Below are 141830 nucleotides of genomic sequence, written 5' to 3'. Positions count from 1 at the left end.
GTGTCTTTCGCAAATTTTGGTGCTCTCCATTCTCCAGGGATCCGGGACCTCAAATCAACAGGATTCTTCCGTGCTGGAGTCGGAATCTACACCTCTTGGCCTGGAGCAAATGGATCGAATTTAACAATGGTGGTGGCGCAAGATTACTCACAAGTGGTAATTCCGTATCCACAGGTGCCGCCTTCTCCTTTTGTTCAGTGATGTGGCTGCTGAAAGGAACCTTTTTCTTCTTCTCATTGAGATCTCTACCTTAGAAAGCAACTTTTACTGTATTTTTCATACATGGTCGATTGATCTGCGAAATGGTCATTGTCTCACTGATGTTCTTGTATATGTAAAAGAAGCAATACACCAACAAATGTGCATTTCCCCAAATATCGGGGAATTGATCGTCATCATCTAGAGGCATGCTTATGATGCCCATTTGAATGAATTATGCAGCTATAATAATATTAGAATTATTAGAGCTGACCCGTGTAATATTTTCTAATAAATCTTAAAGACATATTATAGAGAGGTGATCTATGTTGAGATTCATCCTCTATTAATACCGTATTGCTAATGAAGATAGAGATAGGTGTTTTCTCCATATATATATAAGGATCCTAACTTTATTGGTACACAAATAATATAGACTGCTAATTAAGAATAATTCTTAAATTAGGAACGCTCTCATTACATGAGTCTATATAAGAGTTAGTGTTTTGTCTCTTTCTCTTCTTGTTGCGTTGTCGTTATAGTCTACTCCACCCTAGCATCCGCATACACCGACGAATGAGAGAGCAGGCCTCCGAAACTCTCGCTCTTGAGATCTTGCGCCGGGAAAGGACGAATAAGGTTTTTGGGAAACGCTTCGCGCAACTGCTCAAGTTCTTCATCAAGGCTCGTCTTCCCAGTCGCTTGGGCGTCGCCCACGGTCATCGTCAACAAATTCGGCACGTTGTCAGTAGAATCGATCGTGCCGTCAATACAATGCAATCAGCATATTTAGCAACCTCCACAGCGCAGGACCAGTACGTAAAAACCATGTTGCTCATACTTTATTTTTTGCGGTTCCTAATTTCGAGTATAATAGATCTAGCCATATGTAGTACTTTCATATATGTGTCTAGATTATACTATGCTAATATAAACATATTAGTTTATCAGTTTACGCTCATAAATTATTTATGAATTAAATTAAACCTAAAAGTATCTTATATTCCAACAATCCAAAAATCTTATTGTAGGCACTTAGGTTTATCAATGATTGGATTTGTCGATACACTGAGGCCAGACAAGTTTTCTAGTGTGCACTTTAAGAGATAGCAAGTCAAAGTCACTCTGTGGCTGACGGCTATGAATGTCTACTAGGTGGTTAATGGCAAGCCGAAAGGAATCATTACTGCTAAACAGGAAAAGACGTTTACGGATGCTAATATACTCTTTGTAGGATGCATTCTTAGCGTTCTTGGTGACTGTCTTTGTAATGTTACATGCACATACAAAGCGCGAAGAAACTGTGAGATTCACTAAATGCTAAATTCGATGCATCGGATGCATGAAGTGAACATATATCATGGAGTAGTATCATGACTACAAGATAGTTGAAAATCACTCTATAGTCGAGCATGCTCATGAGGTTCAGTGCATCGTGAAGGAACTCGAACTCCTCAAGATCAATGTACTTGACAAGTTTGTGGCTGAAGGCATCGTTGCCAAGTTACCTCCTTCGTGGAGAAACTTTGTCACTATTCTAAAGCACAAGAGACAAGAGATTACTATTAAGAGTTTGATCATGTCTCTTTATATTGAGTAGAAAGCTCGAGCTAAGGATTTGAATCTAAAAGGAGGCGAGGAAAAAGCTAGCGTCAATATGGTGCAAAAACCCTTCCACAACAAGAATAAAGGGAAATATAATAAGCCCAACAAAATTACCACCTTCATGAACAAAAAGATGAACACAACAAAACTATCTTACTTCGTGTGCGGTAAGATTGGACATTTTGCCAAGGATTGTCCAGACCGCAAGGGAAAAAATACTCCACAAAAGCAGAATTCAAAGATTGCTAATGTGGTAATTATTGGCGAAGCTGGAAACAGAGCTACATAGTATGAAAATTTACCTTCAGTATTTTTAGTATTTTAGTCTACCAATTAGTGGATTGATATAGGGGCCAATGTTCATGTGTGTGCTGATATCTCAATATTCTCTTCTTATTAGATCGGCTATGATTCTTCCGTCCTAATGGGGAATGGGTCACATACTTCTGTTCGTGGTATTAGCACGATAGATCTAAATTTTACTTCAGCAAAGATTGTGCAGCTGAGGAACGTGTAGCATGTCTCTACAATGAATAAGAATCTAGTTAGTTGATTCCTTCTTTGTAGAGATGGGTTTAAGGTGGTGTTCGAGTCCAGTAAAGTAGTAGAATCAAAATATGAACAATTTATCGGTAAAGGCTACGAGTGCATAGGCTTGTTCCGTTTTTTCCTTTTTAATTTCAGTAATAAGTCTGTGAACTATATTTGTGGCAATATTAATGATGATGCTAGTGTTTGGCATTCGCGGTTATGTCATTTGAATTTTGGTTCTATGACTCAACTTTTCAGCATGAGTTTAATCCCAAATTTTTCTATGGTCAAAGGTTCTAATTGCCATAGTTGTGTGCAATCAAAACAACCTGGTAAGCCCCACAAGGCAGTCGAGAAGAGAAATTTAGCACCTCTAGAACTCATACATTCACATCTGTGTGAAATGAATGGTGTGTTGACGAAGGGTGAAAAAAGATATTTCATAACTTCGATTGATGATGCGACTAGATATTGCTATGTTTATTAGTTTAAAACGAAAGATGATGCTCCAGATCACTTTAAAATCTATAAGGCAGAAGTTGATAATCAACTAGAGAGAAAGATCAAAAGAATGATCATGGTGGAGAGTATTTCTATAGTAATTTCAACTTATTCTGTGAGAAACATGGGATGTCTCCCTATTTACCCTAATCAAATGGGGTTGTCGAAATGAAGAACACACATTGCTGACTTGATTAATGTCATGTTAGACACTGTAGGATTATCTAAGGCATGCTGGAGGAGGCCCTATTGACATCATATCATGTCCTGAATAGAGTTTCTCTCAAGGATAAGGGAAAAAACCCCATATGAAGAATGGGAAGGGAGAAAGCCATCACTTTCTTATTTGCGCACTTAGGGATACTTGATGAAAGTCAATATACCAATAACTAAAAAGCGCAAGCTACCTAAAACAGTAGTTTGTTTCTTTCTGTGATATGCCCATCGGAGCATTGCTTATAGGTTTTTAATGGTTAAATCTGAGGTACATGACGTGCATATCGATATAATAATGAAGTCTCGTGATGCAACATTTTTTAGCACATATTTCCTATGAAAGATTTACATAGTATGTCTAGACTATCTTCTGAAATAATTTCTGAACCTACTCCACCTCTTGAGTTTATTAAACAAACACATGAGCAAAATCCTAAGGAGGATGACAATGATGCTTCTAGGAGGAGTAAGTGAAAAAGGACTGCAAAGTCTTTGATGATGATTTCACTATATACCTTGTGGATAACACTCCATGTCTATTTCAGAAGCGTTTGCATCTCCAGATGCAGACTACTGGAAGGAGGCTGTTCGGAGCGAAATGGATTACATCCTCGCAAACGGGACTTAGGAGGTCACCAAACGACCATATGGTTGCAAACCTGTGGGTTGCAAGTGGGTGTTTAAGAAAAAGCTTATGCCTGATGGTACTATTGAAAAGTATAAGACTCAGCTTATGGCCAAGGGTTATACCTAAAAGGAAGGCAAAGACTTTTTTGACACTTATTCACCTGTTGCGAGATTGACTATTGTCCGAGTACTACTTTTCTTGACTGCCTCACATAGTCTTATCATTCATTAGATGGATGTTAAGATAGCTTTCCTTAATGGAGAGTTGGAGTAGAAAATTTATATGGAATAACCTAATGGGTTTGTAGTAAAAGGTCAAGAATGCATGGTGTGTAAGTTGTTAAAGTCCTTGTATGATCTTAAACAAGCTCCTACGTAATGATATGAGAAGTTTGATAGAACTTTAACATCTACGGGCTTTTCGATCAATGAGGCAGATAAATGTATGTGCTATCACCATGGTGAGATTGAGATAGTTATATTGTGCTTTTATGTTGATGACGTACTGATATTTGGGACAAAACTTGATATGGTTAACGAGGTCAAGTCTTTCTTATCTCAAAGCTTTGATATGAAAGATCTAGGTGAGACTAATGTATTCTTAAATATCAAGTTAACCAAAGGAGAGAATATGATTAGTCTTACACAATCTCATTATGTTGAGAAGGTCTTGAGACGCTTTGGCTTCCAGGACAATAAGCCTTCTCTAACACTTTATGATCCCAGTGTGATATTTTGAAAGAATAAGAAAAGTGGCAGGGACCAACCGAGATACTCTCAGATTATTGGATCACTCATGTACTTAGCTGGTGCTACAAGGCCTGACATCTTATTTGCTGTGAGAAAATTGAGCTGGTTTACTTCTAACCCAGACGATGAATATTGGCGTGCGCTTGAGTGAGTCATGCGTTATTTGCTTGTTATTATGAGTTATGGTCTTCACTATTCTAGGTACCTATCGGTACTGGAGGTTTATAGTGATTCAAACTAGATATCTGATGTTGATAAGATTTACGCCATAAGTGGATATATATTCACTCTAGGTGGTGTTGCTGTTTTATGGAGGTCTTGCAAACAGTCCATCTTGACGAGATCAACTATGAAAGCACAACTCACTGCATTAGACACAGGCACTATTGAGACAAAATGATTGCGTGAGTTGTTGATGAACTTACCTGTGGTTGAGAAACCGGTACCGGCTATCCTTATGAACTGTGATAATCAGACGGTTATTATCAAAGTAAACAGTTCTAAAGATAATAACAAGTCCTCAAGGCAGTAAAGAGACGATTGAAGTCTGTCAGGAAATTGAGAAACTTCGAAGTGATAAGGTTGGATTATATCCAAACAGCTAAGAACTTGGCAGATCCCTTTACAAAGGAACTATCACGGAATGTGATAGATAATGCAGCGAAGGAGATGAGTATGAGACCCATGTGAATTATGCTATAGTGGTAACCTAACCTATGTGATCGAAGATCCTGTGAATTAGGACCTAGAAAGAATAAGCTATTGGTCTAACTGGAGGAGAGTGCCTTTGTTGTTTGACCCACTCGAGTGAAGATGTAATACTCTCAGAGATCTGTATGGCAGGTTAGCTATTGCCTTAATATGTTTTGTTGGCTTTAAATAGCGAAGATGCTGACCTACATGACATTCTTGAAAGAACACACCTATATGAGTTTGATTGTTGGCCATAGTCTATGAGATTTAGGTAATCTTTAGTGAACTCATGAAGAGACCATAGAGTAGGACTTATATGCTCCACCCGTGGAGTAGCCTACTAGCAGTCAAATATCAGTTATGATTTTATGTGAAACTTGTTTGCATAAAACATGCACTTTAAGGCATAGTCCATTGTTCAAATTGTGAATGAGTGTAATTTGATGTTCTAGGTAGATGTTCAACTTAACAATCTCCACTGAAACACTATTATATCAAATAACAGTGGGAAACTGATAATTCTTTATAGGACTTTGAGATCTGGTGGGAGATTGTTAGAATTATTAGGGTCGACCATGTAATAATTCTTAATAAATCTTTAAAGCCCATATTGTGGAGAGGTGACCCATGTTGAGGTTCACCCTCTATTAGTATCATATTGCTAATAGAAGATGTGTGGGGTTTCCTCTTATACATATGCAAAGATCACATCTCATTGGGTACACAAATAATATAGACTGCTAATTGATAGTAGCTCTAAAATTGGGCACACTCTAATTACGTGAGTCTATATAAGAGTTAGTTTTTTTGCCTCTTTCTCTTCCTATTGCGCTACCATTGTAGTCTATTCTATCTCGACGTTGGCGTGCACTAGTGAACGAGAGAGGAGGTCTCCAAAACCCTCAATCTTTAGATCTTGCATCGGAAGAAGCGAATAAGGTTTTTGAAAAACGCTGAACATGACTGCTTAAATTTTTCACCACGGCTCGTCTTTCTAAACGTTTGGGTGCCATCCACGATCATCGTCAATAAATTCGGCACGTCGTCAGCAGGATCGATTGTGCCATCAATACGATGCAACCAACATCTTTAGCAACCTATACAGTGCAAGATCAATACGTAAAACCATGTTTAATAGATCTAGACATATATAGTGCTTTCATACACACGTCTAGATTATGCACTGATAATATGAATATATTAATTTATTAATTTACGTTTATAAATTATTTATAGATTAAATTAAACGTAAAACTACCTTATATTCCAACAAATAATACTATAGAGAGTGAGACCCCCAACCACTCCCAATGAATACTAGCCTATGTACAGCGTTGCAGGCTTGCCATTGCAAGCAGCTCCAATCTTACAAATGGACGCAATTGATGCATGGACTGTGTAGAATGAATCTGGCACAGTTCAGTTCATTTCAGTTCTCCTCCATGACCAGCCTCTGGCCGTTGCCGCTGGCCAAGAACCGCAGAGCCAGCTCGTACGCCGAGAAGATGGCGCCGTTGACGACGAAGGCTCGCGCGACGGCCGTGCCCAGGCCTCGCCACAGCACGGGGAGCCCCTCCTCCCGGATGCTCCTCCGGAAGCAGTCCACGACGCCGCGGTACCTCGGCGGGAACGTCTGCGCCTGCAGCCGGGACTTCACCACGTCCAGCGGGTAGCAGCAGACCCAGCTGGCGACGCCGGCGAGGCCGCCGGAAACGAGCATCGTGGCGAGGCTCTCGTCGCCATCGCGCCGGCACCCCGGGTGCAGCCGCTCCCGGGCGTACTCGTACGTCCAGAAGTACACGCCGTGCGCCGGCGCGTCGCGGAGCGCGGTCACCGTGAGCCCGCGGTAGATGCCGCGGAGGCCTTCCTTCCTGAGGATGTCCCGAGCCATGTCGACCGGGCCGTGGTGGTCGCCCGGGCGGCGGTGCTTGTGCCCCGCCGCTTCCAGCTGCAGCTTGATCTTGACGAGCTCTACGGGGGATAGGACGAGCGTTTGCAGTGCTCCGGTGCCAACGCCGGCGAAGGCCACGCTCGTGTAGGAGGGAGGCTCGGAGATGGAGCTCTCTGGATCGAGCGACCGCGATAGGATCGCGTAGACTTGGAAGACCATCGCATTCTGCAGCAAATAAGAGCAGAGACTTCAGAAATCAGAACTCCATTCTGACAGTGGTCCTATACCTCAAAGGAGTATGTGGAGGTGGTCAGTAGAATTTTACACAAGTTATTGTAGTGCTTATTCTTACATCACGTTAACTCTATCCTTTAGCATGACTAATCATGTTGAAAAAAAAGTTACTAAATCAACGCCACGTATCGGCCTGTTTGGTCCCTAGTCACAATTGTGACAAGATTACCTCCCTACTGCTATGATTCCGCACGTCCGTGACTTAAAAAAGTGTAGCAAAATTCTTTTAGTCTTGCTAAAGTGTGGTGAAAATTTTAATCAACTAACTTTAAATGAGTATGGGAAAAAAATATGGTAAATAATGGCAAGTTAATTTAGACCCCCTTTGGAACATAGGATATGAAAAATATAGGAATAAGAAAAACGTAAGAATTGAGTGCCATACTTCTTCGATACTACAGGAATTAAAAACACAGGAATAGAGAAGGGAGGCCCTTTGATAGCACCATAGAAAAACAAAGGAATTTGGACATCATTTATTTATTGCCTCTCATTTTGAATTTGAACAACTAGAAAGCCAGTGCGCAGCTAACCATTGCATAACACTAGCCGTTGCACTACCTTATATTTGTAAGAAGAGACTTAACACAAGCATCTTATCTCTGACTCTCGCATGTTTGCACTTGTTTGCTCGTATAAGCTCTTGCGTAGCGATCATGTTATTTATAATGAGAGACTCTAACACAAGCACCTCATCTCTAACTCTAAGATGCTTGCACTTGTTTGCTCCATCACTAAGTATAGCAAGAGATCTAACATGCCACTTCACTTGGTATCACAATTGAATTCTTTTTATGTGAGAATTAGAAATTTATTTTCTTGTTTCCTCTCTCATATCAGGTCGTAGATATTGATAGAAAAAACTATCATCACATTTGAGTATCTATCATTGCTTTTTTTTTTATCATCGTCATGGATCCGAACTATCAAAGACGAGCACAAAATGAAGATGAGTTCATGTTTTTTTGTTCTCCCCACCATAAAAGGAGATTCATCGCAACCATCATCTAGTATGAAATCGATACGTACATCAAAACTTTCAGGGTTGATCGTGTTAATAAAATCTTAATGGGACATGAGAGCCTAAGCAAGAGAAACTTTCACATGGAAGTTAGTGTTTTTCAAGCCTTGGTTGATAAGTTGTGTGAGAAATAACTACTTACTGATTTAAGACATGTCTAAGTAGAAGAGTCTTTTCTGCTACCAGGCTTGGCTTGTTGGATTTTAGTGCAAGTTGCTATATTCTTCAAATCATGATCTTTCTTCAAATCTTGCTCCTTCTGTTTGACTTGTTAAGAGTAAATGATGTGCCAAATTTTGTATTCAAGCGACATACAATATTTGTTTATGCCTCCTTGCTTCAAGCATTTTGCGTTCAAAAACCTAGGACATCATGATCTTTTAGAGCATCTCTAGCAGTATCGATAACCAGCTCGCCATCGGTAAATCTGACCAAAAGGCTGAAAAACACGGATCCAACAGGCTAGCCAAACTGCTGGCCATCCCTATAGGCTCTCCATCCCTCTCTGTTTGCTCGGCAAATTTGGCGGTAGCCTCCCGCTCGCTATTCGACGATAGCATCATGAGGAACATAGAAAACTAGCTAGCTATGTGTGAATATGTGTTTTTTTTCCTATTTTATTTCATAATTTTGTTTGATGATCTACAACGCATGTGCTTTTGTGTTAGTTACTCTTAAAACACATATGTTTATGTGGTAACTGTTATTACAAATTCTTATAACATGTGTACTTGTGTGTTAAATGCTCTTATAACACGTGTGCTTATGTGGTAAATGCTCTTATAACACTTGTACTTGTGTGATAACTGCTCTTACAACATGTGTGCTTGTGCAATATCTGCTCTTACAATGTGTGTACCTATGTGGTAACTACTTTTACAAATTCTTACAACGCGTGTGCTTATGTGGTAACCACTCTTATAAATTCTTACAAAATAGCATTTAGAATAAAAACGTTGCAAGAAACAATCATTACGAATAAAATATAGTATATGAGGTATGAAGAGTGAGATTTAGCTAGTCTGCTGAAGTGTGTAGAAATATGAAAAGAGAATCTCTTGAAGTGAACAACCAAAAGGAGATATGATCAATTAAATTTGTCTAGTCTGCTGGAGTTGCTCTTAGAAGCCTAATAAGGAACAACTTCATCTATTGGTTGAGGATGATGGCCTCGTGGATCAACTATATTCATCCGAGTGGAACCTCTACACGCATCACTTCCCTAAGAAGATAATGCACTCTACATCAGAGAGGAACTAGGTGTATCTAACTCTTGTTTAAAAACTAGTGAAAATAAACAAGGAAATTCGTTGTACAAAACTATACTCAGATTTAGATGGCTGTCAGGAAACTGAGATGGATAAAGGTGAGTCGGTAACATGAAATCAAGGGTTACAAAAAGTGGATTAACATATGTTAAATTTTGATAAAATCATCTTCTATATCTTACCAAACTAAATTAGTCCCTGTGAGCTTGTATTGTTTCAGTCACCAACTCAATCTGTCTCATGACGTTGGTGACATCGGCGCACGGCATAACGGACATGTGGCCGCCTCGTCGCTGCCAATCCACGCATCGATGCACGTGGCGTGGAATGCATGCCAACAGCCGCACAGCTCCGTGACCATCTGGCACCCTCCCGCTTCCAGCCTCACCAAGCAAATCGTGCAAATAGCCACAATCTCCATCACCAGCGATGCAAGACCCGCCGACTCCTATACCGCGGTGACGTGAGCGATTGTGTCCCGATCATTGGCGACCTGGGCGCCCACAACGTCGCCTCCAGGATGCGCTCCCAAATAAATAAAAAAAGTGTATCGATCTATTCTAATACGTCGCTGGTGATGGGGAGGGAGGCCATACGTGGCTGGAGGAGGGAGACCTCCGTGCTCCCATATACTTTTTTTGGTTTTGATGAAGGACTCGATACTCTCGATGGGTATCAATCTTTCTCTTCTCGACATTGTTTACCATCAAACAAGAAAAGTGGAGCAAACGTAAGCCAGCGCACGAGAGCGCTTGGTTTTCGCGCTAGGAAAGTTCAGAGGAATGCAATAGTACTTCCTTTCTTTTTCATGTGAAAAAGAGGCCTATAGGAAACATTCCTAAGGAAGCCGAATCCTCTAAAAATCCTATGTGAATCCTCCATTCCAAAGGCCCCCTTAGTATATGAACCAAACACGCAGCTATAATCTGACATATCTGAGAAAAGATCGTAGGTTTGCAAGTTTGCCAAGTTAACAACAAAACAAGCAATCATATTTAAGAAGACTGCAAAGAAAGAAAGACCTCAAATTTCAGTGGTCTGTGTTTAGGCATCAGAGATACTACGCAAAGCTAAGCACAGACAGGAAGCATGTGCATCAGCGTACGTTACTGCCTCTATTGGCGAGCACACCTGCACGGCGGCACAAACGAGAGGCCACACCATGTGAACCTCCAGAAGCAGAGGACACAGAGCAACAATGCACTGAAACGCATGCGAGAGGTCCATTATCGTTTGGCTCTTGCCCAATTGAGGTTGCAGCAGGACAAAATTAAACCCATGGATCTACCCTGATTGCCAATAGCTGCCGAGTGCAATTGCATCTTCCAGATGATCCCCAACTTGCAGAAAAAACAGTTGTTTTCATCAGATTTTGATTATCCACTCCACTAAGATGCATTTCCACACGTTTCTCTTAATTTATGAGCGCTAGCTCTTGTTCCTAGTGCGATCTTACGGAAACAAGGAAAGGAAGCAAAACAGAGGAGGCAAAGGCAAAAGGGAGTAGCACGAAGACTTCAAACGCAACAAGTAATGAAAAAAAAACATCTTTTTCAGTGAGTAAGCAGTGCCGTCCCCTACTAGATAGCTACCCTCTACGGTCAGTTGTGCCATGGATTTCGATGTCGCATGTTTGAACAAAAATTTCTCCTTAGAAAACGATCGATTAAACTAATCAACCAAGACAAAAGGAAGACGTATCGAAAGAATCCACGACGAGCTCCTTGAATCCGGAGGCCCAATTGCACGAGGCATGAAAGCTATGGCGAGTTTGAAGCTCACCTGGAACGCGACGGAGGCGAGGGGCGCGCCCATGCCTCGGTAGAGCGCGGAGGCGCCCTCGGTGCGGAGGATGCCGCGTAGCAGCTGGGCAGTGGAGGGCGCGCGGCGCGCGGCGACGATCCCGGGGCTGGCGGGCGGCGGCGGCGGCTGCTGCAGGCGGATGCGGAGAGTGTCGAGGGGGTGCCCCGCCAGCACGCCAGCCATGCCGCCGACCCCGCCGGCCACGAACTCCTTCCCGCAGCTGCTTGCCAGGAACTCCGGCCAGAACTCCATCGCGCCGCGCCAGCAGCGACCATCCAAGAACCGTACACCACCCGATGGGATCGCCCTCCCGCACAGCGCACGGACACGCGCCCAAATGATCGGCCGCCGTGTGTGCCGCCAAGATCGAGCAGGGAACAAGGGAAAAGGCGGGCAGGTGATTCACGTTTGTTCTCCCGTGGATGAACCCAAAAGGTACAGCCTTGGAAAGAGACGCGGTATCCGAAATCGCCACGAACCGGGAAAGGGCGGGTGAATCAGACGGGAGGAAGATCGAGGAGGTGGTAGGAGACGGCGCCGGGGACGGAGAGAAGGGGGGATGGACTAGGGAGGGAGAGGCGACGGAGGCGGGCGGTATTTGTGGGCACGCGGGGTTGGCGCGAAGGAAAAGGCCAAGCGCTCGTTTCCCGAGAGCCCGGGCGGATACGTTGTTTGCCGCTGCGGCTCGCGCATGGGCGTCGGCGCGTGACATGAATAAACATGCTACCGTCACGCTATCAGTTGGGACTCGCTCTGCTGGTCACGTTGAAACGGTACCGGTGGCTGGTTTGGCACCCACGATTTGCAACAAAATCGGCAGGAATTAACTTTTGAGCGACCATTTGATCACAATTGTGATGTACATATTGCCTCACGAGCTACCTCATCGAAATCTCAGGATGGTCTCATCTTGATGAACTAATGAATTGTTTGCGAGAGAAAATATCTTCTACGAATAAGATGTATCTACAGCCACACATATGAGTGATTAAAGCTTTGGAGAGAAAGTGGGGAGGAAGTGAATGTTCAGAGTGAGAAAAAAATCCATCCCCTAACGTGTTGGTCATGTGTCATTATTAATATTATCATACAGAGTGTAAATATATAAGCATACATCTACAAGGTTGGTAGAGATACAAATTGTTACTGTACATCCGTAACCTAGTGCCAGTCTCATAAAAGATTGTTATGGCAAGCGGCAATGACTATTACATCAAGTGGCTATGTGCTTGGTCGGTCGTAAGTTACGGCGCCGATCCAATCCAGTGTGACAGAACGACTATCAATCATATCGATATTAAATATTGATCACTTCATAACAGATATCACATAACTGATAGGTTCATTTCCCATAGATCTTATTGGGGGGTCGTCGCTCCCCGAAGATTTATATCTGTAGCAGTACAAAGTTTGGGTTTTTTTTAAGAGATACTGATTTTGTGACCTTTGAATTTAGGTTGGTAGTGCCAAAGACGTCAGGTGCTCGATGGTGACCCCAACATGAGTGGATGCCTAATTTTTTGGTACGGATTAATGGGGACCAAACTTAAATGGATGCTCATTGAAAGCGGACTACGCGCTTTGCTTCTCTAGCTTAGATCGATACCGACTGAATTGCCGATTGCGCCCCGATCGATATTTGAAATCACATAATAGATCACAAGTCTAGATGTGGCCGGCACTCAGAGGAGATCGATCAGGAACACAAACAAAACTCTAAGAATACAACCTCGCTCCAATCCCATGCATCCAAATCAGATTGCGTGCGCGATCACACGTATGAGCTAGCGGGACGTTGCTTGCCAGCATACAAAGAGAAGAGGACCATGCTAGCATATTTGCTAGGCGAGATGCATGCCTCCCGGCCCATCCTACGTATGTATCGTGTCCGGTTACCATTAAGCACCAAATTAACTTAAGCATTCACCGATCTTTTTTAGTTTAACTAATAAGATTAGTTTTTATTAAAATTGTTTCATTTAAAAAAATAGTTTTATTGATTAAACTAAAAAGATAGCGGACGGGGAGAGAGTAGATGGAAGCCCAGCCCCACGTGTTGAGCTCGTATCCGCCTCCCAGGTATAAGCAGCAGGTCGATCATATATAGGAGGCTTTCGTGTGTCACTTGGCATCGACGTGAAAAAAACAGAGACTACAAGGGGCGGTGGTGGTCACGGACTTGATCACTCCTTGTGGCACATGCAAATTGTTGTTCCAGTCCCATTGAGCTTTGTTTGGACGATGACGACGTTTTGGCGGATTCTATTTGAAGCGACGACCTTTCACCGAGCAGGGGCAACACACTTATCGCTTGAAAGCTCTGCCTGAGATCGTCTTTGTTTTCACTGACTGGCAGGAGACTGGATCTCAAGTCCACGAAGCACGATTTCCAGCTCGAGGGGAAACCAGGAACTAACACAAACAAAATCGTTGAACACAAGAAACAAAAACTTGGCCGTGGCTTTGTCTACGATTCGATCTACCATCATGCCAACCGTAAGAACGTCCGGAGATGGGGCAAATCCACGTGAAAAAAGAGGCTTTTTGTCGCAGATGGGGGCAAGCGTAGATCGGAGCCAAATCCGCGTGAAAAGAAGAGGCTTTTTGCGTGCAGTTCATGGCGCATTTGAGATGGGCGGTTCTTCTCACTTCCCCTTGTGGCGCATGCAAATTTGTTGCTTGAGCTCCCTTCCCTCGTGCACGGCGGCGAAGATTCGCGCCGCTAACCGTTCCGTCGGCCTCATCCGATGATCCTTTGACCCTCGCTCGGTGGGACGCGCCTCTGTCTTGGCCGACCCCATCCACCAGTGTAACCCACCCGTCCGGTGACAGTCCACGCCTCCGCCTCACCCACGACCGCTCCTCCCTCGCCTTCTCTTTGCCCTCCCGCTCCTCCCGAAACGCCAAGACGGAGAGGAAAAGAGGACAAGAGCGAACCGACGCCCACCGGCGAGATGAAACCGTCCAAGAAGAAATCGAGCAAGAAGAAGAAGCCCTCGCCAGCGATCCCGGCCCATCCGGCGGGGGTGGCGGATTCCTCGGGGGACTCGTGCTCTCCGGGGTCCGAAACCCTAACCCTAGCAGCGGCGGCTGCTTCGGAGACGGAGTCAAGCAGCAGCTGCGAGGCCTCGACGTATACGTCGGCCTTCACGTCGGGGACCGCCTCCACCTCCTCCTTCTCCGCCTTCTCGTCCTCCGCCTCCACCGCGTCCTCGTCGGCCGCTGGTGGCGACGAGCGGCGCGACCTCGCGTGGCTGCTCGACGCCTTCGCCAGCGCCACCATCGACCAGGTCGACTCCGCCTACAGGGAGACCGGCGGCGACCCGTTCCTGGCCGCCGGCGTCCTGGGCTCCTCGCAGGACACGCAACCTCCGCAGCCGCCACAGCCGGCTCCGCAGCCCCCGCCGCCGCCGGATCTCTCGCCGCGCGGTGGATCTGGTAGAAAGAAGGCTGGTCGGAGGCCAAAGAGGCTCGCTGTGGCCGCGACTGGCATGGTCGCTGGCGTCATTGGCAAGGACTACACTCGGTCTGCCACTCCTGTAAGCGTGACCAATGCGTGCAAGGGTAGAGATGGGGAGGGAGATGGCGGGTGTGGTGGGCGCAAGTACAGTGTTGAAGAGGCCGAACAGTTCCTATGCTCCATGCTCGGGGATAATTCCGACCTTGGCATGGGCGTGGTTAGAGACGTGCTCGGTGAGCCTTTTATCACTTGCTGCTCTGGTTTTCCATTCAGAATTTTGTACTTTGATCATTTCGTGCCTTTGTCACAACTGAACAGACTTTATTACAAGCGAAGTTAGAAGCCCTATCCCCTTGGAAAACAGAGAGCAGAGAGTTATGACATTTTTGAGGCATCTTTTTTTGGCTTACTTAGGTATTGAATCATTAGGAGTAACAAAAATAAGAACACAGTGTGTCTGTAACATCAAATCATCAATGAATATTTAATAACGATTTTGTGAAAAGAATGATGTGCTGATTGATTGTCCTTCAAACATGCATTGCAAAGTCTGTTGCCTTTTCTTTTTTGTAGCTTGAGATGGGAAAATAACAAAGGATGGCGAACCCATTCGAGTATTTGATTTTGAGTATTTTTTGCTGTGTTTATTTGCATGATCGGTTGAAATGAAAAATGAGTAATATGCTGTCGAATTGCCTCTCTCCTGATGTGTGGCAAATTGTTTTGATGATGCCACTTACAGTGCCAATGTATGCAATGAACAAGGCAATGATGATGGATTTGGGCGAGGTCCTTTGGTCAAGGTCATTTCAGATGATTGGATTTTCAGTTGATCATTTGAAAGGACTTGAGAAGCTCAGAGAAAATAGAGCGAGGCCAAGGTTCATGTGTACCCAGTTAAGTGGATTGCTGGCTTGCTGCTAAGGCAACATGCATTTCAGCATTATTTGCTGAGCTTACATTGGGGTGTGAAGGAGATTTTTGCTTTTTGTGGTTGTTTTGTGCAATATGCTTATGGGAACTACGAGCTTCAAAATGTTGTTTTCAACTGAAAGATTCACTTTCTTGTCATGGCGTAGTTGAAATATGCGTATAACCATCTGTTTATATGCAAAATTGCTGGTTTTTTTTTTTGCTTGTATACAACTGCTGATAGTACAAATGCTGCTATGAGTGATTGTAATCATTGGATGAAATTGAGTGTTCCTGGGGCTGATAAACCATAGTGTTTCCGCAACTAAATGCTACTTGTGGCAAACATTTTTTGTTGGTCCTAACTGAAATCAATGAGTCCATCGAAGTTTGCTTCTTCATATTCTTTATTTCTGCAACCTCCAAGCCAACTGGATGCTTATTTTATTGGAACGATTTTCATATATTAATAGTTTTATCTGTTCCATTTTGCAGGTCAGTATGTGTATGATGTTGAGAAGGTAAACATTTATTTTTTTCATGCGCATTTCTCAGTTACTTGCAACCTGGGTTCACATTTTTTGGATTTCAATGAAATCACGTTCATTGGATGAGCTAGAACCTGGCCTGTTCTCGGCGTTAAACAGCGCCCCATTTTGCATTTAATTCAAACAATACATTACATATGTGAGCCCTATCAGCGCATGGTTCTGGGAATAACATTTGTTTCCTGGTGGAGAATATGTAGTGCAAAACATTACTCTGCAATTATTTGTACCTGAATAGTACATCAAATCCAAGTCAACGTGAAACCTATAAGATATGTTATCACTTGCGCATATGCTGCTGCTACTGCTGATGTGCATATGAACTAAGAAATATATGGTGAATGTAAATAATTCCGCTATCACAAGTGTCTCTCCAGATTCTTGATGTTCTAATGATATAACATACATATCACAAAATACATAATCTGATCACGCTATATTCAAATTTTAATTTAAATAATTAACATTGGAATTTTATAACTTCAGCCTTTTTTGACCTCTTGATCCTCATGGGGAAACGTGGTTCTTGCCATCAGTGCCATCCTTTAGTGGTGCTTCAGGCTACAGATTCTAATATCTGCTAGTACACCCCTATAAGTGCTTGTGCGGTTACTGCTCTTGTTTTGAGGAGCAGCTGGCCTACCCTGGACATGTTAGTTGGTGCGCATATGTGGCTATAGCGGATTAGTGGCCACCGTTTAGGACATTCTCGAACTACTAACCTGCCTGTTGCTGCTAAATTCATTATGCTACTTATGTTATGGATTCCACTGGAAGGTGTTCTGGATGCAGCTTAATTATTGATGCTCTCAATTTTGAGTATTGTTGTGTTCCCTTTAAAAGTTTCTCCCATCTGTCATTCTGCTATAAGTCAAAGGTTAGCTATTCCTTGATGTTTTAATATCAGCTCAGAACATGCACCAAAGTGGCGTGTTGACATAACAAATTGAACTATATCTATCTACGTCCAATGATAATCTACTGCATTCATTTGGATGTTTAGTCAGCAAAAGTAGTTTAACTGTTCACATCGACTTTTCACATTTAAAACAAAAAAAAGAGTTTATGAATAGGTCGTTTGTCTTGGTACATTGTGTTCATCTGACCAAACTAGTGCTTTTATTATTTACTTATTTATTTTCTAAGCCGTTTGTATGTAGGATCTTTGGAGAATTTCCTATATAGTTCTTTGGAATGAGGGAACAAGTTATCATTCTTTTGAAATTATGGAAAATTTCTTTTGTGGCTTGAATGAACCTCTCACTCTCCAAATTCCTGTGAAGTGTCTGAACACCTTTCTAGAAAAATTCATCTGTTTTGTATTTATGTGGGATTGCACTGGCATTCCTATATAGTTTGTGCTTTTTTCATTTCCTGTGTTCCGAGTGGTTATTCTTTTGGTGAAATTGTTGTGTTGTACTAATCGAGTGCTTTCAGGCCTTGGATGCGCTGCTTGATATCTCTGGTGTGTCTTCCGTTGAAAACATTGAAACGTGTTATGCAAATGCTGAAAGGAACGGTGCCCACTATCCAAATATATTCCCAGGAAATCGAATATCTATGGACAACTTGACTGCAGTCAATAAACAAAATCCATTCCAGGTGTTTACTAAGCACGGTCACAGTTTATGCTTGCTCTGTTGGATGCAAAACATATGCGTAATATCCTGGCTAAGATGAGAAGTAAATTAATCTTGGTTGAGTAATGTATATGTTATTATGTTAGCACCAAATGGGTTCAATCCAATTTTCTTTTCTAAATAAAGATCCGGTAAGGTGTCATAGATTTGTTACTACCTCCATTCCTCGATAGTATTTTTTAGAATGCATGCATTAAAACTTAAACTTTGACCTCTAATATACACAAACTGAAAAAGAGCATATATTATTAGATGCAAACAATATTTATATTTTTTCTACAGAAAAGTATTTCCATATAGTTATTTTCTGGAACTGTCACTCGCATAATTAGAAAAAAATAATGGTCAAAATGTTTTTTCTTTACTGTTTTGATGTCTGAAGTGACAAGAGAACGGAATATACCCAAAGGATTATCCTTGGATTGGAGCGTGTGGAAATTAGCAATTCACGTGCCCAGACCATGACTTAGGCTATTGATCTCCCTTTACTATTGTTACTATTACCTACCTTTTTTTACTTTTATATCCTCTTTGTTGCGTTTCATCTCTAGGCTACCCAACTTGCTTTGTACTGAAAGGTTTTGTTGTTATTGTTGTAGTCAATGCTGCTGTTACAACCTTGCAAACTTGTCATATGTTAACTACAATGTGCAGTTTGAACTTATCTTGCAAAACATTATCAATAATGTTGTATTTAATCTGCTATTTACCGCAGAATAACTCTTGTATGTATTAGTCCATTAGATACATCTCCAGGTCCATGTTGCTGCTTGCTACAACTGAAATACTTGCAATACTTCTCTTTTGGAATCCTGTTTCAATATTATTTTAATATTATAATTTTATTCAGTCGTCAGATGAGATATCCACCAGAATGAAACTCCAGTCTGAACTAGAACACGGGTTTCTGTGGGGTGAGCATCGAATCAGGTGAGCGAACTCAGGGAATTCATCTGACCATATATGCTAAACCAAGTGCTTAGGAACATTCTTTGCCTGACCTTGGTATGCGTTCCAGTTTTTTTAAACCTGCTACCCTATCCTTATTTGATGTTTGGCATCACTTGTATATCTTATTGTTTGGATGGATGGAGTGTGTGAGAAACATCGTTGGAAATTGTTTTTATGGCAATAATGTTTCAAGTGATATTTTTCTACTGTGATAGTTACGTCCCACTGGATAGGTAGTGCTGTCTGGTGACTGTGGGTACACATTGTTTGTCATATTAAGTATTGATTGCAATAGTACAACTATTTAATTCCTAGTTCTCTATGACATTAGTAATTCTATACTTGCACTTTTGTGTAACTGACTCTTAGTTATATGACATCCTTGGTCTTCGGTTCAATAGCTATGCGGAGGCTGTTTTGGAAGTGCCAAGGTCAGCAACATCGCCTTCGAGATCAACAGCAGTGAAAACTAACCCGCAGCAGGTCTTGGAGTCATTGTTTAAAATACCAGAAATACGCACATATGAACCAAGTTCTATGGACTGGAAAAAGGTAGTAAAGAAGCTGCAATCATTCAATTCTACCATCGCATCAAACAATCAAGAAAGGCCTAAAATTGGTATGTATATTTTTATTATTGACCACTATGCAGATTCAACCTATTAACTAAGATTGCCTTTCATCATTGGTTGTTATATTGCTTTAAGACCCATCTGATACATTCCTGTTAGGACTTATTAGGATAGACTGGGGTTCGAGTCATTTGACCCAGTGCCTTGGGATTGACGAGTAAATTAATATCTTTTCCCTTCCAATCCATGGGGATTTGGCCTAATCCTTTCCATCCAAACAATAATGTTATTTTGAAATTCGAACATGTCTCGAGTTTTTAGTGCATGCCCTACTTTTTTTCTTGTTTCTTTAAGAAATTGGTGGCCCCACATCTAAAGTACACTGATACTGCTTTTGATGATTTTAGTTGCAATTACATGAAATCATCTCGTTCACTTATTGGCTATTGTGTTTTTTGATTGTTGCACCTGATGCTTCTGCAAGTGATACAACTGTTATTGCTTTGTGTTAAGGGGATGGCTATCGAGAGTTCCGTGGTGTTGCTGCAAGGCATTATGATACAATGAAAGAGTACTATCAGAGAGTACGATATTTTTTTTTGTTAGAGCTTTGCTTGAGCCAGGATGATTGTGCATGTTTTCTTTTCTTTTTGGTATTTCTCATTGTCTATCTTCATTGCTTCCCGTACAGGCTGCACTGGCATATTCCAAGGGAGACAAATCATATGCTTCTTACCTTGCAGACGAGGTCAGATAACTATGCATCTATGTCACTACAAAAAGAAACAAAAAAGACCCGAATATCTTGACCATATTCGTAAATTGTTGATGAATAATAGTTTTAGATGATGTGTTGTTGTATTCTTACAACCCAAATGCCAGTACAGATACATTCACCCAGCTACGTAGCCTGTAAGTGGTGGTGTTCTTGCCCATTTGGGCTTAACTCCTGCCTGGCTGCTTTTTAATATAACAGGCAGCTCTCCTGCCAGTTCTTTAAAAAAGGCTTAGGCACTTGTGTTATTCAACTCCCAGTTGGAATTGATCGCTGCTATTGCATTGCCATACAAGCTCCAACAATTTTATTTTTCTTTGTTTCAGGGGAAACATTATCGAGAATTGGCTCGCATGGAAGATGAGAAGGCCAGCAGGAAGATATTTGACGCCAGGTAATTGCGTCATTCTTCCTAATATTATATATTAAATTCGCTTTTGAGATCTAATCTTCGGTTTGCAGAAATAAGCATATTACAAATACAGTAACTATCGACTTGCATGGCCAACATGTCAAACAAGCTATGAGACTTCTCAAGATTCACATGATGATCTGCGTTTGCATGCCATGTGAGTGTTCACGCATGATCGAATACTGTAGTCACTATTAGTGTTCTCATTGATGTCAGAAAGCTACATCTGTGTTGATCTAATTAGCTTTATTGTGCCTTCTGTTTTCTTTTTTTCTTTGTTCTTTAAACAGCTGTCCTTCTGAGAGTAATTACTGGTTGTGGTTCAGAAGGTTCAGGGAAGGGAAAAATAAAGCGAACGGTAAGAACACAATGCTCTTGTTGTGGTTATATGGTTTAGTTTAATTGAATTTTACCACGTACATCTAAATAATGCTCTTGTTGCTGATTATAACATAAGTCTTCATACCATCTTTTATTTGGTCGATCTACTTGACCGTGCATGCCAATGTCTGAATTTTCGTAAAACAAATGGCTGTGATAGGTTATAGAGCTTGTGGAGAAGGAACATATTGAATGGCGTGAAGAGAACTCTGGAACCATAGTACTGCGACTTGGTGGGCCAAGGGAGTATGGTTTTCTTGAGAATGATAGTGATACTGATTAAGTTAAAGCCATGGGTGCCCCTTTTAAGGAGACTTAGCATAGATTAACATCTGTTCTAAGCTATGTATCTCCTGTATCTATCTATATTTACATGTGTTGTAATTACGGATAGGCGACCTAGGTTCTGATGTAGGCTGTAGTTCTGACACAGAAGTTCAGTAATAGCAACGAGAAAGTATGTACTGTCTGATGTTATGGTTAGCCAGGCTGCTAACACCGTAATGTAGTCTGAAGCGTCGCAGACCTATCTAATTAGTTATTATTAGAGCCGCGCGCCTTCCCGGCCAGCCGCCGCGTCCACGTCCGCGAAAAATGTTTCGCTCGTCCGATGCGCATCGTGCAGTCCTCATCACGCGCGGAGTGCTCCGCCCTGTGCTGCGCGCCGGACCTGCGTGTCAGTTTGTTGCCGCACCTCGATGCCTCTGGAAGCCGCGCGCGCGCCACTTGCTGCGCATCGTGGAAGCTTCATCGCGCGCAGATCGCTCCGACCGGTCCTTCCTGCGCACCTTGCCCATCGATATCTCTGGAAGCCGCGCGCGTGAGACCTGCTCGCGTCGGGCACGCGTCGGTCAGGCTACCTTCTCCTGCCGGTTGCGTTTTGCCTACTTGGTGATGTGCTCGTTGGTCGATACAATCCTGGGTCCTCCTGCTTTTTCGTCCCTTTCCGTCTTCCTGTTGTTCGCAAGGTCCGGACCTTGGATTCTCAGTGCTGGTTTTTGCTCTCTTGCTTTCGCTTGGTTCCTCTGATTGGTGGATGTGCTTCTATGTGGGATTTTCCTTCTACCATTCTCTTCTTCGTGCTCTTCTGTTTGACTCCGGTTACTGTGGTGATTCCTTCTAAAAATGGCTGCATTTGTGTCGCTTTCGCTGGGAGTGTTTCGGTTGCATTTGTGTCGCTTTTACTGGGAGTGTTTCGGTCATGGACCCTTCGGTTCTCCTTCGCCCCTCGCTCTTCCTTCTTCGCTCCCCCCCCCCTTCTTCCTCGCACTCTTTCACATGTGTGCATACGCGCATCCAGAGATCTGAGCTATTCTTGTTGTTTACTTTGGGAAATCGCTAGATCTATGTTCCTTTTTCTATCGGTGTTTACTCTTTCACATGTGTGCATACGCGCATATAGAGATCTGAGCTATTCTTGTTGTTTACTTTGGAAAATCGCTAGATCTATGTTCCTTTTTCTATCGGTGTTTCGGTTTGTTTGTTCTTCTGTCATTAGAAAGAGGGGACAAGAAAAATATATATAGAGATGATGTTGCTTGTTGTTTTTTTGCTTTTTTTCTTCTCCTGGAATTGGTTCTAAGTGGTTCCTTTCATTGATTTTCCCCATGGTCCTGATTGTTGATTCTTATTTTATCATGGGATTAGTTGATGCATTCTGGCTTGCTTTAACATTTTTATATGCGCTGCTCTGCTATAGCGCACCTCTGCTATATTCTGATTTTGTTTCTTCGATCGCAGCCTCCTTATGATTCACTGACATCTTGCTTGATTATTATTCTTTGTGGTCTTCTTCCCTCCCTCCGGCTCCCCTCAGCTCTTTTTTTTTTAATTCCTTCTGGCTTGTTTTCCTTTGTTTGTTTTCGCTTATTTTTAGTGCCTTTTAAGAGGAACATAATAGGAAAAGGAGCAAATCACTGATATATACAAGTCATCGTGGTTACTCAGTTGATATATTAGTGTCGGCTTATTATACAAGCGGCCATCCTTTCTTTCATGCAGGTGTCTACTTCTTGTAGCTCTTCGCACTCATTGATCCCCGAGTAAATTGTGGTGAGATTGAGCCCCTTTTGCAGGTACGATGTGGCCACTTGCTTGTATCGTTTTTCCAGCGATTTGGTTATTAGCTTGTATGCTGTGTCAGTAATTTGTTCCCAGTGTCGTATATTATATCGCGATCAATATATCAGCATTGTATATGTTAGATTTCACTGCGTTATTATTATTCCTGTTATATAGTTCCTTGGGTTCTATTGCGACAAGGTTTTTTGTTTTCCCATGTTGAATATATCGTCTTCTTTCTTAGAGAGTTGTTACTGTCTGTTATGATCTAGATATTTTTAATCGTGAAAAAAGGTAGCCATGTCCTTGCAATGCCTTATGCCACTTGATTTATATATATACTGTGCGGGCATTTTATTATCCATTAGGTTGTGCATTGTGCTGTCAACTTTTTTTTATAGTGGCAATACTTTTTGTTATTCGTATTGTGCTGGATGTATACAGATTGCACTGGGTGTTTAGACTTCTTGTTTACTATTGCACTATGCCTGGTATTATGTTATAATAACAGTGCTTTTTTATTGTTCCTACTATGATGTATGTATCGCTTAAACAACTGATTATTAGAAAACTTATGCATGAGTTTATTAAGCATTGCCTTTTTTTTAAGACAAAAGAAAAAGAAAGGGCGAGGGAAAAAAAAGAATTTGATATTGACACATCATGCTGCCATCCATGTATTATCCCTGTTATACAGTTCCTTGGATTCTATTGCGACAACGTTTTTGTTTTTCCATGCTGAATATATCGTCTTCTTTCTTAGAGAGTTGCTGCTCTCTGTTATGATCTATATCATATTACGTTACTTAGTCGCTGCGGTACCGAATATTTTTAATTCTGAAAAAAAGGTAGCCACGTTCTTGCAATGGCTTATGCCAGTTGATTTATATGTATACTGTGCGGACATTTTATCAGCCATTAGGTTGTGCATTGTGCTGTCAACTTTTTTTCTATAGTGGTTCCAATACATTGTGCCGCATGGATTATCGATTCATGCATTAAATTATGCTGCCCTTTTATTATCCCTGTTGTGCTGTGGTCCACATTTTACCATGCCAATGCTTTTTGTTATCTGTATTGTGCTGGATGTATACAGATTGCACTGGTTGTTTAGACTTCCTCTTTGCTACTGCGGTATACCTGCTATTATGTTATAATAACAATGTTTTTTCATTTTTTCTTACTATGATATATGTATCACTTAAACAACTGATTATCAGGAATCTTATGCATGACTTTATTAAGCATTGCTTTTTTTTTTTTGCAAAACAAAAGAAAAAGAAAGGGCGAGGGGAAAAAAACAATTTGATATTGGCACACGATGCTGCCATCCATGTAATAATAGTTGATATGCTATATCTATCTCTTATATTGAGGAATGCGATCCAAATTGACACTAAGATTTCTCTTTTTTTTCCCCTATGCTGCTCTCGTTGGTACAGCAAAAGAGTATTGACAGAGGATACATTTTAAACATCTTTCGCTCGCTACTCTTGGTATGTTTCTTTCATCACTGTTATTCACTATTTATTTGCTATCCACTCTATTCTTTCTTGATATTTGAATCAGGCACACAAACATTGCTCTAATTTCATTACCTCATTGCTACGTGTCAATTAAAGTAACAGATATTGTACCTTGTTATACAGACTGTTTATTTGCTATCCACTCTATTCTTCCTTGATATTTGAATCAGGCACACAAATATTGCTCTAATTTCATTACCTCATTGCTACGTGTCAGTTAAAGTAACAGATGTTGTACCTTGTTATACAGGTCTCGAGCCCTTGAAGTTTTTTATATTGTTCCAGCGATATCGAGTTCACTGCACGGTTCAATTAGCTATTTTCTGGTAAGTTCTAGGCCCCTTCCTCCATATTCCTTTATCGTATTATGCTAACATCTTATTAGCGAATGCTTTATTTGCGAGATTATTACTCATGCTTATCTTATGTTTATATCGCATTACGGCTAAGTTTTCTCTTTTTTCCTATGCTGCTCTGGTTGGTGCAGCAAAAGAGTATTGACAGACGATACAATTTAGTCATCTTTCGCTCACTGCTCTTGCCATATTTTCCCCCTAGTGTTAGACACTCTTTATTTGCTATCCACTCTATCCTTGTTTGATATTTGAATAAGACATACAGACGTTGTTCTAATTTCATTATCTGACTACTATGTGGTAATTAAACTAACAGGTATTGTATATTTTTTATACAGGTTTCCAACTGTTGAAGTTTTTAATATTGTTTCGGCGATAACGACCTCACTGCACGGTTCAATTAGCTATTCCTGGTACGATGTAGTCTCCTTGCTCCATCTCCCTGTATCGTGTTATGCAAAGATCTTATTACCAACTGCTTTATATGCGACATTATTACGCATCTTTGTGTTATGCTTATTACATTATGCTAATATAGATTATACAGGAACTGACATGTTTCCCTTTTTTGTTTTATTTTTGTTTTTCCTCCTTAACTTTTATTTTTCCCATTCGCTTTTTCTTCCATCTCTTTTCCATTTGCCCACTGCTTGTTTGTCTATGTGGTTGCGGGAACCAAATTTTTTTCCCAAAAAAAAAACAAATAGATACAATAGTTAGATCAACAACCACTAGCCATATGTTCACTATCGGAGCCTCTTATATTTCCCTCTTGCAAGCTGTCGCGGCTAGATGCCACTTGCCATACACCTCACTACTTTGTGAGCTGGTTGATGATGGAAGTGTGCTTTGCGGAGTAGAAATAGAACTACCCCTGCTGAGTTTCCAAACTGTCCCACGTCGGCTCTTTTTCTGGTCATGTACTAATGTAGAGTGTATGGCTGCTTATGACCGAGCCGCCTTTGAGGCTGTTTGTTGTCTCCAAAGCATATACGGTTTCATAGTGGTTGATTATAATTTTGAAACGTTAGTCCTCTGCGAAAAAAAAAACCGTGTTGCGTTAATTTGTAGAAGCAACAAGTGTAAATGCAACCATTCCATTCAATGCTTTGTAGAGTCATGGCAGCCGTACTGTTTTAAAAAGCAGCTTATGCTACTAGATTTGCTTGTTTAGGTACTGTTTGTAAACTATAATTTCCGTGATTTGTTTTGCATTCTGTGCATATGGCCTGTTGATCATTGTGACAGCATTGATAATTAAATAAGAGGATGCTTACGCTTCCATACCAAAGGTGCAATATTGCTAAGTAGATAACAGGATGCTTATACGCTTCCACACACCAAAAAAATAGGGAAGGAGGAAAAAAACCAAAGGGAAAATAAAAAAAATTATGACCAGAGAAATACAGAAATGGCAACCACAGAAGGCAACAAGGGGAAGCAGGCGAAATGCTAAAAAAAAAAGTAAAAAAACAATTACCTATCTCAGTAACCAGTCTAAGTTGTTGTGCTTGTTTTAATTAATCTTTAATTCCTCTTCTGAACAATCTCGATGTGAATTGATGCTGCACACGCTGGTAGCCGATGGAGACACGCACAACCCAGCCGCATAACACCACCGATGATGTGCCATGTGCGTTAGACATCTTTTCGTTCCATCTTTTGGCTTTTTTAAGAATATTTATTAGATGTTATTCCCAACCTCACCAAGTTGGCCCCCTCCATCACCACCACCTTTCTCGTCCCTCCTTCTGGATCCTATGTCTTGCATGGCTACCACTTTAATGACATCCAGCATCTTCATCTGCTGACCACACGCAACCTAGAAGTGGAGCTCAGAGAAAACAAAGTATGTTTTCTTTCTATTTGTTACTACATATTACAACAGACACAATTATTTTTTTACTAAACATATACATTCATCGTTGGTAAATAGGACGCTCCGAAGAAGTCGCTGCATACCACTGTCCATTAACTCTAAGCGCAGCTGAACGCCGTCATAAGCGTCGCAGACTATTAGACCAACAAAGACTAGCCCTTACAGGTACTTAACAGGAACTTTTAGCACAATAAAATACATTTTGCTACTTATAAGAATACTCTTGTTCACCGTTTCAGTCATGTTTGCTGCCATCTTTTTTAGGACCGTTAAATAACGATAGCGCATCAATAGAATGTGGGCGGTTTAGTCAAGATTATATTGACGCATTAAAAGGTACGACTGCTCATCACCCTATACCATTATTTTCTATACTATTGTTATGTACCTTACTCCTCTCTTCTTATTTCTGTTCCTTCCCCCCACCCACCCCAACCAAAAAAAAAAAAATCCTTGCCCATCTTTTTCCCTCCTCCCTCCACAATTCCCACCCTAAAGAAAAGAAAAGAGAATATCATGCATATTTGAAACACCTTTTATTAGCTAGCTAATCAGGTTTACTTTTCTTTGGCGCTCTACTACGACGTGGCCCTGCAATGGTGCGACATTCATAATATTCCAATATAAAAAATGTCGCTACATAGCTTCTTACCCTCAACGCTCCTATTTTGGATCACCTGATTACGAATGCAGATATTGCCATGCTATATTTTGGCTTGGGGAAAGGGTTAAATCTGACTCATCAATAAGAAACAATAGAATCATCTACAATTCTTGCTGCAAAGGAGGCAAAATTCGTATACCAGCTTTTAGAGACCGCCCTAATCCTCTCAATGTCCTGACCAGATTCAATGGCGATGCTCTTTGCAAAAAATTTATTAAAAATATACGCCAATACAATTGCTTATTCGCCTTTACATCAATGGGAGCACATATAGACCGTTCTATGAATGATGGTCGAGGACCCCCTGTTTTCAAAATCAATGGTCAAGTTCATCATCGCATTGGATCCCTACTTCCACATGATGAAACGCCTCCTAAGTTCATCCAATTATACATATATGATACTGCTAATGAAGTTAGAAATAGATTATCTGCTTTAGATACAGATGAAATGCCCACTCATCCGTTAGATCCAACAATAATTGAAAATTTAATAAAGATGTTAGATAGTCACAACCCATTTGCAATGAAATTTAGGCTTGCTAGAGACAGGCTACAAGAATATGACAACGAGGAATTCATCATTAGAATCATAGGCGCAAGAGAAGGTGATCCAGTGCAATATAATTTACCCACGACTGATCAGCTTGCAATGCTTATTGTTGGTGACTTCACACTAGACACATTCAAGCGAGATATAGTAATACAAGCTCAATCTGGCCAACTGCACCAAATATCTTCGTTACATCCTGCTTTTATGGCACTTCAGTATCCGCTCCTTTTCCCATATGGTGAACGTGGTTTCCAAATTGGAATACCATACAACGACACCAATGCAACTAACAGAAGAGCCCGTGCTAAAATGACAATGCAAGACTACTACCGCTATATGTTTCACTACAAGAAAAATCAACCAAATCCATATCTCTGTTATGGTTCTTTATCCAGTCAGGCAAAAGTTGACAGCCGCGCTTGTATAGACGAAGTAAGATTATGGTTTATTCTTAAGAATCAGAGTAAGCTTAGGATAGAAAACTTACAAGGTATAGCAGATGCTGTTAGTCGCGGTTGCACAGATGGTAATCACGTTGGCAAAACCATACTACCAGCATCACACACTGGTGGTAGACGCTACATGATACAAAATTATCACGACAGTATAGCAATATGTAGAGTATATGGCCCACCAGATTTTTTTATAACATTCACATGTGATTCAAAATGGCCAGAGATTACTGAAGCCCTGCGTTTCGAACCAGGTCAAAAAGCAACAGATAGAGCTGACATTGTTGTGCGAGTGTACAATATGAAGCTCGAGGAGCTTTTAGAAGATATAAAAAAGGGTGTAGTTTTCGGCGGCATTGTTGCAAGTATGTATTACAGTTAAAGCCAATTTCTTCTACCTCCGCCTATGTTTCCTTTCTATTTTCTTACACCTAGGTTGCATCAATACTCATATTGTTTACTCTTTCCCTTATTACCTCGAACGTCGCCGCATGTTGCCAGTTCTACATACTGTCGAGTTCCAGAAACGTGGTCTCCCTCACGCACACATTATTGTATGGGTTTCTCAAGATACTGCACAACCAATGGCTGCATTCATCGATTCATATATAACGGCAGAAATTCCTGATCCAAAAACTGATCCCCTAGGATATGCATTAGTCGCTGAGCATATGACTCATGGCCCTTGTGGTAAAAATCATCGTGATAGTCCATGCATGAAAAACAACAAATGTTCCAAAGGATACCCTAAAGCTTTCCAACCTGAGACTACAATTGATCAAAATGGCTTTGCAATATATAGAAGACAAATCAATGACAGATACATTAAAAAAGGAAATGAAAAGCTGAACAACCAATGGATAGTCCCTTACAACATATACTTGCTTAAAAAATTCCAGGCTCATATCAATGTAGAGTGGTGCAATAAAACTATTTTTATCAAATATCTATTTAAATATGTAACAAAAGGTCCAGATTGTGCCAAAGTATACATTGAAAGAATAAGAAATGGCCAAGATGCACCATACGATAATAACACTCAAACTACAAATGAAGTCAAAGAATATTTGGATTGTCGCTATATTTGTGAGCAAGACGCATGTTGGCGCGTATTTGGATTTGATATTCATAGACACTTTCCAGCGGTAGAAAGACTCCCTGTACATTTGCCACATGAAAATAATATAACATACAATGCCGATGCTGATTTAGCTGATATAGTTTCTCAAGAATTCCTGCGCAAAACCATGTTAACTGAATGGTTCAGTGCTAACCAAATATATCCTCAAGCAAAAAACTTGACATACTGTGAATTCCCTTCAAAGTGGCGGTGGGATGACACATCAAGAATGTGGCAACCTAGGCAACTAGGTTCAAAGATAGGCCGTTTATACTATGTACATCCATCTGTTGGCGAGCGGTATTATCTTAGAATGTTATTAATGATTGTCAAAGGCGCAGAAAGTTATGATGATATTAGAACATACAATGGTATTACACATACAACATTTAAAGAGGCATGCAATTCCCGTGGCCTTCTTGGTGATGATCAAGAATGGTATGATGCTTTTGATGAGGCAGCAACCTGGGCTACTTCTACGCAGCTTAGACAGTTATTTGTTACAATGTTGCTATTTTGTGAGATCAATGACGAATACACATTTTTTGAAAAGGTTTGGCAAACGTTAGCTGATGATATCCAATATAGATTTAGAGAGGCCATTGGTAATCAAAACTATCAAATGCGTGATTCTGATCTAAAAGATTATTTACTTGACGACCTTTCAACCCTAATTGCAAAGAATGGTGGCAGAATTAGAGATTATAACTTACCGCACAAATCAAACAACTTTGAAACAGCGTGTTACAATAGATTCATAGATGAAGAATTATCATATGACATTGATGAACTACAACTTGAATCTGATAGACTAATCTCAGGCCTTAATGATGACCAGAAACATGCTTTTAGACGTATAACAGACGCGGTTCTCAACAATACTCCTGAATTTTTCTTCATCTCTGGCTATGGAGGTACTGGTAAAACCTATTTATGGAATGCCATAGTCACATACTTGCGAGCGCGTAAAAAAATTGTTCTTACAGTTGCTTCTTCTGGTGTTGCATCATTACTATTGCCAGGTGGTAGAACCGCGCATTCCCGATTTAAAATTCCTTGTGATATAGATGATGCAACCATTTGTGATATTAAACGAGGAACTATGCTTGCAGAACTCATTGAAGAAGCCTCATTAATAATTTGGGATGAAGCCTTAATGACACATAGAGCAGCATTTGAAACTTTGGATAGAACCTTTCGAGATCTGCTATCATACCAATCACCACATATAAAACAAATTCCCTTTGGTGGTAAAATTATTGTGCTTGGAGGTGATTTTAGGCAAATCTTACCAGTCATTGAAGGTGGCACTAGGGCACAAATCGTAAATGCAACGATAATTAACTCGCCCCTTTGGAACAACGTTACTATTTTAACATTAACAAAAAATATGAGGCTCCTCTCTTCAAACTTAGAACCGCAGGCTCAACAAGAAATTGCTGAATTTAGCAAATGGGTGCTAGACCTGGGTGAAGGCAAATTAGAGGCAGCAGCACATGAAGGTGAACTAGAGCCGACATGGATAAAAAATACCTCAAGAGCTATTGCTCATAACCAATGATGATAAAATCACTTGCTTAGTTGATGCTGTATACACAGACCTAAAGAAAAACTATTCTGATATTGGATACCTTCGTGCAAGGGCTATTCTAACTCCAACAAATGAATTGTCTGATCAAATCAACACACATATAGTATCACTTATTTCCAGTGATGAAAAAGAATACTTAAGCTGCGACAAAATATCCAAAGCACAGGTTGTCCACGATTCATATGACCTATTGTATCCCATTGAATTTTTGAACTCATTGAATGGAAACAATTTCCCACAACATAAATTGAATCTTAAAAAAGGAGTACCAATAATGTTGCTTCGCAATTTAAACCAATCTGGTGGTCTATGCAATGGAACATGTTTAATAGTTACAAATATGGGTGATATGATTATTGAAGCACAGATAATAACTGGTACTCACACAGATCAAACTGTATTGATCCCCCGCATTTCTTTAACACTAAAAAATCCTAAATTGCCTTTTATACTTGAACGTCGCCAATTTCCTATAAAAATATGCTATGCTATGACTATAAATAAAAGTCAGTGTCAAACACTGGATACAGTAGGCGTTTACCTAAGAAAACCTGTATTTACTCATGGTCAATTATATGTCGCAGTATCTCGCGTTACTTCAAAACGTGGCCTGAAAATACTAATTCAAGATGACGATGGGGACTGCAGTGCCACAACATGCAATATAGTTTACAAAGAAGTATTGACATATATTAATAAAACGAGCATATATTTTGCATAGCGAAGAAAGCGAAAAAGGACAAACACACAGCAAACGCTCAAGAGAAGAAAAAAAGCAGACTTATCCCTCTCCCACCACGCATAAAAGGTAGCTTTGCATGAAAACTGAACCTTACTATGATTCTTATCTACAATTGTATATTGCAGCATCGTAAATTAAATAACAAGCTATTTTTATATATACAACTACTGATCCAGCAAACATTGGCCTCGACAAATATTTATAAAGCAATATTCTTCAACCATGCCTGTTCTTTATATTTACTTGCTGCACATAATTTGTATTCATTAGTTATTACAGCACAATTATTATAATCTTATGTTTTCAATGATGTTTAACCTACAGGCCTTCACTATGGCATTTGATCTGCTTCCCACACTACACCCAAAATCCAAACACTAGGTGATTTGTGTACGCGTTTCGCGTAAATGGGAATATCGTGGTGGCACTGATGATGGCCCTATACTGCACGTGGATCTTGTTCTTGCAGATGAAAAGGTGACAACACATTCTATTACATGTTCAGCACACTGTTTCTACCATATGATTTCCCATACTCTTTATCTACCATTTTAGTCGAATATATGTGCGAGGTTTAGAATCATTGCTTAACACTTAGATTATTTCCATAACATTTATAGATAAAATAACCATATGCTTTTACATAATCAGCACACTTTTCTACCACACAATTGACCGCTCCTTTTACCTACGATTATAATTGAATGTATATGCACGTTCTAAAACGATTTATCAGCAATTTGCATCACTTAGAACAGATCTGAAAATAAAATAAAATGGCGGCTTTCCCAGCACACCTAATTCTAAAACATATACTAAAACTACTTTAGGAGCCTCTTTAAGATACATAAACATTTTCACCAACAATGTGCAGATCCTATTGAATTATATCATTTCCTCAATGTTTTTATGCATATAATATCTTGAACGCCTTTCTTTTACAGAATTAAAATGACTTGGGTTACAAATTTCATTAGATATTACTAGCTTCAAAAAATGTATCAAATCAATTCCCTCTCCGCAGCTAGCTTTTTTTTTAATCAACTCTTTTATAAATACTCTTAAAAAAAAAAAGAAACAGCGTGTTTACATCGCTGAATACATACTATTTTTTACCACGCTTTCTAATATTGGAAACACACTATTTTTCTTAGACCACAAAAATTTATTATCATATCATTGTAGCAACTGTACTCACACATGATACGCTTTAAACTGGCTACACTAATACACTATTTTACAAGAAGGAGCAAAGAGGAAACCTTCAACTTCAGAAGCGACTAAATTCTAGGGGCTTAAAATTTCGCTGTACTCCACACTATTAATTAACGCTAATTAAAACAAACCATAATCACAGATTAAAACGTTGGATATAAAAATGTAGCAACAGCAAAAAAATCAACTCTTGCTCATAATTACAATATTAACAAGGAAACTTTTCATGATTTAAAAATATGCCAACAGGAATGATAAATGTTTCGTTATGGTTGAATAGTGTCACGCCAATTTGCAACTTCCATGGTATTAACAGTGTTCTTTCCAAGCAACTTCTACCACTAGACTTGCTTATCTAATTAGCTTTTGTATTCCACAATTCTTTCTATTTGTTTCATATGTTATGCAAACCGACTCTTGTTCGTAGTTATAATACTGACAAACAAATAACAAAATCCTAGGTTGTGCTTCATACTATACCGCAACAATATTTTTTTGGTAATCACTATTGTTATCCTACATATATCACCTTATATTTTAGATGTTTTTTTTACCTCTATACATTAAAATCTTTTACTTCTCTTTCATGTGTTAGGAAGTTACCGCATGGCTTAGATCATCATTTACAATAAAATGTAACTTCCTTCTATTGTAATCCCTAAATAATTTCCCCATAGCAACATTGCATAGAAAACTTTATGTCTGGCAATCTTATGCATTCCCTTTTTTAACTTTTCCTCTCTCTCTCTCTCTCTCTCTCTCTCTCTCTCTCTCTCTCTCTCTCTCTCTCTCTCTAGCTGCCTATCACACCATACTGCTATGCATAGTATAGCAATGGAGAAAATATTTCTACCAATCATACTATGAAATGATGCTTATTATATTTATTACATGTTAGTTAAAAAATGCAACCGTATAGTATTTCTTGTCATCTTATTTGAAAACTTTCTCATATGAAAGCACAAAATTATTCTTCTCCCTACAATGAAACTCATACGAATCACAAAAATATGATATCTTAATAAATTATCAGGCTTCGAGAAATAACCCCATTTGCTCCTTCTGCCATAAATAATCCTCCTAAACAATTATTAGAACCTCCAGATCCATTACCTCTGAATCAAACAGAGAGAAACTTTCACTACCTTACACTTTTCCTCTCTTTACCTACAAATAGACAATAGCAAAAATATATTATTACTATAGCAAGGAAGTATACTCTATCCATTTTTAGACTGTCATTTGATTCTATCCTCTGCAGCAAAAACACTACAGATATAAAAAACATAGCAACAGCAACAATATGCAAAATATAAACAACCCATGATTACAAAAAACGAAGAAACTATAACTGTTGCTTACAAAACAATTTCATATTAGCCTGATCCAAAAAATTAAAAAAATGAAAAAAGCAAACTTTTCATTGCCTTCTATGACAGTTACGCAACTTAGCATACTTCTTTACATATTTTGCATGTTGTTGCAGCACACATATGAATGTACCTTTCACAACAATCATCATTCGATTTGCACAGATAGTTTTAAAATGCTTCCTTGATACTTTAACTCCCTACTGTAACTTTGGACACACAGGGGAATGCCATCTATGCTGAAATACCTAACTCTGAGGTTGACACTAAAAGCACTTTGATCCAAGAGGGCGGCACCTATATAATCAGCCGCTTCAGAGTATCGAAGGCTAAATCCCTGTACAGGCCCGTTGATGGACCATACATGATAGAACTCACCTGCTTCACCAAGATAACACCGGCAAAAGAAGTGACAGAAACATTTCCAGCATATATTTACAAACTTACAACAATCAGTGACCTACGAAGCCATGCTGGTGAGAACAAAATTTTTTTAGCTCAGTATTTTAGTATCTACAAACCAATGATTTTATCTCTTGACTTTTCTTACAAGAATTTGACAAATTGGTATGCCAACTGCTTCAGATGTCCTTGGCATAATCACTGCTGTTTCTGACACGCGCTTGGTGCAGCTTCCAAACCAAACAAAGCCAACTTTAAACAGAGATGTGATGCTCAAGGATCTCAGGTAACCAATTTGCCCTTTACACTTTATATGTCGATTCCTCAACTGGTGCACCACAAATACAGCCAATGAAGATACAAAAAAAAAAACCCTCTTTCTTTGCAGCAGCGCCGAAATCAAATTGACTTTATGGGGGCAGCGAGCCACTGAATTCAACATTGATGAAGTTTACAATGAAGAAGAAACTACCCCAATTATCGTCCTTATTGTTGGCACCCTTATGAAAACATACAGAGGTAAACACGATTTAGGTCTTAAGGAAAATTGCTACTTGAAAATCATATAATACTGCTTTTAATTGCTTTATTTAAACAGGAGAAGAATATCTAAGTGGGAACACTGCATGTCGGTGGTATTTCAATCCTACAATTCCAGAGGCCAAAGAATTTTACAGCAGGTATGCAATGCTACTATCAGTAGACATAATCCTGTAACATCATGATATCACTTTAGCTTCCACTTTTCATCACATATTTAACACATTTGTTCAAACACATGAGTGCCCAGTATTGCAAATCACCGATTGCCAATCAATCGTATCGCTGCTCCTCCGCAAGAAAAAACATCACTGCGAGCACCACTTCAGCTAGAAGATAAATATCTCAGTGATTTAGAAGCAATCGATCCATACGACTTCCCGGTACACAACATGGATTTTATAATTCTCCCTACCTATTCGCAGTCATTCTCCCTACCATAATACTAACACCTATCTCTCAACAACACAACGCAACTAATTTTGCTTCTACTATTACATCTGTCTTTTAACAATCACTAACTAATTACAACAACAGGAAGGTGGATGCCGTTGTACTGTGACTATCAGTCACTTGATCCTAACGAGTCCCTGGTGGTTTCCATCATGTAATAGATGCAGTAGAGCCTGCATGCCAGATAGCGACGGTTACAAATGCAATACATGCTCTTGCACAGGATACCGATTCAAGTAAGCAGCTTTTCCCTTTTCTTTGCATACAAATAAAAGGTCAATTATTAATACACTATGCCAATCGATTTTGCACAGGTACAGGCTGTGCTTCATTGCAAATGATGGCACAGCTGAGGCTGAAATGATAGCTTTTGGAGAGGTTGGGCGCCGCATTGTAGGCAAACCAGTCCAACAACTGCTGCGAACAGCGAGATTTGCAAGTGACACCCCACCAGACATTGCAGGCATAGTATCCTTGAAATTTACTTTTGGAATTACCTTAACAGAACAAATTTATTACAACCCCCACAAATCATACCAAATTAATTCTGTCATTACCGCCTATGGAAAACAGCACACACTTCAATACACAAAAAGCCACGAGCATAGATGCTCATCATCTTCCCAACAACCACTGTATCTGTTAGCTCATCCAACATCATCAACAACCCAGGCAACATCTCAAACACAGTCATCCAATCGATCCTTATGCCATTAATCTTGTTCCAACCACACAATCTGGATCAAGAGATACTGCGTCTCCATCACAAGAACCAATTGAAAAAACAAGTGCCAAAGCCACACCAGGAAACACTGTAAGTATACATTTCTTACCAAAGTCTACTAAGCATACATACAAACACATACAATATTATCTTATTATCATCTAATCATACTATATATTGAATTGATATTGCAGACGCCTCCACCTTCACTATCACAAGATGAATCCCCACTCAAAAAAACTGAATTCCTGTATCTACTGACTGCCAATACGTACAAAGTGAAAATATTTATAAACCTATTATATGATATCCTAATTACTTATCTATTCAACATGCAGAGACACTACCACTGCGGCTAAACACTCTGCTACCCGCAAGAGACTATTCCAAGACAGCACAGATACTTCAAAAATGGTACACTTCAAACTCCCAAAACTAACACATTGCATTCTTTTCATTCTAACATTCTAATTGCTAATAAACAAACTACCTTCAAAGCTATTTATTATTTTCAGAACATTCACAATTAGTAGTCTTTGCTTATAATTTTTAACATTCAATTAATTTATTTCATATGCTATGTAAACTGCTTCTTGCTCATGATTATAACACTACCAAATAACTAATGATACCCTAAACTACACCTGATGCTGTATTACAAAAAAGTTTTTTTTAAAAAAAAATCCTCACTGTTGTGCCACATATGTCATCTTATATTTTTGGATGTTTCTTCATACTCTATATATCATAACCCTTTTGTTCTCTTTCACATGTTAGAAAATTGCCACATAGCTTAGAACATTATTTACAAACAAACCATATGAACATCAACAACAACCTTTGCTAAAATCACAGTTGATACCACCTATCCTGGTGCCAGATCACCGCATCCTGTATCTAGCATCTTGATTAACAAAAAAAAAATCAATGTGCATATAGGCAGAGACCATCTGAAATCCTTAAAATCTTCATAAGGTTTGTCCTTAATGCATAGTTGGCTTATTTGTATGGAAGAATTTTCAAAATATTGAATAGCAAAACATACAATACTAGAACTACAATACCATAACTGGTAATCACTCAAATATAAGTTCAAAGAAAAATTACAAACGAACAATATGAACATCAACAACAATCTTTGCTAAAACCATACCTGATACCACTTATCCTGGTGTCAAATCACCATACATGTATCTAGCATCGTCATCAACACAAAAAACCAAAAATCAATGCCTATACAGGCACAGACCATCTCAAATCCTTAAAACCTTCATACAACTTATCCTTAATGCATAGTTGAGTTATTTCCATGAAAGAATTTTCAGAATATTAAATAGCAAGAGATACAATATTAGAACTACAATGGCATAGCTGCTGATCACTGAAATACAACTTCAAGCAAAAAATACACTACAAACCTTGCCACAAGATTAGTTCACTGCTAAATTTTCCTGATTCTAAATTAACCAACGGTGGAACACACTGTTACTATCAACTTCTATATTCTTCCATAATTCGATGAAAGCCGTTAAAACATACTAGCTTTGCCAATCCAACCACAAGTTTTTCTTTTACTATATTTCAATGGTAAAATAGTTAACCATGTGACATCATTTAAATACCAAAACAGCATCTATTATTATCTACAGACTCATAATAGTTTATCTATCTTAGCTACAGACTAAAACCGCGGTTTCAAAACAATATAAACGCTAACAACTGCACAATAAAGATAAACAAATGCTTCTCACACATAGCAAAATAACATAGAGACCTTATCATCAATCTTATGCATGATATTACTAACCAATTTTTTGCCCTTTGTTGCTGTTACTGCAAACTACTATTCATACTTTACCAATTGACATAATACTTCTAACAGCTATATTATGGAATCATGCTTGTTATGTTTGTTGCATCACACACACAAACCAGCTACTGTCTAATGTTTTTCCCCCATACTAGACAGCTTCCCATATAAAAGTGCTAAACTATTCCGTTGCATATAATAAACATCATCAACAAAGGGAAAAAAGGATAAAATAGGCTAATAAGCTGTCAATTCTACAAAAATTACCTCATTTTTTGCTTCTCCTACAGACAGCCCTCCTAAACAATTATTAGAGCCTCCAAATCCATTAGCTTTCAACCATACTTAAAAATTACTCTTACACCAGACTACAACAAACTTTATACTCCTATTAGGTGCCTCATCCCTCTAGAAATAATTAAAAAAAAAGCTTTCACTTCATACACTTACACACAAACAAAACAAAAAATAAAATAAAAACCTAAAACTTTCACTGCCTTACATTTTTCCTTTCTTTATCACTGCAACAACCAATTACTCTCTATGAATTTATGTTACATTCAATTCTATTCCCATACTTTTTCACACCTACATCTCTCTATTTTTTTAACTTCCTGTTTCCTTGCCTAGGAGGACAGCCACACCCGCAAAAAGACCAAGAATGACACTCCAAAACCAACAGCCGATCCATTTGCTTCACACACGCAGAAAAACAATACTTGAAGGTAAATTCCAGCTACATGCCATTTTTTAACATCCACTGTCTTACAACTGGCACAAATAAAAAGCTGCTGATTCTTCCACTTCCAATTCCAGGCACAACGAGCACCTTTTGGCTTTTGAAGCACTGCTGGTCTTTTGCCACACAATGAAGCACCATCTTCTCCCTTTTTGCTCAAGCTTTTGAAACTGTGTTAACCAGCCTGTTGATCTGTCAAACACTGAAACAATGCTGCAATTACCTTTCATGTAATATACTCATGTAGATGGTACTAAGACATCCATGTACACCTATAACAAAATACTCACATCAGGATCCCACCGGCTTCTTCCAGCCATAATCATGTACAGCTACATAATGTATAATCGGCTTGCACCAACATCTGAACACCAATGCTGCTCTTGTAACTCTACACAATTACTGTCAGAAAATACTTATGCGCTATTGTAAAAAAAAACAGCATATAAAAAAATATAAAGGTTCACACTTCCCAGCACTGCTACTGCTCGCGCGCGAGGGCGCGCGCAAATCACTAGTTGTTATGATGATGTCCTGGGGACATTGTAAGACAGGAACATCATTGTTACATTATCCATCGCATAGTCTATCATACTGGATTTAATAAAAATAGGTTCTTGCGCTAAAAGTGATGGTTTACGAAAATTTTTCTTTCGCGCTATCGTGTGATGCATCGAATAGTGTTTACATTGGAGCTGAACATCTATTTAATAACTTCGAATATCCATTCTTTAAATCTTGGCTCTGCCACCAGCGTGTTGTCGAGTTCCTGGACAAATTCGCATCCACCTCACAAGTTGTTGGACCTCCTGTGCAATTTACTCGATTCAATATGTATCAGGTTCTTGGTCATCTACTCATCTTGCCTCCTGCAGTTGGATGTCTAGGGCCGTGGCATGAGATTTCATTTCACGCTAAATCCATGTACCCGGGAATAGACAGTGCTGCAGCTTTTCGTATATGCGTTCTTTGGCAAAATCGACTAACAATTTCTGTTGTACCTACTGGATTCATGATGGAAGATCGAGCACTTGAAATTTTAAGGCCACCTTGTAACAGAAATCTTGAAGTAACACATGTTCCATCATGCAATTTCCGCCGACTTAACAGAAAGAACAAATGGTTCATCTGAATTTGGATAAAATGGACGTGAGGAATATTTTCCTAGAGCTAGTAGCACTAAATTCAGAATTGCACCGAGTAAAACAAAATGATTAGATTTTATAAAACTACAAGTATTTTGATATAAATGTGACAGAACTATAATTTATTTGACATGTATCACATGCCTACAAGTATTTTGACACAAGTTACCAAAAGCTACAACTCTATAGCGAGTCCTATAACTGACACCATGGGCTCATATGTCAGTCTAAGAGGCAAGAAACTGTCTCATTCACTCCGCGCCACGCAATCCATCCGAGGTATACGCCGACGTGGGAGCTGCCCACATAGTCGTCCTTGGGCTGCCATCATATTTTTGTTTTCTGGCCCGCTAGCACATAGTCGTCCCTGGCGCGAGCAGGCTATGCAGGAAGGTGCCACATTAGCGTCTAGCTCAAATGGATCGCGTCGCGTGGAGCAAATGGAGCGGTTACTTGCCTTTGAGACTAACATGTGGATCTATAATGTCAGTTACAAGTCTCGTTATAAAGTTGTAGTTTTTGATATTTATATTAAAATTTTATAGTTTTATGATACGTATAAAAAAATTATAGTTACGTGATACTTATATCAAAACACTCATAGTTTTATAAAATTTACTCAAGCAAAGTTCCCCGTTTTATTTATAAGTCCAAACTGACATAGACGCAAAGGCTTTCCTTCCTGCCACGAAGCAAAAAGGGTACCCCGAAACAAGACGGGGACGTCTGGCCCAGCTCCGCCTGTCTTTTTCCAGTCCTTCAAAAAAATGGCCGCCGCCGCCGTTCTTCTCCGCGCCGCCCTCCGGCGGAGCCGTCCGGTCGCCGCTGCCTTCCTGCTCCACCGCCCCCTCCCCTATGCTCGAGGCCTCCATCCTCCTCCGCCTCTTGGTAAGGCCCGTTTCCTCTCCCGAGCGTAACCCCTAAACCCTCCTCTTCTCACTGCCTGCCCCCTAACGCAGGGCGTGCTCTTCCTCCCCTCCCGAGGCTTCCGTTCTCCGCCGCCTTCGGCTACTCCACCGCAGCTGAGGAGTCGGCGGCACCCGCGAGGCCCAAGGGCAAGGCCAGGAAGAACCCCATGAAGCAGTCGCGCGTCGACTTCACCAAGGTGGACGCCGCGCTTCTCCCCACCGTCATACTCGTCGGCCGCCCCAACGTCGGCAAGTCCGCACTCTTCAACCGGTGAGAGACGCGAGGGCCTTCGAGTTATTCGTTGTAGTTTCCTTGCAGCTCCATGGGGCGGCATTTCCACGAACACCTTGAAGTCACCTCGTTTTCTTAGATCTCCATATCGGACCACTATCACAAGCACCTTTTCGAGTATGCCTGATTCAATACAGCTTCAGACTGCATACGCCTTCAGGCAGTTTTCTGTCAGCTTGCACAGGCACAAACATGTCTCCACCACAATGTGCTTTGATCCTCTGATATAGCGGCTAGCTTTTTCCATGGACATTAATACTATGACATATTGGCGAAAGTTATTTATGTCATGCTGTGTTTATACACTTATATTTTAGGATTGCTTATTGCATTATTTGTCATTATCTTCACTCTCAAAATTTTTGGTTTGAATCGAAAAGTTTCAACGTTTGTAATTAGATTTATACGGAGGAGGGAGGCATTGGTGTACAATACACCTGGGGATCATGTCACTCGTGATATTCGTGAAGGAATTGCCAAGCTCGGAGATCTCCGTTTCCGTGTGCTTGACTCAGCTGGACTCGAGACAGCAGCGACATCTGGGAGCATCCTCTCTCGGACAGCTGACATGACAGGCAACGTGTTGGCTAGGGCTCAGTTTGCCATTTTCTTGATTGATGTGAGGTGAGTGGGATATTGCTTGTTATTGTCATGGAGTAAGGCGAAGATGTTTTACTTGTTGCCTAGTAAAAATTCACTTGTCATTGAAGGGATGGCCTACAACCTCTGGATCTTGAGGTTGGGCAATGGTTGCGTAAGCATGCATCTGGGATACATACCCTAGTCGCAATGAACAAGTCTGAATCACTTGATGAGCATGGAGTTCTGACTGCGGCTGCTGGAGAAGCACACAGATTGGGTCTTGGTGATCCAGTTGCAATATCTGCAGAGACAGGCCTGGGGATGGCAGAACTTTATGAGATACTCAGGCCATTGTTTGAGGAGTACATGTTTCAGCTTCCGAACAGTAAGTCTGTAGCAGTATATGCGATGGTTAGGCACATAAATAATTTGTTTTGATCTTCAGTAAGCAAGTGCTATATTTTCTTTGGCCAAGCATCCTTGTTGTCGTCTATTGTTATACTGATTGAAGAAAATAATACAAAATTTACCAGCGTGAACAATCAGTATTAGCAGATGTAAGATTTTGGTTAGGTATCAAGGCACTTTAAAAAATATATAATAGCTTCCTCTATAAATCTCTATCCATTTCAGTTCCATTCATGTAGATGTGATGTCTTGAAATAACTACCACTTTGGGAGAGTGAATATGCTTCTGGTTTATTGTACATGTTCTGTAGCTCAGCAACCAATTAAGTGAGTTGGATGGAGGAATCTGCGCATTATGAATCAGTGACCAGTGGCTATTGAACTTTTGAGGCAGAAATCTTCTGTCTCCTTTTAAAATGCTTTACTTTTCTCTAGCAATAAGAGAAACATACAACTCTATAACATTAGTGATATAGAGGGGCCCCATGCTGTCAGCCTCAAACATAATATTAATGGTTTACACTAACATGTAATAGATGGACTCAACCAAGATGACCCTGCTTTGGGGGCTAAAACTGAGGCCCATGAAGGTGACGAAAGCAAGTTACCTTTGCAGTTAGCAATTGTGGGACGTCCTAATGTGGGGAAGTCTACCCTTCTGAATACCTTGTTGCAAGAACAAAGAGTTCTGGTTGGTCCAGAGGCAGGCTTAACAAGGGACTCGATTCGGGCTCAGTTTCAGTTTGACAACCGAACTGTATATTTGGTAAGTTCACTATATCTACGAGTTTTTTTTTTTTTTTTGCACCACCCTATATACTTTTGTGAATATTAGTGGTGATATGTGCTGTAATGACACTTGCAGCATGGAAAACTAAGTCATGCTTAGTTTGTCTGCATAGTAACTTGTAACTATCTTTTGTAACAAGTCTTATTACTAATAAAAAAAATTCGACCTATGGGGGAAGATAGCCCACCATGGCATCGCATTTAAAGGTCGAGAAAATGCACCGAAGGCCGGCTACCTAGGGGCATCTTTGAAAGCGACTTCACAACCACCTAGGACCACGCTGAAAGCGATACACAATGAGGCTCCTTTTTTTTGTGAGAACCATGGTTCGAGCCCTGGTTGGTAGCACCAACTATTGGGTGACTTACCACCATGCTACTAGCACATTCTCAAGTCTTATTACTAATTACCATGACAATAAAGAACTCTCAACTGTGCTCATTTTCTGTCCTGCCTAGTGTGCATTTTCACCTCTTTTATTGACTCGCGCAACATTCAGTCTAAGTTCTAGGTGTCGTGGTCCTAGAATTTTCTTTGGCTCATCCCCGCTCATTATTACATTGCTTTGTTTAAGCTATTGAGTGGCATAGTGTTCATGCAATCTGCCTCTGCATGAATAGTGGTCTAATCATTTTATTCCTTTTCTGTAATGCAGGTGGACACCGCAGGTTGGATGGAAAGACCAGGAAAGGAGAAAGGGCCAGCATCTTTGAGTGTGGTGCAGTCAAGAAAGAACTTGATGAGGGCTCACATTGTTGCTCTTGTGCTGGATGCAGAAAAGGTACTTATTTTCATTTTGATGTGCAGGGCCAGTCACTTGTAAAGTTCTGATTTAGCACACTTCCTCTTATGTGGTTAGGCGAAAGTATATATAAGCTCGATGTTCTTGTGCCAGTCCCATGTCAAATTAATGAGCATTAGTAGCAACCTCGATGTTTGTGTTCACTGCAGTGGTCTGATTCTGCTGATGTCTTAATGCATGTTCAATGACATTTGAATTATAATGGTTGGTCCCGTGATAAAGCTCTATGAATGTGTAGATTGCAAAGTCCAAGAGTAGCATGAATCATGCAGAAGTTGTGATAGCACGGCAAGCAATAGAAGAGGGCCGTGGACTCGTTGTGATTGTCAATAAAATGGATCTCCTTAGAGATAACCAACTGTTGTTTGACAAGGTGATGGATGCTGTTCCTAGAGAAATTCAGACAGTCATTCCTCAGGTAACTGTTATTTTTTTTGTTAGTTCATAATATTCTGGTCTTCAGCCTTGAAGACACACATATGATTAAAAGTCACAATGGGTTTACTACTATTTCTCTAGAACAGAACTGTTAAATGGTAATATGAATGCTCGGTTACTGGCTGCGTGAATATTGGTAACTTTTGACCATATGGGATTTCTCTCAAAACCATAATTTAGAAAATTGTAAATTATATTGGGACCTTATATTCCAAGTTAACCTTGTTTTCCTCAGTAGTTGATGAGGCTTTTCTTCGATGAACTTGATACCTTGTTGGTTATCTTGGATGCAAATCTTTATTTTGTTTACTGATGACCCTATGGGGTTATATAGAACCAATCTTATTTTGGTGATCAGTGCAGATGCAGATGCTTAGTATGTTTACTGATGGAGTGGTGGATCAGTCATCTTCCTGTTCCTCGATTGACAAAGCCACTTGAATTGTTTTCACATTGTGTTTGTTCGTTTAAATTTCTTGGTTATTGGCTTATTTTTCATTCTTTCCGCATCGTGTTGCATATATGCTCCCTCTTAACTAGATCAACCAAATGTTTTTGTTTCACCAAAAAGAAAGAACTGCTACATCCTGGAATATGTTGATTTGCTTCATGTTTTTATAGAGTGCCAAATGACAAAATGCTAAAATCTATTCTTTTTTTTGGCAGGTTACAGGAATACCGGTTGTTTTTGTGTCAGCATTGGAGGGCAGGGGGCGGGTTGCTGTTATGCTCCAGGTTATTGACACTTATGAGAAGTGGTGTTTAAGATTGTCAACCTCACGGCTCAACCGTTGGTTGCGTAAGGTAAACCCTAAGCTCACAATAGTGTTCCCGTGTCTATCATTTGCTTGCTTTGACTTCATCATGTTTATATGCTTGAACTGTGGTCATTCATGTCATGCAACCATTCACATTTCTTGATTATTGCGTTTAATGCCTTGTGACAGGTTATGAGTAGACATTCCTGGAAAGACTCAGCCACACAGCCAAAAGTTAAGTACTTCACTCAAGTGAAAGCACGGCCACCAACATTTGTTGCCTTTATGAGTGGGAAGGCTCAGCTATCCGATACAGATATCAGGTTCTTGACAAAATCTCTCAAGGAAGATTTCAACATTGGGGGAATACCAATCCGGATAGTCCAGCGTTCTATTCCAAGAAAAGCGTCTGCAAAGAGCAATATTAGGAATGCTGGGCCTAGGATTGCCAGGATGAAAACAGACAAAAGATCAACGATATCCGATCCCACTCAATCATAGAGGGCGTACCTGCCACATCATCAGGCGACCCTGCAGATGGAAGCTATGTTTTGTGTTTGAATTATATGCCCCAGGTGATGGATGTTGAACTAGCAGAGGAAACAGAAAGTGCTGAGTTTCAATCAAGACATGTGGAAAGAGGAAATCACTTTTCTATCCACATGAAAGTGACACAAACACGTTAGCAATTCGGCTGCCCGAATGTTCAAAAAAAAAAAAAAAAGAATGACCGCAAGTAACAAGCCTAGCAATCTGACCGTGGAGGAAAACCTACCTTTTATGAGCAAAGAGCAAAGGTGGGCAGCCTCAGTTCTAGTGTTTCCAAGGAAGGCAACGCTTTTCAGCATCGGGAGCAAGGCGGTAACTTTGAGCTTCACGTTCTTTTGGATCAGACAAAATGATGATCTCGTGGATTCTCCTATTTTGTACAGAAAATAGATAAGAATAATCTCTGATGGCAACCAAAGAGGCTTGCTGATTATTATCAAACAGTATCAACGCGATTCCGGAAGAAGATCCTCTAATTTTCTGTTTTTTCAAAGCAATCCTCTAATTGCTATAATTCTGCTCCTGATGGATGCCAATTCTTATATCCTTTTTGTGACAGCACTGACATTTGCTATGTTTAAAGTTTCACATTTGGTCTAAAGAGTGCATCTGCCAGTTTGTTTTGCTCGTTCTCTTAAGTCTATGATTTAAGCCGTCGATCGGACGGTTGACAAGGCTGCAAATCGTATGAACACATCCACCTGACGGAATCGGATGAAGCGTGAGGTGTCGAACGCTGCCCGGTGGAGAGGAATTCCCTCGCCGACGCAACAAGCACAAGTAGGCCCCACCACCGTGATCCGAAGCCCAAATCCAACGGCACGCCCAACCACCGGTCCACCATGCCGGACTCCTCCGCGCCCAACCCCTTCCTCTCCCTCACCTCCGCCTTCCCCTTCCTCTCCTCCTCCTCGCCCTTGCCCGCCGCTCCCCACCTCACCGTCCCGCTCCTCCTCCCCGTCTCCTCGGCCTCGACCTCGTCATCCCGCCGCGGGCCGCAGCCGCTGATGGCCGGCGCGGGCGCGTCCGGTGGCGGGAAGGCGGTAGGAGGGGGTAAGGGCGGCGGTGGCGGGGGCCCTGCGTTTGTGGGGCAGGTGTTTACCATGCTCGACCCCTCCGGGAACGGCCTCATGGCCGTCACCACCCGCTTCGAGCTCCCGCGCTTCCTCACCAACAGGTACCTACACCAATTATCACCCTACACTTGCGAGCTGTTGATTTCCATTGTGTCGCGCAGGTGTCACTGTATATTGAGAGGGCGTATCCCTTAGTCTGGCGTTCTCGGCGACGAGATGTGCGAATTGAGGGGGATGTGCTAGCCTGTAGCTCTTTATTGCGTGTGTGCTAAGGAATTCACACGCTGGACCTAGTTGTATCGGATAATCCAATTGAACTGTATCATCCAAGGTAACATACATGCATCATTAGAAGTTTGGGGTTTCAATATAGTCTGTGAATCTACCGAGAAATGAGGGAATGTTACATCTCTATGCCTCTATGACATGTTTCAGTATGTTGGTCATTGGGGATTTGGTGCTGTGTGATAGTATTTCTTTTCTGCAGAATGTTAATGCACGCTTCAGGAAGTCTGTGTCTACCAATTATTTAGTAATTGGTGACTATTTGCTATAATGGATTTGAAGGAATTGACCTGGATTCTGTAGACTAAGGAAGTGTGCTCTTGGAAACTTGTTAATTATATGCTTTAATGGGTTCACTCGTCATGTGCTACTTGCAGAGGACAAAATCCTCACTGCTGACTGTAACCTATAATCATATCACAGTAGAGCCAATATTTTGGTCATTCTGCTAATTTAACATTTGGAAATTTATTCTGTTTCAGGACTCCTACGTGGTTCAAAAGAATCTTATCACCATTGAAGAAGAGTGAAAATGGGCCAGTATTTAGGTTTTTTATGGATTTGAATGATGCAGGTATTTACTGTCACTAAACTTTTCTTATTCTTTCTTTGCTTGATGCATTATGATCTGGACACTTATTTAATATGTATATAGTAGTGGTACACCCAGCATGTAGTTTTTCAGCTCTCTTATTTTATTTATCCAATTAAATTTGTTAGACTGTTAGCTAGGCTACAACAGAAATATATTAGCATCGGTCCTATCAATATTTGTTGTAAAAAAAAGAGAATATTACAGAAATCCAGCTTTTAGATGAGCTCGACCAACAGTTGCACTTCTCCCTTAAGTTCAACCTAAAAGAGCTGCTTTTAGTCAGGGCCTAGAAAATTACCCTGAAATACAATCCTTACTTCTTAATATCTAAGCTAATAGGTTTCCTGAATCCTTCAATGTGTATGATGAATGCTGAAATGTGCTGTGGCCAACTCTGGCGAGTAAAAAGGTCCACGGTTGCCCATTGGGCAATCAAAAAACATTTACTTTGATTCTTATTCCTCCGTATGTAATTTACAAGTTTTTTTATTGTGGTGTCAGGCGTGGAGAGCCAACGTAGAAACCAAGCCACTCTTTGAGATGAAACCCATTTTTTTGTTGTACTAATACACATAATGTCTGAAAAAGTCCAAAAAACACATAATTTCTGACTACTGCTTTTTCATGACAAAGTTCTTCAAATATGTAATCTACAATTTCTGAGTGGCTATCAGGGAAAGCTGTTTGCCTAACTTGGTCTAATATCTCCAGTATCCTATGTTAAGCGGCTAAATGTGCCAAGGGGCATGGTGGGGGCTTGTCGCCTTGATATAGCATATGAACATTTCAAGGTTGGTTATGGTCATTTTCTTAAGAAGAAAGTTTTTCTTGTCATTTTTCACGATTTACTTTTAGGACAAAAGGTTCGTTACTTTCTTTTAGACTTATTCTGTGTTTTCTTATTGCTAAGCTTTTCTATCTAGTATTTCCTTTTAGAATGCTAACATACAATGCTAGTGTGCTTCTGTATGAGATCGAGTAACCCACATGGATCAGGGTTGTTTTGCTATATGATACTGAGACATGTTTGATTAATGCTCAAATACTCAATTCTCATGTTGTGTGTGTATTAAGCTCTTTCTGCCCTACAAAATGGGGAATGCACTTTTAAATATGAGTATCCATGGTTATTGTTGATAGGGGTTATATGTTTAGTTGCCTCTGGATGTTAGACTAAGGTTGACTCAGGAGACTGTGCACTAGATTTGCTTTGGCTTCCAATATACAACAGTGATGGCCTGTCCCCGATGAAGGACCACTTGAAGAAGTGCTTTTTTTGCATTGCTCAATTAGGCTGTGTGATTCCAAATCGTTGAGAATGCTAATTCGACGTCAGTTTTTTTTTTCCGTGCAACTTAACTACAATTGTTATCTTCTGCTAAAATTTATTCATGACAGATTCTGGTTAACTTATAGCTTGGTTTGATTGGGCTAACACTATATTATTATATTTGTCTTCTAAAAAAATTAAGAATGATTGTTGTTTTGCAGGAAAAACCTCACATGTTCCAGTTTGTTTCAAATGACAAGCAGGTTTGTGCTAAAATGTTTCAGATCAATTTATAACTTAAGCATGTCATCGGAGATTATACCGTTTTCCTTGTAGGTCAAGGCTGCCAATAAGCTATTAAAGTCACTTCCACAAAGGAGCAGAAGAAAACAACTTGATGGCGTCCCTATTTTTAGTGCTCAAAACTTAAATATTGCAGTGGCAACAAATGATGGAATTAGATGGTATGGATCTACCTGATGAACACTCTATGTACAATCTCATAGCTTTTTTTTACTGCATGCCAAAGATGTGTGGTCATCTTGTGTTATATTTCATGTATGCATTCCTTTCCTATGAACAGAAATCATCGAGACATTGCGAACACAACTAGTTTCATCCTTTAAATTTATTTTCTTTTTTTAAAATGATACCTTTTCAGTTTTATGTTTTTCATTTCCTCTTTATTATTGTCATCAATTCTACCGATGTCCCTTTTTGCACGATGTCTTTTTCTCTATCAAATGCCAAGAAGGTTTGTTTACCCTCATAGGATCCACTGGTATGCCATCATAGACTGTTCCATAATTTTAGTGTGCTATTTATGACAGTTCTTGTGCATACTAGATGCTTCTTTTTGGTACCAGGAAAAAATAGGAGATACATTTTGATGTCTTAAATATGTTCATGGAAATCTAATATGAACTTCGCTGATCATGATCCAGGTATACACCATACTTTTTTGATAAAAATTTGCTGGACAATATTCTTGAAGCTTCAATGGATCAACATTTCCATTCAATAATGCAAAATCGCCATACACAACGTAGGAGAGGTATTGTTGATGATAGTTTAACATCAGAAATAATTGAAGAAAGTGCTGACAGCTTGCTTGAGCCCCCGGAGGTATTGTGATCATTTTATTGTTTATTGTTTATGGCCTTGAATCTTGAATCTTGTTTATTGTTTATGGCCTTTTGGCCCTCATATTATGAGGTTTTGTTGATGTAGGTACAAGAATTGATGAATGAGATTGGTCCAGCTGGAATACCACTAAGTGTTGTAACAAAAGCTGCAGAGATTCAGTTTCTTGATGTTGTTGATAAAGTTCTTCTAGGAAATAAGTGGTTGAGAAAAGCTGCTGGCATACAGCCACAGTTCCCTTACGTTGTTGATTCATTTGAGGAAAGGTGCAGATGCAATGCCATGCTTAGACTATATCTCTTCTTTCATTGTTTCATAGAACAGCTTATTTAGTTGTTATAAACTTGTGGAGGGAGATTGACTTGCCTAGCTGAGTTACATGGTTTAAGAAATACTGTTTAATTACTTGTAATTGTGCATGCCCTGTTATACCTAAAATTATTTTTGCATATTGGAAGTAAGTTCCATCCCATAAGAATAACATTCTCCTTCCGAAGTTGCCTTTTACTCATTTTCTTTTACCTCGTAGTCTGTACTTTCAACATTGTCTTTTAGTCATTTTCTTCAACCTGTAGTCTGCACGTTCTTAATTTTTCTCATGGGTGAGTGGGTGAAGCCTGTAGTCCGAGTGGGTGAAGCCTGTAGTCTGCTGTTCCAAAATGTGAAGCCTGTAGTCTGCTGTTCCAAAATGTGAAGCCTGTAGATAAAATATAAATCAATGACTTGGTTACAAATTTGGTTGATAGGTGGAACAATGGTTAAACTTCATCTTGGAGAGTTTACGAGTTGAAACTTGTATCTTTTCCTTTGTTGTGTCAATGATAGCATTCACTAATTTGGCTATTTGATTGGTATCTGTTTGTTTTTCCCTTTCCTTCACTCTCCATAGTAAACCATCTATGTTTATGTTTTATTCCCCCTTTCAGGACTGCTGTTTCAATTGCGAATATTACTACTACCAGCAGTAGTTTTTCTGCTCCTAAGGATGACAATTGCTACCAAAATAATCAGCAATCTCAATCTTCGGAGCCGAGTATTGACAGCAGCAACCACATAAATCACAATAACCCAGATCATAATCAATTTCGTTTTCCATTTAGCAGTCTGCTTCCAAATATATGGCCGGGGCATGACAGAAAGTTTAAAGCGCAAGAAAGGGACAGCAAATTCAGCAGGTTTGTTCCCCAATAGTCTATACTGCTTGTCTTCCTTCTCATTTGCGGTGTCATGCAACAAAGCATGCACTGATTTGGCCTATGCAGTTAGTTGAATGCTTCATGATCTTACTAGAATTTTGTATCAAATTACACCTGTTAGTGGGCCAAATATGATTCAATAATTTAGAGCAAAACATAATTTTAAGACGATAATTTATCTAATTAGCTTCTTCATTTATCTGAGGATTGTTTATCTGCATATTTTGAAGTTGTCTTGGTTTGATGACCAGATATGATGCCGGCATGAACAATGACTTACAAGCGAACCCTCTTCTTCCGAAAATCACCATGGTTGGCATCTCAACGGGTGAAGGTGGACAGATGAGTAAAGCCAACTTAAAGAAGACAATGGAAGATTTGACGAAAGAATTGGAGCAAACAGGTGAAAAAAATACCTTCAATGAACAGAAAGACCCACTTTTTGTGGCCAACGTTGGTGACTACTCAAGGATAACAAAGATTAGCACTACATGAGACTCATTGACGAACAGCAGAAGTGTTCTGTGCATACTGAATTTCTAACCAAGTCAACTGAACATGTTGATGCTAATCTCGGAGGTCCTACTGATGTAGTGCTGTAAATGGCTTGAGGACTTCAGATCATGTGCACATTGATTGTCCTCAGTTCGGACTTGGGAGGCAATCCAACGTCAGTGTGGCCGCTGCTGGATGGTAATAGTCAAAATTTCCAGGAACCGCATGCCGAATTTTGGAGAGGGGCTTCAGATCATGTTTATAGCTATTAAGAATTTTGGAGATGATGATTTGCTAAAGAATGTTTGTGTGAATAGAAAGTTTAATTCCAGTGTATGCAGAACATGCAGCCAGGTATGTCGAACATGCAGCAAGGTAGCGTTGAAATAGCATATGTTCACAAGGTGTTCCATTGTGGATAGGTAGTTTGATTTTATTGGACTCATACGTATCTGTACTTTAAACCGTATCAACTTTACAGGTCGTTAAAGATCAAGGCTTCAAATCATAAGCCATTGGGCCTCATTTGTTGTATATTTACTAAAAGGCGCAATTTATTATTTGTTCGTTTCAACAAATTGACAGATTGCAGAAGACATTCAAAAGTAGTATCTCGAATCATAAAAGGTGGTCCACTTATCCCAGAATTTAGCGTTAAATTTAAGGGACTTCTTTCTCCCACCAAAGCAAAGGTGCATCACTACGCACCATGGCTGTCTTCCACAATCCCTAACCCGAAAACATTCAGGCCCGTCCAGCTACAGCTGATACTTATTCGAACGTAAATGATCCCCATCATCCTCTTCCTCTTCAGACAACAGGAGGATTGCCTAACATTTCACAGGTTCCCAGTTTCAGTTCGCACCTGCGGTTCTGGAATGATTTCACTACTGCAGGACACCATCGTGCTAGGCAAGCTATCAAACTGCTCTTATGCTCTCTAGTCTAGATCAGACATAGCTGTTGAAAATAGCCGATATTGAATCAACTGTTTTCTTTTGGACTTCCATCTTTCTCACAGTTTTCAGCAGCAGCGGCTGCAGCATCTGCAGCCTCATTCAAGCCCATCTTCTGTAGCGTGTTCGCAAAGCCATCAACATCTGTGGGAGTTATTTTATATGGGGTGTGGCTTGGACCTGGGAAAGACCGAGTTTCCACTTCTTGCTTATACTCGGATAGCGCCTTGTTGATGACATCGCCGACATTGCCAAATTGTTTGCAGAATTTCGGTGTGACCTGAGGTAGAGCAGAAATACACACTGAGCTTGACAAAATCATACGAGTAAACAGTTTCAATTAAACAATGTCACTTACTTTGGCATGATGTGGATGCTGCAACATCCCTAACAAATCATGGTAGACCAAGACCTGCATTAGAAACGTGGATATCAGATCAGGGCTTCACGAACAAACAAGTTATGCATCCGCAGAAATTGTGTACACCTGTATTGGTATATAATAAAAAAACATGTCACATGTTGGTACATAAAAATTATCATAACAAACGAGATCAAAGCTATCTAGCAACTATACCTGACAAGTTTGCCTACAGCAAATATATTCAGATTATTAGGAAAACAAGCCTTTTTTTGAGCAATGAAAACATACTTATTTTACCAAGGGACAAGCATATGTCTTGTACGCAGTGATGAAATGATAGCATAACTAGAATAAATATGGCTTATAGCATCTACATTCTTGAATGTGAACAGAATCAACAAATCATATCCGTGAGAAAAGCAGTCTCCTGCTTAATCTACCATGTGGCCGGGTTAGATCCTAGCTAGAGTGGTCGTTGTAATCTCAAAATGGGCGCGTAGGTTAATCTAGTATCCAGGGGTATGTGAGTGTGTTGGTGCTCTACCTTTCGGTAGAGTTTGTGTTTCAGAGTCTATCCTTCTTTCTTCTTTCTTTAATACAAAAGATACGTAGCTTTTCTACGTGTTCGACAAAAAAGAAAAGAAAAGAAAAAGCACTCTGCTCGTGAACAAATAATCGAACCTGCCCACTACAGAATGGTCCAGCCCCAATGCCAATGGTTGGGATTTGCAATGCTGACGTCGCAGCAGCTGCCACTGGAGCAGGCACACACTCCAACACTACCGAGAAGCAACCAGCCTCCTGCAAGGCGAGTGCTGTCTCCACAACCTACACACAAGCAGAATGACATGGATTAGAATCCCAAGAATCTACCAGTCAGTAAGCACACCAAACATGTAACCAGTTACAGCCAAACCACCAACAAAGAAAGGCAGCGCACCTTTACAGCACTATCGACCGTCTTCCCTTGTGGTCGAAATCCACCGAGCACACTAATAGCCTGCGGCGTCAGGCCAACATGCCCCATGACAGCAATTCCAGCCTCTACAATAGCTTTGGCTGCACTGATCCTTGACGGTGCACCTCCTTCCAGCTTGATTGCATCCATTCCACCTTCTTTCAGTACCCTCACCGCTGAGTCGACAGCCTATAAGAAAATGTGCATGCATGTCGGTCTGATCTTATAGGTTTTGTATTTAGAGTTTTGAGTACCCATTTAGCAGTGCTCTACAGTTGAGAAAAGTTTTGCACGTGTTGCTGAACTCCAAATGCTTGATGCAAAGTGGAACAAAGAGAGGAACTTTTTGACAGCAGTAGCTACGATACGATCAATCAAATTTTCTGAGCACAGAAAGGTGCTATTCTGCCAGAAAGCTCCCCCTCTGCTTTCTTAGATACACCTAAAAGGAATCAATGAAGTGAACAGAGTAGCACACAGTGAAAGTTATACCGCAAGACAAAAAATTTCCTACCCAAATTTTTACTCCTCACGTGAGCGAGCATAGGAATAAATGAAAAAGGCGAAAATGAGATCGAAATTGCTTGATTGTAAGACAAGCTGCTCTTATCATGTCAACAGTGACAACGCGCTGCATTACTGCAATTTTCCATCTCCATCGCATCCAAATATGGAATCCAGTATGGGTAAGAAAGAGGAGAGCGCGCGCATGGCTAGGGGCGCGTACCTGCGCGGCGGAGGACTCGTAGCACCCGAACGGGAGGTCCCCGACTAGGAGCGGCCGTGGGGCGCCGCGCGCCACGGCGCGGCAGTGGTCGAGCATGAGGTCGAGGGTAATGGGGAGCGTGGTGTCGTGGCCGTGCACGACCATCGCAGCGGAGTCGCCGACGAGGCAGACGTCGATCCCCGCGGAGTCGACGTGGACCGCTGAGGGGTAGTCGTAGGCGGTGACGACGGTGATGGACTCCCCGCGGCGGTGCTTCCCGCGGAGCGTGGTCACCGTCACGCGCCGCGCCGCCTCCTGCGGCCGCGGCCCTCCGTAGACGGTGGACTCCGGGACGTTGCTCAGCAGCCGCCGCGCCAGGTGCCACACGAGGTGAGACCGCCGCATCGTGTCGTTCGTACCGCTCCTCAGTCCTCTCTCTCTCTCTCTCTCTCTCTCTCTCTCTCAGAGGTGTAGATGTGGTCTTCGGCCTGACCTCCGATCTCCGATTTCGGCTCGGTAAGATAAAAAAGCTCTGAATTAAATAGATGGGCTTGGGTTGGGTGGGCCAAAGTTGGACCTTGTTGCTCGTCCCCGTCTCCGTTTCTGTTTCCGTCAAGGTCCAGCCGGTAAAGCATCGGAGTACTCGACCGCCCAGTGTCTACAGAGCTCCTCCGATCTGTTCGAGTCCCGGCCGGAGATCCGCCCCTCTCCTCGACGACACCCGACAGATCCGGCGATGCAGTTCTTCAGCGGCTCCTCGCTCACGTCAGTGGCGCCGGAGGCGAGCCCCGCCCCGGCGGCGCCCCCCGGCACAGGCACGGGCGCCAACGCGCAGGTGCTCTACGTCTTCAACCGCAACGGCGTCTGCCTGCTCTACCGCGAGTGGCACCGCCCGCTCCGCACGCTCGACCCCACCCAGGACCACAAGCTCATGTTCGGCCTCCTCTACTCACTCCGATCCTTCACCGCCAAGATGGACCCCACCTCGTACGTGCTTCGGCTCATCCTCCTCCTTCGCATCCGCTGTGTGTTGTTCCCTTGCCTTCCAGTCACAGGAGGGTGGGAGATGATGTGGTATTGGGGGTTGTTCATCGCACCAATGGTTTTAGCTTAACTGGAGCCAATGGTGCCTTATTAGAAATGAGCAAGAGTTCGACCACTATCGTAGTAGTGTCCTTGGCAATGTTGGCCAATCAGCGACTTTAACTCGGTTCTAGTCCTTCACATCACGACCAATTTGAGACAGATTACAGGGTTTGTAGTAGAATTTGGTGGAGAAGATCGGAAAAGAGGAGCAAAGGGAGGCCTATCCGCTTAGTAGTTGAATTTATATCCATCTCTTATACTAAAGGACAGGCCAATGATGTATCCCTTATCATCTATCACAACCATTTTGAAAGAGATTATAGAGTTTTGGGCTCATAACAGTTGGAGTCTGGGTTTTGGATGATTCAATTCATTGGTTACTGTAATACAGAATTCTATGCATTCAAGCTAACATGAGATGGAAAAGGGGCAAAAGATATAGAAGTTGATAAGTTTCCTGAATGTTTAACCATTGACTATTGAGAATCATTCGGTTCCCAATTTGCTTGAGAAGTTTTGTATTTCATTCTATTTGCATTTGTCATGTATTATATATTTGTCCAAGAGTTCATTGGCCTACTGGTGACAGGGTTATATTGGAAAAATAAAATCATTTGATCCTAACTAATATCTGGAGAAGCTGAAACTACGGTATATCAAGTAACAAATGTTTTGAGTGTTTAATGTTCTAATTCGCCTATTTGCCTGGTGATGTTCTTACATATGAAATGCAGGGCTGAAAAGGGGAACCTTGGGGTGCCATTACTGCCAGGCCAGGGCTGTTCATTTTATAGCTTCAAAACAAACACATACAAACTGAACTTCATGGAGAGCCCTTCTGGTCTAAAGGTTAGTATCACCTATTTTCTTCCCTTTGTTTTCTAAACTTATTCCGTTCGTGTATAAAGATTGAAGGTTCTTTTCATGAATAAAAATCATGTGTGCTTGGGCCAGATGAAAATATCTTAATTGATAGGTTACAGTGACTTGCAATTATTGTCGGCCCTGCCAAGATGAACAAGGTTATGTGGTATCTTTCCCAAAAATGAATATATATTAACATAGCAATATTGCTATACGATACATCTGTGAGAAGTAAAATCAATTTCACTTCGTTGGATATTGGTAATAAATCAATGGCGTGGCATTTCACTTTTAGTATCAGATGCATCAGTGCAACCTTAGTTTTTATGTAGCTTCGTTCCACTTGACAAAAGCTCCTGTAAAATTTGGTCATTTATTTAGCATTGTAGTGATCAAGCAGATAAATGAGCAATACCCCTTTCTCCAAAGCTACACTCATTCCTAACTCTACCTTCTTGGTGTAGCTTATTCTGATTACACATCCAAGGACTGGTGATCAGCGAGATTCACTGAAGCATATCTACAATCTATACGTGGATTATGTTGTAAAAAATCCTCTGTGCGCTCCTGGAGCTCCAATCAAGTAAGTTTTGCTGCTTAATGAAAATTTGTTGTTACTGCATGGTTAGCTAGAATCGTTGCTAACATTACGATGCTTAGAAGGATGTGGTCCTTTTCATCAGACTATTTGTATGGGGCATCCTTTGTTTCATAAGTCATATTTGAGCAACTGACTCAAGTAATGAGCACACACTTGTTTAGGAAGGTGTTTGGATGTCGCAAATAATATATCACGGCAGATATAGCCAGCAGCTGGGTTTAGATCTTCTCATGTTTAGTCCTCTCAATCTCCCAAACATACTGAAGTTCATATATGTGAAGGAATTCATTTGAGCTCAATGATCCAGAGGAAGTGTGATAGTGGTGTACTGCCTTTTCAGTTTATTTGCATGATTGTTCATGAAATTGCTGTTGTTGAACCGTTGTGTTGAGCATGGTCATCAGTGCTACCCATAAGCTATTGTCTTAATTCTAGTTAATCCATAACTTGTAGTGTTGTTTCTAGTTGAGGATAATAGTTCTGTACCCGATTGTTCAAACTGAATAATCTTTAGTTTCATGATGATACCGATATGCAACCAATTGTAGGCTTAGTGCCTACTTTATATCTTGTTTATCTCAATTCACTAGTTTCCTGAACATCTCTTCTTTGCAGATGTGAACTTTTCAATAAACATCTCGATCAATATGTGAAAACATTAATTTGATATCATTGAGGTAATTTCTATCCTTAGTCTTTTTCAGAGTGTTGCATATAGTGCTTCCATACTATCAGTGGTGTTAATGTACAATGCTGCATGTAATGTTTGTATGGATGCTTGGCAATCCTTTTATGTGATTACCTGGGGCTCTCTGCTCAGAAATGTACATATTTTATGTTTTCCCGGTTTATTTTGTGCTCCTATGTTCCTTTGGTAAAACAGTGTTATTGAGTTGATAAGAATTTCCTGACTGACAAGATTTCAGATGATTTTGTCATGTGTCTTTTTGTTTATTAAAGAATGAGATTTAAATGTTGGTTTCACAAGAATGTTCGAGTGTTAAATTCTTAGATTTAGGTGCTCCTTAGGATCAACAATGACTGAACTTGGAGGGCGGCCCATTCTATTTTCCTGTCATCGATTTTTTAAGAGGGAGAAATATATTTGCTATGTTAAGACATCTGGGCATGCATTTCCCTATGTCCTGGCCATTCAGTTCCTTAATGTGTTTCAGTTTCACATCATGTAGTCGAACTCTTATCTAGGACCGGCACAGCTGATAAGGTCTAGTTGCCTATACTTTTTGTTCACATACTTATCTCTACTGCAATGTTTCCTTGCAGATTTGGGTGGTCAGCATTAGCTAAAAACGGTTCCATTTCATGTTCTTTAGCGTGGTGAGATCACCAACCTATTTGATTATAACTATTTTGAGAAAAGTACTGCTTAAATGATGCTACAGACTTCTCTGGTACAATGCAAAAATGGTCATGTTCCCATTGTTTTTTTACAATTGCACCATGTATTAGATATCTAGATTGTTCAAAGCTGCTGTCTTCTTCTTAATAACTTCAATAGCTCTACTATGATCACACTCCTGTAAATTTCTTGTTTGATTATGATGGATACCCGCAAGATAAAAACTGTTGCCTCTTCCAGTGTTGTATGTCGTCTTTTGATGATTACTCTATTGAGTCATCCGGCCACCGTTCATATGTTTCTCTTCAAATGCAAACCAAATTTATATCTTGGGGTATGGTCCATATGTTCTGCTAATTCACTTTGTCATGTATTACTCATGGATGGATGCAAACTAAGCCGGACGAAATGCAAACATGGTGGTCGATTCAGAAAGGATGGAGTCAGTCACATTTTCAGATATTTAATACTACATATTACAGACTTAAGCAGAATGTTATGGCCCATATGCTCTGTTTATTCTACCTAAACTACAGAGTTGAACTGGACTAAAGCTAGAGGTGTTCCATTTAACAAAATGGTCACACAAATAGGATCATCACAACGTTACTATTGCATTGCGTCCGTGGGTGCGGCCGGCGAGGGTGGTGGCGCCGTCTCGGCCGACGTGCCCCACCGAGAGGTCCGACGTACAGCTCCGCCTCCGGCTTCTGCACTCTCGCCACCTTCTCCGCCATGAACCCCTTCAGCTGCGCCGTTCTTGATTCCGACCTGATTAATGATTATACCGGCTGACGCACGCAGTACGTCAGTTTTCCTTGTTTGAATAAATATCAGAATGGTTTAAAAAAACTTGATGAGGTCTCCTCTGGAATGCAGAAAAATTGTAGGAATTTTAGAGAATTTAATTCCTATAAGAATATTTACTATCAAGCTCTTTGGAACAAAGGATCGGCCTTCTCGAGATCCTATGGAATGGTTTGATTCCTAGCGTGAGGTCTACTCTCTTGGAAAAAATCATTTGCGTCTCTCTTTCATCTGATTCCTGTGTTTTTTCTACACTCCATCTATATGGTTATTCCTATTTTTTTATTTATTTTGCAATCCTCTATCCTGCCCTTTCATTTATATTAGAATCTTACTCTTTTTTTTCTATTCCTGCGTTTTTCCATTCCGGCATTCCAGAAAGACGTTGATCGTGAACACCTTGTCACTGCCACATGAATCAAACCAAAAGATAAAATCAAACATGAGATTAATCCTTTGACAGTGGGAGGGGATCAACCAAATCCCTCTCTTAAATTATTGGTTTCAGATCTACTTATTTTAGCTTCAGATTGTAAGAATTGTAAGAATTCAGTCCATTCTGTAAAATCCGTGAAAGCTATTTCTCACCGAATTGTGGATTGTGAGATTTTATGTCTATTTTTTTTTTTATTCTGGCTATAAATTCTAGCTCCAAAAGTAAAAGCAAAAATAAATGACAACTAAGCTTATTCTCACCATCTACAAACCAATTAGTACTATGAAATTCTACAATTTACGATCCGGTGAAAATGAGCTTTCACGAATTCTATGGAATAGACTATATTCTCACAATCTAAGGCTAAAATAAACAGTTCATAATACAACCTAACTTGTGGATTTTGTGAGAATCAATTTTTATATTATGATCATTTATTTACTTTTACTTTTAAAAGTTAGAATCTATAATCAGAATAAAAAATAAGCAGGAGCTCGTTCTGACAGATACTCTCAGCATATGATTTCTTGTCGCTTCAAGTATTATATGTCGTTGTTTGATAATTAATCCACGCATTATATCACTGCTCTGATGTTTGTCTTCAAGTACACTGTTAGAGCGGGGAGTAACAAATACACTGCCGCAGAACGGTATGATCTGTACATGCTCTGTTGATTCACTCTTGCTACCTAAACTTGAGTGAACATAAAGGACAACAAAGTTAGCGAAATCGGTTGTTCTTTGTGCTATGGTCTGTATTTTTCTTCCTTCGAGGCCATGCTCCGTTATGTGAATGCGTACTCCATACGCTTTGCTTGCTTGGGATACTATAGAATATACACATAGAAGCATAGCATTGAGTTAGCTGCATGTTCTGTGGGCTGTAAGAACAAAACGTGGGCACACCAGATCACCTTAATTTTGGAGCTGTGGACGTCGATGTTACAAAAACCTCAGCTTTTGTAACTCACAGCACATGTTAGTTTAAACCTCCGGTTACCGTGTTATAAATGTTATGACTGTCTGTTTTGGAACCGACGGTGATACCGATTCGAAAGCTAGTAGTGATAGTTGATTCTAAATCTAATATTTTTTGGGCCAAGAAAATAATAAAAATATATTTGATGATTATCGTAAATCATAAGTCACGTAATTTTTCACGCGAAATATACGCACATACAGTTTATAGAGTCAAACCCGCAACCTAACCCCTCACACAATGTTTCCTTAACATCCCACTTCACAGTGAGAGCTGATGAATATGGGATAATTTATTATTTTGATATTTTTTGTCTGAATCTTTAGACGATTATTTGGTATTTAAAATATTTTAAATGAAAAGATTTTTAATTATAAAATTACAGATCTCATCGAAAACTATAAATTTCATATAACTCACAACTTCTTGCATGACAACAGCTAATCAAAGCAAAAGGAAGGATGACAGAAAGTTAGGAATAATCTAACCTTGTCTTCATCCAACTCCATACGAAAAGTTATAAATTTTTGAATACGGGCTATCTAATTCTATCATTACCGATTTATATTAGAAATTGATATTAATACTCCCTTCATTATTATTGTCGCCTCATAACCAGAACCAACGATAAAAGTTACTTATCATTACCGATTCATCTCAAGAACTGATAGTAATAATATTAATATTAGTTTTTAATATAAATCGATAGTAATAAGTGATTTTTATTATCGGTTCTTTTCGAATCGTTCATGTTACAACCGGTTAACCATCTTCAACGGTTTTCCTTCAGGGTCCAGAATCCCTCCACGACGGAATTTTCGTTCCCTTCAGCGTCCCAATGGTTTCCCTTCACGGTTACCGTCACGAAGGGATTTCCAAGGTCATTTACTTCAGGACGGGATTCTCTCTCCTTTCCCTTCACGATTCCCGTCGAAGGAAAGCTGTTGGAGATGAGAGAAAATAAAGAGAATAGGAACGGGGAAGAGAATTGGGAAGGGAACGAAATGAAGGGAATATGGTTGGAGATAACTATCTCCAACGGTTTTCCTTCAGAGGCCAGAATCTCTTCATGACAAGATTTTCGTTCCCTTCAACGCTCCAACGATTTTCCTTTACGGCTCCCGTTACGAAGGGATTCCTAAGGTCATTTCTTTCAGTACGGGATTATCTCTTCTTTCTCTTTACGATTCCTTTCGAAGAAAAGCTGTTAGAGATGAGAGAAAATAAAGTGAATAAGAACGGAGAAGGAAATTAGAAAGGAAACAAAAGAAAGAGAATATAGTTGGAGATGATCTAACACACGCTGTTTCGGTAGCGGTGTGTAACACACGCTGCCTAGCATAAGTTGCAAGAAAGCCCAAATCTACGTAATATTTCCACTAGAAGATACACAAAGATGATGCAGGTACTGCTTATTACTCTGCTCCATCGCTAATGCTATCTGCGAGGTCTCTTGTATGCTATAGTTAGTCTAGGTACAGTGTCCTACATCTCCGGTTAGAATTCACATGATAACTATAGGTGTCTGTTTGAGGATTAATCCTTAACGATAATTTCGAGGTGTATCAGTTGAGGGGCGTGTGAGAAATACTTGCGCGGTGCATATGCTCTGAACTCAAGAACACATGTGTTATCCAGATTCAAGCCCTTAGAAGGATAATAGACTTACGTCATGTGTATTTAGTTATCAGCATTTCAGAACTGATTACAGATGAGTTTCCTTGACTCCTCCCTCTCTTTATATATCATAGAGAGAGGGTGAACTTACAAGTGGACTCTTTTTGCTCTGATGATATCGACAAGCCCATCCCATATGTTAGACATCTCCATGCTCACCTCACCCTAGTCAGTCAGCTTGCCTTGTCCCCTCACAGGACTCACATGCGCGCCTGCGAAGCGGCCTACCACGCCTACAAGCCTAAATGCTATAGGATGGAGTATGACACCTCTATACTGACCATGATCTGTTCGTCGGTGTGAAGTGCCTAGGGAAGGAAAGATATTTGAGTGAAAATTATTTAACAGGAATAGACTGGTTTGTTAAGGTAGTGTTTGGTTGGAGAGCAAGGTGGGATGGGATGATTCCATTCATGTATTTAGGGATGGCTGCGTTCCAAGTGGGATGACTGCGTTCAGCCTTTTTTTTTGGAACGGATCCGTCCTGAATCTTTGAAGAATATTCTCTGGTTCAGAATCATTCCATCCCACTGAACTTCAACCAAACAGCTTAAAAACAGGATGGATCCGCTCCGTCCCACCTCGTCCCACAAACCAAACACTACCTAAGTACATGTCTTTCGACCAGCGAAGGTTGGTCATATGATTTTCTTACGTGATAAAGATCCTAGTCGTAAAGACATAGACTGGTCACACAAGCACAAATTGGTCGCACGATGGACTCAAAAAATATTCTATTAACTGGAATTTATCGGTGTAGGATCATATTTTATACAACGGCAATGTCCGTGAGTGATTCAGATGAAGAGGCGGATCCTGCTAACGCTAGAGGTGAAGACGGAACTAAAGAGTAGTCTTTAGAGTCACGTTCGCACCCTAACTACCTGTGGTTTGGGCTCTGTTTTTCGTTGTGCTTTTGTTGGCCATTCGGTCAGGTTTGTAATATATACACTATGGTTTGTACTTTTTTGTACCCTGTAACCTTAATACTTATGTTCGAGTTTGACTGTGATATTACAATTGTTATATTGTGTGTATTAGCTATTTGATTCAGGGACTGATACATGAGGCACAGAAGATCCTAAGATTGGGTCTTACACTGACCATGACCTGTCCATCGGGGTGAAGTACCTAAAGAAGGAAAGATATTTGAGTGAAAATCATTTAATGAGAATAAATTAGTTTGGTAAGTATATTTTCTTATGTGATAAGGACTTAAGTCGTCAAGACACAAACTGATCGCGCGAGCGGAAACTGTCGCACGGTGGGACTCAATTTAAAAAAAAATATTCTACCACCTGGGATTTATCGGTGTGGGCCATGGAATACGGATCCTATTTTATACACCGGCAGTGTCCGTGAGTGATGTGCCATACCTCTGTGCCCGAGTCGAGCTCGATCCGTAGTGTTGGGATAGTGGGCTGAAGTCAGTCGCAGGACATGTTTCCTGCAGCGATCTGGGTTGCATGCAGCGAGCACGGGCAAGAGATCGACAACATCTGCGTCCACTGCAGACGGCAGCATCCGACGACAACCGCACGAAAAGGGTACTCTGATTGCACATGATTCTGAAATGAATCTTCACTTCGCATCTACAGCGTTGAACTTATTTTTTACTGGGTTCAACAGCCGCTGTGAAACTTGCTTGCATTACTAGTTGGATAACATTTTTTACAAGTCGTCGTTCAGTCCGACACGTAGCTCTGGTTTGGTAACTGATCGTCCAACAGCTTGGTTGTCATGCGTTGTCTTATCTGCAGTACTTGTTAATTCGAGGTGCATATCATATGCATGTAACGAGCGTACCGACGCTGTAAGATAAGAACTAGATACCGCCCAATTAAGTAGCCTAATGCCAACGCTTTGGTAAGAATAAGAATCCGAGGGAAGGGACCTCAGCACGAGCAAGATCGCAATCCAATAGGATAAGTTGCAACAAAATCACCGTTCAACGATGTGATTTGCTCTGCTTGTATCCGCATAATGCGCAGCAGTGAGGCTCGGTAGTGATACAACTCCTCTGTGTCACTGCTACCTTCTCTCCTGTGTGGGGTGCGGAGATTGTTCACGGCATGGTGTCGCGCTGCATGCATGCTGTGCCAGAGAGAGAGAGAGAGAGTCACAGAGCAGCTGAGCTGAGCTGAGCTGACCAGAGAGATTCCCATCCCATCCCATCCATCCATCATCCATGTGCTGTCACTGCATGCCGAGACTTCACGTGTAACGCCCCGGTCCCCCGCGTACTCTCCACCAACTTTAAATTTAGAGTACAATACTACAGCAATCCAAGCATAACCAACCCTATCAACTTCAAGTCCTTCTGTCTTCCTCCTAAATTGTGTGACCAATTGCTATTCTGCTGTCCCAAGCAGAATTGTGTACTGCTAGATCCATCACTGGGCGTCTGAGTTAAACCGGTTCCAAACTAGTAGACTTTTTGACTGTGTTAAACATCTGTATCCAAGTCAGCTTGGGTAAGATTATCGAGCAATCTAACTTCATTCCATCACTAAATATCACCAAGGCTCCAAGAGCGAGCTACAGAGTCTCACCTTCAGAGAAGGCAATGTGTGCACCCGGGCGCCGTGTAGATGTGACTTGGGATTAAGGTAGATATCTAATACGTAATTTTATACTATAACTAATTTAATTTTTAATTTAATTAGGTAAAAGTGGATTTCTAATTTATTTTTTAAAGCTTTGTCAGCTAGTGGGAGTGGCACTCGCGTCCCATGGAAGAGGAAGATGACAACCGACTACGGACGGTGAAGGGCAGGCAACAGCCGACAAGGATAAGGAGGGTGAGGACCGATCGGACCTGGGAACGAGAGGTGACGGGAGGAAGAGGAAGGGTGAGATTAATAAAATAAAGCTAACTTGTGAGACCTATCCTAACCTTAAGCAGTATGTTAAAAGTTATGTTGTTGGAGGTGCGATTTATTATGCGGACTATATCTCACAGGACAATGGTATTGCTTGCTAGTTGACCCCAACTGCTGGAGATACCCTCATGGAGCAAGTTCTGCCAGTTGCACATGATGTCCTAGCACACGTACGCCATAAAGCTGCTGGTGGGACACAGTGCTCGTCAAGAAGTAGGGTATAGGGAAAATCAGTATTTTAAAATCAAACTCATTTTTCTATGATAATCTACAAATTGTCTCCTATTTATTTTTTACAGATTGTAACTATAGTAAAAATAAAAGTGCCAACACAAATCTAGAATAATTACCCACCAATACCATTACTATTTTCAACTTGAACTTTCAGCTTTTTACAATCCAATTTTTTAAAATCTACAATCTAAAAGCTATTTTTCAGAAAACTAAACTAAAACAAATATGCCTTTAATATTGATTGATAGTGATACTACTAGCACTGCAACCTGAATCCGGGCGCCCGACCGGCCGCAACTCCTAGCAGAGATCACCCACCGTACAGTAACCTGCGAGCCATCCCCTCATGATGAAATTGTATTGAGTGGCTCTTGTTTAAACTTAGGCTATGTTTGGTTATGATGAGACTTTTCTAAAAGTTGCTTTTAAAAGTTGTTGTTAAAAAGCTATTTATAGAAAAATCTAATTTTGAATTAGCTTTTGATACGAAAGAAATGAATAATATATGTAATACCGCTCAAAGCATTATTCCTCAGAAACTATAAAATCTACTCAAGACCAACTTCTGTCTTTTAATAATAATGCTAGCTTTTACCATCTTCTACTTCTCAGAAGCCATTTCCAAAAACGTACTATTTGATTTAGCTTTCTGCTTCTAAGTAGAAAAGGCCATCAAAAGATGAACCAAACAGTGAGGTTAGAGCAGCACCGTTGTGTTGGCGCGGAATTTGGTAATCTCGTGCAACACAAATCCGTCCTAGATAACTATCGCTTTTCGCAGCGACACGTAACTTGTTTACGAGCAAACAAGCAAAGAATTTCGACTGGCAACCTTGAGGACGGCCACCCTAACGATTTACAAGCAAATCAACATAGAACTACCACCCAAATCATGGGGACCGAAGTAACAGCAAAGAACTACTCTAAACCTACCCTAATGTGCTGGAAAGTAAAGAAAAACAAAAGGCAGATGCAATGTTTGCGATTGACTGAGTTGTTATTGCAATCGACCTCCACCATCAACTATTTATAAAGGGGACGTGGTCTTGATCCTAGGGAATCAAAGTGGGACTCTATTACAACCCTAAACATGCTCTATTCGGTCAAAAACATGAAAAGAATCTGAATAGATCTACGAATCCAACTCGAGTCGGACTCGAACTAAACACTAGATGGTCCGGTGAGAACAAACTTTTGATCACTGGACTATCTAGTGAGTTCAACTCGGTTGGACCCTGAACTCTTTTCTAATATACACCGGATAGTCCAGCGTTTGAAATACACTCCCTAGAGGCTATCGCCGGACTAATATTTGCAAAGAGCAAATCCTGCTGCAAAAATTTGAAATACATGCACCGCATGATCCGACATTGACACCAAAAACCTCATTGGACTAATTCTCGCATAGAGCAATTTTCTCTACAAGTTTTGCCATTAAACTCATTAGATGATCTGACGCTACCTCGGATAACACACTGGACTATTTTTTGTAGAGAATATGTTTTTCGGCAAATATCAACTTACAAGCATCGGATAGTCCGACGTTTGCACCGGAGCACTTGCCGGACTAATTTGTACACAGAGCATGTTTCTACACAAAATCCTCTTCTATTCATCGGATAATCCAGTGATGACACGACCTTAAGCACCGGACTATCCGATGTGCACAAAAAGTCTAGTTGTGCCATTTTTTGCTATCAACACATGCCCCCTGTTTTTTGGTAAAGCTTGCACACAGAAAACACCTTTTCTCAATACAATCATTAAATAATTCATTATTCATCTTCGGCTACTACTTAGGACAATATGAACAATATATCAATCACATGTATGTTCTAAGGGCGATAGTAAACACATCGGCCATGTATAACTATGTATCTTAGGACGATACCAAATTACATCAGCCAGGTATCCTTACCTCTCTTCTCAAGCGTCTTGCTACACACTTGGATAGTATTTCTTCAAGTATTTCCCATTGATAGCTCGAGGCATCTTATCTCCTCGTAAATATTACAATATATACGAATTTCTGGGTACGATTACTACAACCTTAAAAGGACCTTCCCAACTAAGAGACCACTTTCCAAACTTATTCTTTAGACTCGACAGGGAAAATCGTCTTTCAAACCAAATCTCCTACTTGAAAAGATTTTTCCTTTACTTTCTTATTGTAGGCTCTAGCTACCCTCAATTTATCATTTTCAATTTCTATCATAACATCGAGGTCATCTATTCTATCTACCATAGCATTATAATAATTCATGACCGACAAATCATTTTATCGTGCCACTCTCAATGGGCCAAGATTTACCTCAACGGGCAAAACAGCTTCTTGTCCATACACCAACTCTTAAGGAGTAACTTTAGTATTACTATATTTAGATATGTGATGAGCCCATAATGCTTCACTCAAAACCTCATTGCTTGACTTGGTCTATCCATTGGCCTGAGCACAATATGGTGATGAATTGAGAAGCTTAATTATAAATGATTTGGCAAACTCATGCACTTGATGGGAAATAAAAGAAGACCCTTGATAGGAAATAAAAGAAGACCCTTGAAATAGTCCAGTGTCCCCTTATATTCACTCTCCAACTTTTTCTAAGTATTTGGAGCTTCTCCAAAATGCTCTAAATCATCTCTAAAGTACTTGAAACATATTTTGACTCAACTCGATACACAAATACGTATAATTACATGCGATGATGATCATATATGCTTAATTACGTCATTAACATTTTGGGACGTGATAAACCTCCCCCTTAAGAAGAATATCATCCCGAGATTCGATAGACTTAGAGAGAAGGTGACGGTGGTGGAATAGGAAAGATTTATCCTCAATTGGAAAGAATCACATTGACTTTCATCGACGAAAAGAAAAGATAATCATTGGGCTTCCCTGTGAACTAGTAGTCAGACCGCTAGGAGCAGTTTTCTCCCGGTTGAAAGATTTCTAAGTGCACTCTTTGGAACAAAATTTCTATTCAACACGGTGATGAATATAGACTTGGGAGTTGTCCAAATTGTACAAAATTACAATGATATTTACAAGTTCTCAAAAAGCTCGGGATACTCGGAGCGGATTTTATTCTCATGCTCCCATGTCGCCTCACCTTCTGTGTGGTTGCTCCATTGTACTTTAATTGGAACTCAAAGGTATTTCTTCAGTTGTGACACGTGGAACACGTTGTGGATGGCGAAGAGGGACATAGGCAAGTCTAATTGATAGGTCACCTCTCCACACTGAGCAAAAATTTTGATTGGTCCCACGTATCAAGGTGCTAGCTTTCCTCTGATTTGAAAGTGTCAAACTCCTTTGAGTGGAGAAACCTTGAGATACACAAAGTCTCTAATCTCGAATACAGGTTCTCTCCGATGGCAATCCGCATAGCTCTCCTGTCGTGATTGAGCCGTGAGAAGACACTTCTAAATAGTCAGAACATGCCATTTTGCCTCTTTAACCAAATCTAGACTTAGAAAAGCCCTTTCACCGGATTCGGACTAATTCAACAGCGTTCAGCATCTACGGCCATAGAGGGTTTCAAACAGCGACATTTCAATACTTGCTTGGTAGTTGTTGTTGTAAGAGAACTCGGCGAATGACAAGCATATCTCCCACTTCTTTCCATTTGTAAGAGCACAAGATCAAAGTATATCCTCCAGAATCTGATTCACCCTCTCGGTTGGACCATCAGTCTAGGGGTGATATGCGGTGCTATGGAAGAGCTTAGTTCCTGTGGTCTTATGCAGATTTCTCCGGAAATAAGAAGTGAACTGAATGCTTCGATTAGAAATGATCTTCTTTGAAATCCTATGAAGGCAAACAATTTGAGTACATGTTCGATTTGTTGCTGACGGGCCTGAGTAGGCAACTACTCTCGAGTGACGAAGCTTTTGAGGTGGAGCCTAAGGACATATGGCTTCACTTTTCTTTTGTTGTCTATAGTTTTGTTTCCGCTGTGTAGTTGATTTAATCTTTTGTGTAAATTGTTGTAAATAGTTGAATGCTTAAGAACTTGTAATCTAATGTTAATTATTCACTCTTTCTTAAGTTTTGTTGTGATGTTATATGTTAGAAAGACATATGTTATGATCTTAAATACAAAACACGTGCCGAACTATCGGTATAGTATTCTAATTAATCATTGAGGTTGTGATTATTGATAACGATAATCCTGATGATTAATTAGAATACTATTTGAACGGTTCCTCACACCTCCGACGTTGTTCCGGTGGCCGCGTGTAGCGCTTGGGCACCGCCGCTGATGTGGCATCCATGTCAGCGCTATAGTTGACATGTGAGCTGGTAGGGCCACCTGGTCAATGGACTGTGCATCGAGCCCACGATGGACTTGGTCCATGGGCTTAGACACGATTCCATGTACTGAGGGAATATTTCTTTTCTAGGTAGAAGAATAAATAGAAAATAAAATAAAATTAGTGGGGCACATGTCAGTCAGATAATATTATCTACATGAATTCTTAATACCAAAAATAAATCAAGAAATCGTGCAAAAATAAAAAATCATCAGAACAGTAGCATTTCATCTTTTAATCTGTAATTGTAATTTCAAACATGTATATCTCACTCATAGAACTCGAAATGAGATGATTATTTTTCCTATATTAATCTAAAATCATGCTCTATTATTTCATGGGCTTATATTTGGAGTTTGATGATGTTTTCTTGGGTTTCTTGCATATACCCTTGCATCGGCCAAAATTCAAAATTAGACAACATATCTGAACGTATTTGCCGAAATAGATAATATATAGTTGTATTTATTAATTTAGCATTCGTATTCGGTACACGGCGTACCGAAAATAAATTTTTGGTACACCATATACCGAAAATAGACTGTATTTGACATACAGTGTGCCATACGGAGTATATATGATATTTACTATTTCGATAAATACACTCATTCATATAAAATTTTAGATTTTTTTTCCTTTTGCATCTGTCTATTCACGAGAAGTATCAGCTGTCTCGGAAGCTGTGAAGGGGAAATATGGTTTTTTTAATATGCTATATTATTAAGCATTGGCAACCGGAATGTCACCAGACAGCATGACAGAAATATATTCCGAGGCTGATCCATCAGGTATGTTCAATGGCTACCTAGTTCCATCATCCGTGTACGGTTAAAACGTCGGCAACACTGTTACAAGCTAAACGACTAGAGACTTTACCTGAAGAAAAGTATGCAGCCATGGAGCCTCTAATCTCCCTGAACAAGGCCCGAAGGGGAACTATGGTTGAGCAGAGAGAAAGCTGTCCTTTTTGCGTCTTTTAATTTAATTACTATGCAGTTCCCACCAATCGATTTAGCACGGGAGTCACTGAACCGTCGGCCACTTGACCGAACTCTCATCCAAACATAACCTAGTAATGCTCTTAGTACGTACTGTATGTAAGGGAAGTCATTTGGAAACTTCCTGCGAAAATGGATCCTAGCTATTTCTCGATCGGCGATAGGACGAATGTCAGCGGGTTTTAACGCTAGGGTCACGGCTCAAAACCAAAGCAATCAGCAGTGACCTCGTCTCTGTCACAGCTGGGCTGGGCTCCAACCACCAGGACCGTCAAGCCTACACGAACACATCCACATCCACATCGCATGCGGCCAAATTGACGTAGCAATAAATAATGATCGGCGTCGACCGTGTGCCGTCGCGCCGCTATCTGGTCCAACTAATTTGCTGGCGCCGCTAGCTGTGCTAACAATATCTCGCTCGGCTGCAATCGCCGGTCCTGTGGCGCTAATACTCCGTCCATCGGGACCATTGGTTAGCAGTGTTTTGGCCGGGATTGGTGCAAAGAGAATGAACCGGCGCAAGCTAATCAGGTGCCGTCACGGATGGATCGATGGCGATGCTTGTGTACGCTGTGGCCAGGCAGACCCATCAAACAGGCAAGGCAGTCGTGAATGCCAAACTGGGGCGCAGAGACGCTGCTTTCAATTTGGTACCACCGCTGGAAGGAGGAGGAGTACCATCGCTGCGTCCGTCGATGGACATGGACTAGGCTACCCAGTGGCATGGCATTGGATTCCTGTCCGGCTCCAGTATGCACCCATTGGCGCGGATGGACATGGTTCACATTACGAAGCCAGTCCAGGGGCTAGGTTTACATTACTGCTCCATCTAGATCTAAAAAAGTCAATGCGATTCTGCAGTCTTGCCGGATTCTACAAGGGACCTGTGTACTCTGGCGTTTGGTAGGGTGATTCTAAACGTCAGCGTTCAGCAGGCCCTGTTCCTGTCTGTCATCGACGGTAAAAAAGAGAGGCTAAACAGCCGCCGCCGTAGATGAACGAATGAATGCAGCGAGGGCAGGCAGTAACTACGGTGTGCGTCGCGTCGACACTCGTGTCTGCTCTCACGTACGTCCCGTGTACTCTAGTGGCGGGACACCGAAGCGGGCAGGGCAAAAGCAGCGTGCCCGTCCGTCAGCCGTCATGAAGCTGGAACGAATCAATCATCACGCCGCGCCGGGATGCGACGACACGAGGCTAACTCCTCGTAGACGCGCGCGGGCCACGGATCCGCGCTGCGTCCACGAGCTCCAGCCCCGCCCCGGCCGCCAGCCTTTCGCGGCAAACGAGGCTGCCGCTATGGATGTGCAGTGCAGCCAGCCCGGGTCCGGGCGAGCCGACGCGACGGCAGAGGGCAGAGTGCCGCGCCGTGCCGAGGCCGAGCACGGACAACAAGGCGATGGACGTCGGAGGGGACGGAAAGGCCGGGAAGAGCGGCAGATTTGGTCGACCGCGACGCGACTCTCGCTGTCGCGCGCCGGCCTTTCTCGAGAGGAAACAAATTCGGGCGTGCGAATCCAACCTTTTCCTACTGCTTGCTTGGTTTTGTTTTTCCCAGTTCACAAGGCAGCGTGGGTGCTGCTAAAGCCTGCCCTCCGACACGACGCAGCCGTCTTTTCACGGCGAAACGCTACTCGAGTCACGGAGCCTGCACTGCACGGTCCCATCTCTGTTGGAACCAGTTCGGTGTTGCACGCAGCGAAGAAATTTGGAAGTTGTTAACAAGGGACACAGAGGAGGATCAATTTACTAGTAGTAGGAAGGAAGCGACTTCACATGGGAGATGGTGCTGCTACTACGGCACCAAATTATCATCCAACTAGACGGTGAGAGCATGCAGGTAGGCACAACCCAGAAGTTCATCGTGGCCCAAAAAACAAATCTTTTGGGCCACGATAAGACAAGGAAGAGAGCACACATGCACGCTTTCATCATGAGGCTAATAACACTAGTAGCATCTACCTTAATACTACTTGACTACGGCGATCACAGCTCGTCTTTGTATCAGCGGATCGGACGGCCCCGCCTCACGCGCCGTCGCCGCTGTCATTGGTGTCGGCCGCCCTGCCGTCCCTCGGGTCGCTAATCGTCATGGGCCGCAGGAGCAGCGGCGACTCGGACCCTACCGGGTTTTTGCAAAGTAGGTACAGAGATGCCATTAGCCATTAGGTTGCTGCTGTGTCAATGGGAGGTGGTCCATAGGGGCATGGTGCATCCGTGCATGTACCTTTGGAGGCGTTGAAGGAGCGCTTGCAGTGGGCGATGGCGCTCTGGATGCCGTCCTGCAGCAGCAGCAGTGAGTCGTCCCGGCGCTGCGGCTGCGGAGTGGCCGAGGGAGGCGGCGAGGGCGCGGCGGCCACGGCGGAGGACGCGGAGCGGCTCTTGCCCAGGCGCTTGCAGACCTGCTTCAGCCCGGCCGGGACGCTGGCGCGCGGCGCACGCACGCCGCATGCCACGACGACTGGCTGCGGCGCCGGGGCCGCTGCGGACGGAAGCTGGGACGGGGAGGGGGATGGGGCGGGCGACGGCGCGGGGTCCGGCTCGGCGTCCGTCTCCTCGCCCTCGCTGGCGCCGGCGAAGCGGAGGCGCTCACCGTAGCGGCGGGAGACTTTGACGTAGAGCGGCTTGATTTTGTTCAGGTACTTGAGGAGCACCTCCTTCGCGAAGCGCCGTTCCTCAGCGGTGATCGCAGCCGCCGCCGCCGCATCCTGGGGCTGCGCTGCCTGGACCGCCGCCGGCCTGTCCGCGCCGGCGCCGGCGTCGGAGGTGCGAGAGCTGTTGTCGCGCGTGAAAAGCGAGACGAGGGGCGCGTCGTCCACCCGGAACTTTATCAAGAACCGGTTCGCCTGCTTAGCCGCCGGTGCGCCGCCAACGCCTCCGTTGCTCTCGCCCGGGACGGGGACCTTCGGCTTCCTCAGCTTCAGCAGCAGCACGCGGAACTTGGTCGCCGGCCGGAGCAACGACGTCGACGCCGGCACCGGCGCAACCTCGGCCGACAGCTCTGCGTCGTCCTTCCCGTCGCCGGACTCTCCGCCCGTCGGCGCCACCGCGTCGACGGCCACCACCTCGCCCCCGCCAGATGCGACGTCGTCGCCGGCGACGGCGAAGTTGAACTCGACCCTCTCCTCCTCCGCGTCGGACGCCGCGCTCTCGTCGCCGGGCACCGCAAACTCCAGGTCGAAGAAGGAGGCGTCGTCGTCGACGTCCCCACTGCCACCTCCTCCCCCTCCACCGTCCTCACACACCGTCGCGGCTATGGTCGTGGCGGCCACGGGCGCGCGCTGGTTGCCACCGACCGGGCCACCGCGCAAGTACTTGAGGAAGCTGAAGGACTCCATGACGAACAGCAGAGATGCACAGAGCTACTCACTCACTCACTCCTCGGCAGTCAATTCTCGCTCACTCAGTTCCAAGCCCAACTACTCCCTAGTCCCTAGTCCCTACTTGACTCTCAACACTCAAAAAAAGACTCTTTTGGGGAGCCTTTTGAGGCGAGGAGGAGAGAGGCGTGAGGGGGCGCAAGAGGAGGACAAGGTCGTGGTGGCGTGGCAGCATCAATGGCAAAGAGACGAGGAGCAGAGCGCAGAGTGACCCGGGTGGGGTTGGACGGACGCCAGGGCAGTTTTGGATTCCGACGGGGGTCCGCGCGGCCTGCAGTGCCTGTGCAGTGCTCACACCGTGGGGCTCCCGTGATCTCGTCCGTTGGCATCGGATTCAAGCATCATCGTGACATATACGAGTGGATGAAAGTGGTAGATTTTTTGTATACAAGAGTTCCAAATTATGTTGTTTCCTTTTGCGAGGAACTCAAATTCTGTTGTTCCTTTCGAGAAGCAGAATTCCAAAATTCTGTTAGCACTGGATGCGCAATGCACGCTTTGGATCACATGGAACGTTTGACATGAATTGTCGGGTGTGCGTGCTCTGGTGGTTTTTCTTTTTTCTACTGGTCCTTTTTGCTGTAGTAATCAATAACTGAACAGTGGACGACGGTAAGTGTTGGTAATAAAGAGGAAAAAGAGTAAAAAAGAAAGCCAGCTGATTAGTGAGATTTCATTCTGAATATGCGAAGGAGAGAATTTACCTTGGGATATGCGCTTGGTGGGGTGAATGAATCCATTATCCATCCTTGCATGAACTCATGTAATGCTGCACCATATGAACTTGGGTGAGAAACTGAGGTTACGCGAACATCATCTTCAGCTTAGAGCTCTATTTAACACCATGCGGCCATTGCTTAGCAATGCCCCGAAGAAGCCATCAGCTACCCATTGCCTGTTTGGCCACTGGGAGGTGCAATACAACTCCATTCGAGCTCATCATGAAGCTCTGGAAGACCATCATGCGGTTCTGACGAGAACATGGTGCGCTCTTGAGATCTACCTGTCAGGAGAACGCATACACCGGCGGCGGCGCCGGGACTTGTGGCACTGAAGACGTGATCAGTTGATCATTTGATATGAATGGAGAATGCACATTGCGGCATGTATTTTTGCCTGTGCAATCATGTGAAACATGATATGTACTACTGCGTCTTCAGTCTTCATTGTACGCTCCAGTGCCATTCGCTTCTCGACGTTCTCCTGTTCTTTTTTCAAAGATATTGCAGTGCCAGAGAAGCATGGTCAGTTTCACAATATTTTCGGCAAAAAAAAGTCAGTGTCACAAAAGACACTTTAAAATATTGCAAATTGACTTTGTGAATAGTAGAAAATTGTCTAGTCAGTTATGTCCTTTTTTAATCATTCAACTGTCTCTTTTTTTATTTTGGATATTCAGTCGTATCCTTAGCATACTTTACTCGCTACAGTAGCACAGTATAAAAAGATTGCATCATTTCCGTATTGGCTTGGAAATAAAGTATACAAACCTGGACCAAATCGTTGGAACGCAGAGTCGCAAAGGCCGATACTCGTTTGGGCTTGGCGGTCCAAAGACTCCAGACAGATTATGCTCGGCCACATTTGACAACGGTGGCAATTCTGAGCCCATCTGTTCCGGACTGCAGTCTACAGAACGAGACGTGCGAGCGATCCTTTGCCCGAATTGTGCTTTTCTCCAACCAAATGAGTGTTTAGGGAGAGCTAGGGTATATAGGATGGTGTTGGTTTATGCTCAAGTTGATGAATGCCTAGTAACACCAGTAACCGATACTACTCAGAGCTTTGCTTGCTAACTAGGAGTAGTTTTTCACCTTGATAGCGTGCATCGTGCACCCAAACAACACAGGCATGTACACTCATGTAGGCTTAGAGCTACCAAACTACTCACAAAGTCGCAAGTGCGTCCCAAGAGTCTTGCTAGAACTAGGGGTCCAATGGACCAACTCTTTGGATCTACCTCCACGGCCGGGAGACAGCATCATTTTGTTTGCATGTGAGGGAAAAGAAAGAGAGCTCTCTCTTTTTTTAGATCATGCAATGGATGAACTCATATCCCAGCTCATACATCTAAGGATGTATGTAGGCGATACTTGTTCCAAGTTTGTAGTCATTGGCCAGATAAACCACTAACGAATAACCAAGTTCTTGCAAAAACAAACATAGAAGGAGATAACATCAACCACAAATTCTATTGGCAAAGATATCCATAATGGTCGTCTCCAGAAGGCGGTATACAATTCGCATATTGCCCTACTCATCCTTCTTCTTTAGCAACGCGAAGAAACAAATCCAATGAGTAGCTCTGAAGATGACCTACATACAAGAGTGCACTTTTGACTTAGCCAACGTGCACAACATAGAGCACCCGCCAATCAAAATTTGTTTTTTTGCTTTACATCAAACCCATCTAGCCATGAACAAAATATATTGGATACACTACTAGGGCATATAAACCAAAAAAATTGTACTATTCTCCAAATAAACTTAACAAAATGACAATCAAAGAATAAATATCGAATAGTTTCATTACTAATATAAAAACAATATTTTTCACTTCTTTGCTAATTCTTCTCAACTAAGTTATCCTTAGCCAAAATCACACATCAATGCAGGTACCATAAGAAAATTTTAATCTTGAGAGGGAGTTTTAGTTTCTGTAAATAGTGGTTTGTCTGTATGATGTTTGAATTTAGCAAGGCCTTATACATCGAATGAACCAAGATTTGTCCACTTTGATGTAGTGACCATATAAAACTATCTAGTTGCTCGTTAAGGTGGACAATTGTCATGCATCCAATTTGCTTCCCACTATAGCTCTACGAAAGGAGACATTAAGTCAATCAGAATTAGGAATAACAATCCTACCAGGAGGTTCGGGTATCCACGAGTACCATGCCTGTTGGGCACGGGCTAGGTCTTAGATTTCGTCCACATGCATAGCGGGTCAGGTACCTGTAAAGTCACAGCTTAGGTGCAAGTATCATAGTCCACCCACGGGTACCCATAATATAACCGTGAAGCACACCAAACAGCCCAGGCACCCAGTCCAATTAGCGTAAGGTCTATAACCCTAGCCTAGTTCACTATTTAGCATCATTGTTTGTTTCAGCACTTGCCACTATTGTTGTCAGCCGAGTTTTTGCACAGATGGATTGTTGCCATGCATCCAATTTGCTTCCCGCTTTCGCTCTACGAAAGGAGACATTAAGTGGGTTAGAATTAACAACTTTCGTCGTCATCGTGGCTTGTTTTGTATATAATAGAGAATGTGCTATTACTCTTTTAGTGTACTTGTACCGATCCATCTGTCCTCTAAAATCTAATATGTGTACCACTTTGTAGTCTAAGATGCTCCAAGTTGAGAAAAGAATACTTTATATTCATAAGGCCTGAACATAAATAAGAGTATCATGTTTCTTTTCCACCTGAGCAATGGTCTTGCTACCTAGCTATTTACTCCAAAGCAGGCTTTGCCACACCCCTTCTTCATCATATTACTTCCCACGTCTAAGAGCAAGCATTAAACCTTTTTGCTGGAATAATTCTTTATCCAGGGACATATTTTTGAAACGAATCGAGCTATTCACCTATTCTGCATGCACCTTGATAAAAACAAAATGTCATTTTCAATTTGTTTACACTTCTCTTTCTCTATTCATAGGTCCAAACAAACCTGGTATTGGTAAGGAAAAAAAATAACCAGTCAAGCCTGAAATTAGAACGCAAAATTTATGAATTCTCCACGGGATAAATGCAACCCCCCCCCCCCAAAGTCACTTGGATTTTGACTTTCCCCCCCAAAAGTTGTTTTGTTGCAAAAAAAAAAAAAACCCTAAAGGTTTGATTTTGTTGCAAAACACCCCTAAAAATTCAATTTTTTTAAAAAAAAATTACAAAAAATTCTAAAAAAAACTAGAGACAATTATAAGACCTTTTGTAAAATTTGTTTTAAAAAATAATATCCTTTACATCATATTTCATGGAGAGTAAGTTTGAAAAAAAGAAAAACGTGCAACTCATTTATTAATTCGAGTTAAACGCATAGTTAATTCTTTACTAATCCAAAAATCATGAAACAAAATTTTTTAGTCTTCTTACATGATCCTCTATCTTGTAAAAATACATGAAATCTTGAAATAGTTATTGTAACATGCAGGATTAAGTAAATGTGTTGCAGATAGATTAATTCATAACTAATCCATAACACCTCCAAAATTAGTGAAACCACTTTTATTAGTTTACTTAAACAATTATTTGTGTAGGAAAAATAATGGTAGACATGAAAAAGTTAAAATAACATGAGTTAATAAATGAGCTGCACATTTTTCTTTTTTTTTCAAACTTCCTCTCCATGAAATATGATGCAAAGGATATTATTTTTGAAAACAAATTTCACAGAAGGTCTTAGAATTGTCTCTAGTTTTTTTAGAATTATTTTAATTTTTTTTTATTTTTTTGAATTTTTAGGGAGTTTTTTGCAACAAAGTCAAACTTTTGGGGTTTTTTTTTAACAAAACAATTTTTAGGGGGAAAATCAAAATCCAAGTGACTTTTAGGGTATTTGCAGTTTTCCCATTCTCCACAGATACCTTGTGGGGCCCACCGACATCTTTTAGTCGTTCGCAATAGGCCGGACTAAATCAAACGGCGCAGAGATTCCAAATACTGCTGGGCCCGGTCCAGCAGAAAAGCTGAGTTCGAGGTGGTGCCCTCCACGTTGATTCCGCCAACCTTTTCACCTCTTTCCTGCTAGATCTACTAATCCTTGTGCACCCTATTGTGTGTTTTGTGGCAAATAAAACTATTGATGCTCATACAAACATTAAAAGAGTTGATGAAACACTACAGTAGGAATACGTTGAATGCTTTATATAAAAAACCTTCAGTAGTTCTTTTGCGAAAAAACACCCTTCAATAGTTTGCAAAACCATATAGCACGTTTAAAAAAAAAGACTTGGATTACAAAGTAGTGATAGAAAACGTAGAATTGCTGATCTTCAGACATCTTCATAGTAACAACTAATAGGACATGCTTCAGTTAAAATACAGTTTTATATAGTATGATTGCTATCGACAATGTCCATTTCAACCGAATCACATACCATGGCGGTTGGCACTGATTCAACGTCCTTTTTTTTTTCTAAATAATATTATTTTATTAAAAAATGGTAATTTTTTTTGGTAAAAACAATAGTTAAATTCAAAAAATTATAAAAATAAGTACCTATCGACACACAAAATATCGATATGCTATGTGGCACAACGTCTAGGAGTCTATCGGCACGCAGAATATGAACCAAATGTCTGTTGGTATTTCGCATGCCCACATACATCCAGGTAGACACTGATAAGAGTATCATGCTAGCGGATAGCCGATAGGGCTATCAGCAAACGGAATACCGACAAGCATTTCAGCACTCTAATTGCTAATAGCCCGGCAACTATCTTTTTTAATTAATTTGTATTAATAATTAGGAGAATATAATATATTTATTGAAAGATTTTTATTAATAATTAGAAGAATATCATGTATCTAATGATGCACTGTTAGGACTAAATGTGGATCCTATAAAAGAAGTTAAAAGAGTTGTCCAATGTGGCACCTATCAGTATTCTACATGCCGACATGTCATGACGTGTCACATGTTGACACGCGGAATGCCGATAGATCGGTACGTTGCACGAACATCATATGTGGTCCACTCCTTTAGTTAGATCCATAACTTATCGATATTCTTCGTGCCAATAGGTCTTCGAGTCGAGAGGCACGTAGGTTGTTGACATGCGAAATACAGACATATCACTTGTTGGTATTTCACGTGCCGGCAGGTATATATTCTTGCATTTTTTTAATTTAACTATTATTTTTAGAATTTTTCAATAAAATAATAATATTAAAAATCTATATTCATCTTCCTTCCAAACTCGTGTACTCCAAGCATTATTACTCTCTAACTCAGGCACCGAAAGCACTCAGCGCACGCACCCCGCCGTACCCCGAACCACCCCCACTCGGTCCCTTTCCACCGTCCAATCCAAATCTGACGTCCCTGATTTCCCAGCAGCCCTAACCCTCACGCGCTTATAAAACCCGCGCCACGCCAGCTCGCTCAGATCTCCCCCCATTTCTCTCCTCCACCGCACAAGCGCACACGCTCCTTTCCTTTCCCGTGTCCACCGGGGCAGCAGCGCGAGGGTTTCGAACATGGCGGAGCAGCCGCAAGCGGAGGGGGCGGGCCCCAAGTCCGAAACCCTGATGGAGAAGATCGCCGACAAGCTCCACGTAGTCGGCGGCGGCGACTCGTCTTCGGACTCTGACAACGACGACCGCCCCCGCCCCTCGGCGCCGCCCGAGGTCAAACCCTCCTTCTCCGACTCCGCCGCGGCGGCGGCGGCCGAGGCCAAGGCCAAGGTGTTCCGCCTCTTCGGACGCGAGCAACCGATCCACATGGTCCTCGGTGGCGGCAAACGTATGGCTCTGTTAATGATCTAAATGATGCTCTGTTTTCTTTTTCTTTTTTTGTGGTTCTGCCTTGAAATCTGTAGATCGGATCTGGTTACGGGGGATCTGAGTAGGGTTGAGGCTTTGGGTTGCAGACTAGATCTGAATGCTTACGCTTTTGGGAATGGAAGTAGGGTTTTAGGAGGGAGCGGGTTGTTTAGATCGGTGGGGTTAGCGAATCATATTGGGATTTTAGATATCGTTGACAAATCGACGCAACTAGTACGGGCTGATTCGGCACTGCTTGCTTCATGTTTGATCAATGCAGGTTGATAACATATTCCCTATTACGTAGTGATACATGAATACTTGCCGCCGTTGAGCTTGTCTAACTGAACTTTGGCTAACAATTTTGAAATGTCTAGCCAGGTAATACAAAGAATGACAGCGTTAGATTCGTAATAGAAATATTCTAGTAATATTGTACGTTTATAACAATTTATTTACTTGTCCCGCAGAAATATTTAATAACATTACAAACCACTTGAATTCATATGGTTTGCAGTGTTTCACCATGATGGAATGATGGGAATTAGTTGCCTTACGATGTTATTGTTGGTTTAAGATCCTGAAAACTTGACGGTTGGAAGTTTGTTTGGAAAAGAAGCAGTGAACTGGTTGATTTCACACTGCAAATTATGGTTAAACTCTTGGAGGAGTTATAATCCTCTCTTTTTACACCGCTTCTTTGTGCTTGATTACATATTTTTAATGTAAACAAATGACAACCAGAGCAGTATTCACTTGTCAGTATATGTCTACGACTGATATTCTCCTGTCTTAAACTTGAACATGTTTTTCTGCATCAAGGTACATTGTCTTGCGAGACATGATTATCTATTGTTGTACCTGCTGTATTCATTTCAGCTCTCTACTTTTGCAGCTGCTGATGTGTTTTTGTGGAGGAACAGGAACATCTCTGCTGGAGTACTTGGTGGTGCAACTGCAATCTGGATCCTATTTGAATTGCTTGGCTACCATCTTCTAACATTTGTTTGCCATGGTCTTATATTCTCTCTGGGTGTTCTCTTTCTCTGGTCTAACGCCTCCTCATTCATCAACAAGTGAGATTTCATTCCAATGTCATAAACTGCACAAACTTATAAAAGATGCAAGTTTGTTTGTGGCAAGTTAGATGGACATATAATTTTTTCGTGATGTGAAATCTTGCTCTTATTTCAGGTCTCCCCCACGGATCCCAGAGGTGATCATTCCCGAAGACGTGATTGTCAACATTGCGTTATCTACTCGTTATGAGATCAACTGGGCCTTTGCCAATCTTCGTCAGATTGCTCTTGGCCGAGACATAAAGAAATTCCTTATGGTACGTCTACTATGTCATTGCCTATGCTGAACAATGGTTCCTTCAGCAAACTGGATATGTCCCATTTATCTTTCTTGCAATTTTTAGGTGATTGCTGGGCTATGGTTGCTTTCCGTTCTTGGGAGCTGCTGCAACTTCTTGACCTTGGTTTACATTGGTAAGGGATCAAAGCAACTCAGAGAGAACCTTGTTTTTTAATGCCTCTTCTAAGTATCTACTTGGCTGACTCTGGATCCTCTTCTCCTATGCAAAACAGTTTTCGTGGTGCTGCACACAGTCCCTGTTCTCTACGAGAAGTATGAGGATCAGATTGACTCCTATGGTGAGAAGGGGTGGGTGGAAGTTAAGAAGCAGTATGCCGTGTTTGATGCTAAGGTTCTGAGCAAAGTACCAAGGGGCCCTGCGAAAGACAAGAAGCATTAGAAACAAGTGATTAAGTGCTAATGGGTAGGGAATGCTAGCAAGTGGTTCGAGTTCCTCTGGACTCAGGAGGTATCACGACGGCCCTTGTGGTACGAGCACCAATATGCCACCTTATTGCCTTGTGTTATGTATGGCTCTTTTGTTGTTTGGCCTTGATGGGAGTAGCCAAATAGTTTCGCCCTACAACAGTAATGCAGATGCAGCCTGCGATTTTCTGTACTGCTGTTTGATTTTTGATCTGTATTGCGAGATGTCGCATGCCTATGGTTTCTTCGACGCTGTTTTTGCTACTTATATCGATGCAGTTTGGAGTTTGATAATATATGGACTATTATTGAGCTTAAAAACCATGTACTCATTTTCACCATGGTTTTGGTGAAAATAATTTATTATCTTGTTCTGGTTGGGACTATTAGGGCCCGGTCTGGGATGCGTTGAGTAAACATGGCTATTGTTCTGGGCTTAGTAAAGAGGTGATTAGTACAGAATCCTCCCGTGCAAACAAATTGTTCCCTGACACGATTGATGAAAATGAATTCAGTTGTAAGTTTGTGGACATAGAGAATTCTTATCCAGATTCCTAGGATATTGAACTGCACACTAAATTTCTAGAGCAACTCCTTTAGCCCAACAGGAAACATTAGCGAGAACTCTGAAATCATGGTTCTTCAGATGCAGTTTGCTTCTTTGAACATCTAGGACTTGTTGGAACTCGCCGTGTGTCACAATGGAAACACAGAGGAATATTAACTTGATGACAGTAAAGAGAACCGCTGCTTGCAGTACAGGAAACCTCACAGGCATCTGACTGCACTTGTTTCAAACAAAAAGGAAAGGAATGTAGAGCTCACATGTAGCTTTCTGGTAACCATATCAGCTCCATACCCAAAAAAACATACTTAAAAACCGCACACCAGTACTATTTTTTTGGGCCAACCACAACCCTATCAGTTACACCGCAGATTCATTATAATGTATACAACAACCAGCACAGGAAGACTGCAATTAAGGTGGATATAAAGTGCTCTTCCATGTTCTAACTAGAAATTCTAGCTAGATTTCTTAACCCCCCCCCCCCCCCCCCACACACACACACATTACACATTCGTCCTCATGGCTGTTTTGTCATCTACCCTAGTTTTCAAATTATGTTCATACATTCTGCGTGTGACATTCACAGATAGTTCAGAGGAAGTATGTCAATTGCTGCTTCTTTCTGGAGCCTCCTTCACCATACAACTCCTTCCATTGCTGCAGTTCACTCATTATGGAACCTTCAGCAGCAAAACTTGCAGCCACCTGCATTTGAGAGTTTTAAGAGTGTTAACAAGTTTCGACGTCGAGCTACTAGTTATTCAGTTTCTTTTTTACAAGTTTTATGTGCTTGCATATGTCTTCGAATACCACTTGATCAGACAAAAAGATGGATTCACCTGGTTCTTTGCTTCTTTCAAATCTGTCATGTTTAATGGCCTTAGAATGATTCCCCCCTTTTCTTTCTTCTTTGGAAGATCTGGTGGATTTTCTCCTTTTTCACGCTTCATCTTCTCCTAAAGATATTCAGAATTAAGGTTACATATTGAATTCACACAATTTCATGAGAATTAAATGATTAAGTATGGTGGTGTTTTGATTACCAGCTCCGTCTTTCTTTCCTTCTGGATCAGCTCCCTCACAGGGCGATATGCTGCCGTGGTGCACAGGTTCTGTTACAGGGAAATCTGAGTCAACGAAGGAGTTTTTCTTTTCTTTTCTTTTTGTGTGTGGATGATATGTATTCATGTCTCATCATACTGACCTTGAGATCACTGCCACTATATCCTTCTGTCATGGTTGCTAGCTCCTTAAAGTCCAGCCCTTCATCAATTTTCTCCTTTGACAAAAGCCGCCTCAGAATCAATTCCCGACTTTCCATTGATGGCAGACCGACCATGATTCTATTAAAAAAGAGAACACACCTCAGGCATAGAACAATGGAATGGTTCCTGTTAGAAATTGAGGGATGGATGCACCTAGCTAGAGTCTAGTAGGGAAAATATACAAACCTTCTCTCGAACCTACGAATGATAGCCTCATCAAGATCAAAAGGCCGGTTGGTCGCAGCAAGAACAAGAATTCTCTGATCTGGTCTTGACAAGAGGCCATCCCAGTGTGTCATAAACTCATTCTTGATCTTTCTCATTGCTTCATGCTCTCCAGCTCTGTTCCGCTGCCCAAGCATGCTATCAACTTCATCGACAAAAATGATAGTTGGTGATACTTTAGCAGCTAATGTGAACAATGCTCTAACGTTCTTTTCATCTTCACCAAACCACTTCGACGTGATAGTCGACATGGAGACATTTATAAAACTTGCTTGAGCTTCATTTGCAATAGCCTTGGCCAGCATCGTCTTGCCAGTTCCCGGAGGACCGAAAAGTAATATACCTCTGCAAGGCTTAAGAAGACCCCCTTTGAAGAGGTCAGGCCGTCGAAGAGGGAGCATGACAAGCTCTTGAAGGGATTCTTTGATATCATCCAAGGCACCAATATCATCAAATGAAACTCCGATTTCATTAGCAGGTATCACTTCTGGTCTGATACGCTTTTCAAACTCATTATCTGGTGGCACTTCCTAATTGAAAAATTAATAAAAGTACAGATTGGTAAATTAGTTTCCCGAGAAATGCACAAAATAACATAAACCAGCCAATAATGCTATTTACTGAAACATGCAACCCATAACTTGCATACCGGCGCTTTTGCAGCTGGAGGTGGATTATCCTTCTTCTCTGATTTCTCTGGTTCTGTTTTGCTCTCAACAGCAGCAGGAGCAGCAGCAGGATGACGTACCGGTGGCAGCGAAGTTGCAGGTTTTGTTTCTGATTTTGCAGCAGTTGGAGCAATTCCCTTTTCAGCAACCTATATAATGGAAGCATGATATGTGAATACATATAATTTACAAATATTTTTTTTGAACAAGTAAAACAAGAATACCTATGAGGAACTAGGTATTTGTGTATTAAGAAGAAAATAAGCCAATCTGATGAAGACTAAAAAATAAGTGATTGTGGAGTGCACAGTGTGAACCCACACCTCCCACCAACCTAAACTGAGTTCCTGGTATTTAAATGATATAAATATTTTCAATGGTCTGTTTGTGACATATTAATCCATTCATCGACTGCATCTTTTCTTATATAACTAGAAGCTACTTAGCAAGCTTTGCTATAACACCAGTAGAAGTCTAGCTGCCTTCTTGGAACATACATAAACCAAACAATAGAACCTCAGAACTTGTAGGATGAAGAGGGATCATTTTTAATCAACCTATATACATTTATGGGGTGTTTGGTTAGAGGAGTGGGAAATGGTGATGGATCATCCAACCCTAGCTCCGAACCTAACCCACTTGCTTGGTTTGAGGAATGGAATGGGTTGATCCATCACCATCTCATTCCTCACGAGCACGCATTTAGTGTAATATGTAGAATGGTATCATCCCACAAAATTTCATGGATGATGAGCCATCCTTGATGGGATGATTACTCAAACCAAAACACCTTATTGGTAGTGTATATCTGTTATTTAAATCATAATAATCAACTTGGAGGAGAAACAGTCGAATAAACCTTTGAAGCATCACCAGTCACTTCCAACTTCATGGTGTCCTTATCGCATACCTTGTTCTCCTGAAAAATTTCCAGTGCATGGGACAAGCTGTGCCATGAAAGAGTCATAAACTGAGGAAGAAATAAATAGATCAACAGACAACTATACCAAAATGCTAACTACCTCTTTGCAGACAGGACTAGTTTTCCATTTCGGTACTCTGGATTTTTGTTATTCATCAAGTGATAAGAAACTGCGGATACCACAATCTCATCTATGTACTTACTAAGGCCCATTGTATCAGATAGGCATATTGAGCCTAAATCATCACACTCGAGGTCATTTTCTGCCAGGACTTCCATAATATGATTCCGGTTGTCTTGAAATTGAATCATCCTCATGTCTTCTTCTAATTGGGAGTTCCAACTTACAAGATGGTTCTCATTTTCGGGTGGCTTGATTTCTATATTATACGGAAATAAAACAGTTAGTCTTTCGTCCAGCTCTTCATCATTGTACATTTCTACAATCCTTGAACCGAGGACTAGTACCGGCCCTTCAAGCTTGTTTAGTAATTTTTCAAACAGGAGATACATTTTTGGGGACTTGTGAAGAAACTTCTCAACATCTCTTATGTAGAGGACAATTGGGTTCTTCTTAGATACTGAAAGCAGAACCTTGTATACCGCTTGTACTAAAATTTTCTCATCAAAAGTCCAGCTGCTAGCACGTCTGAGAGGAGCTGCATCGTGTGTCAAACATGAACATGAGAGCATAAAAAAGATGCATAATTCGCAGGCCAATGTAGCAAGAAAGTTGTTTAAAAATATATATTTTCTTTACAAAATAATGTAGCAAGAAAATAAAGAAGGTAATAGTTGCAGTAGAAGCAACAGTGAGACAAACGAGGCAACAAAATGATATCATGATCAGTTCACATACTCTTCTTTTCTTATTTCTAATCATGTAATAGTGTTGGCTGCATCAACAAACTTGACATGCAAGCATATAATTGTTCATTCCTTCCAAATTAAAAATATTTATACGATAGTAAAAGCAATCAGGTGCATCGTCAAAGAGAACGAAAATAAACTACTACTTCCAGATTTTTGCCCTTACTACCATCATGGAAATAGTAACATCTAGATCAGACATTTTACCTTGCAAATTATAAATGAATACCAGATCACCATTTGACATGCCAAAGACTGAAGGGTTCTATAAGGCATACAACCGTGTCTATATTGTCAAGGAGGCAAAAACATAATCAAGGGGTCCAGTTTACAGCTGATAGTTCTACAAATCTTTCAGCCAGCTCATAAATGTCAAACAGAAAAACTAAGAATCTTATTCAGTTCCATGAATTTTACTCTATGCGATCACAAGTCTTTCAAAATAACATGCTATTACCTGGATTAACTGAAGGGCCTTGTGACGCCAGACTACTCATATCAGATGAAGAGGTTGCATTTCTTTTGATCTTTGGTAAGCTGCTCATACTTTCAGAACTCCTGGAAAGTTGCATAAAGAAATGCATATAAGAAATAGTAAATGATTTCTAGTTTCTGTAGCAGGTTCACTAAAGCTTAGTTTTACTTTTTCGAGAATACACTAGAGCTTAATTTCTGTCACCTTAATTTCATGTCTGCCATGCTACTTTGTCTACGTATAGTTCCTGTGATAAAAGCCAAAGTAAGTCAAGAGATACACAGATGCAAAACTTATAAACTAAAAGAACAGTATTCAGTTATGGTGTTCTTCATCCATGCATGCAAGTGAGTTCAGTTATGCATTGAAACCAAAGATTTTTTTTGTAGCACCATTCGGTCTTAATGGAGGCTAACTTATGTTAAACAAGATGTATTATTTCTGAGCATCGTTGGCAGTAGCTGAATTTCGAACAGAAGCTTAATTTATTCTGTCAGTTTCTCAGGAACTGTAATTTTCTAGATGACTGTTGCTTGCGTACTTCTGTTGTTCATCTACAATAATTGATGCACAGTAGGTACAAAATATGTCAAATGATGAGAAAAGGCATACATCTGTTTTCCCTAATCAGGTTCTCATGTCCAAGAAAAACAACAGGAATGTAAATTATTTCAGCTATGCATGAAGTCAGTACATTCACATCAGGGCATATGTTTCATCCAGTTTGTACAAAGAGAATGGCATCTGGAAGTTTACATCAGATGTCAATCACTGATCTCACTTTCTACAGACTTTGTTGCAAAATTGAAGTAGACTATAGAGCACCAAGCAAAACCTTGTGTTGCCGCAGAGTAATGAAGAGTTGAACAGTATATACTAATTGAAGTGTCACCTTTGGGTTGCTCCTTTTGTGGAAGAATCGAAAGAGATCCAAGTAACCCAGACACACGTTCAAGTGTTGTCTCCGATATTGATCTTTTAAATGGCTGATAAGAAGAAAATGCTCTTCAGTTAGGTATTAGTCAAGACCTGGCAGTCTGTGAAGTGCTGAAAAGTTCAGGTTTGGCAATGATGTGCAGACACATTAAACCAACTTATTGACAATAAGCAAACCGAACACACCAGTAATTTATATTAGCTACATCCGATGACTGATGAAAACCACAGAAGTACTGAAGGGTCTTACCGGCTCTGTGCTGCCACCAGTGCCATATTTGCTATGGATCTGCAAGGCAGAACAGTGCATTAGAACATCAACAAATTTAGCGTCCAACAAGAAAATATGCCAGCAAAAAACTCACCTTTATAAGGAAATCTGTAGGATCTAGCAAGAGCAATTTTGCTTCGAAATAGTGCGCAAGTGCCTTTGCGAGCATCTGCTGGTAAAGCTCTTCAAGACAGGAACTTGGTCTTAACTTAGTCTGAAGCAGAAATGAAGTGATTGAGCAAGTGCGCACTTTCGCACTGAAGATAATTTACCTGCAGGGCCTGACAGGAGAATTGCACGACTAGCCGGAGCAAGATTCCTTGTGTATTTGGAGATTTCTGCTTGCTTCAAGTGAACGTACGCAGCGCTTGTCAGCACAACACGTGTTTGCTCGCTGCAAATTGGAATCGGAAGTAAAAACACGAGGGTAAGAAGATCAAATGAAAAGGAAAAATGTGCTGCACTCCGCTCCCCAAAAAAAACATGAGCTCACTGCGTGCAATCCATCATTCATTTTGTGACATCACTGTTTTGCTGGGTGACATCAAAGTGAAACCCCAGCAGTCACAATCACGGTTTTGTTCAGTAAACTGATAACACAACTTGCTTTTATTTTCAGATCAAAAGTTGGACTTGGTTTAAAGGGGGGAAAAAATTAAACATAACAAAACTGTTCCTTAACATCTTCATCCTTCTCGAAGCGATTTTCGTTGCCACCTTTCGTCACAGCTGGCCGTTTGACATGTGAGATCTGTTTGTTCTCTCTTATAAACGAAAAAAAAAACGAAACAAGCTACTAATACTATTATGGTATTAGTAGAACATCATCCGAATCACTGTTTTGAGCGACAGCGTCCAGAGGCAGAGTTCCTTTCCTGACTCCCTCAGCCTGAAGATGAGACACAGCTTTCTCCTCTTTTTTCTTTCGCTTTCAGAGAATATGCAGTTCATCTGTATGATTTTCGTCTCATGCAGCATGTGCATGAGCACATCAGTACATCACATAAAAATGGAATGAAAACAAGCTAAGAACATCAAAAGAGGAACTCGAACTAGTGGCGCCAACAGCTGAACAGTCCCATGAACGAAACACCGTGTGAAGTGCTCGTGCGGAGTCGATCGGGAAGCGTGGCAGCAGATGATGGAAGGGAGGAGGAGGAGGAGGAGGAGCAGGCGGCAAACCTGAGGTAGTACGGGAACTCGTCGAAGGTGACCTTGCTTTCGGCGCCGTCGGCCACGAGTCGCCTGAGCTCCTGCTCCAGCCGCTCCACCGTCACCCCGGTCCGCGCGATCCCTCCCCCGCCACCGGCCCAGGACGCGGACGCCAGGCCCAGCCCCACCCCGACTCCGATCCCGACGCCCAAAGCCGACATCACCACGCTCTTCCCCTCCATGCCCGCCTAGCTGCGGCGATCCAACGACGCTGCAACGTACCAGCTGTGCGGGAGGGCGGGGTTGCAACGACGGGTACGGTGAAGATTGGCTAAAAGAGGAAGAGAGCAACGGGTGGTGTGGCGAGATGGAGGGTGGCGCTGGCGCTGGCGCAAGCGCAAGTGGCGGTCCTCTGCTCGTTGCCGCTGCAGGCTTCTCGTTCCTTCCGCCCTTCCTTCCTTGTGGGCAATGGGGCCCCGTAGTACGTGGTGTGATATGCCTGCCTGCAGCTGAGAGAAAGAAGCATGGAGGTGGAGTGGCGCGTGGGTGTCAGTGGAGCGAAGAGGTACGTGTCGTCGCCTCGTCGGCCGGCACTCTTGCCCGCAGGGCCTCGGATTTGGTGCAATCATGTAGAGTATTGTCTTGGTGCCTCGGATATTTGGGAACGAACCTCGACCAGGCCGTCGTGCTAGTAGTGGTTCCTCTCTGCAGCCAGCGTCCAATCCATCGCTCCGATTCTGTTGGCTCCAACTTGCCGGCTGCGTGACCGGCCACAGACCCTAATCTTTGCCATTTCAGGCATCATGCATGAATGCGTGCATGACAGGCTGCAACGCATCTCGATCGCCCGATCTTGCTTTAGGCCATTTCATACTTAGATTTGTTTGGTTAGAGAAGTATCTTTGAATGAGAGATATCATCTAGTTTTTTGAGATATTTGTTTAGAAGATAAGTTGAATAAGATAGACATCTACAAAGAATATTTTTCTCAATGCTCTATGAGTCTGTCTGTCAAAAACAAACTGTGCTTGGTAAGGAAGGCCACGTCGTTCGTTTGGGGATAGCCACGCGGCATGCATGCGGCGTCCGTGGGTGGACCCAACCAAACAAACAGACAAACAAAGTGAGGTCGCCCGTTTGTTTGCACAAAGGCCCCTGCGTTTCCAAGATATTGTATGTACGTACGAATGGGCCCAACTTTGGGCCCAGTACAAGCGGGCCTGCCCGAGATGAATGAGTTCGCACGAGCACCGGGCCCAACTTTGGGCCCAGTCCAAGCGGGCCTGCACGAGCACCGGGCCCGTCTCGCGGGGCGGTGGACCGAAAGCTTAGGAGGCCTCGCGTCTTCTCCCCCATCTCCTTGTTCCAACTGACTCCCCGGCCCCGCCACCGCCGCCGCGGCGCTCGTCGGTCACCGTGACCGGATCCGCCCCTGTTCTCGTTGCGACTTCCTCCTCCGGATCACTGTTTCTCGGTAAGACTCGGTCGGTCGCCCAATTTCAGGTTTCCCCAACGTCGCGAGCAGCGGCTTGTGAAGGATTCCCTTCTGGTTTCTGCGCGAGGTTTGATTGCCTGCGTATTCTCCTTCCGTAATCTGCAGGTCTCGTACGCACCAGGCGCGTCCGGCTCCGCGGTCTGTTTTTTTCCGGCCGCCGAATGCTTTTGGGGCGCCATCTCCTCCTCAACCTCCCCATGGCACTGGCAACAGCCGCCCCAGCCTTCGCCTGCCCTTTCCTTTTGGCAGCGGGCCAATGTGCGGGAGCATGTGCAGAAGCTGCAAGAAACCATCGAGGTTTCAAAAGCAGTGTGAGTTCCTAAAACCCCTGAAAGCTAGTGATGACCCATGTAATTTGGTTATTTACAGCCTTCGTATTAAAAAGGGTTTTGAATCGGCAGGATAAAGGAGCTCGAGGAGATTGGAATGTCTAGAAATTCAGGAGATACTTGTGCACAAGAATCTGATTCGTCTTCAGCAAAACTGCCGTCAGGTCTGGCGGTTCTTCGAAAGAAAAACCCCTTGATTTTGTTGAGCTGGCTAGAGTATTGAAGATTAGTACGGACACTCATGAGTCTCTGGCAATAGATGCAGCTAACTATCTTTGTCATCAACTTCAGCACCTTCTTGCACCTATTTCTTCTGTGATTAACCAAGGTGGTCCTTGGGAGGAAAGATCAGCAATGGTTAGGTTAACTCAGAAGCTTCAGAAATCCAAGAGAAATAAGCGGTGGAGGAAGAGAAAAAGGAAGCATGTCGCGGAGCTTTTCCAGAAGGTGGCACTTATCGTTGCCTTTTTACTGTTCATTATCTTTGCGAAGACATTCCTTTCACATCTAATCAACCAAAAATCCAACTATTGGATGACATCCATTGTCTTGATGTTTCACAGGAGTGTGCAGATTATGACAGAATCGACAAGGAAGCTGATGAATGGAGAGCTAGGCAAATAGCCAAGGACATCGCGAAACGCAAGGTGCCTTTCATTTGTGAAAAATGTTGTTTCATTCGTAAGGATACCTTGTAGTAGGACAGCATTGTGGCTCCACGATTAAGTAATTAACCAATTCATTGGTATACATGCAAACCAGGTGAGAGCATGAAACAGATTGCCAAGAAGAAAGCAAATGAGGAAAGGAAGCGTCTAGAATCTGAGGTAATATTGGAACCAAATTCATGCTTAGGGTGTCCTGTGAAAGTTCTATTCTCTGTGAGGACTATGTTTCATTAGTTGTCTGCAAGTGTATCTGCATGTGCTATTGAATACTAATACAACCTGATAATTGGGTTTGGATGAGTTAAGTTGCAAGCTATAAGTGATACCTTTATATTCTTGTGACTTGTGACCTTTCTCTAGTTTTCTTATGAATTTAGGAACCCTCTGAACTCTATTATCTATTTATCTGGTAGTTGCCATCTAAAACTTTGTTATATTTGCCTTTGAAGTGCAATCGAACTGAATTTGAATAAGTTAAGTTGCAAGCAAGCTTTAAGTTACACCATTCTATTCTCTAGTTTTATGAATTTAGGAACCCTCTGAACTCCATTATCTATTTATCTGGAAGTTTCTATCTAAAACTATGGTATATTTTTCTTTGAGGTGCAATCCAACTTCCACGCCATCATTCCACTACCTTCTTGCTTGCTCCCCCTCCCTCCCCCAAGAGTTGTTATGCGATCAAATAATTATGTGTAGTTGTTTGAGTTGCTTTATTTATATTTTAATCTACTAATGATTCTATATTTGTATGGACGTTTTTTAGTTAATAGTACAGGCATAATATTCTTGATTCCAAATGAACTAATTTTCTCAATACAAATCTTCCACTTTCAGCTTGAGCTTGCCTTTATGGTTGAGAAACTACAGGAGCTTCGCTCTCTAAGAGTTCAAAAACTGAAGAAGCAAGGTAAGATATTCTTGTTTACCTACTGTTTTATTTAACCTTCTCTGTTTCACAGTATATGTTTGGTAACTGTTGGAACCGAGGTCCCAAACAAGGAAAGCCTTCGCACTGAGGGAAAGCCGAAGGCTCCTAGGTGTGACACGTGTTTAGAGGTGAATAATTTTAATTCCTCTGGCATCTCAGGTACAATATGACCCTATTTATAACCCGTACTCAACCACTCCACGTTAGGATTTACAGTTTCACCTCCTCAACTGTCACATTCTCGGCATATTCGGGGGCATTATGGTACAATCAAGTACATTTGCATAATTACAACTGTACCCTGAGCGGTTATGTGGGCTTTGACGTCCATTGGGCGCCTTCGGCCAGTCTCATGACTGCGCCGCGGGTCTCTCTTCGGCCTCCAACCGAAGGCGAAGGTTCATCACGACCTTCGCTCCTGCTCTCCGGCGCCATGGGTTGACCTTCGGCCTCCGGCCGTAGGCATGCTAGAGCCTTCGCCTGCTCAGGTGGGCGAAGCTGTTGATCAACCTTCAGCCTTCGACCGAAGGCCTGCCGTAGCCTTCGCCTACACGGGCAAGGGAAGTCGCAGATCAACCTTCGGCCTCCGACCGAAGGTCCGCCATAGCCTTCGCTTGCATTTCCTGAAACACAACTGCAACATCCATCAGTGCTCAGCCACTGTTAGACTTCGACTTGCCATCCGAAGGGGTTTTGCTAACAGATCAATTAGGTGAAGTAACTAGGAAATGATTAATAATTGGGTCATGTTTACTCTTATTAATAGATACTTTAATGGTTAACCACTCATTCTCTCTCACACAGCCTTGGAAGCATGGCCAGTGGTTGGAAAAAATGCAATGGCTAAACTTTATTTCATAGCGGACTTGCATTGCAAAAGGATAATCCCCAAGAAAATGTACATGTACTAAAACAGATGGAGTGTTATCATCACATTGTTTTCTGACTTAAGGTCTTAAGGACTCAGCTATGTTGTTCAGATTCAGGCGGCTGCTAGAGGTTTGCAAAACTGGAGTCAAAAGAAGCTTGGTCATGTCAGTTCACAGCTCGGTCTTGCAAAGGAGATATTGCATCAGTTGGAAATTGCACAAGATAGCCGCCTTCTTTCTCCTTTGGAGATTTGGCTGCGCAATTGTCTCAAAAAACATTCACTGGCTTTGGCATCTCTTATGCGTACTATTGCTAGAACTCGTTCTAGGATAAGCTGGCTTAGTGATAGAGACGCCAATATAGCTCTCTTTCACCTTCATGCTCGGCACCGAATGAGGAAGAATTTCATTGCTAAGCTATATTCAAATGGTTAGGTTTTCACTAGCCATGAGGACAAACCAAAGGTGGTGGATGATTTTTATAGTGATCTACTCGGTTCTTGTATGGAAAGGGAGCAAACTATTGATCTGGAGGAGCTGGGCATTGCGCATCATGACCTTGCTGAACTTGACACTCCCATATCTGAGGATGAGGTGTGGAACACAATAAAAAGTCTGCCTTCTGATAAAGCACCGGGTCCTGATGGCTTTACGGGGCGTTTTTACAAAACATGTTGGCCACTTATCAAAAGTGATATTATGGCTGCCATCTCGGCTGTTTGGAGCAGGAAATTTAGGAATTTTTGGCTGCTCAACACTGCCTATATCACTCTTTTACCGAAGAAAGAAGAGGTGAAGCATGTCAAGGATTTTCGACCCATAAGCCTTGTGCACAGCTTTGCTAAGCTTGTCACCAAGCTGCTGGCCAATAGGTTGGCCAATCGGATCCAGCAAATTTTCTCCCCCAATCAAAGTGCATTTATTAAAGGCCATTTTATTCAAGACAACTTCATGCTTGTGTAGCAAACTGCTAGACTTTTACACCAACAAAAACTGCCCCGGATTCTTCTCAAGTTGGATATTTCAAAAGCTTTTGATTCGGTCGCTTGGCCTTTCCTCATAGAGATCCTAAAAAATATGGGTATTGGACTGGTTTGGTGTGATATCATCAGTGGTCTTTTGGCCTCTTCATCGACCCAGTTTATGCTTAATGGGATCCCCGGTGAGGTTATCATACACCGGCAAGGATTACAACAGGGTGATCCCTTATCCCCGATGTTGTTCATTCTTGTCATGGGACATTCTCAGCCATATGGTGTCGTGAGCCTCAGAGGAAGGTTTGCTGCAGTCTATTACCACGAGGACGATTCAGCATCGGATGTCGTTATATGCGGATGATGTGGTCATTTTTCTTTGTCCCGTAGCGAATGACATTGACACTATCCTCGACATCTTACATCTTTTTGGAGAGGCTTCGGGCCTCAAAACAAATGTGCAAAAGAGCAATGTTTTTCCTATCCAATGCAGTGAGACTGAAGTGGTTGTGATTCAAGATCACCTCCCGTGTGAGCTGCAAGAGTTTCCCTGCAAATACCTCGGGATTCCCCTCTCTTTGCGAAAATTGACAAAAGCACAGATCCAACGTTTCATTGACCGAATTGCTGACCAATTACCCGGATGGAAGGCTGATCTTATGACTCGGGCTGGTAGGGCAATTCAAGTTCAATTTGTCCTCACTTCCATGCTCATCTATCTGATCATGGCCATTGATCTTCCGCCTTGAGCTATTAAGGCCATTGACAAAATCCGACGGGGTTTTCTTTGTAGAGGGAGAAAGGACGCCAAAGACGGTCATTGTCTTATTGCTTAGGCCAAGGTGCAGTGACCCCGTGAGCTTGGCGGTCTAGGCATTTCGGATGCGGTGGCTCTGGTTGCAAAAGACGGAGCCTAATAGGCCATGGTTGGTTTTCCCAATTAAGGTGCATGAATGTGTTTTCTTCTCTATGGCAGTTGAGACTGAGGTTGGGGATGGTACTCGCACATTATTCTGGAAGGATAGATGGTTGCATGGACAGCGAATTGCAGACCTTGCCCCTCAATTGTTCGCAGTGGTTATTGCTAGAAGAGCCAATAAACGCACGGTTTGTGAGGCCTTATTGAATCATTTTTGGATCGAGGACATTCGGGGCGCAACTTCTGTTGGAGTCTTTTTTGAGTACCTCATGCTATGGGGTGTGCTTTCTGAGGTGGTGCTACAACCAAGAGTTGATGATAGCCATCGTTGGCGGCTCTCAGCTTCTGGACAATACTCGGCAAAGTCCGCATATGAGAATTTCTTTCAAGGTGCTGTCCTGTTTCGGCCATGGGAGCGTATTTGGAAAACTTGGGCACCTGGGAAATGTCGTTTCTTTCTTTGGTTGGTTATGCACAACCGATGCTGGACCGTTGATCGACTTGCTTGACGAGGCTTGCCGCATCCGGAGACTTGCCCTCACTGTGATCAAGATGAGGAGATGATCAACCACTTGCTCACCTCGTGTGTTTTTGCGAGACAATTTTGGTTCATTCTTCTCTAGTGGTTTGGACTACATAGCTTGGCCCCTTCAATCACTGATTTTTCTTTCGATGAATGGTGGAGCAAGGCCAATGATGTTGTTAATGGACCGGTGCAGCAGGGCCTAAATTCTCTTATCATCCTTGGGTACGGAATATTTGGAAGCACAGAAACCATTGCGTTTTTTTATGGTGCTGCTCCAAATTTGGAGAGCATTTTGCTAATTGTTAAGGATGAGATGCAGCTTTTTGGGGTTTGGCTGGGGCTCGAGGGCTTACCTTCTTGACTGACCTAGTTCCCGGAGGCTAGTTTAAGGGGTTCTCGTTCTGTGGTCTCTTTGTCACAGACGCGCATGTAATTTACTTTCTGTTAGTGTGGGTGTGTTTCTTATGTACTCAGGGTTTCTACCCTTTCTTCTTCTTTAATACAATGATGCGCAGCTTTCCAGTGTGTTCGAGAAAAAAAAAAAGATTCAGGCATTGCAAGCTGAAGCACACAGGCCTAACAATCCTCTTTTCTTTTATTAAGAGAAAAGGATATCTTATTCATTATGCTAATAGCATATGTGTGCCTACCTGTATATGATCCCATTGGCAGAAACTCTTATGAATCCAGTGTGCTTACTGGCTTCTGCAAGACTGCAAACCTTGCTCTTTGCGTTGGTGGTGTTGATTTTTCTTTTTAATTAGTTCAGTTGAATTAATCTAAATATCAAGAGATGGATACATGAGTTTCTTTGTATGTTGCAGGTCATTTTCTTCCAGAAGAGGATGATAAGTACCTTGAGCGTGTAAAGGCTACAGTTGAGGAAGAGAAGCGCCAAGCTGCAACTGCTGCTCGAACTGATGCTGTAAAGGATGCTCTTCTGACCGCTGAGGAGTCAAGGAAGTCTGCACAGTGTACAAATTCTCAAGAAGATGGTTCTGAACAATCTAAAAGTGGGCCTACACTAGATAAGAACCAGGGAGATACTGGAATAAGTGAGACAAATGACCAGGCAACAAAAAACAGAACAGGAGGGCCATAAAGTTGAGGGAAAAGTGCATGGACATTATGATCCTGTTAGCAATCTGCCTTTTGAGTTCTACCACTATTATCATGGAAGTAACTATGACCTGGGGACACTTATTGAGGTAATTACACCAACCTCTGAACTTTGTGCAAGTATTGCAGGTTTATAAACTGTGTATAAGACAGTGAAGTCAGACACATACGGACAAGGCTTCACAATCTTAGACATAACCTTATCATTTTCACTGCATGGCATGGGGCATTAAGGAGGTAGCAGCTTACCAGTGCTTCATGCGCTAATGAGAAATGTTAAATTAGGATATTTTTAAAAAAAATCTATGAATTGTACTTCCTTTTATTGCAACTACTCAATTCGTTTACTCATTCATCTTGTCTGTATTTCGTGCCTGTTGTAGGTCCGCGGAATGTGGGATTCTTTCATCAGACCTGAAGGAAGGTAAGGCTTACTTGTTGAGCAATTTCTTTCATGTTAGCTAAATGCATTCGACAAGCATCTCTGTGGAGCAATTTGAAGTTGCTGTGCAATTATGGTTTGCTCGCCCTCTAAAGTGCTCACAGTAACAAGATGAAAGGAAGATTAACCTCATGAGAAGTCCATAATGTGATATTGTGTTCAACATGGCCAAGACAGGGATTCCACTACAAAAAAAGTAGTATCTTTGTTATTCAACAAAATTCTTGATTGGAATGGAGTAATCTCACTAGAATTTTGGAGGAAACTGGAGGAGCTCCACATAATTTTTGCTTATTCCTGTAAAATTGCTATGAAATTGTTGCATTCCAAAAACTAGCATATAGTTGTTGAAGGAAAAACATGGATCTAACGCATCAGCTACGCATTCAATTGCATGGGTACTTTTGTTTATTACCTTCCTCTGATTTCACTAATGATGTGGTACTGATGTCTTGTTGTGTTTTCATTCATGGCAGCTAAACTTAAGATAGCTTTCATCCTATTACTGCTGTAAGAATATGATTTAACATAGCTATTTGTTTTCTCTTGAATATCTTTTAATCCTCTATTATAAGTTTATAACAGATAATAACGTAATAATCCTATACTATAAGTTTATAACATAGACCGCAGTAGCAATGAGACGGCTTAGTGGCTTAGTGCTGCACTGTCTCAAGGGAATCTTATATAAAATTTTTTGCTATCTAAATGTGAATGTTACTCCTGCATGCAGCCGTATACCTGGCCATTGGGTTCAACCACCCCCTCCAGCTGATGAGGTATGGGCATCATATTTAGTGCAGCACAAGTAAATCACCATTGGGTTCTAGCAACGGCCTTTTTCTAATGCACAACCACTGGAACCTTTCAAGGCTACTGAAGGTAAGCTAGGTACTTGAATTACCAGAATTTTGAGCTTTTTTACGGTCCTTGGGAGGTATCGAGAGACATCAGTACCTCCTGCTTAATTGGTGTTAATTTTTTGTACCTCCTCATAAGATAGGTCTTGGTACCTCCTCGGAAGGTTGAAATTTCTGGTACATCTTGGTACCTCATGGCAACTAAGATGAGGTAAAACGATTGTAGTAATCTAAGTTAAATTTACTCAGTTGCTTGTTTTGTAAACTGTTCAAAATCACTTCAATTATTAATGGTTTTAATTCATGGAGTGCCAGACTGCCTGTTAAATTTTACATTATAAAGTTTTTTTTTAGGGTTGACATGGATCTTTCTGTAAACTAAAACACATTTCATTTATCAGTTAAGAGAACTTCCAAATCACCATGCAATAAATTCCGTTGACATTATTACACACTTACAAATCTTTTGAATCCACTTTTCTTCTGGTGACTTTAGGATCTAAAAGGACATATAACAGGGTATAGTTCTGGAAGAAACAATGGCATCTTGTGAGGACAGCTAATATATCACCAAGTTCAGTTCAGTGAATGATGACACTAAAAGTGCAAACAAGAAGATGCAAGAACCAATTGATCTGGGTGTGACTCGGATTCTATGACAAGGTGGCAGGAAAATCATGCAAAAGGAAAGAGCATAGGCTGGACAATGGTGCTTCACGGAAAAAACTCATGAATTTGAAGGTAAATTTGTAACATATAAAACATGGTATCCATGGCTTATCATATCCTGTCAGCTTCAATACCTCCAGACACCCTACTGTTTTACTGGCCCTCAATCATGTTCCCTCAGTAGTGCGAACTACCATAATGCTTTTGGTGGTATCATTGTTCTTGAATAGTTGAATTATGTATATAGAAGGTTAGTGGGATTTATGTAGCCCACCGAATTTATGAGAAATGTCGGTAAAGGTGACTGATTAATCTAGAGCATTGAATTTTACCTAGCAATATGAACGGGATTTGAGTGACTAAATTCAGTCTATGATGGATTAGATGAATAACATTGTTGTTCATGGCTATTTCTCCACCATTTCGACAAAGTTATTTCGAGCAAGTGCATGCATTTCGGTTACCTGCACCAGTGCAGCAGCATTTTAGGGATATGGCAGACAGCTCACCAATTAGTTAGGACTTGGCACTTCGCATTTCTGTATCCTGCACCATAGGTAAGGCTCCAAGAAAAAGTAGGGCAACGAAAAACTTAGGACACCCAAAGAAGCAAAATAAAAGGTTAGTGAATTGGATGGCATTAGCATCCAGTACTGGATTTCTATAAATCATCCAGTACTGGATTTCTATAAACAATATAAGGACAGCATATGCAGCCACCTTTCTGGTCATGCTTGCTTGCTCCTCCCATTCTATATCTCTTTGAGGTGATTGTATAACCAAACACTGAATCCTAAAGGTCATAGTGACAAATTTGATGACCCTTGAAGTGAGGGCAACATATCTCCTTGCTTTTGTGGACAATAATGCTGCTTTGCTCATTGAGAAATTATTGGGTGCGCTGGGTCTCCAGGTAGGAAACGGAGCATCGAATGGCCCTCTGACTTGGTTGGGACAGTTTCGTTTCTGCATTTGGGCATGGCTGTTAAGAGACAGGTCAATGAAGCAACTCACCTATCTTGGCCATGTGTAACATCTTACTAATATTTTTGTATGTTATGGACACTTCCTCTGATCCCAAATATAAGTCTATTAGGATATCGACATAGTTTCCAATATGACATTTTAACTAGTCATATCTATATAAATATATTATTTTAAATAGAAAAGGTTATATATTATAAAAGTATTTTTCATGATGAATTTGGTAACATCAATCTTATTCTGTCAATGTCTATGCTTGTCTTAGAAATTGATGATCAAACCTAAAAAAGTTTGACTTATGACAATCCTAAATGAACTTATATTAGAGATCATAGGAAGTACTCCGTACTTGTTATAATATTGGAAATTCATTTCGGGTTTACCTCATTCGCAAATGATGTAATTGTTACTTGACCGAATGTAACTAATATAAGCAAACTAGTGAAAACTAGGTACTTGTTATAATATTGGAAATTCATTTCGGGTTTACCTCAAGTTCAAAGGAAATCATTCACAAATGATGTAATTGTTACTCGGCCAGTCTCTGACCCAAAAAAAAAAAAGACTAGTTCAGGGTAGTTGAGGGTCGAAAGCTACTAGAACCATCCTAAAATTAATGGGATCCATCTTTAGATTTTTGTTATACGACATTTGGCCGTGGATTCAAAAGGATTAAAGGGAGAGAAAACGTAAAAGCACGGCACACTTTTGTCTTTTCGGCTTTTGTGCACCTTCATTTTCCATCCTTTGTAAAATGACGATTTTTTAAGTGCCGACATCTTATATGTCAGTGTGCTCCAGGGTCTGCCGACACGCCGTGTGCAGATAGACTCTATGCCCCGTATACAATATTTAGAGAAAAATTTATAATCTTTTCATATTATCTCGGATAGAGATGATATTTATATGAAAAATATGTGTCTCAATAAGATCTATAACTTTGTAGTTCAATATTTTTACATTTGAATCTGTTTAGATTAAAAAAAAGTGGTTATAAATTTTAGATATGAAAAACTAGATCTTGAACTTCTAGTTTTTTTTTTCATCTAAACGGATTTAAATGTAAAAATATTTAACTATAAAGTTGTAGATCTTATCGACATGTACAATTTTTATATAAATATAATCTCCATCCGAGATTATATAAAAAAATTATGAATTTTCTTTAAATATTATATGCGAGATACCAGATCCATCGGCACGTGGAGTGCCAACATGCCTTCACGCATACTGTCATGTAGGATATCGGCATGTGGAGTACCGTGCTAGTCGGCACGCGGAGTACCGACAAGTAACTATTTTTATAAATATTGGATTTTAACTATTATTTTTACAATTTTTAATAAAATAATATTATTTTAAAAAAGTCGATGGTTGTAAAATGACCACGGAACGGTTGGATAGACTGGATCTTGACCCTTGTTTATCGCCCAAACATTGTGGTGCTAGTGTAACCCTGCAACTGGCTAGGGTGTACATGTGTGGCCAGCACCTTCATTGCCTAGCTAATACAAGTGCTTAAGAGAATTCACCATCTGCTCCTCAGTATTTACGTCCTTGTTACGATGTTGTCTTTCAAGACATGTTTGGTTAGTACTTACTTAGTAGACACAATTTGCCACACTTAGGTAAATGTGACCGCTCTTGGCAACTGTTTGATTTGCATGCGCTGTGACAATTGTTGCGTGCCATACTTTCTTGGTACCCTGCTCCACATGTTATAAATTCGACTCTTCCCGTGCCCAAATTGTTGTGCCGATCGATTTCATCATCAGGAATAATGTAGCATGCCACGCTTTGGCAAATTGCATGGTGAAATACAGCAATCAACTAAAAGAGCCCTCAAGATTTTCACATCCATCGAAGATGGGATCGAGATAAAAAGCTACGCAGCTCTTGGAACCAATCTTAGTGCATGTTTGGTTGGACTGAGTCTTTTTTTTTATGATTTTTTATATTGGTTTTTATAATAAATTCTTAACCTCTTAGCATATTAAAAATCAAAAAAATTCATCTCAACCAGCTTATCAGATTTTAATTTATTTTCTCAAAAACTAATTTTTCAGTTTTTTTTTAAAAAATCAACTCACATCTAAACTATTTGGTTCGACTTTTCCTTGCACTATACCAGAGCAACTTACCACTCTATCTTATGGAAAAGGTTGTTGTATATCCTGCAATTGCATCAAGTGGTGGGACACGTATATAAATCCTGGAAGGAGGGAGAGAACACACACCCGGTCACGGAGAGACACGAGAGAGAGAGAGAGAGAGAGCTGCACATTCACAAGGTTCGGCTGTGGGTGAGTCCAAAATCTGCTTCTCTTTATGTTCCAGTGACATCCCTCTAATGTCGGTATGTTTTCGTTAGGTTAACTCACTTTGCCTGTCCAATTTCTTCGAAGAAAAAATAACTTGCATGGTAGTGGTATTACATTACATTTTCTGAACAACCCTCACGAGACCACGGTTGATTGGATTCCTCTAATAACGTGATCTTTTAAGCTACATGTAATTATAGGTCTGAACGTGTGCTTAGAGTGTGAGTGATGAGTATATGTACTAGGTAAAGAGAATATATTCACTTATAAATAGATGCTATAGAGGTAGTGGTAGAGAGGCATTAAAAAACCTCACAAGGCTAGGCCAGATCAGTAGACCACACATATTATGTTAGCCTCTTGCATGCATAACGGTGATGAGGGAAGGAAATTATGTGAGCTTTGATCTTTTTTTTATATCACATGTTCTTCTTTTTTCTCTCAATTGTACGTGTTAATTATTGGATCAGAAAAATACGGAATAGATTAAAATCTCGTAGAGATTTTTCGATAAAAAATCTTATATAATTTTCTTCCGGTGAAGAGCCCGGTCAGATCTACGGACACCCGCGGCCCAGGCTAACAAGTGCACCGGACGTCGAGCTCCTCGAGTCCGACCCCACCCGCAGGCCACATCCCAACGCCTGCTACCTTCGTAGCCTAACACCGCCGACCTAATTCGCGATCACCCTCGCTCCGGCGGCTCAAACCGCCCGGCCCTCCCCGGCACAAACACCCTCACTAGCGGCCACCGGCTGCATTGCCCCGTACGTCCCAATCCTACGTCCACATGTTCAGGTATAATCCATCATTTTTTTAGAACATCAATTGATCCAGGCTCTTCTTTCTTGGCCTTCCTTTTTTCTTTGATGTTTGCATCCGGGGACATCGCTCTTCTTTGACGCATGGCCTTGCGCTGAAACCCATGGAACGACCCAAAAAAAAAACTCAAAAATTTCAGGTTCAGACAAGCTGCCCTCCTTTCTCTGCACAGTTTCCAGCAAGAAACAATGGTGACGAATGTATCGTCAGTTAGGAATGCGCTCGGTGCCGTTTGGCGCCATGCATCGTTTCCTTCAAAAGCCTGAATTTTCGTGGTTCTGCAATTTTCTAGCTAGTTTAACTTAGCATCTGAAGCTTCTAGCTTCTAGTTAGTTCAACTTCACGGCCTGAACTTTCTTGAAGGCGACCACTCATGTGGCGTGGTTCAGTCAGAAGCTAGCCTGCCTTTCTTGAGCTGCCTGAATGCGGCGATCGACGGGGTAAACCTTAAAGTCGTTTGCGGATTCTGCATGCAGCTCGCTTTCAGTTCAGAAAGTTAGAGCATGGTTTTGTTGGCTTGTAGGCACCCCAACAGGTCATGATCGTAAAAACTAAAAAGATACGCGTTTACTTAGAGAAAGGAGAAGGGGGAAAGTTTAGCAGAAGACTTTCAGTTCTTGTTGTTTTTGGGCTGATGGCGATCGTGGCAAGAGGGATACACCACAACAAGTGTCCTTGTGCACGCATCCGTTCTTGATATCTGACCGTTACCGAGAAATTAATCTCTCAGTGTCAAGCATGTGTATGTTTAAGACCAATTTATATGAATATATCTGAATTCAGCTAAATGCGTATGAAGTATGAACCATAACTGACAAATAAATCTCTCTTTATGAATCATGCAAATCTACATAAATTTAAGGTCAACTTAGATGCAAATGTTTCTTTTTAGAAAATAAAATGAAAAGTTGATGCAAATCGATTTTCATCCTTTTGCAAAGAAGATTATTTGGAAGAAAACAACGGCCATTTACACTTTCTCTGCGCTGGTAGAAGCTTCAGAGCTTACTGCCTGCCCTGTCTGAAGGGCACCATTTCTTATAGGAGAAAGAAAACTGATCGCTTCCTTGTGACAATGGACACCTGCTGAATGATAAGGGAAGTAATAAGTTTCTGATATGATGGTCTTCCTATCAACTAGCCATCGGCCATTTGCAAAGAATCACTTTCGCCTGCTCAATTATTTTCGTGACAGTCACAGTACATGTGTCTCAGCAACCCTGACTGTTCTCTTCCCCTAGAGGCCATGCTTTCGTCAGGGTTACCTGCAGGCCAGGAAAGATTATGTCATTTGCGTCCCTGGAATTCCCTGCCTAACACTGCCATACTTGCAAACAAAATTTCGGAGCCACAAGTCTGAAGATTTTGTATTGATATCCTTGACGGCCGCACATCTGCACGGTTCGCGATGCGTGTGCAGTGATCCTGCCTGACGCTGCCGTATAATAACTCTGCACTGATCGAGCAGAAACATCTTATATATATGTGGTTCCACAAGACAAGCAGTTTGCATCATCTTGTGAGTCGTGATTCCACGAGACTAGCTGATAGTTCATTTTGGCTTCATCATTCCCCTGTACTTTTACAGTCACTGCTCACGCTGTCCTGTGCTGGGTGTCGGTGACAATGGCGCGTTGCACCGTGTGTGCTCGTAAGAACTGCAATGATCTAGAGATCCTTCCATGACTTCTTGCATCGTCCATCCTTTTTTTCTGACGTTTAACATGTGCCTGTGTTGCAGGTTTCTCGAGGTTCATGGAAACGGAGGAGTCCGCGGTGCCGCAACGTCATGCGCATGTGCACCCGGAGGCCGTCGGTGTCCGCATCCTGGCAACCCCATCAAACCTCTCCGCCGAGGAGCCGACCTTCAGAGTAAGTCCTCGTGTCACCTTAATTACCCGTCATGCATGCCACTTGATCGAACCACGAGTATGAACAGTTACGTGCCGGTGTACGTAGGAGCGGCACGGTGACGTGATCGCCATGGCAGCGGCGTCCCCGGGGTTCTCGCCATTTCAAGCGCCCGTGCTCCCGGCTGCACGCCCAGTGTCGTCAATCAGCTTGCCGGCGTCGCCGATCGGGTTCGACATGGCAAGGTCGGAGGTGGAGCTGCAGCTGCACGCCATCACAGACGCGCCTCTGATTTGTCCGCTCCCGCAGCGTGGCCCGGTGGCCATGGCGCTCGTGCAGCCCGACAAGGTGGTGTTTCGGTCCCAGCCGATCTCCGCGGTGCCGCCGGAGGCCAAGAACTCGAGCCGGAGCGCGCCGCGCATGGCGAAGACCAAGGCGCGCCGGGACACGAGTTACGACTCGTTCAAGACGTGGTCCGGGAAGCTGGAGCGCCAGATCACAACGCAACTACTAGGCGCCAGACCGCCGCAGCAGCAGCAGGAGCAGGAGGAGGAGGAGCCCGAGGAAGACGACGCGACGAGCAACCGCCCCAACACCTCCATGCCCAGAGTGCAGCGCTTCTTCGCTGCGCTGGAAGGCCCTGAACTCGACAAGCTGAGGGTACTGACATCAGTAGCTAGCACCTCGCCCGCTGTTCACGCGAACGTTACACGACATGTTTCTAGCTTGATCGTGCTGTGGTTGCACGCATGCACGTAAGCTGACCCACGTGTTGTTGTTGCCGTTGTGCCGTGGCAGTCCTCGGAGGAGCTGGTCCTGCCGTCCGACAAGACGTGGCCGTTCCTGCTCCGCTTCCCGGTGTCGGCGTTCGGCATGGGCATGGGCATGAGCAGCATGGCGATCCTGTGGAAGAGGATCGCGATCTCGGCGTCGACGCGGTTCCTGCACATGACGCTCAAGATCAACCTGGTGCTGTGGTGCATCTCGGTGGCGTTCATGTTCGTCCTCTCGATGCTGTACGCCTTGAAGGTCGTATTCTACTTCGAGGCGGTGCGGCGCGAGTACTACCACCCGATCCGGGTGAACTTCTTCTTCGCGCCGTGGATCGCGTGCCTGTTCCTGGCCATCGGCGTGCCAGAGCTGGTCGCGGAAACCCTCCCGCACTGGCTCTGGTACGTGCTCATGGCGCCCATCGTGTGTCTGGAGCTCAAGATCTACGGGCAGTGGATCTCCGGCGGGCAGAGGCGGCTGTCGCGGGTGGCGAACCCGTCCAACCACCTGTCCATCGTCGGCAACTTCGTTGGCGCGCTGCTCGGCGGCATCATGGGCCTGAAGGAGGGGCCCCTCTTCTTCTTCGCCGTAGGGCTGGCGCACTACATCGTGCTGTTCGTCACGCTGTACCAGAGGCTGCCGACGAGCGAGACGCTGCCCAGGGACCTCCACCCGGTGTTCTTCCTGTTCGTGGCCACGCCCAGCGTTGCCTGCCTGGCGTGGGCAAGGATCACCGGCGAGTTCGGCTACGGGTCCCGGATCGCCTACTTCATCGCCATGTTCCTCTACGCGTCACTCGTAAGTGGAGAGTATACTCCACTACTCTTCAAATCATCTTGCATGCATGGTTGGTTGATCGATCACATGATGTATGCATGCCTAACTGCTGCATTTCTTAATTCTTTTCGCATCGCAGGCTGTGCGGATCAACTTGTTCCGGGGGTTCAGGTTCTCGCTGGCGTGGTGGGCGTACACGTTCCCGATGACGAGCGCGGCGATCGCGTCGATCCGGTACGCGTCGGAGGAAAAGAACGCGTTCACGCAGTGCATGTGCATCGGGCTCTCGGCGGCCGCGACGCTCACGGTGACCGTGCTCTTCTTCACCACGCTGCTGCACGCCGTCGTGCACCGCGACCTCTTCCCCAATGACATCTCCATCGCCATCACGGAGCGCAGGCGCAAGCCCAGCGTCGCGACGGAGATGATGCAGGAGAGCGGCAGCAAGGCGCTCGCCCCCGCCCTCTCCGACGCCAGGGACCTGGAAGCCGCCGTTGCGACGTCGTATACGTAAACACCGATCAACCGTGCAACTGTGACGGCCATGACATGCGTTGATGATGGATCTCTAGCTTGGACTTGAGAATTCGAGCGTTTGCTATGATCGGTGGATCGAGTTGGCTGCCGTGTGGGGCATGCACTTAGCTTGGCCGTACAGGACCAACACGTCGTGTGAGATTCGAGTGTGACCGGTCGAGGGAAGTTGATCGCGCGTGCGCTGGTGGTTGATGCGTGGACACGAGATGGAAGATAGTGGTGGGTCGATCAGGGCACGCATGGATCATCCATCCATTTGTGTTGTGATGTAGAATTGTAGATAGAGGAGACTTGTGTTGCATTGTTACTTGCTACTTAGCATGCGTAAGATGCATGCTGTACGTGTAGCTCAATATGTCAGTCTCCGCATGTCTATTATGGAGCGAGCTGAGATCACCGAGGAAGATCATACGTGAATAGCATTTTCATCCCCGCCTTAATACTACTTAATTTTCTTGTAGCATATAAGGGAGATGCTACTTAATTTTCAGGCTGGATCTGGAGAAATCATGTCAACCAAGCGGCCCATATCTCGGATCAACTCGTTCGCGGCAACAAAGAACTAACAAAGCCAAGACTAAAATTGCAGAACCTTATCCAAACTGAACATTCGTATGAACAAAGGTCGGAAAGAGGTTGAACAAACCACACGCAACAATGTTTGCACAGCAGTCACTTGTGAATGGAAGTTGACTGAAATGTCATAGAACCAGCATGCTATGCTTTCATCACATGGTCTACATAACAATCTGAAAATTAGACAAGCCAATGTGCATAGAAGATGGAACACATATGTAACAATCAAGAAAATCACAGGTGACTCATTCATGAAATCGAAGGGCTCAGAACGTCTGCCTGTAACGGAGTTGTACGAACGGTTTGTATGCCAAGTATTTCCGGATCCGAACAAATGTTCAAGCCCACGTTAGGCACCTTCCGGTGACCGAACAGGCCAAGGAACAGAAACTGGTGTGGCCTCCCGTGAAAAGCACACCGACGTGCGGCAGCTCGGTCTCCTGCTGATCGCCGCGAGGTGGCCAAACAAACGCAGGCTTCTCGAACGGGGGCTCTGGCGCCTTGGTTCCGCCGATCAGCACCTGCACCGCCGTCCTCATGGATGGCCTTTCCCTCGGATTCGGATGGCAGCACGGCAAGGCCAGCCTCACCGCACGGTCCACCTGTGCCGCCGGATCAAACTCGCCGTTCAGCTAGCCCTGCGTCGGCAGGATGCAACGCCCTCCCCTCGCCGAAGAGCCTCCGGATCCAATCAACGATCGATGTACATAGGCCTGCTTGCCTCGTCGCGGTGCAGCACGGGGCTGCTCCGGCTCCCGCTGAGGACCTCCGATCCATGACCAAGACCCCGAACGCGTACACGTCCGTGTCGAGGCTCGCGCGGCCGGTGAAGAAACTCTCGGACGCCATGGAGGCACGGGTGCCCGCGACCGCCTGCGTCGAGTGGTGCGTCACCCCGTCGTGCTCGATGACGCCGGCGAGGCCGAGGTCGCCTTAATTATCGTATATACGCTATGCACTAAAACAAAAGGAATATCCTCAAGGATCCTATCTCTTCCACACAAATTTTCGTTTTTTGGTACACTACTCTCTATTCCCTTGCAAAAGAAATGGTGCCAGAATATTCACAAATTAATATATTATATTATTATTTGAGTGTTAAAAGGAGTCACATGCTCGCTATCATGGTCACAAAATTACCACGCTAATAAAAAAAGAAAATGATCTAAACCACTAATTATTATGAATATCTAACAGTCTAAATTAAATCAAAGAGTTTATATTAAATATGATTAATAAATAACTAAAATCAGAATTAAAAATTATACAAAATTAGCAATTCAATTTCCATACGGTCTGGGAAGCAAAACTCTAAATAAAAAGTATGTTCAAATAAAATAATAATTAAAATTGATGTTATAATAGAAAAAAGAAGGATCCATATTAAATATAGTCTTAGAAAAAAAATCAAATATCTAAATAAAGAGTCCATGCAAAATATAATTAATCAAAGATTATCTTAACAAAATATTGCAGTGAAACTAGTCACGTATTAGCATCTCCACGTTCGCTCTTAAGGTCATGAAATTACCACATTAATCGAAGAAAATAAAAAGGATCTGCACAATTGATTGTTATGATAACATAACGGTCTAGATTAAAAACAAAGAGTCCATATCAAATACAATTATTAAATAGCTAAATTCTGAATAAAAAATATGGAAAATTTGTGGTTTGATTTCCATGCAAATTAGGAAACAAAGTACCTAAACAAGGTGCCTATATAAATTACAATTAATCAATAGTTAAAATTTAGAATAAAATAATTTGAATGTTAAAAGGAGCCTCCACGTTCACTTTCAAGGTCACAAAATTACCACGTTAATCTAAGAAAAAAGGAAATGATCTGCATCATTGATTGTTATGATCATCGAACGATCTATATTAAACCAAAATTCCATATCACTTACAATGAATAAATAGCTAAATTCAGAATTAAAATATGAAAAAAATAGTGGTTTAATATTCATGCAAATTGGGAAGCAAATTACCTAAACAAAGAGTCCATGTAAAATACAATTAATCAATAGTTAAAATTTAGAATAAAAAATAATGAAATAATAGTTCAATTTCCATATCAAGAGTCCATATCAAATACAATTAATAGATAGCTAAATTTAGAATTTAAAATATATAAAATTAGTTGTTTGATTTTCATGCAAATTGGGAAGCAACATGTCTAAATAAAGAGTCCATGTAAAATACAATCCATAATAACTGAAAAGTGAGATTAAAATAGAAAAAAAGAAGGCCTTGTAATTCGTTGGGGAATTTAAAAATCACGCAATAGATTTGTTGCCGCGTAGCACAAGATGATGATATCAAGTAGACGATGATGTAAGCCATAACCTGCAGGCTACAGATGATCGAGCAACAACCTATGGTTGAGACAAGAGACACCAGGGACACTAGAGCCAGCTTTGGACCGCATACCTCACAATTGCAGCCACAAGGTGGTGAAGAGTTATGTTTGACTTAATTTGTCGGTGAAGTCAAAAAATCTGGCAATAAATTGTTGTTACATGGCACGAGGTAGTGATATCAGGTAAACGCCAGTGCAAGGTATAACCACATGGCTGCATATGGTGGAATCATGACCTATGATAGTGACAAGGGACATCTACGAAGCCAAAGATGAACAAGGTAAGATGGAATTGGTATGAGCTAGGCTTGAGCTAGGCACCTTACAGTCGTGGTAAGCAGATGAAGAGCATGATTTGTATCTTTGTACAATTAAGATATGCCTATACAACTAAGTTTGATTGATCGTATAAATGCGAATAAGCAAGCCGAGCATTACACGTGAGCCACCTACAACCCAAATCAAAGTTAAAGAGACTAATTTTTAATTAAATATTATCGTAATAAAATATTACAGTGAGACTAGCCGCACTACTAGCATGGGCCAGCAAGTTAGGAAGAAAAACAGTGAAGTCAAAAAATTTGTTGTTCATGGTTCACCACGGTTGCATCAAATATGTCTTCTGGACTGACTACAACTAATCCTGCCGTTCACTTTGTTCATACACCTGCATGTGCGTCGATGGTTAGTTGTTAGTGAGTGTCCGAACTCTGAAGAAATTGCTCGGCGGTGTAGAGGTTGTATTGTGTAAATTTATTGGGCCAACAGGCTTCAAGTGCCATCAGGAATGCCCATGGCTCTATGACCGTATGGTCCGTATGATACGCCCCAGCTTCATCACAAACATATGTGGATTATCAGCACAGTAAAAAAAATGAGCCTCGGTACCAATCCAAATTAAACTCTCTAAATTCAAAACGTCCCCTTTCACGTTCGTCCGTCATCACATTGTCATTTCGCAAAGAATAAGATAGAGCACACACAGACCTATCTACATGGCTATAAGACAAGTGGTTTTGCATTTTTGTCAGACCAAATCCGCAAACTGGATTTGATGTTTATTAGCAGTTAAATACGAAGCGCCGATGACTTGCAATTATCCCCCATCACCGGTTGTCGTTTGCCATAGCTATGGGCGTTGAGATACTGAGACCTTGGGTATAGCATACAGGATGTTACATTGGTTGCTAGCACAAAAAGGAAAAGTTTTTTTTTTGTGCTTGCAATGTTAAATCATCTTCCCGAAGTCATGAACCTTAACTTGTTATGCTTGTCTCATTTTTGTACTAAAGTTTTGTTTTCCACTTGATTATTGACCTGCTGGCAGCGAGATCCAATAATCCAGAGCATATATAGCTACCTGAGCACCCCGTCCTGGAGCAAAAATTTCTCTGAATCTTTGTCAGATAATGATCATAACCACCACAGCAGCTGGAGAATCGATTCAGAAGTTAAAAGCTACTAGTGATCGTAAAAAAGCGATAACGACCTGAATCATAGAAGAGACATTAGCTAGGAGCCGGCGGTAAGGCTGAACCTAGCTACCGCCTACCACTTGCGGTTCGTCGAGATTAAAGCCGTTGGGTGCAAAAGCTGTGCCTGTGTGGGGGAAGAAAGGCCATTTGTTAGCCGATGCGAGCACTAACGTTGTGCTTGGCGTCTCCTGGAGGTCAAGCTAGCGAGCATGCACGGCTCATCATCAGCTCAGGAATCAAGTCAGCATGGCGCTTGCATGGCTCCATGCATACTTGCAAATGCAAAGTGGGCGGCATGGTCCCGATCCGTCCGATCGATCGTGCCACTAGTGGTCGATCCTGTTGTGGATCATGACTTTTTTGGTCCAGGCCTCAGTCTTGCTGTTTCCCGAGACAAGATGTTACATGATTACGTCCCTGCTGCCAATCGTTCGGGCGTTGTTCGTTCCTGTACTCGTACACCAGCAGCTAGTTGCCATGCTTTCGGGGCTCTGATAACATGTTAAAGCTTCTTGTTGTCTAACTAGACAATATAACTAGCAAGATACGTACTTTTATGATATATGGACATCAATGTGGGTAAGAAATAAGTTTAAATGTGTCCCGATATATATGATAAACGATCGATAGGGTCTATAATTTAGTTTAATTATTTTGAGATTGTATAAACATAAGGTCTATAATTTAGTTTAATTATTTTGAGATTGTATAAACATGTTTATGTATTGTAATTATGATCATGATTAATAGAAGTTGTAAAAAAAATAGAGTAAATGGTTTTGTCTCTGAGCCAAGAAAATTTGCACTCGCCGGATGATCCGACGCTAAAAAATTTGTATACGTCGGATGATACGGTACTCAGAAAGATTTCACGTCGAAGGGTGTTAACTCAGAAGAAAAAAATTATTGCAACATCGGATGATCCGGTGATAGTCAACAGTACACACCGAACTAACTTTAATAGAAAGGTTGCAAAACTTGTCTAGTGAAGACATGTCAGATGGTCCATCAGTTAAAGATGTGCTCACCGGAGAGTTCATCGGAGCAATTGTTCCAGAGAGGTTGCAAAATAGGGAGACTGGTGCAGTTGTACTCACCAGGATGGTTCGGCGATGGAAGAGTGTACATTGGATATTTCGCCGAAGGATTTTCCAGTGGAGTTAGAATTACAAGCGTTGGATGGTCCGGTGTTTAGAAAGAGTGTACATCAGATCATCCGTCATTCAATATATAATGGAAATTTAACTGGAAATTTTGATTTTGACTAATATATAATGGAGTTGGAGATACGTGTTTGCTTGTCTTATAATGTTTAGGTGATGGATGTAACTTGGCGGTCGACGATAAAATGATTAAGGCTAAGTGGGTTACTTGGTGCTGGATAATAAATAAGGCCGGAGGGAGTCAAGGGTAATCCTAGCAGTACACGTGGAGAACAAGCAAAGCGTGAGAAAACTGATGAACACGGTGTGTTGATAAAGTCAAGCGAAAGGGATGCCGGTGCAAGCGATAAGACAGTCTAAGGCAGTCTGAGGGAACGAGAGCGGAAGAAACTTGCCGGCAGTCAAGATTACAAGACGGAGTACATGCGTCAATATCAGATCGCTTGCTTAAGGTGTAAGCAAGTAGTGGTAAGTCACGCTTTAAGAAATGTGTAAAACGATTTCGCGGTTTAGCGTAAAAATTATAGGAAGTAGGAGTGCACATGGTATCATCGCGAAACTTGCGTTGAGACAAAGTTAAGTCAGGAAAGTGGTACAGTCATCTGATAGACGAGGAAAAAGATGGACAAAAATACCTTCAATGGTAGGTAGATGTGTATTAGAAGAGAATAGTATTTTGGGAACAATATAGAAAATATAGGGGTCAAAAAATCTAGGCTATAAATAGAGGAAGAGGGCTAGTTGAGCCATTTGAGCCAGCCATTTAAGAGCCTTGTGCTATTGTTTTATAAGAGAGTGAGATGATAGCTTAGCTTATGTGTAGGTGAGAGTTTTGTGAGCAAAATATATTGTAGTCTACTGAAAATAGGGCTGTCTTTTGCAAATAATAAATTTCATGTTGCCTCTTATGCTTGTGTTTACCTCCTTCTAGGTTCTCCCTATTTGCTCCTTTGTTTTGTTGCAAATTTTTCAGCTTTCATTACGATTTTCGTTTTGGTTTGAGAGCTGAAATTTTTCACCATATTGAAGTTATTCTTCTTGTTGCTAGAAGCATAAAATTTATATTCAGAATTAGTCTTGAATTTCCTTGGCTCTAAATCATCAACTTAAAGGTTTTCTTTACTTGGCGTCTAGATCTAAGTGCTTCATGTTTCAAGTTGCGAGTTTTATGGCTATGACTCTTGGAATGATGTTCTAAGGAACTTAGAGTTCAATTTCATATACGAGAGCCATGTTTTTCTTGGAAATTTTCATTGTGACTTTTTTTTCTCCTTTATGTTGCTTCCGCTCTTGGTTTTGAGGTACGTTGGGTGAAACAATAGGAAAAGATCATCTATTTCGGAAGAAATTGGTTGAGGCGCCTATTCATCCTCCTCTACTCGCCAGAGTAGTGTTAGATCACTAGTTGAGCTTAACCGGCTTTGTAATCTATAGGCAGTAATGGAGAGACATGGGAATATTTCGATATTTGAGGGTCGAGACCATGCTTATTGGAAGGTGCATATGGAGGTTTATCTCTTAAGCCAAGAAAATGCTATATGAGAGATTGTAAACTTCAACTATGAGATCTCTGTTGCTTACACTTCCTAGATCTAAATTGAACAATATGAAGTCAACAAACAAAGCTAGAAATATATTGTTCACCGACCTAAGTCAGAATGAGTTTGATAGGGTTCAACATCTCTGTATAGCTAGGGAGATTTGATCTACTTTTAGTGTCTTTCAAGATGGTACTAACCAAATCAAGGCTAAGCATCAGAGCACATATAATCAAGAATATCATATGTTTGTGGAAGGATCCAAAAAGTCTTTGGATACTATATTTGCAAGATTAGATGAAATTATTAGCAACCTTATATCCACTGAGATTTGGTTTATTCTGACAATGAAGACTATTAAGCTTCTCTATACTCTTGATCATAACATATAAGAAGTAAAAATCTCTAACATTGAGGAGTCATCTAGTTATGACACATTGACTTATGATGAGCTCTCCAACAAGTTAAAATCCACAAGAATAGCCAAGACAGCTAGAATAGATCAAGGAAACCTCTGTCTCAGAACATGGCGTTGGTTTCAAGACCTAGTAGTGGTAGTGAGGTTAGAGTTGATCTTTCTTATGCTATCCCCTCAGCTGGTGGATTTCCTTTATCTTCCTTGGTCTCTATTACAAAGGAGCAGATAGATGCACTTGATGATGAGGATCTCGCCTTGATCATCAAGAAGTTCACTCGCTTCTACAACAACCGACGAGATCGAAGAAGAGGTCATTCTCGTGCTTGTTTTGTGTGTAGTGACATCAATCACTTCAAGGCGGACTGTCATAAGCTCAAGAAAAAAAAGACCGTAACCACAACCACAGCAAGTACTGAAGAACAAGAAGTTCTTCTTCAAGAACCATGGCAGATGGCTAAGAAGGCAGCTAAGAAGACGTCACGGGCTTTTGTGGTGGCTCTCAGCGATATCGACACTTCCTCAAGCGAGGATAAGAGCTCAGAGGAGGAGCAGTCCGTGAAGAACAAGAAAAAGGATATGGACTTCATCGGTCTTTGCTTCATGGTGGACGACAAGAACAACGACCTCAAGCTTGGTCCCTCTGATGTATTACCTTCATATGACTAGCTTTTTTCTTAGATTGATACATTAAATGATGCTCTTATTAGCTAGGATAAGTTACTTAAGAAAGCGGTTCGTGAGTTGAATGAGCTTAGGCCTAGGTATGAGTCTGTGTCGACTGAGGTTTCTTTGCTTAGGTCTAGGACAAAATATGAGGACTGTGAGATTTGTTTGGTTATCATGACTGAACATGTCGAGCTTCATACTTTGCATGTTTAAGTTATCAGTCGGCTTGAGACTGCTGAGAAGAAGCTCCTTGAGGATGAGTCTATACCTACTCTTTTAGGCGCTTGCAAGAGTTGCCCTTTTCTCACAAAGGATGTTAAAGTGAAAGCCAAGAATATTCAAGAGCTAGAGTCTAGATTGGAGAGTGTTGAGTGTTCTAAGGTTATGTAACTGAACAGTTTCACCTGCATAGTCTTTAAGGATAAACTTAGCTAGGTAAGAGGGTAAGTTCAGAAGCTCACGACCGAGAATGAGTACCTCCTTTCTCTTATGCAGAAGTGTTCAGAAGGAAAAGTCAAAATGGATTTGATCTTGACAAGACCAAGATGTGTGTCGATAAGACAAATTTGGCTCTTAGATTGGGTTTTAAGAGGGTGGCTTATAATGGGGTTGGTAGGACTGTTTTCACCACACCTATTACTCTGATAGCTAAAAAGTCCAAGATATATGCCACACTACAACTCACTAAGAAGAAACCCACACCACAACCCAAAGAGCTCCACATCATAAGATGAGAGCTCTTGTGAGAGAATCTAGAGTGACCGGTAGTTAAGTTCCAGAGAGACGGTACCAATGCACCTACTACTAGAGAGAGGGTCATCTAGTTGGATTTTGCTTTCGCCGTATGAAAGATGAGCATCGTGAGTGGGAGTAGAGTACTTGTGGCATGTCCTAGACTTGATCCGAGGATTGACCAAGATCAAGTTTGAGAACAACCTGATTTGTGCTCCTTGTCGGTATGACAAGATGGTTGTTGCTTCTCACCCACCAGTCAATCTAGTGATTACTGAACGACCAGGAGAACTTCTACATATGGACACTGTTGATCCATCCTGAGTTCGTTTAATGGGTGAAAAGTGGTATATACTTGTCATTATTGACGATTACTCTCGCTATTCTTGTATGTTCTTTCTTGGGGGTAAGGATAAAATGTTCTCACACTTTTGGAACTTAGATTTGAGATTGTTTAAGGAACTCCCTGGTGTATTAAAAATAATTTACAGTGATAATGACACCGAGTTTAAGAACTATCTCTTTGATACTTTGTCTTTAATATAGGAGAGATTGAGAAATCAAGTTAAAATGTGTTTTGTTTTATATGTGATGAGTGATTGACAATGTTGATATTTTGGTTTGATGATTTTAAGATTGTATTAGCATGTTTATATATTGCAATTATGATCATGACTAACCAAAGTTACAGAGAAAATAAAGTAGGCAGTTTTATCTCTGAGCCCGGAAAATTTGCATTCGTTGGATGATTCGGAGCTGAAAAATTTATACACGTTGGATGGTTCGGCACTCAGGAAGATTTCACGTCTAAGGGTTTTGACTTAGAAGAGAAAATCCATTGTAACACCGGATGGTCCAGCGATGATCGGTAGTGCACGTTGGACTAATTTTTTCAGAGAGGTTACAAAGCTTGTCTTGTGAAGATGTGCATGCCGGATGGTTTGTCAGTTAAAGATGTGCTTGTCGGAGAGTTCACCAGAGCAATTGTTCCAGATAGATTGCAAAATGGGGTGAATAGTGCAGTTGTACTCACCGGATGGTCCGGCAATGGAGGAATGTACATCGAATGCTTCGTCGGAGGATTTTCCAGTGGAGTCAGATTTACAAATGTTGGATGGTCCGGTGCTCAGAAAGAGTGTACACTAGATCATTCGGTATTCACGATTTTTCTGTGAAGTGCTTTAGACTGAGGATTTTAATTTTGACTAATGTATAATAGAGTTGGAGATATGTGTTTGCTTGTATTATAATGTGTAGGTGGTAGATGCAACTTGACGATCGACGACAGAATGATCAGGGCTAAGCAGAGTGCTTGGTGCTGGACGATCAATGAGGTTGTGTGGAGTCAAGGGTGATTTTAGCAGTACATGTGAAGACCAAGCAAAAGCGTGAGAAGACGGATAAAGACGACATGTTGACAAAGTCAAGCGAAAGGGATATCGGTGCAATTGACAAGGTGGCCCAAGAGATTAGGTGCGGGAGAGACTTGCCGTAGTCAAGATCGCAAGATGAAGTACGTACATCGACATCGGATCGCTTGCTTAAGGTGTAAGCAAGTGGTGGTGAATCACACTCTGAGAAGTGTGCAAGGCGGTTTCGCAGTTTGATCTCAAAACCGTGAGAAGAAGGAGTGCACGTGGCATCATCGCGAAGCTTACGTCGGGGTGAAGCTAAGTCATGAAAGCGTCACAGTCGTCCGATGGACTAGGAAAACGATGGATGAAAATGTCCTAGGTTGTAAGTAGGAGTGTATTAGAAGAGAGTGATATTTTGGCAATAATCTAGAAAACTTAGGGTTCTAGGGTTCAAGAAACCTATGCTATAAATAGAGGGGGGCTGGTTAAGCTATTTGAGAGCCTTGTGCTAAGGTTTTAAAGCAAAGTGAGAGAATAGCTTAGCCTATGTATAGGTGAGAGATTTTTTTAGCAAAATATATTGTAATCTACCGAAAATAGGGTTGTCTTTTGCAAGTAAGGAAGTTAATATTGCGTCGTACTTGTGTTCATCTCATTCTAGTTTTCCTCTATTGTCTCCCTTGTTTCGTTGCGAATTTTTCAGCTTTTGTTGTGATTTTAATTTTATTTTTTGAGAAGTAAAATTTTTGACCATATTAAGTGGTTTTTCTTGTTGCTAGAGGCATAAAAATCACATTCATAATTGTTCTTGAATTTCTTTGGCTCTAAATCATCAACTTGAAGAGTTTCTTCACTTGGTGCCTAGATTTAAGTGCTTCACGTTTCAAGTTGCGAATTTTATAGTTATGACTCTTGGTATGAGGTTCTATGGAACCTAGGGTTCAATTTCATCTATGAAAGCCATATTTTCCTTGGGAATTTTTATTCTGACTTGTTTCTCTCCTTTATGTTGCTTCCGATCTTGGTTCTGAGGTACGTTGAGTGAGAAAATAGAAAATATCATCTGTTTCAGAAGAAATTGGTTGAGACGGCTATTTACCCATCTCTAGTTGTCATTCTCGATCCTATAGTGAGATAACTGATCGACGTTCATTTTTCAGTAACACCGTGTAATCTTTGAGAGAAATTACCCAGCAGTACTCGCTGAAATCCTGTGAAGTTTCCAAACCCAAACAGGCTCTACGTACCAAAAAAGTTCCCAAACCCAAACTAGAACTTATTTTTTCCACACCTCATATATTCCTTCAATCGACGGCGTCGGTAACCTTATCTTTGAGATTTAGGGTTAGTGGAGTGGATTTTTGGAATCTTAGGTGTTCTCTAGGCTTTGATGGAGGTCCGGGGCAGCAGTCCGAATTGGCGGTGGTGGTAGATTGCTAGTTGGCAATGGTGGCAACAACCACCAAAGACTTGAGGAAGCTAGCGGGGCGGGGCGAGCAGTGAGAATGCGCAAGTGGGAGAAGATAAATAGTGCAACATATGTGAGCAAAAGGCGATTTCAATCGCCTAAAGGAGCGATTTCAATCCCCTAAAGGATTGCATCACCCTTGTTTTCTTTCATTTTTTTAAATGAGTTATCTAATGTCTTAATATTCGAGGGGGGAAAGAAGCTACCATGTTCACTCTTAAGATCACGAAATTCTCAGGTTAATAGAAAAAAATGAATCTATATCACTCTTTGTTATGAACATCTAACGGTCTAGATTAACCAAAGAGTCCATATCAAATACGATTTATAATTAGATAATTTCTAAATTAAAATATATGGAAGATTAGCAGTTCGATTTCCATACAGATTAGAAACCAAAATATCTAAAAAAGAGTCTAAATAAAATAAAATAAATAATAATTGAAATTGAGGTTAGAATAGAAAAAAGAAAGATCATATCAAATATATCATTAGAAAAAATCGAATTATTATAAAAATCTAATAACTAAATAAAAAAGTTCATATAAAATACATACAATCAATAAAGTTTATCTGATAAAAATTTATAGTGAAATTAATCACTCTATTAATATGAGCCAGGCTAGTTGAAAAAAAAAAGAATGTCCTATACTGCGTTAGTCTACTCTTTCATAATTAGTTCTAGGCGCCAGTATTCTGTACGCGTGTCAGCGCCACTGGGAAAGGACATGACACGGGCCAAATAGTGTCCATAAAAAAGTTTCACCAAATCAAATCCATGCAAAAGGGTGGGCAACGAAAGGCCAGATCACGTCAGCTCCTATATTTTGATTGCGTGGCCAATTGGTTCGGTCAGCATCCTGGGCGGCCGTGGAGTTGCCTCCTCCGGCGAGGCACCCGGCCCGCGGCTGCATGCCGCCATGGGCTCCGCGACGGATGAGGCGACACCAACACGAGGGAGTGCGCCACGGGCGGATAAAAGGCCGAACCGATTACTCGGTGGCCGCACGTACGTTTGCCTCCCGATCGCTCACATTACAGCGGGTTAATTAATTTTTTACTACTCTAGCCCATAGCACATTCTCAATAGTCACCTCTCAAGTTGCTTGGTTAAAAAGCTATCTAGACCCTACATATTGTTACTCATTTTCCGCTCTAAGGTTTGGTAGTTTGCCACATGTTCTTTTTATTTGTTTTTGGCTCATACCGTAGTGAAAAATGAGAGGAAAAGATATTTGTGCCCCTGGTCATCTCACGCCTCGCCTCAATGTGGTCGGGGCGGGCTCGGCTGGAACGGCAAAAGTGGGGTTGGCATCTGCCTTAGGCTAGCGATAGCCGATCCATGAGAAGGGCCACACGCCTTGGCACCTAGCTCCGCCTCCCACTCCTTCAACGCAACGGGACCGAGCATGCGCGCACGCACGTCGTCGTCGGTAGCAACGCCGGCGAGAGCTCCTCCAGCACGCGGTCCAACGCCAACTCCGGCAGTTCGTGCAGCAACAGCCTCGCAGCCATCTCCTCCTCCGGCATCACCAATGCTATATATACATATGTGTGTGTGTGTGTGTGTGATGTTATGCTGTTGCGTCCCTCGTACTGGCAGCAACCGCCCACTTCCTCCACCTCGCTTCCCTCCTCCTCTACTCCCTCCACATCGACATTCACCCCGACATTGCCCCTTCCTCCAACCCACGTGCCGTCCTTCGCGAGCTCGGCTCCAACTTAGGCCCCGCCCCCTCCTCTAAGCGTGATGCCGCCAACGCCTCCCCGTTCGATGCCAGCTCTACGCAACTCTACCGCCTCTACCTCTCCCACGGCATGCTCACCTCGCACCTCCACTTCGCCGCCTACCACCTTGCGCACTTCCTCCTGCCCACGTCCCACCTCCCAGCCACCTTCGCGGTCTCCCTGCTCGCGTCGCTCATCACCGCGGCCTACCTCTTTGTCGCGCTCCTCTGCCATGTCGTGCTCCCGTCACCCTGCCTCACGCAGTTTGTCGCGCTCCTTGTGGCCACGCTGTTGTCATCCAGCACCTTCGTTGGCGCGCTCATATCACTCGTCGCTGTTTCAGTCCTCTGCGCCTGCTCACCTCCTCCTCCACCTCGATGTCCTTGTCTCCTCTGCGGTCTCCATTCTACAACGCTGCGAGTTCTTGGACAGCGCAGAAATCGAGCGGTGGGAGCTCCACAACCATCTCCTCCTCCGGGGCCAGAAATGTGATAGGTTCCGACCACACCGAGGCGACGCACGAGACGACCGAGGGCACAAAGATCTTTTCCTCTAATTTTCCACATCAGCATGAGTAAATAAAAATAAAAAGGACATGTGGCGGGCTAACAAATCTTAGAGTGGCAAATAAGCAACAATCATTGATGCCCAAATGACTTTTTAGCGAAACAACTTGAGAGAGTGGCTATTGAGAGTGTGGCATAGACTAAAATAGCAACAACAAAAAATAATTAACCCATTACAGCTGCATTTTTGCAATGCATTGAACTCGATGGCAAGATGAAACATGTTTCTGTATACGCACGCAATGCATCGTGATATTCCAATTCTGTTAACTGTTGTTAGACCCTTCTCAAGTAACCAGTAGTCCAGTACGTAGAATACTTGGCGATCCAGAGCTTGTTTGCATGGCTGTTCTTGAGAAAATTATTCTGAATTAGTCCTCCTACCATGCATGTGTAGGACTCGTTCAAATTATATTTTAATTAATCAAATTAGGTAAGCATAAAACAAGATAAGAGGTAGTACATATTCGTCTCTCGACGCACCACGAGCTAACCTATATTTCACAACAACAATCACATCAACTTAAATGATTAAAATGAATCTAATCCCAACAGTCTCGATATATGTGTTTAATAATTTTCAGTAGAGCTATTATCCACACATATCTCTACCAATATATACATCATAATATCACGATTATATAAAAGCTCAAATGATTACATGTTGATAAATTAAACAAAAACAACTATCATCTAACGTAATTATACATAAATCACAGCAAAATAACATATAAAGAAAACAAAGATCGGTGGAGCCATTTACCCACAAGGCAAACAACCAGAGTTAGTAATAGTATGACAACTACTCATCACCATACCTCTCTCGGTGGGTCACAAGTAGCTAGCTTCTAAATTTTTGATGCAAAACAATCAACCAAGCATGATGAGTACGAAGGAGCATGATGAATACAAAGATACTCGCAAGTCTTACTCATATGGATATATATATTTCTAACTTCAAAGATAATACATTTAAATGATTTAGCAAGTAATAGGTCACAAGGTTAAGTTAAATTATATGAAAGATGACTTATCTTACAAATTAAACATGTGAGAACATATATATCCTAACTCTTGGATCATCCTAGCCTAACTATAAGAATGTAACCATAACTGACATACGAATATGGTTATCTCAACACATAACATAACTAAAATATTTCACCTTCTCCCACAGATAACCACCAATACCAAACGGAACTCTACGGTGACTTCTAATGAACATTAGGCTTGTTCATAATCGAGAACACGGTAATTCGAATTGATTTTATACCATACATGAAAGTACATCTTTACCTACATGACACAAGATCACCCACCACACAATCCATTGGTTGCAAGTGATGATTCACGTACTAGTCGTTCACGTGCCAACCTCGAACCTTTGTTCGCATACCCTAATATGCAGATGCCACCTAGGTCTACTCACGGAGCAAAACTTCAAGAGCCTCTTACAAGCCCTCTCGCTCACATCACGGTGCATGAGTTAAATGAACATGATGACTTACGATACTTGGCTCATCCTTAACCTATTCGGATATGTGTTAGTACAAAAAAGTGCTTATGTCAACAGCGCCACGAGCGGTGCTTAAACGATCCAAGCGGTCTATGATATCCAGGTTTCTATCCCAACTTGCCTCTAACACCACCCACATCTCATCTCATTATCACAACTTATCATCCAACATTGTTTTCATCATGAAAATAATTAAGCTCTATAGCTCACGAACAATGGAACATTCTACCGATCGACTTCTACCGATAACCTATGTATTGCTAAGCATTTTGGATAAATTTTAAGTTAAACATTAACATAGTTATCCCCAGATTACAAGGATAAAGATAAAAAAAAACAAGGTAGAAACATATGCAACAAGATATGTTCTATCCGATTTTTGATATCAACTAGCTAAACATGCATATGCGACATATAGCAATATCTAACAAGTTGATAAATAATTCACCAAAATATAGAAGAAATATGCATTGATGCTTGCCTTGATGCTCTGCTTTAAATTAAGATAAACCACAAAAATTCTTCTCAAGAAAGTTCATCACTTTTCGGTTTGTCGATCACAAAAAGAGGAAACATACATTGCAATAAGCATGATGAGATGCCATAAAGTATGCTTTATGATGTATGGTCATAAACAAGATGCAACACGATATGTCATGAACACATTTGTAAAAGAGCGTTGAAACGATTGGGTTGCAAGGGATCTAAACATCACATCGGATAAACTAAGCTCATTGGATTCTGGGTGTCTGGCTGTTAGACCGTGACGGTCGGACAGAGCAAAATTCAGTACTAAGTAAACCTGGCAACCAAATTGGACCCATTACAATCAGACTGTGGGGTCTCATGGCAGGGGCAGACCCACGTTGAAGGTAGAGGGTGTATAGGACATTAGGTAATTTTTCATTTTCAGTGATCCATTATATATCAATCTTATAGGACACCCCTAGCCTAACAAGTAGTATACCCGGACCTCTAACCTAACAAGTAGGATACCTGGTCATTTTTGTTTTGGGTCTGCCGTTGTCTAGTGGTCAGACTGGTCAAGTGGCAGTTTGAGTCATGATTATGAAGTCTGATTCCAAAACTACTCAACCAAGTCTAACCCTGTGGTCAGACCAGCACAAGTGGTGATCAGACCGCTAGGCCTGGTCGGCAGCACCTCGGTGAGGTCGCTGGCGAAGGCTCCAATAATGTCTTCAACCAATGGTGCTACCAAAACACTCTACAAGACTAGAGGAGAGTATTTTTGGTGGTTTGAGTGACATATATGAGGCTAAAAGTTTAGGCCCCATGGATCGACATCCATGGCTAGGTGGAACTCAGTCCTATGGCTATGGGGAGTGAGGGAAACTCAAGGAAAAGAGGGGAAAGAGTTGGAGAGTTTCACTTTAGTGTGAAGAAGCTTTCTAGAGGGTTGGTTGGCTCCAGGGAAACTTCGATGTGGAGATTGACTCTGGGATGCTCCAACCAGCCTAGAGCTGGAAGAATACATGGGAAAGCTTCTCTAGTGAGAAAGATGATGAGGAGGAGCTCATGGAAGTCTTCGGGAAGCTCGAGGAAGCTGTCTTCGATGATCTCCGACCATCGTGGTGATTGAAGTGGAGCTCTCCTCTCTCCTTCTTGGTTTTCGGCTGAAGAAGGCTTAGGGCTTGCTTCAGTGAGAGGATGCTTGTGGATGAGCTCGGGGTTGACGTGGGCGACCTTCTCCTTCAAGCTTCGGCTTCTGTTGAGCTCGAGGTGGAGGAACGGTGAGGGAGCCTTCCTTTCTCTCTCTCGGGTGGGGAAGAAGTGAATGAGTGAGGGAGTAAGAGGTGGTCGGATTTTAAGTGTCCGCTCTGAACTCTGACGGTCCGATCACGGGCTGGCCCACGTGCAGTGAGGTCTTCCTTCTTTTCTCCTTTCTACCAATCATTTTTCTTTTCCTTTCTAAATAGTTTTAGGGCTTCTAAACTGTAGAGAAAATGACCACATTAGGCCGTGATTGTAATTTTAGTGATTAATGATAACATAGTCAATGAGGCTAACATGTTTGTCAAGAATATATATTAGTAGGTCTCATGAATACAATACATTAAAAGCCACCACAGTCGGGACAAAATTTAATTGAATTGGAGAAGTCTCAGGAAAAATGACTATGCCAGAAGGTCCGGCGATTAGTAATATACACGTTGGAGTATACGCCGGAGCAATTGTTGTAGAGAGGATTACAAATGGGAAGATTGAAGGATTACATGCCGAAAGGTCCGATGATTGAAGTGTGCACATTGGAGTATATGCCGGAGTATTTGTTGTAGAGAAGATGTTAAAGTCCAGTTTAGTGTAGTTTAACACGCCGGATGGTTCGACTATGTAGCAAATCAACACCGAAGTATTTTGCATTGAGGAAGGAGCGGGATGGCTCAGTTGAACACGCCGGAAGGTCTGGCGATGGAGCTGGTGAACACGCCGGAGCATCCGATTTTCACATTGGTTTTGAGTGGAGTTCTAATGGTTAGTTTTTGGAAGATATACACGCCGAATATTCCGGTGAGTAGAATCTGCCTACATCGGAACATCTGGTCTATACAGAGAATTTGAGTCGTTGGGGCAACGGCTAGTCCTCCACTTAGTCATTTGAAGGTGCTGGAGTCCAAAGAAGCTCATATACACTTGAGAAGACATCCAAGCCATCAAACCGCTGAAAGTGATTATCCAAGGTGATTAAGGCATTAAGCACAAGTTTAGAGAGTGATTAGTGCTTGTAGGCCTAGAGTGAAGTGTTGCTAGGTGTTGCAACCTATAGTGTGGATCTAGGTGTGATCCAACCTTGTACTGAGAGGTACGCTAATGTTTTGGAGTCTTGGTGACTCGTCGGCACCTTGACCCTTGGTGACTCAAGCTTGTTGACCCTCTGACTTGGTGTCGAGCGACAGCAAGAAGTGTGTAAGGAGATGCAGATGCCCTTGTCTTTGTGGCTAAAACTTTGAAGTGAAGATGACGTACAAGTGATCAGAAGAGAGGTTACTGGTGAGACCTCGCTTTGGTGGATTGGTTGCTTGTCGTGCTTGAGGCCTTATCTTGGTGGCTCAAAAGTCGTGACCGGAAGAGTCTTGACAACTATGAGCATATTCTTTATGGAGCTCCAATGTGGATTAGAGGTGGCTTGTGTGTCACCGATACTGTCGGTGATATGGGAACCAGGGGTCCCCGAGTCCCGAGGCCAGGACAACAGAATGCCACGTGGCACCTATCCTCGGGGACCATCTCCCCGAAGGCCGAGAAGAGCCAGTTCCGGGAGGGATGCTCGGGGCCATGAACAGTGATCCCCGAGTACCCAGAGTTCTCCGAGGACCCGAGAAGAGGCAGTTCCGGGAGGGGTGCTCAGGGCCATGAACAGTGGTCCTCGAGTACCCGGAGTTCCCCGAGGATCTGAGAAGAACCAGTTCCGGGAGGGGTGCTCGGGGCCATGAACAGTTGGCCCCCGAGCACCTGTAGTTTCCCGAGGACCCGAGAAGCCCCTTGCCGGTGGACCCCACAAAGGATCTACGGTGAGGTGTCATTCGGTGGGAGGCCCGATGCTGCATTTAAGAGGGAGCGTGGCCTGTCACTTCTAACCACTCCCCCCACGTCTATCGTACTGAGTACGTCAGTCCTTACCACCGCTTAGCAGGAAGGCGTGGGGATATTTAATACGACGGGTCCCATCACACGTCACCCTGCGGGGCCCATGAAGGAAATGGCTTGGAGATATCGTCGCTGGGCTCGAGGCGTATCGCTGCCACCCTGCCATGTCAGATCTGCTCTGATCGGACGGGCATGCGGGCCAGTTCGGCGGCTGCCCGGTGGGCCCCCCTGCACCTGCTAAAGTTAGGCGTAATGGGCGACGAGACCGGCCAAAGACGCATTTTTAACCCCTGTAACATCAGACTGTGGCCCCATGACGGTTGCTTTCCATTTATGGCTCATGGAAACTCGTGCCTCCGTTCTGGGCACGCTGAGCCTCCCCCGACAGGATAAAAGTGGGGGTGCACTCCGTATAAGGACAAGCTCTAGCACACAGCTGAAAGCTCAAGGGAGACAGACGAACAAGCCTTAGACCGGGCGAATCAAAGCAAGACCGAAGTTCAAGACTTAGACAAAAAACCTTGTAACACAGAGATTCAGAGAAAGGCATTCCAAGAGTATTAATAGCATATCATACACACAGGAGTATGGTATTACATTCCGTGCGGCCCGAACCTGTCTAAAATCCCTTGAGCATTTACTCTCACTAGCCAACGATCATCCGTCCCGCCTAAATCTCATATGTTCGCATTAAATCTACGTACGAGGGAGATCCAGAATCAGCCCCCCGACCGAATCTCAAAGGGGGTCCCCTAGTATCCCCGCTTGCGGTGTTCATCCACCGACAGATACCAAAAGATAAAAATCTCTTGTGTCGAGTTTGCTCTCTCTACATTATTTACGTTTCGGTATTTACATACTTGTAATTTACCTTCATAAAGTATGTTGCAAACCTCCTTGAAGAGTAGATATTCTAGATAAATCTAGAGCATATTTAGATAGGAATTAATAGAAGTTTATTTTGCGAGGTTTTAGAACATTACCTTTCCTCATACTAAGTTATTTCTAAACCATTCCTATATATGCGTATATAATGGGAACTCGCATCGCTTATCAATGTAATATTTTTAAAACGTTTTTAACTCAAAATAAAAGTCAGAAATAATAAATCATAATGATTATCCTTTTCCATGTCTAGGTTGAAGTTTTTTGGTGTGACGGCATGCAACTACCACTTTGTTTGCTCTGCATGCAGCATCAATTCAGCAGTACACTTCCATGCATGTACGTGCTTGCCGTTCTTGCAAAAGCTAGCCTGCTGCTGCTTGCGCGTACTGTCTGGCTCGAGCTCACGTCAACTCAACTCACAGAGTGCCACATCGTTTCCATCGAGGCCACGGAGCCAGATGGCTTTTCCTCTCTGGTACCAGGCAGTTCATGCTGGTGCGAATTTCTTGCAGCTCACAAGTAAGCTTTTGAGCGGTGTGCTACTGCTAGTTTACATCCATGGATAGACAGGTCAGGAGGGTAGTAGTGTGGGCAGGAGGTAGGATATGTATCGTACATTCATGCATATATTATTGTACCCTTTTTTTTTCCTACTTGGCAATGCCTTGTTACAGGACCTATGAACAGTTACAGGCTGTGCAGGATAAGAAGTTGAAGGGACTATAGAGGCAAAAGGAGCCAACAGGGTTGCAGGTGATTCGATGTTGGGAGAAACGCATGCATTTTAAGGTCTTGGTACACGGTCTTTTTGAATCCAGTGTTCAACAGAGAGCACTACTGTTAAGGAATTCTTCGAGCATGGCTCCAGGCAAGCTGGTCTCAAAACTCTGCATCCTGTCTGCATGCAGTACAACAGTTCAGTGACTAGTTTTGGACAAAGCACATGTAATAATACAAATCTCATTAGAATGCAAGTACATGGATGTTAACAAGCTTGAAAACGTACAATTCTGTATTTTTTTGCTGTCCTTTCTTAGCTCTTTGCCTAGCTAGACACGAGTAGCGTTGACTGGAAAAGATAGGAAGGAATGGAGCCATGTAAATATATATGGAGGCCCGTATGGCCATCTGAATTTTGCATATATACATGAGAAAAGTAGGTTGGTTAATAGAGGATAAGGACATCTAGCTGCACATAGTAATATCAGGACAAGGACTCCTAACCAACAAGTGGATATATACTCTAGTTGAATGCTGGAGCTATCGTCATTGCTCACTACATGCACGCCCAACTAAAAAATGCTCCAGCTAGCTGCATTTTGTACAAGTAGTAGCACTACCGCACTAGCAAGGGCATGAGAAGGAGTGCAGACTGCAGGATCCAAATGACTACAGTGTATTGTTGGGTTAACATTTTAAGGTTTGAGATTGTTTGCATATTTGTAAATAAAGCCATATGTTCAGAAGATATATTTTATCGGACATTAAGGTCTTGTGACTTGTGAGCTAGTAGTATGTTCGCCGTGCAGCACAAGTGCAGACTCAGCACAGAGAGTAAACGAAGGTGGTTGACGAGGCAGATTTGGAGAAGGGAAGACCTTGGAAACATCGTCTTTGCCAGGGGAAATAATGAGGCCATCCATTTGAAATGTTGCAAAGCAGGAAGATGCTTCTTTAGCTACTGCTAGCGTGAGGAGCAATGCAGGTTTGATTCCTTTGGATCCAGAGCTAGTCTGAAAGCTGCTGCAGGGCATTCATGGCGATCGGCAGAATGTGTCTGAGCACGCATGTCTGCTACGGGCATGCAGAACATCGTTCGTACTAGCTTCAATGGAGTAAGTACTCTCCACAAAAATTACAGAGTCCAACGCATTTCCAGTATCAGCAATGGTAGCACAGATCATACTTTAGATCAATGCAAGCATTTCACAGTCGATGTGAATACTGGGGCCAAAATTCAAAAATAGACAACACACTATATATTATAAAAATAGATAACATATTATCATATTTACAAATTTAGCATTGGTATTCGACATCCCATTTACCAAAAACATGATTTCAGCACATTAGACGCCAAATAAGATACTATGCATCATATTCACCACATAAATAACAAAAACAGTTGTATTTGGCACATGAGTATCGAATACGGTGCATAGTATTGTATTCGACACCTCACGTGCCAAATACACTCTCTGTTGGCCCCTTTCGCCCATCATCAAATCCTTATCCTAATATTTTTGTGTGACACTGTCGGAGGATGAACTCCTGTCGCAGGGATCCCGAGAGACCCCTTTTTAAAGATTCGGCCGGGGGATGATCCTGAACGAGCTCGTCGGGGAAATAAATGGAAACGGAAACAAATGCAACGGCTGGTGGTGGGGGATGATCGGCCTAGTGTAAAAAAGAGATAGATGCACCGGGGTTTAGACAGGTTCGGGCCGCACAGGGGCGTAACACCCTACTCCTGTGTGAGTGCAATATCTTTCCTTGAAGGGAATTCTTCAAGGATGTGTCTGGTTACAAGGGTGTGTTGTCTACAGAGAGCTTGAGGCTCCCGTGTTCTAGCTCTGCTCGAGCTTGTTCGTGATGTTCCTCGTTTCTTGATCTGGGCTTGGCTTAGTTGAACTAGACTTGGTTCTGCTTGGGATCAGTTGTCGACTTCGGTTGAACTTAGTCTTCTGCTAAACTTCGCCTTTTTTCATGTGTTCTCCATCCTTTCCTTTTATACACGCCGACCTCGGCTTACCCCAAATGGGAAAGAGGGGGCGCGAGTACCAAGGCGCCACGGAGAAAGGCGTCATCATTCCGTCTCGACGAAGTGACAGGGGCGGTGGAAAAATGCGGCGCACATCCGACCACCCGCCACTGTGGACGTCCCCCGGCGCCGTTGAGAGGGCCCACCAGGCGGCCACAGAGGCGCCCGATGCGCCCACCCTGTCTTGTTCTTTTGTCCGGGCAGGGTGGCAGGCGGAATGCTTTGATCCTGGCAACGTTATCCCGAGGCACCCGAATGATACGGGACGGGACCCGTGCAATTAATGGACCCACGCCCCCCTGCCAAAGCATGGCAGGGACTGACACTAGGGCGTGGGCAGCTGAGAATATCAGGATGTCAGGCCGCGCGTGCCTATTAAATGCGGTATTGGACTTTTGACTGGCTGATACCCTGCCGACGGGACCCTTCGGGTCGTCGGGCGATCTTGCGCGAACCTTCGGGGAACCGAGTCCTCGGGGGCTGCCACGTGCAGCCCCGAGCACTCTCTCCCGAGCACTTCGATAGGACCCTCGGGGAACCGAGTCCTCGGGGGCTGCCACGTGCAGCCCCGAGCACTCTCTCCCGAGCACTTCGATAGGACCCTCGGGGAACCGAGTCCTCGGGGGCTGCCACGTGCAGCCCCGAGCACTCTCTCCCGAGCACTTAGCTGTTCGAACCATCGGGGGACTATGGTACTCGGGGGTGAGTGGGAACCCTTCCGAGTACTTTCTTCCCGGTACTTGGATTCTGCGGGTCATCGGGAAACTGGGGTGCTCGGGGACCAGAGGATGTGGCCCCGAATACCTTCTACCGAAACTTAGATTCTCCTCATCCTGCAGGGGGGATCTCGCGGGATGGTGACATGTGGCGGACGGCCGGCCTGGTCTCGGGACTCAGGGACCCCTGGTTCCCAATACACCGACAGACACCCTCGCGAGAAGAAGGAAGTTCGGAAGCTAAAAGTCGTTGTGCATCGCTGTTGTTCAAGTTTTTTATTTAACTCATTTTTTTCCAACCCTAGCTTATTTGATGAAAAAAAAGAGTTTGTTTGAAATGCTCCATTTATATGTATTTTAATTATTTCATGTGATATTCTCTTTTTAATTTAATTTGAATAGAAGAATTCAGCATGCATAAAACCTTGGTTCTCATATTGACATTAAGCATTTGTAATGCTCCATTTATATACATTTTTATTATTTCATGTGATATTCTCTTTTAATTCAATTTGAATAAAAAAAAATCAAACATGCACAAAACATTGGTTCTTAGATTAATTCAAATATGCTCCATTTAATCTGTTGCTGACAAACATGGCTAAATGGGCTATTCGGACCGGCCCGGCTACAGCACGGCCCGAACGACCCATCTACTGTAGCGGGCTGTGCCGTGCCGGCCCGCGTGCCTCTCCCTCAACGCATGGCACGGCCCGTCGGTGATCGTGCCGTGCCGGGTCGGCCCGGGCACGATTTTGACCCGGCGGCCCGGTCGGCCCGACGGGCCGAAATAGATAAAAAAATATATAGAAAATAAAAATATATAGAAAAAATATATAGAAAAAAGATTAAAAAAATATAAAAATATAAAAAATAGATTAAAAATAGCTACAAAATTAAAAATATATATATATAATAGAAAATAATCGGGTATTTGCGTGCCAGGCCGGGCCGTGCCGTCCTGGGCTGGGCCGTGCCCGTGCCGGCCCGACTCGGCCGGGCCGTGCCGTGCCGGCCCGTCGTGCCGCGCGCTCGGCCCAGGCAAGGCCCGTGGCCTCGTGCCGTGCCGGCCCGGCCCGTCTCGACTTGGGCCGTGCCGTGCCTGGGCCGTACCTACAGTGCCGTGCCTCAGGCCGGCCCAGTAGGCACGACCCATTTGAACGTCTTTAGTTGCTGACACCAAGCTAAAAACGTCATGCAACCTCTCATATTAATATTAAACCTCTTCTTGTTGTTTTTTGTGCTTTATATCTTCTTTGATTCTCTCTTCCTACTTTAAGAGATGGCATCCCTATCTGTATCCTCATTATCTAATTGTTTAAATTTTGGATATATTTTTTGTCATATTTAATTGATTAATATTAAAACTTATTGTATCACTAATTGCTTTGAAAAGATGAATATAAATATATATTTGTAATTATTGGGTTTTATACTTCTTAAGTATCTAGCTTTATCATCTTAGTAGTAGTTGTTAAACTATCATGTATCACATGAGAAGAATATTAGTGATTTTTTATTTTTTTTTCTATGTATTTTTATTCAAATTGAATTATAAAGAGAATATCATATGAAATGATAAAAGTGTATATAAACATAGCATTACAAAGAAACTCACTTTTTCAACATATAACCTAGGGCTGAAAATAATTTTAGAAACTAGTCCATCACTTAAGAAGAATATTAGTAAATTTTTCTAGATTTTTGAGAATTTATTTGAGGCAATAACAATTGTTAGAAGTTATAAAGTAGTCTTTTTTGAAGAATTTTAATTTAAATTATACAAAGGATTTTTGAATAAATCTAATTAAAATGAGTTGCACATGAATTATGTAACACATAAAAAAAATCTAAGATTTTTAGAGTAATAAAAGACTGCCGTTTTGAAAAAGAGTCGAAGCCAAATTTAACAATTGGTCATGCGAACCAGAGCTGACGGACGTGAGTCTGTATTCGGCACTGAGTGCCAAAAAAGAGTATGTTTTTAGTGTAAGGTGTATTGAAAATTTATTTTTATAAATAGTGATAAATATGAATGTTAAATTTATAAATATAATAATATATTATCTATTTTAATAAATGTAGTCGGATGTGTTGCATACTTTTGGATTTTCTCCCCCCACATTAAATGATATGCATTCGATCGCCTGGGCAGCCAGCTTAAAGTTTACACTGTTTGCCTGCTGAAACCTACGCTACACTTGCCTTGGCACGCCGATCAGGAGACGGCGCCCACCGGGGCCCCTCTGCTTCGAGTATTGCATGCACCACGGTGTGTGTGTGTGTCTCAGCCACGCGCACGGCCCAGTGCGGGGGTGAACAGCCGCTTGATCGGCGGGCGAGGTGACCGATGGATGTGCGCGAGGCCCTCCACCGAAACAGCGCCTCCACTCCACCGGCGGCGTGCTGTTTTTCTCTACGTGCCGTCGACCTCGCGGCCGCGGCCGCCCCATCCCCACCCCTGGTCGCGGAACACGATGATGACACTCGCACGGCGGTACGGCGAACCTGGAGGAGTAGTGTAGTGTCGTGTGCCTGCACCACACGTTAGGCTAGTGACGAAGGAGCGCTTAAGGTTTGTTTGTTTCCACTTAAGATTATAATAAATTAGTTTATTTGTATAAAGTGGAAATAAACAAATAGATTATTTGTCTAGATTATTATAAGTTGAAGTACAGATTATAATAATCTTATAAACTGTGTAGGAGAAGTTTATTTCAACTTATTTCGACTTTTTACTATACTATCTATTGAATTTAGAGGAAATTATCCATCAATGCCACTCCTTCCACCCTACACCCGAATCCCTCGCTCTCTATTGAGAGCATTGCAGACTTTTACCAACAATCCAGACTCCAATAATCCAAATTACCAAACAGCTCTTATTTTTCTCCAACTTATCATAATTCAACTTATTATAATTCATTATCTATAAGCTTTTTATTATAATCTTAAATGGAAACAAACAGGGCCTAATTCCCAGGGAAATCCAATTCAAATGCGTTTGTTTCCAGCGAGAAGCGGAAAGCCCGCGTGGGAAAGAGTAAATTCCTCAATTACCATAGAATTGATGAATTTTTAGTAGCACAGGAGGAATTGTCCCGCCCTGTTAGCTAATCAAACGACGAGAGCAAAATCTCTGTCAGACTATCCATAAGCCAGGATTAATCTGCGACTGCATGACGTGCAATCCATCCATCACGTGACCTTTAACTTTTGCGAACGGCTCCTAGTGCGCACTTCTCGTCCCCTGAGCTGAGAGAGCATTTCAAAACACTGGAGGAAAATAAATTTTATAGAACCTGTTTAAAAAAATAGAACTTATTCACATTATTTATGTTGTTATCTAATGGTTAGACTACAAATAAAAAAAGTATGGACATATATTATCATATAAACAAATTTTTCATAGAACGGTCCCACACGTGACGCCGCTACGCTTCCCTCTCTGCTTGCTTCCATTCCACCGCGCTCGCTATATATAACACTCGCCGCTAGTGCATTAGTGCTCCCTGCGTCAAGAACGGCCAGCACGGCATCAGTGACTCAGCTAGCCGTAGCAATGGACCACGACGGCGGCGGGAGGAGCAGCAGCCGGCTCCGGGAGCGGCTGGCCCGGATGTTCAGCCCGGGCTCGCTGCTTCGCTCGACCTGCAACACCAACGCGTCCACCTGTTCCTCGTCGTCGTCCACGGCCCCCGGCGCGGGGGCGTCGTGCAAGCCTCCGCCGAGTTCCGCGTGCTCCTCCAGCCGCGCGCTCCTCGCCGCGGACGCCGCCGTCGCCCGCGACAGGGACTTCTACCTCGCCTCCTCCAGCCGCGATTACGCGGCCGTCGTGGGCCGCACCGAGTCCTTCTCCACCGCCATCGACCGACTCCACCGTCGCGCGGTCGTCGCCCCGGCACCTCCCTCCCGCTTCTCCGTCGATGCACCGCCTCTGCTGGAGAGCAAGAAGGAGAAGGAAAAGGAGAAGAGCCCTCGCGAGTACACTACTCATCACCACCACAATCTCCTCAGTGGTGGTGTCAAGAACGACAAGACCAAGATGAAGCTGCTGTCGAACCCCTACGGCTTCAGCAGCTCGGACGACGCCGACGCCGACACGGACGGCGCCGACGTCTTCAGCAGCGACGCCGATGATCTCGGCGGCCGCGGCGGGGCCAAGAAGCTAGGGGAGTCGGCGGAGACCTTCTTCTCTTCCTCGAGAAGCTTCTCCTCCGACTCCTCAGAATTCTACACCAAGAAGAAGAACAATAAGAAGAAGTCCCCTGCATCGTCGGCGCCCAAGCCGCCGCCGCCGCCTCCGAGGACCAAGAAGGATCATCAGAGGCGGCACCGTCGCGCGGCGAGCAGCTGCGACACGTGCGGCGTGAGGGACGGGTTCCGTCCTGTGGTGTGTGCGGCGGAGGAGCGGGTGCGCAAGGGGTTCGCGGTGGTGAAGCGGTCGCGGGACCCGTACGCGGACTTCCGGTCGTCGATGGTGGAGATGATCCTGGGGCGGCAGCTGTTCGGCGCGCCGGAGCTGGAGCGGCTGCTGCGGTCGTACCTGTCCCTGAACGCGCCGCGCCACCACCCCGTCATCCTCCAGGCCTTCTCCGACATCTGGGTCGTCCTCCATGACGGCTAGCTCTAGCTAGCTTCATCAATAATCAACTAGAACCATCTTGGCTGATCATGTCACGGATGGTAATTAAGCTTCTTGTGATCTGGTACTGTTCATGGTTAATCAGGAGGAGGAGCTATCTTAATCAATTTGATTTTAATGTTGATCGGTCTCAGTTGATTAGATGACCTCTTCCGTGTAATGTACCGTGCTGTTCTTGGCTAGCTCAGCTCAGCTCAGCTGGCTTCTGATTTGGAAGTGGGTTTGGATTGACCAGAGAGCGCCATCGTTTTGTTTGGTAGCTAGAGGCTAGAGGCCGGTGCTGCTGTGCTCCGTTTGATTTTCGACCGGTCTCAATCATTTGGAGTTTGGAGATGACGATGGCACGGCACTGCTCCAGCTTTGGGTTTGCATGCACTTCGTTCCCTAGTACAGTTCCACTCTGTGTCGGCAGCTATTGGTAGAATGCTTCTCAATTTAAATTTGAAATGGTATGATCAATCAGTTACTAGCTAGCCTACGTGTCGCTCCAGTAGTAAGTATAAAGTGCCATTCGAAAATGTACGTAGTTCAACACATAAACTTGGGCCCACATGTTTCCGGTTAAAATTAGACTTGTCTAAGCAGAGTAGTAACAGCTTGCTACACTCAAACAAGGATGTAAGGTCAATTGAGCGCATACTGACAATGACTATATGTCAAAATGGCACTTAATTTGTAAAAGCAACTAGTGTTTCAGTATATACTCTACTGCACATGTTGTGCTGAAAAACGAGACATGCTGCCAAACAAGCACCTCCTATTTTATATCCTAACCGTATGCAGCCAGTGGCTCGCTGATAAATTTCAAACCATTCAGGGCGTCTCCAGAGGTACAATCAGCTAGCTACAAGGAATCCAGCTCATCATATCTCCTATTTGGAGAAGAGAAGAAGAGAGGAGAGAGAAAAGTTAATTACTAATAAGTAGTTAGTCTACAGTGTATTCTAAGATATATGCTGATTTTTAGTACTCTCTTACCTGTAGGTCCATATCAAATTTGAAAAATATGATTTAGTTAGTTTATTGGAGGAGTTATCTATGTTTATGTATGACATGAACAATTATTATAGGTAGTAGCCGAGACTCGGTATAAATTCGCTTGTGAGCATTACATGTATGGATATTGTGCACACATCTAAGTTACCTGAACCTCGTGAAAAGGAGTGAAGAGTCTACTGCTTGCACAAGAGGTCAAAGGGAAAAGGAATGGAAGATAGCAATAGAGTATGCCTTTCTATGTGCACATCACACTAGCTTGGGATTTGAGCCCTTTCACTCCTGTCATCCCTGTGTCCTCGATCACCTAGCTATCAGATCCAAATCAAATCAGCAAGGGAGGAGTACTCAACACAAGCAAAGGTAAATAGATGATGATGTTTAGCCCGCTGCCAGCACAAGCAAAGGTATCCCTAGATACATGTAGTAGTACGTTGGGGTTACCTTGGAGCATGCAGGAGCAGCACCATTCTCCAAGGTGCACCCCTTAGAATAGTGCATGCATGAAGCTGGAAAAGGTAGATTTCGCATTTGAACTTTGAAAAGGGTGATGGCCTTGGCGCATTCTCCAAATCATGCAATTGGATGTGTCTTGTTCGCTCAAGGTGGTAGGTTGGGGGCACTGTTTGTATTTTCTGCTTAGAAGGAACTAGCAGAGACCAGGCAACAGATGATCTGAATGACATGCCTTCTGTATCTTTCTTCGCTAGTCGATCATATGTACATGTACTAGCGAGATGTTCACGGTGACGTTACACTGAGATTTCTCAGGTACCTCTGGCACTCAAGTTTGACTAGGTAGACGCATCACGCATCCATGCCCGACTGTGGCATTGGCATTTCAGCCGAAACTGGGCTATCTTTGAATGCTCCCTTCCCGGCATTTGATTTCAATCACGTCGATGATCAGCTCGAGGTACCTACTAAAAGCTGCCGATCAACGGTAGTTTTACTTCTCGAGCAGAAAGGCAGCACGCATGTTGTCCTGGGGGTTGCGCTCTGTTTTTTTTTTTCACAACGACGACCAGTGCGCGCGGTGACGAAGGTCTATGGAAAAGACTTGTTAGTAATTTGTTTACTATATGCCCATAAAGCCAATTAGCTAAAGTCTAGATACTACATATATAGTAGTACTAGATAGTGTTCTCTCACTTCTAAGTCAGGAAAAAATTAAAGCTGTTCCTCTTTGACCTCTCCATCCATAGATCGCAGGGGAACTCTTCGATGCATCCATGGATGTGTCCTCCACTCTTTGCTGTCGGAGAAAAGTGTTCGGAGAAAGGTGATCGTACGTTCGCTTTTAGTCCCTCGATCGCCATGAATGCATGATGCACCCACTCACTCACTCTGAAAGGTCACCTCGGTGTGTGCATGCCTTCGACTGTTTGGAGATCAGCTGGTTTGCTATGAAAGGGTAATGATCACAGGACGCCTCAGATCGTCGTCGTACGCGTCAACAGTCCCATGCTCGTGTCAGCTGTACGCTACGACTGCGTATCACTACGTACCTTCTTGTTTGAAAGAGATGAGACAGTGTATGCAGTAGCCTTTGTACGTCCTTGTGACACATGCATCCATGCATGCGTACCTATACTGACGTCGTACTGTTAGTATACAAGTATACGTTCTTGAGAGATCGACACGACAGGCAGGTGTGGCGCAGTTTTTTTTTACGAAAGTAGGTGTAGCACAGTGCAATTATTGCCGGGCTGAGGCCAAAGCCGAATGCGGTTGCAGGATTCAGGAAGCTGCGATGCATGCATGCAGCAGGCTTTGGGCGTGTCGGGGAGCCGTGCGCGCGCCAACAGGGCAAGTCTCTCGGTTCCAATACACTGCATGCTACAGTGGTAGCTAGCTAGCTAGATATAACTGCCGTCTGGGAGTCCGAGATCCCGACGCTTGCTGCACCGGGGCCAGGGAGCAGGGAGGCAGTCAGCCGGGCGCTAGCCAGAGCTCGGCCGCTGCGGCCGGCGGCAGCCGCGCTCTGGGTCGGAGTGCATGCATGCATGCGCAAAGCCTCGCTAGGCTCACCACGGCACGGGCGCGCGCGGTGCATGCGGGTATTTAGTTTGCCGGACCGGCGCGCGGCGTTGCTCGGGTAGTGCCGCGGCCTGTGCTCGTCTGTAGGCCAACAGCGCGGCGAAGCAGGCGGTAAAGGTCCGTTCCGCGCGCCGGCTCGTGGACTGCCTGCTGGAGCAGTAAATGCTCGCATTCTGCCTGCCTGCCTGCCTGCCTCTGGTGCAAGAAAAAAAAAATTGTTGGCAGCTTCCTACGAGCAATTCGGACGGAGCGGGAACCGAGGCGGTTTCAATTGGGGCAGTCGATGCACGCCTCGGCTCATCCTTCATCGGGCGCCGTGTCACTCGCGGCTGACGACGACGGAGGCACGCTGCCGGCCACTGGTTGCCACTGCCGCCACGCCGCGTACGTAGCAGTACTATACGGATCTAGTGTTCCTCTTGGTCCTTCGTCGACCGGCGGACCGGAGCAGAGCGGCCGGCGATGGCTCGTCGTCTCGTCTGCTCTCGCTGGCAGGCGCACTAGCTCGGGCGCAGACCACCAGACTGTCCCTGGCAGCGGCATCGCCCGTTTCTCGGACGGTAGTAGTAAACGGCGGCGGTAGAAACGCTCGCGGTGAAAGTGCGGGACGCCGAGGCGTCGCTATCGGAGAAATGGGCTTGGAGACGATGAAGCCCAGGAAGACAAGACAGCCCTGCTATTAATTCGTTCGCGTGGATCCGCTGGCGGAGGCCGGCCCGAGGCTGTGGGCCTACGGCGCACTTCAACAAGAGAATTTTTATTTCTATATTTCTTATTAAAAATACAAAAATAGGTGTACTTTTTGAAAAATCGTACATCTAAACTACTGCAGCTCGTTAGAAGGAACAGCAGTATATAGCTCTATTTGTTTTCTACTTCTGCTACTGTTAAAAGTCAGAATAAATGGGGTTTTGAAGAAGTGTATTCTAGAGGAGCTAAAAATCTATTTTTGAGGAAAATAAACTAAAGCTGAGAAGCTCGTAAGAGACATTTTTTTAGAAGTTATGCGCTGAAAAATTAAAAATTTATTATATAAGCCAATAGTCTATTTTCAAAAACAGCTTTTCAGACAAGCCAAAAACACAACTTTTCATAAAAACCTAAAAAATAGAAGCCAAAACAAAAAAGTCATATAAATGTGATTTTTCAAATAAGATATCTATTTTTACAAATTTTCAATTTTTTAAGAAATAAAAAAGGTTCTTTAAAAGGATAGGGCTCTGGTCGTGGAGCTCGGCTCATAGCCCATGCAAGACAAGCATGATGATGTGAGATTGAGCATTAGATCAGTCGTGGGTATACAGGCGTGTATATTTATTGGTTCTATGCATTTTATGCGTATTAAGGATTTAGAGCTCTCTAATTTATCTATAGCATGCGTAAGTGCCGTGCACGCGTGTGTATGTTCGTATGGTGTGGATGAGATGTACGTCATGCATTTACCTTTCAAAAAAGACAGCCTCATGGAGGCTATCATTCGCTCATCACATGCATGCATGTGATGTGATACGAGGAGAATATACGGTTGACACGACTAAAAAATGCATAGTGGTTGAATGTATGTATGCTGTAGTACAGCTACGTACGTAGCAGCCACTCGGAAGCTAATCGTTTGGTGCATGCATTAGCTCATGTACCATCCGTCAAAGCAACTGACGGGAATAGGCCGCACAATCCAGGAGTCATCTTGCGTGCCAAATTAGCATCTCGGATCGTCCAAAATGTTTGGTTTCCTTGGAAGCCTCGCCCTGATGGGTGTTCCGTGCACGTACGTATCGCTTCTCTAATTTCGATCCGCGCCATCATATGCATTGATGCGTGTTTGACCTTGTTAAGGACACCCATTTCACATCTTCACTTGCCATTTGCCAAGCGAAACTTTCAAATAGATACTCACACAAATATTGCCATACGGATAACAGACTCACGTGTCGCTCTCGTGCGCGACTCCATATCCCTCATTGCCGTCGCCATTGCTACATCGTTCCCTTCCTCGCCATCGCCGCTGCTACATCGTCAGCGGCAATGGGGACTCAAATAGCGGCTCCTCCTTCCCACTCCAAGAGACAGCAATAGGAGATGGTGGCCACGGTCCTACGCGAGAGGTGGTTGGAGGAGGAGATGTCTGTAGATCCGGGGGATGTGGCTTGCGGAGGAGATGGTCGTGGATTCAGGCAGAGAGGTGGAAAGGAGGAAGTGCACGGAACAACTTCGAGGATGACTAAGGTAGTGCCGACTAGATCTAGGTGGCGACAGTTGGATCCCCATGGTGATAACTAGATTTGGTTGGTAGGGGTCAGATTTACGTGGTGGGGTTATTTTTGGTCGGCAGCGACCATAGCTGTTACTGCTCGTGGGAGATGCCTACGTCTTACGGAGGACGGTATGGTGGTGGCTAGATCTATGCGGTGACGGCCATATTGACAGGACGACATGCAGCTTTTTCTCGGTGTTAGCCCAAGGAGCGTCTTTGTCGAGCGTGGAGGTGCAGCGGTGCGGAGGCTGACGGGGGGAACTGTTGGTGTGTAGACCAGCG

At 42.5% G+C, this 141830-nt stretch overlaps 11 protein-coding genes, 1 long non-coding RNA gene and 2 pseudogenes across 14 annotated transcripts; 9 read left to right on the top strand and 5 right to left on the bottom strand.

Annotated features, from left to right (window-relative positions):
* Positions 1 to 6308: 6308 nt before the first annotated feature.
* LOC133892599 (mitochondrial arginine transporter BAC2-like) lies at positions 6309 to 12087 on the bottom strand. The gene is made up of 2 exons (XM_062333472.1): positions 11378 to 12087; positions 6309 to 7237 (listed from the first exon to the last, which is right to left on the bottom strand). Exons 1-2 carry the CDS (start codon positions 11648 to 11650, stop codon positions 6551 to 6553), a joined length of 960 nt encoding a protein of 319 aa, XP_062189456.1. The 5' UTR covers positions 11651 to 12087; the 3' UTR covers positions 6309 to 6550.
* A 1927-nt stretch (positions 12088 to 14014) lies between these two features.
* LOC133892582 (SMR domain-containing protein At5g58720-like) lies at positions 14015 to 21521 on the top strand. 3 transcript variants are annotated; one of them, XM_062333451.1, is made up of 12 exons: positions 14018 to 15091; positions 16266 to 16291; positions 17756 to 17920; positions 18809 to 18888; positions 19311 to 19528; positions 19995 to 20065; positions 20173 to 20229; positions 20583 to 20650; positions 20719 to 20825; positions 20959 to 21026; positions 21210 to 21343; positions 21382 to 21521. In XM_062333451.1, exons 1-11 carry the CDS (start codon positions 14353 to 14355, stop codon positions 21330 to 21332), a joined length of 1722 nt encoding a protein of 573 aa, XP_062189435.1. In that variant the 5' UTR covers positions 14018 to 14352; the 3' UTR covers positions 21333 to 21343; positions 21382 to 21521. The 3 variants fall into 3 exon arrangements, with proteins under 3 accessions (XP_062189444.1, XP_062189435.1, XP_062189426.1); XM_062333442.1 differs by having other exon boundaries at positions 14021 to 15091; positions 21210 to 21521; XM_062333460.1 differs by lacking the exon at positions 17756 to 17920 and having other exon boundaries at positions 14015 to 15091; positions 21210 to 21521.
* Positions 21522 to 39232: 17711 nt separating this feature from the next.
* On the bottom strand, positions 39233 to 39679 carry LOC133909740 (uncharacterized). Its single transcript, XR_009908431.1, has 2 exons — positions 39536 to 39679; positions 39233 to 39447 (listed from the first exon to the last, which is right to left on the bottom strand). It is a non-coding gene; the product is annotated as an uncharacterized LOC133909740 (long non-coding RNA).
* Positions 39680 to 41074: 1395 nt separating this feature from the next.
* Positions 41075 to 46518, top strand: LOC133892545 (uncharacterized). Its single transcript, XM_062333398.1, has 9 exons — positions 41075 to 41278; positions 41350 to 41569; positions 41990 to 42214; positions 42301 to 42557; positions 43117 to 43346; positions 44026 to 44151; positions 44411 to 44590; positions 45277 to 45414; positions 45558 to 46518. Exons 1-9 carry the CDS (start codon positions 41158 to 41160, stop codon positions 45867 to 45869), a joined length of 1809 nt encoding a protein of 602 aa, XP_062189382.1. The 5' UTR covers positions 41075 to 41157; the 3' UTR covers positions 45870 to 46518.
* Positions 46519 to 46597: 79 nt separating this feature from the next.
* On the top strand, positions 46598 to 52502 carry LOC133892556 (uncharacterized). Its single transcript, XM_062333407.1, has 9 exons — positions 46598 to 47094; positions 47761 to 47852; positions 48585 to 48664; positions 49365 to 49406; positions 49480 to 49607; positions 50088 to 50268; positions 50374 to 50552; positions 51213 to 51461; positions 51734 to 52502. The coding sequence occupies exons 1-9, from the start codon at positions 46760 to 46762 to the stop codon at positions 51975 to 51977; spliced, it is 1530 nt and encodes a 509-aa protein (XP_062189391.1). The 5' UTR covers positions 46598 to 46759; the 3' UTR covers positions 51978 to 52502.
* A 59-nt stretch (positions 52503 to 52561) lies between these two features.
* Positions 52562 to 55488, bottom strand: LOC133892563 (3-methyl-2-oxobutanoate hydroxymethyltransferase 1, mitochondrial). Its single transcript, XM_062333420.1, has 5 exons — positions 54983 to 55488; positions 54238 to 54444; positions 53979 to 54125; positions 53292 to 53345; positions 52562 to 53213 (listed from the first exon to the last, which is right to left on the bottom strand). The coding sequence occupies exons 1-5, from the start codon at positions 55364 to 55366 to the stop codon at positions 52962 to 52964; spliced, it is 1044 nt and encodes a 347-aa protein (XP_062189404.1). The 5' UTR covers positions 55367 to 55488; the 3' UTR covers positions 52562 to 52961.
* A 52-nt stretch (positions 55489 to 55540) lies between these two features.
* On the top strand, positions 55541 to 59111 carry LOC133892572 (uncharacterized). Its single transcript, XM_062333431.1, has 5 exons — positions 55541 to 55948; positions 56782 to 56896; positions 57376 to 57494; positions 58128 to 58189; positions 58797 to 59111. Exons 1-4 carry the CDS (start codon positions 55698 to 55700, stop codon positions 58177 to 58179), a joined length of 537 nt encoding a protein of 178 aa, XP_062189415.1. The 5' UTR covers positions 55541 to 55697; the 3' UTR covers positions 58180 to 58189; positions 58797 to 59111.
* Positions 59112 to 72929: 13818 nt separating this feature from the next.
* LOC133892536 (probable membrane-associated kinase regulator 2) lies at positions 72930 to 74814 on the bottom strand. The gene is made up of 2 exons (XM_062333385.1): positions 73433 to 74814; positions 72930 to 73327 (listed from the first exon to the last, which is right to left on the bottom strand). Exons 1-2 carry the CDS (start codon positions 74541 to 74543, stop codon positions 73233 to 73235), a joined length of 1206 nt encoding a protein of 401 aa, XP_062189369.1. The 5' UTR covers positions 74544 to 74814; the 3' UTR covers positions 72930 to 73232.
* A 5881-nt stretch (positions 74815 to 80695) lies between these two features.
* On the top strand, positions 80696 to 83229 carry LOC133892529 (reticulon-like protein B2). The gene is made up of 5 exons (XM_062333373.1): positions 80696 to 81058; positions 81974 to 82154; positions 82273 to 82414; positions 82502 to 82571; positions 82671 to 83229. The coding sequence occupies exons 1-5, from the start codon at positions 80794 to 80796 to the stop codon at positions 82835 to 82837; spliced, it is 825 nt and encodes a 274-aa protein (XP_062189357.1). The 5' UTR covers positions 80696 to 80793; the 3' UTR covers positions 82838 to 83229.
* Positions 83230 to 83917: 688 nt separating this feature from the next.
* Positions 83918 to 90747, bottom strand: LOC133892520 (uncharacterized). The gene is made up of 15 exons (XM_062333362.1): positions 90246 to 90747; positions 89336 to 89457; positions 89158 to 89246; positions 89043 to 89081; positions 88749 to 88842; positions 88061 to 88103; positions 87839 to 87939; positions 86612 to 87170; positions 86449 to 86536; positions 85571 to 85738; positions 84883 to 85451; positions 84636 to 84774; positions 84475 to 84543; positions 84271 to 84387; positions 83918 to 84136 (listed from the first exon to the last, which is right to left on the bottom strand). Exons 1-15 carry the CDS (start codon positions 90455 to 90457, stop codon positions 84023 to 84025), a joined length of 2523 nt encoding a protein of 840 aa, XP_062189346.1. The 5' UTR covers positions 90458 to 90747; the 3' UTR covers positions 83918 to 84022.
* LOC133910275 (U11/U12 small nuclear ribonucleoprotein 59 kDa protein-like) lies at positions 90740 to 100332 on the top strand (annotated as a pseudogene).
* Positions 100333 to 106108: 5776 nt separating this feature from the next.
* Positions 106109 to 108475, top strand: LOC133909739 (S-type anion channel SLAH3-like). Its single transcript, XM_062352298.1, has 3 exons — positions 106109 to 106654; positions 106793 to 107563; positions 107682 to 108475. Exons 1-3 carry the CDS (start codon positions 106127 to 106129, stop codon positions 108054 to 108056), a joined length of 1674 nt encoding a protein of 557 aa, XP_062208282.1. The 5' UTR covers positions 106109 to 106126; the 3' UTR covers positions 108057 to 108475.
* A 12932-nt stretch (positions 108476 to 121407) lies between these two features.
* On the top strand, positions 121408 to 122116 carry LOC133910274 (uncharacterized; annotated as a pseudogene).
* Positions 122117 to 135139: 13023 nt separating this feature from the next.
* Positions 135140 to 136485, top strand: LOC133909738 (transcription repressor OFP7-like). Its single transcript, XM_062352297.1, has one exon. The coding sequence runs from the start codon at positions 135176 to 135178 to the stop codon at positions 136238 to 136240; it is 1065 nt and encodes a 354-aa protein (XP_062208281.1). The 5' UTR covers positions 135140 to 135175; the 3' UTR covers positions 136241 to 136485.
* The last annotated feature ends 5345 nt before the right edge of the window (positions 136486 to 141830 follow it).

The sequence above is a fragment of the Phragmites australis genome, chromosome 2, assembly GCF_958298935.1.
Source record: "Phragmites australis chromosome 2, lpPhrAust1.1, whole genome shotgun sequence".
Taxonomy (NCBI): Eukaryota; Viridiplantae; Streptophyta; class Magnoliopsida; order Poales; family Poaceae; genus Phragmites; species Phragmites australis.
Note: the sequence above shows the minus strand (reverse complement) of the source record. Positions and strands in the feature narration are given on the sequence as shown.

Excerpts from the sequence above, each read along its gene's own strand:
- LOC133892572 (XM_062333431.1), top strand. The coding sequence starts at position 55,698 with ATGCAGTTCTTCAGCGGCTCCTCGCTCACGTCAGTGGCGCCGGAGGCG. Across the intron at positions 55,949-56,781 it reads GCCAAGATGGACCCCACCTC|GGCTGAAAAGGGGAACCTTG; the intron begins GTACGTGCTTCG and ends TATGAAATGCAG. Across the intron at positions 57,495-58,127 it reads GCTCCTGGAGCTCCAATCAA|ATGTGAACTTTTCAATAAAC; the intron begins GTAAGTTTTGCT and ends TCTTCTTTGCAG.
- LOC133892563 (XM_062333420.1), bottom strand. The coding sequence starts at position 55,366 with ATGCGGCGGTCTCACCTCGTGTGGCACCTGGCGCGGCGGCTGCTGAGC. Across the intron at positions 54,445-54,982 it reads ACGAGTCCTCCGCCGCGCAG|GCTGTCGACTCAGCGGTGAG; the intron begins GTACGCGCCCCT and ends ATTTTCTTATAG. Across the intron at positions 53,346-53,978 it reads GACCATTCTGTAGTGGGCAG|GTCTTGGTCTACCATGATTT; the intron begins GTTCGATTATTT and ends TTTCTAATGCAG.
- LOC133892536 (XM_062333385.1), bottom strand. The coding sequence starts at position 74,543 with ATGGAGTCCTTCAGCTTCCTCAAGTACTTGCGCGGTGGCCCGGTCGGT. Across the intron at positions 73,328-73,432 it reads CTCCTTCAACGCCTCCAAAG|GGTCCGAGTCGCCGCTGCTC; the intron begins GTACATGCACGG and ends AAAACCCGGTAG.
- LOC133909738 (XM_062352297.1), top strand. The coding sequence starts at position 135,176 with ATGGACCACGACGGCGGCGGGAGGAGCAGCAGCCGGCTCCGGGAGCGG.
- LOC133892556 (XM_062333407.1), top strand. The coding sequence starts at position 46,760 with ATGCCGGACTCCTCCGCGCCCAACCCCTTCCTCTCCCTCACCTCCGCC. Across the intron at positions 49,407-49,479 it reads TTGTTTCAAATGACAAGCAG|GTCAAGGCTGCCAATAAGCT; the intron begins GTTTGTGCTAAA and ends TTTTCCTTGTAG. Across the intron at positions 50,553-51,212 it reads GTTGATTCATTTGAGGAAAG|GACTGCTGTTTCAATTGCGA; the intron begins GTGCAGATGCAA and ends TCCCCCTTTCAG.
- LOC133892520 (XM_062333362.1), bottom strand. The coding sequence starts at position 90,457 with ATGGAGGGGAAGAGCGTGGTGATGTCGGCTTTGGGCGTCGGGATCGGA. Across the intron at positions 89,247-89,335 it reads TCTCCTGTCAGGCCCTGCAG|AGCTTTACCAGCAGATGCTC; the intron begins GTAAATTATCTT and ends CCTGTCTTGAAG. Across the intron at positions 85,739-86,448 it reads TGACTGGTGATGCTTCAAAG|GTTGCTGAAAAGGGAATTGC; the intron begins GTTTATTCGACT and ends TCCATTATATAG.
- LOC133892582 (XM_062333451.1), top strand. The coding sequence starts at position 14,353 with ATGAAACCGTCCAAGAAGAAATCGAGCAAGAAGAAGAAGCCCTCGCCA. Across the intron at positions 17,921-18,808 it reads ATAAACAAAATCCATTCCAG|TCGTCAGATGAGATATCCAC; the intron begins GTGTTTACTAAG and ends AATTTTATTCAG. Across the intron at positions 21,027-21,209 it reads AGGGAAAAATAAAGCGAACG|GTTATAGAGCTTGTGGAGAA; the intron begins GTAAGAACACAA and ends TGGCTGTGATAG.
- LOC133892545 (XM_062333398.1), top strand. The coding sequence starts at position 41,158 with ATGGCCGCCGCCGCCGTTCTTCTCCGCGCCGCCCTCCGGCGGAGCCGT. Across the intron at positions 42,215-42,300 it reads ATTTTCTTGATTGATGTGAG|GGATGGCCTACAACCTCTGG; the intron begins GTGAGTGGGATA and ends TTGTCATTGAAG. Across the intron at positions 43,347-44,025 it reads ACAACCGAACTGTATATTTG|GTGGACACCGCAGGTTGGAT; the intron begins GTAAGTTCACTA and ends TCTGTAATGCAG.
- LOC133892529 (XM_062333373.1), top strand. The coding sequence starts at position 80,794 with ATGGCGGAGCAGCCGCAAGCGGAGGGGGCGGGCCCCAAGTCCGAAACC. Across the intron at positions 81,059-81,973 it reads GGTCCTCGGTGGCGGCAAAC|CTGCTGATGTGTTTTTGTGG; the intron begins GTATGGCTCTGT and ends CTACTTTTGCAG. Across the intron at positions 82,155-82,272 it reads GCCTCCTCATTCATCAACAA|GTCTCCCCCACGGATCCCAG; the intron begins GTGAGATTTCAT and ends CTCTTATTTCAG.
- LOC133909739 (XM_062352298.1), top strand. The coding sequence starts at position 106,127 with ATGGCAGCGGCGTCCCCGGGGTTCTCGCCATTTCAAGCGCCCGTGCTC. Across the intron at positions 106,655-106,792 it reads CTGAACTCGACAAGCTGAGG|TCCTCGGAGGAGCTGGTCCT; the intron begins GTACTGACATCA and ends GTGCCGTGGCAG. Across the intron at positions 107,564-107,681 it reads TGTTCCTCTACGCGTCACTC|GCTGTGCGGATCAACTTGTT; the intron begins GTAAGTGGAGAG and ends TTCGCATCGCAG.
- LOC133892599 (XM_062333472.1), bottom strand. The coding sequence starts at position 11,650 with ATGGAGTTCTGGCCGGAGTTCCTGGCAAGCAGCTGCGGGAAGGAGTTC. Across the intron at positions 7,238-11,377 it reads TCGCCTCCGTCGCGTTCCAG|AATGCGATGGTCTTCCAAGT; the intron begins GTGAGCTTCAAA and ends TATTTGCTGCAG.